Here is a 144,179-nt window from a genome sequence, read left to right as displayed (position 1 = left end):
AGTCCATATTGCCCAGCAACAGCCCCGAAACCTGAAGGATCAGGAGAAGGTCTGTATGGGGGAGTGAGCCAAAATCCCTGCTGCTAAGATATTTTAGTAGAAATTTGTTGGCTCAGAAAGGCCTCCATTGGCACAATGCACTGTACACTCTCAAGACCCATAAAAGGTACTAAAGACGTCGTTACAAAGTCCATCTCACTACAGTGGTCCTACAATAACTTTATGAAGCGACGAGAATAGTTTTTGCGCGCAAAAAACCCGGAAATAACGACTTATATAGTGATGACCGATTTCAAAACACCGCATCATGAAGCTTCAAAGCGTTATGAATCAGTGAGTCAAATCATGATTTGGATCGCGTGTCAAACCGCCAAACTGCTGAAATCACGTGACTTTGGCGATTCAAACCGCTGAATCGACTCACTGATTCAAAAAATACTTGTTCTCCCCACTGTATCTACCTGTCCGTCCGTCCGTCCGTCCATCCATCCATCCATCCATCTATCTATCTATCTATCTATCTATCTATCTATCTATCTATCTATCTATCTATCTATCTATCTATCTATCTATCTATCTATCTATCTATCTATCTATCTATCTATCTATCTATCTATCTATCTATCTATCTATCTATCTATCTATCTATCTATCTATCTATCTATCTATCTATCTATCTATCTATCTATCTATCTATCTATCTATCTATCTATCGTCCGTCCGTCCGTCCGTCCGTCCGTCCGTCCGTCCGTCCGTCCGTCTGTCATTCTCAATTCAATTCTTAATGTCGCACAACCCTGTGATCTGGTGTATGAAATTCAAAATAGCACATGCTCTATTGTAAGCCATTGTATTGTTTTCACATATTTTCACCCATTCCATAAATTGTTCTGAAAATATCAGTGACAATTTTACCTCTCTGACTTAAATCTAGTGTAACATCAGTCAGCGCTGATGTGCTGAAGGCATACTGTTCAGAAATCCAATTACACTATTATCAACCCTCAGTGTCACATCCATAAAGTATCTGCAGTGTGTTCATGCAAAAAGTGAGAACATACGAATGGTGGTCAAAACCAGCATGGGATGGATTTGCATTTTCAGATACGAGTTGATGAAATCAGGGAGAAAATAACTGCAGTGTCAGCATATCTTTCACAGCACATATAAATCAGCTTCCCTGTGCATTGGGAATACGCAGTGGGGAAGGGGAATTTATATCTGTGAAGTGGTCAGAACCCATTACACACTTGCATTAGGATGCTGTTCTGCAGCGTGTTTAGGGACATCTTAAATTCCCTTCCTCCCTGACACTGACTTGCAATCCCAGATGACAGCATTGCTTATTTTCTGTTCTGTCACCTCGTCTCCAAGGAGAAGTCTGAAAACTGTGGATTCAGGATGAGACAAGGCTGGAATGTCAGGTCACAAACTGGAGTCTGGGTGGCTACAACGTCTGGATGTCCATAACAAGTCCATTACAGAGGCCAGTATTCTAGAAACTGAATGTGTCAACATAATATAGTGATTATATTGTATATTTTGTGCCGAACAGACAACAGACTACTAAAACTATTTGAAATATATCTGTTATATCTAAACACAAGATGAAGTAATCCAAATGTTTCTGATATATTAAGAAAGCAGCGCTGATACAAAAGGTTATATGAAAATGCAAAGAAAACGACTTCCTTCACCCCTTGCCCTCCTCTCTGTTGATAAACAAAGACTGAATGCTGCTTTGTTCTGCCTCAATAATGTAAACAGTATGAACAGCGAGGCACAAAGTTGGCATGGAATGTTTTTAACCCAATAGTCATAAAAATTCTAATGGACATTGTTACTGCTCGTAATGGTAATATAAAGAAAGAGTGTCAGATTAATGTGGGTTCAAAATGCAGGGAGTCCATTACCATATTATTGTATTAGATTGCTTTACACAGAATGCATTTTTGCATTCTACTGCACTGCTTTTCCATTGTATTTATATTCATATGTAAACATGTACTAGATGGACGTGTTTGACCATTGTGCTTGTGTCTTGCGCATGACACAACATTCTAAAAATGCAGGCTCAAGTTAAAATAAGTTTAACTTTTTAAACGTGCATTTTTTTAACAGAAAAATGTGTTCTGGGTAAATTGCCCCTTAGTATAAATAGGCTATTTCCAAATGACAACTTATCACTCTTCAGTTTTCTGTTTAAAGTCACCATGAAATCAAAATTGACTATTCTTATTTTTTATGGAATATTGCAGTAGGCTATTTATTACAAAACATGTATCCATGAAAATCGTTATTAAAATTTTTTTAATTTAAATTCATGCGCCCTAGTAATCGTCTAATCAATGACACTGACACCGCAAATATGCAAATAAGGAGGATAATCAAGGGTTTAGGAATGTACTGTGTGAAACGTCAGTTTATGAATACCCAAGATTAATTTTTAACCCTGTGTAAAGTATGAGTAGAGTGAAACGTGAAGCAAGATATCTCGGGTTGTGTGATATTTTTCCCAAAAACAGTTCAGCTGAAGCTCCGCCCCACAGCAGATTCTAAAGATTTCATTGGCCTTGTCAATCACAGTGCTGATTGCCTACCCCAAACACTAATCCTTAAAGGAACATGTCGACTTTTTGTGCAACTTTGCTGCCGTGCCATGAGTGCAGCGGCGCAGTGATATTACGCAGCGCCTGGAAATAGGCTAACTTCCGTCAACATAACCAACATGACAACCTGCTTGCACAGAGAGCGTGCTGGGGACTATTTTCAGGCGCTGTGTAATATCATTGTGCCGCTGCACCCATGGTACGGCAGCAAAGTTCCTTGATCATTACGCAGGAATGAGAGAATAGTTCCTAGCCATATTGGTCTAAAAAAATCACAACTTTTCATTTTCCGTCGGTGTTAGTACACGATGTAACTATACACATCACAACATGCAAATAGGAAAATGTTGATGTAATTTTGTCACTTATTGAGCAGTAGGCTAGCTAGAGCCATTTACCTCCAGTCTTTGTGCTAAGCTAGGCTAGCGGTGGGTGCGTCAGACAGAGTTATGGCACGCACGGAGATGAGAATGTTATGTATGGATTTATCTAACTCTGGGGGATACGGTGAATAAGCTAAAGTCCCCAAAAGTCTGTGGGTTCCTTTAACCTGTCACCCTAACCTTAACCAATCAAATTAGCTGAAGGGCGGGATTTCCGCTGAACTGGTTTGGGGAGTTATCACGCCTCTGGATTTAGAATGACCCAGGGTTGGAATTGGACTGCTTTTACACTGGCCCTGTCCCAAATGGCACCCTAAACCCTCTCGGCCTTCCTCTGAGTTCGCACTTTCACAACGTAATGCCGCTTTGACTGCCGGGAAGAAGTATGCATCGAGGGCGCATATCAACCTCAAAGGGGGCGCTCGCGAGCACCCTTCTGAGACCTAAAATGACAAATGGGACACCCTGCGGTCTCGTGGACTTAACGGACACACGCACGCAGCGTCCATTGTAAGTCCACTAGACCGAAAGTGCACATGAAGTGTGCCATTTGGGACAGGGCCACCGTTGCCGCAAGTTACTTTTGCAGTGTGCGTGTTGAAGCAGAAAAAAAAACTGCTGCCATCTACTGGTCATAGTGGTAATTTCATGTTTTTTTTTTTTTTTTTTAGTAAAAGGGTTTTACATTAAATGTTGGATTTAAAATATAGATATTTACAATATGTGTATTTTGTCCAGTCTTTTTTACCCACAACATTGATTCTTTGGTTTAGTGTCGATGAAGGAGTAAGGTATGTACCGTTGGAACAGAGGGGCAGTTGAAACACCTTAAATAACTTTTGTGAGCATTACTTCTTACCCATGATTTTTCACTCCACAGCATCCTCGTTTATTGTGGAAAATGATTACGCATATTTGGAGCAAAAATCATGGGTAAGGAGTAATTTAAGGTGTTTCAACTGTCCCGGTGTTCCAACTGCACACGGTCATGGTCTACCCTGTTTGAGCATCACTGATGGGGTTGCGGGGGTACTTATGGTTAAAAAGTTTAGCCATTAGTAGCCTAATAAAAAAAAAAAGTGACATCTTGGGACAAAATTAATTTCTTTCAATATAAAAAGCAAAGGGGGTAGAACTAGGCACAACACATTGAAAAGATGCCTACATTTTTTATGACTTAAAAGCAGGTCTATTTTGAGCTTCCATTGACTTTAATCTGGGGCTGAAAACACTTGATGTAGCTGCTCATCACAGCGGTAGAGCAAGTTCCATCTGGCTAATTCTTCTCAAGAAGTGTTTGTCTAAAAAGAAGAGAGAACAGCTTTTCATTCCACCAAGAAGCAGATATTATTTCCCCCTCTATTCAGGCGCTGGAGAGCTGTAGATTAGCGCTCCCACACACAAGGGTTTTAAAAGCCAATATCTACTGTGTCGTTGCTGAGCAACCAATTATCCAAGATTTGCACTTCCTCTTTGAATGTTGTTTGCTATTATTGTAGGAATATATTTAGTTTATTCTAGGACACTGACTGTAATGTGTGAAGTAGGCTAGGCTATGTCAAGATGAAGGTATGCCAGCGTGTTGTACAGCGGACATCAGAGAATTTGATTGCTGCAATGCTTAATGAATTATTCATCATCAGATAAAATCGGAAATGAAAAGACATAGGCATTTTCTCAGTGTAAACTAATGCCAGAACTCAGTGATGTGCTCAGCTCTAACGTAGAAATGGATGAGTGTGGATGAATGGGTGGATGAGTGTAACGAAAAGCTATTGCTGACACTTTCCCCCATTCAATTTCAAAGACACTTACAGTATAAATAGAGAGAAGGAAGGAAGAAATTAAAGGGCAGATGTTCTGCAATTTCATCATTTGCCATTGAAAGCAATTCATGCCTCAAGGAATTACCAGGACAGTCTATTCATGTACCCACACATTCATAAGACTTTGCATGAGGGAAAAAAGTACTAAATACTTTCATTAACACCAAATAACTATTATTTGCCCAAAATATGGCCTGATATACACATTGCAGAGGTTATGTTCTGGCCTGGATGTCAGCACTTGAAATTTTAGATTGTGCAGGTGGCTGTTTATGTTGTTAACGTTTTAACCGATGACCTTTGACAGTCTCCATGTACTGTAAATGTTGGCTGTAAATACAGAACATATTCCTAAATACGCCTCTACTAGGAGATAGAAGAGCAAGGCCATGACTAAAGAAACAGCAACAGAGCGTTACACTTGTCATTCTGTTAATAGGTCATAGCAGACCTAACAGTTATTATGGTATATTTATAAATTAAACTACTATAGCATACAATTTAATAAAAAAAATATTGAACACAAATTTTAATATATAGCCTAAATATCATTACTCAATTTTAATTATAAATATTTTTACATTTTTAATATTTATTTAATATGTAATCTTTTTCTGTGTAGACAGAGATGTGTGTGTATACATACACACACACAAGACATGTCATATATATATATATATAGCTCTGGAAAAACCACTTAACATTGAGAAATGTACACACACACACACACACGCGCGCGCGCGCACACTCCAAATTAAGCCTATTTTCTAGATTTCAAGACACATTTTGAGTGAATTCATTGCTATATGACAAACTTTATTAACAAATAAAAGGCAAAGCACAGCTTAAGTTCTTCCCTAGATATGCATCAAAAGCCAAGTGCCACAACATTATTATGTACTTCCAATATTAAAAATACAACCTCCACTAAGTGACAGCATAATATATTTCTATAGGCTTCAGCAACACAGATAGCTCTTTAAAACTCTTTAAATAGGCTTAAATAGTGTCAACAGTAGACAACATGCTTCTGCACGGGTTTGCTGCACCAGAGCTCCTTCTAGTGGCGATTCAGCAAAGCAACAGTTCGCCAATTATCACCGATTTAAGCTCAGCCTCAACCCCTCAAACAATCACGGTCATTACACCTGGACAAGAGATGAAATTGACTCTGTACCATCACTTAATGTAAAACCTAATAAAATGGTACACAGTACAAGCAAACAGGACAGCAGAAAAGGGAATTAGGCACAGCAGTGCTGCCCTCTAGTGGGCAGGAGTCTACAGTGAGGTTGTAGCAGGTTGGCTCAGATGTGACTAAGCGAGCACCCATTGAAGAATGCTGGTGTCTTTCCCACCAGTAGAAATAAGACAACTGTCGTCATGGAGAAAGGCAACGTTGGTCACATGGCTGCTGTGTCCACCATAGACATGGCTGGGAGCCTGTGGATAAAGGGAAACATGTTTTACAGAGTATAATTCGCTTGAATGATACATTTCACCAAAGAAAAGAGAGAGTGAAAAACTTACCCTTGGCTGGGAACAGGGGTTAGAAAACAAGTGCACTTTGCCAAAATCATCAGCTGAGGCAAGAAGGTTATTGTCATGTGATTTGCATACAGCATTAATGTCTGTGCCATCAGCACCCTCTGGCCAGATCCCTTGAAATAAAATAAAGCAACAAAATACCATGAAATAAAAAGGAAAGGGATAAGAAGAGAATAATACTTCAACATTTCATAAATAATTAAATGGATGCTAATAATTTGTGACTTACCAAACACACTGAATCCCAGCACACAGGTGGAGGTGGCCCACTCTAGATTACGCACTGCATCTGCACTAGTTACATGCTTTCCACTGGATGCCTCCCCTTTTCAACAGAAAACATGACACCAGCCATTAAAACAATGACATCTGAGCTTTATTTATCGACAAAGCTGTTAGCTGAGAAAACAACTCACAGAATAAGATCTCGTAGTCGCCTGAGTTGGTTACAATAAACTGGCTGTTGGCAGACCAGTCAAGATGAGTGACAAAGCTGGAGTGTCCCTACAGATGCAAGACACAGTATTAAATGAGTGCTAATGGTCCCTAATTAATTACCACTGATATAGAGACATTTGTGAAGGGATGCTCAAGTCATTTTTTCTGTAAAACCCACAGTGCATTTGCCAACACGGCTGTATTTCCTGCCATTCTCAGTAATAGAGTAGATGTAAACAAAGTTGTCATGGGAACCCACGGCAAGGTACGCCCCATCTGTGAGATAGAGATGATGTGAGAGGTGATTTTAGACACATACACTGCCGTGTAAAAAGACTGGGGTCAATAATAAAAATGCATTCTTTCATTTCAAAGGTAAACTACATGACATATTAGAATATATTAAAATGATCACACCTGGAGAATATTTAACAACGGAGATGATTTCATTGCCGTCTGTATGCATAGAGACGAGATCACGGGTGTCAGTGTCCAGCACCAACCACCTGTAAGATTGTGCAAAAAAAAAAGGAAAATTGTATATTGATGCATCAATTAAGTCAGAATAATTTAAATTAAATATACAGTTAAGAAAAGACCATCCTAATTTTAAAACAGAGCTGTTCAATATTTCTGCATTATATTTCGTTGTTGAAAATCAGCCGATTGACATAAAGTAAGTAAAAAATTGCAACCATACCTTCCTGTCATGGTGCCCACGGCAAGCACAGTGCCACTGGGGTGAAATCCAATGGAACGCCCAGGGTCCTTAAATAAAATAAATCAATCAATCAAATACATAAATAATTTTAATTTAAAAAAATGTAAAAAAAGAAAAACACAAAATATTACATTTTATATTTATATTTTAATAATTTAATATCAGTATTAAACAAAAATAAATACATATTAAAACATTTATATATTGTAAACAAATAAAATTTCATGTTATATGATTTATTATATTGTTTTTTAAATATTGTAATATATTAAACAAAAATAAATGTTACAAATATAGATTTTATAAAATTTTAAAAATGTAATTACATTTTATGTTTATATTTTAATAATTTTATATTTTAATATCAGTATAAAACAATAAAAATAAATACATATTAAAAACATATATTATATAATGTAAACAAATAAAAGTACAGGATATATTATGATTTATTATATTGTTTTCTAAATATTGTAATATATTAAACAAAAATAAATATAAAAAATAAATATTTAATACAATGTAAAAAATAAAATTACATTTTATATTATATAATATTATATGCAGTATTGTAATAATAATATTTATATTAAAATATTACAAATTATATGTATAACAGAACATTCTAATAATACAGCTCGGGAAAAATTAAGAGACCACTTAACATTGATTTCTCTGTATATAAAACGGTAATTTGTCCTCAAAGTGAACATACAGTATAAAAAAAAAAAACTTGCAAAGCAGACAGGATAATTTATTATTATTATTATGATTACATATTACTGGAATGAGTTAATTCAAACCTCGATGGCCTTGCTCCACAGAGGCAGATGGGAAGAGGTGTCCCAGAGATAGACCTGCTTGTCTTGACCACATGTCACAAACTGCTCAGTACTAGGATGCACATCCAAGCCCCACAACTCATCAGTGTGACCCTAGATAGAGACCAGGGTAAGAATAGCAACAATGCCCGGCACTTATTACTTTTGGACAGGTAGAATTGATTATTGGTATCATCCATTTCAGAAAAGAAAAAAAACACCAGGCATGTAAACACACACAAATGTAATTGGTTGCTTTACATCTGGTCTATTCTTGTTTAAGTGTGCGGCCTTTTGGCCAGTAAAATATATATATTTTTTTACATAATATATAAAATATACATATATATATATTTACAGTCTGCAAACTGTGACGAAACATCTCCACAAGAGATGGGGGGGGGGGGGAGGTTAGATTCCACTAACTCACACAAAGCCCCACCCCATGCTTGGGACAGCCCTGTTTATAATCTGAGGTCTGGCTACATGTGACTGAGGAAAAATGTTGTGATCTCGTTGACTTTTGGCAAAGATATAAGGCCAAAAGTCATCTAAACAAGGTAATATCATCTGAAAACCTATACCTGAACAATAGGAGTGAGGGAACCAGAAAAAGAGCCCCTTAGAACAGCGTTTCGGGTTGTTCCCACAAACAGCTCGTCCTGTTTTCCTTCAGCTAGAGTGCGGACAGGGCCAAAAGCCTCAGGAACCTGATTACAGAGAAAATATGTCAAGTAACGTGTAATCTGTACATCTCAGCTAAAACATGATTTGTACAAATTGTTCTAAATTGAGTGAATGCAGTGCTGATGTGGCTGGATCTAATAAATAAGATGCCTGGATTACATTTCAGTACTAGGAATATGATAACATCAAAACAGTAAAAGGCTTACTGGAGGGTATATGGCGATCATTAAAAATAAGTATCTATTTCGGGGTTTCACTCTGCATTTCATTATGAAAGTTCTCATTCCACAGAAAGGAAAGAACAAGACATAAACTTTACCTCAATCTCACTCTTTTTGCGGTAATCATGGTCCCACTGCAGCACCCTGCGGTCTTTCCCTCCTCCTGACACCAGCGTTCCATCCTTTAGCACACACAGAGAGAAGATCCCACCCTCATGGGCTCCCGCAACCACCTGGCTGATCCGGTTTCCACCTTTAAATCAGAGTTCATCATCAAATCATGGGCTGCACTGAGGGAATATCTCCACTAATAACAGTCAGACAGATGAAGGTGCCGTTTTTTATAACTGCAGTTACATAAATAGATGGATTAAATAAAATGTATTACTTAAAAATGTTGCATTTGGATAAGTATTTTGGCAGAGCAAATAATGGCATAATTATTTACTGACCTTTAGCCCAGATGTAGATGTTTCCACTAGAATCTCCAGTGATTGCATCTCCATTCTCAGCAAAAGCGACGCAGAGTACATACTTGGGTTTTTCATGTTTCTGAAAGCATACCAAAAATGTATTAATAGAATACAATAATTAATATAATACATATAAAATACATTAAATAAAATCATCATAAATGTTCCTAGATTTCTGTGCTATGGGGATTTTGAATGCAAGTAAATAAAAAATCTAATTAAATTCACAAAATTCACAGTAAATGCTGCAAACCTCAAACAGTCCCTGGCGTTTTGTAAGAGTACTCCCTTCCATTGTCCAAAAGTTAATGTGAGACTTCCCGCAGGTGACAATGAGGTTGGCCTCCATGGGGTGGAAGACAGCACCCAGCACTGAGTCATTGGAACACTGCAAAATTGCAAGTGGATATTTGACACAAAACAAGATGCATTCTCCCTTCGTCTAATACAAAGTTGCAAATTTCAGTCACGCTTTAGATTAGGGTCCAATTCTTACTATTAACTATGACTTTTGCCTCAATAAACTCCCAATTGTTAAGTTTAGGTATTGGGTAGGACTAAGGAATGTAGAATATAGTCATGCAGAATAAGGCATTGAAATGTGCTTTGTAAGTACTAATAAACAGCCAATGTCTTAGTAATATATATTCTAATTAGCAACTAGTTAATAATGAGAATTGGACCCTAAACTAAAATGTTACCCAAATTTCTACAAGCTCCCAGTAAGCACATGTACTGTATGTCACCAAGACATCAGAGACCATTGCGCACTATTAAAATGTGTTATATTTGTGTGCAAACGTGATCATTTTACTTTCAAATACAGCTTGAAATTTAATATTCCAAGAGGGGAAAAAAAACACTCGACATAATCCATCAAGAATTTATACAATTGTGGAAAGTGGATGTTACATAATAGAATAGAGCCCGGTGGTTGTTGATGTCAGCAAAGTAATTTCATAGCCCACGCAAGTCATTGGTTACATTACGAGATTAAGAAGACAAACATGACATCTTCCAGATGAAAATGCACACGTCAAAAAGACGTCATGGTGGCATACATGTCAGGGTTTTAAACCACACTCGGGTTTCTCACTATGCAAGGAAATTATACAGTATTGCAGCTTTTATAAAGCATGCCATCTCACCTTAACCTCAGCCAGCTGCTTTTCCTTCTGCCAGTCCCAAACAGACAAAATGTGCTCATTTGCATCGTCAACCGCACACAAATGAGCACCACCATTCTGTGAAGAGGAGAGGTATTATATTTATGTAAAATACCATTATTCATTCAGCCATTCATCACTGTTCAAATGTTCATTGTCTATACCCCATTGTGCACTTCTCTCATATATCGTATGGCATCAAAGCACAGATTATTGATCAAGTTCGCTTACCGACTTGGAGAAGGCAACACAGGTGACAGCTCGGTCGAACACACCTGCTCCGATCACATGAAGAGTGTTCAGACTGACCGAGTCCCAGACGCGGACATGAGGTTGCAAAGGCTGATAGAAAAACAAAGTTTCACTTATTATGCATATGAATGGAGCCTTTCTAAATCAGATTAAAGGAATAGTTCATTTTTTGTTTTTGTCATTTACAATTTTTATACACCTCAAAAGTTTGTGTTCTGTAATATTTTTTCTAAATGTTTTCTTCTGTTCAACAAGGCTGCATTTATTTGATCAAAAATACAGTAAAACGGTAATCTTGTGAAATAATCTTGCAATTTTCTATTTAAATATATTTTTTCCTGTGATGGAAAACAAGCATTTATTTGAAACAGAAATCTTTTGTAACATTATAAACGTCTTTACTGTTACTTTTTATCAATTGAATACATCCTTGCTGAATAAAAGTATGTCTTTTTAAGGCTAATATACAATGCTAATATTTGAGCATAGTAGTTTCGTTTCTGGGCACATGCTGGATTAAGCTGCAAGATCAATAAATCATTACGCTGCTACAAAATTTAAATGTGAACTAACTTTGCCTTCTTTGGATGTTCCTGCAACTTGTCCTGTTGCTATGGTGACCATGTCTGGATGGATGGCCAAACTGCAAAGAGAACATTGTCAGGATCAGTGCTTGTCAGAAAAGATTTCCCATCTCTCCCTCTATCTCCAGGGAACAGTAAATGAATGCAGTCTGATCCCAGAAAAAGCAGTAAACAGTTTTGCAAACCAGCAGGGATTTTGACAGTCACAGTGAAAGCATTCCAGTGTTGTTTTAATTAGCAACAAATGTTAAATAACTCAAATTTTACAACTACTAGCATGTTGAGATCTACATCAAATAATCTCTGAACGGTTAATAGTAAAAGCATTGCCTGGCAGCCAAACGGCATAGAAAAAACACAAGGGAGAAGCGATCTAGCTTGATTGCAGGTATATTTGAATATACTGTGGGATTCGCTTATCTTGAAGATAAGAGCAAGCAAGATCTGGCCCTGAAAATGCAAATTTGCTCAGAAACCAGCAACACTTCCTGAGTACATTGGCTCTTTTTGTTGAATGATGGCGATAGAGTGGTACAATATATTTGTTCATGAAGATGATAAGCACAAAGATAATATCTTTTGGACCTTTGAACAATGACCTAGTTTGTGAATGATCTGCATTTGAAATCGGAAATGCTTTTTTCCGCCTGTATCCACATCCACATCCACACCGGACTGTTTTCTCTCTCACAGTAGTTCCACCAGTGCTGTTAATCTTCTTTAAAGTATGTGGAAGCCCTCTTAAAAATAAAAGCACATAAAATCAATATATATATTTACCACTTGACATCATCATTATGGCCCAGATAGTGTCTTTGTTGCTGCTCTTCTACATTGTATAGCACCACCACAGAAGCATTGAAGTACACAATCTCTCCCGTCGGCAATAGATAGAGGTTGGAACGGCAGTCTCTTCCCCTATAGCCATAACTAATGAAGTGTGTTAAGAAACAAAAAGCTTTTCTATTGATGCATGCTTTTAAATGAGCACTTTTTGCGTCACATTTCATTTCAACCTATTTAGGAAATAAGCTCAAAATCAATTGAAAATAACTGATATTATTTTTATTGGCTAAATATTTGTAAAATAATAAGAATTAAATGTACTTCAACCTAAAAAATTATCTATCAAATCATTATTCACTAGAATATCAGAACAATTCACTTGTTACATTTTTTTTTTTTTTAGCTAAATCACAAGGATACACCCACTGAAGTTTTAGCTTGCGCTCTGGCAGCGCCACCTTCTGGTCAAGGCTGTAGGCGTCCTTCTGCTGGTCTGGAATATGCATGGTGATTGGACGTCCACGTATGAACATCCTAACGTAACCATCATCTGTTCAAGAAGGACAGAAATGTAAGCGGCCAAACAGAAACAAGCAGACATGGTTTGTTAAGGACAATTTGTCAAATTATCCTGGCCCTACTGACAGAACTATGTTCACTTAGAAACCAAGGTGGCCATTACAAAATGAATGGATCCATAATTGTTTTATCTGTAATGGAGATGATAATGGGATCGAGATTTCCCATAACACAAGCCTCAGTCTCTCCCTGCACTGCTAGTTAAACATAGTTAAACCAATTTTACATGCATTTATATAAAAACATGCTTATTCCTCCACTGGAAAATTAAACACTGTAACGTACTTTAAAACTTGGCTTTTATATTTGGATGCAAAACTCAATGCCACGGCTCATGTGTGTTATTTTTTAGTATTATTTATATACTATTTTTATATATTTTTAATTAGGCTTTATTTTTATTTTTCAGTTTTAGTAATTATTAGTACTTAAGCTTAATTTTATTAGTTAGTTGCTAATGCAGCATTTATTTATTTCTAATTCTTTTTAAATTTAAGTTTTTCCATCTTATATTTATATTTTAGCTGTATTTCAGATAACAGTTGACGCATAAAGCACTAAAGGTCAAAGCGTACACACTAGTACCAAACATCTATTGATTTCTCAGTTAATATAAAAAGGACTTTTGTTTTTATTGGGTGATATTCATCAACTTAATTCAAAATAGATAAAAACTTACCAGCATTGAAGGTGCACTCTTTGGTTTTGCTGAAAGATCAAAAGAGAAAGATGTCATTCATTCATTCCTTCACAGACAACAAGCCAGACAAAAATGGCGCTGTAAGTTAAACAAAAACTTTCTAAATACATTTCTGAACAGTTTTGTTTGCGTGTTTTGTATGAGGATGACTCATCCATTAATCCTGACCCAGCTTTCATGTGGCCTCTCATAGATCTGTGCAATAGAGAGAACACTAAGCTAAAGCGACAGGAGGAGAATGGCACCCAAAACTGCTCTCAACTCAATACAGGAAGTTTCAGAGCTTGTTTACATGACTAAACAGATTTGGTAGGGGTGCCAGCACTGGTTTCACTTCGAAAACAAACATGGACAAAATTGCTTTAAACGTAGAGGCCTTAATAAAAAGATAAAATGTTTAGTTTGTGTCTGTGCGTGCATTTTGAAGCTGCTTTTCCTAACCACACAGTTTTCCACTTCCTTTGTGCTGATGCAAGACTGTCGTGAGTGACAGCCTGTCTTAGACAGCTGAAAGTAATAAATTAGACCCATCAATCCAGCATTATTTGCTGGAATAACACGTTTTCGGAACTCAGAATGGACAGCAAAACAGTGTCTCTGGCTGGAAATCTGGACCTTTCTATAGTAAGAGGGCAAAGTGAAATGTTGTTTTGTAAAGGGAAGACAGAAGGATCGTGGGTGCAGTTGAAAATAAACACTCCCACAATGATCTGTTTGTGTCCATGGAGAAACACACTTCATCAAAGCAAAGCTTGAAAAAGCGGGCCACACCAAAGCAAGCCTCATCTCTAATAACACCCTTTTAGTGGTGTAGGGCTGTAGGCTAAAAATCACACAATATTTTCATTAGCTAGTGTGGTATGTATGCATGTATGTGTATATATAATATAATAACACAATGATTATATTATATATATATATATATATATATATATATATATATATATATATATATATATATATATATATATATATATATATATATATATATATATATATATATATATATATATATATATATATATATATATATATATAAAAAATCATTGTGTTATTCATATATGCATCATTTGGATCCACATATGGTGTGTTCCTTTTTTCCCCTCAGTAAGCATGCTGTTAATTGTAAGCAAATTATATTTATAAATGGGCATTTTAGGAACATTTCAGGGCTCCACACACCTGATTTTAGGTTATGGCACACAAAATGGCAGCTGCCCTCGCAACATTTTCTCATAAGCAAGCACATCCCGGAAAAATCTATTTAACCGGTAATCACCCTAGGCTGTGTAGCAAACAAACTGCGAGTATGCACCACTAATGTATGTGAACTCAAAAGAGACTTGTACTAATGCACTGACTATGCACACACCCATCCATACCACACATATTGCTGGTGACGATTAATGGATTTTATACAACAAAATAACCACACAAGATATGCATGCACAGTATCTTTACAGATCTTTAAAAGCAAGTAATTCACTAAAAGCTTCCTTTGAAGTTCTCTGGACATAATGTCCTTCAAAACATTTTCTTTCCTGATGTAGAGCACTCACTCTAATTTGCCTTCAAAGCGTTGTGTGTGTGTGGTTGTGTGTGTGGTTGTGTGTGTGTGTGTGTGTGTGTGTGTGTGGCAGTGGGTGGGTTTCATGTTTAATACATACAGCTGAGGAGCAGTAACAATCAATATCTAACTAAGCAATGCACTAAAGCAAATAGTACAATTTATGCATTAGATGTATTACATTACATTAACTTGAATGGAAGTTGAATGGATAACAATGTTTCAGCCTGAAAATACCAAAAGCAATCAAAACCAGATGTAAATTTTTGCTAAATGACTCACAAAATGATGCAAAAACGAAAACATGCCTTACAACAAACAAAACTAAAGCATTGCAACAGCAAAGTAAAAGGTTGTCAGATTCCATCTATGCTTTTAAAGTTTGCTCAGTCTTTTGTTCTCATTTGAGAAGTTCCGACACATACTTAGCCCAGGTGCTATCGCTTTGTTTATCTATAGAAGCCATGATGCTGTAAATATTCCTGTTTGCCTACCATGTTTGCCATGTTTGCTTTGTTGCAGGAAGCTGAAAGCAATTCTATTATCAACCTCACCCTATAACTACCAAAAGTTTTTCTTTTGAAGACCTGAAAGAGCTTAACAAGAACATGAGCTTTACCTGGTCGACTTCTTCATGTTGTTTTTCCTGTTATTCTGTTTAAGCGCTAGCTGGAATTTGCAGAAGCGTCAGGCAGAAGACTGAGTTCCTTGTTTGAGTTAACTTCAGCTCTGCAGGAACATGGACCTTGCTAACCAATGGGAGGACACTTCCTCAGTGTGCACGACAGCCCTTTTTTGAGCGACCACACCCCCCATTGCTTCAATGCATAACATGAAGCACTCTGTGGTCAAGAGACTGTTTTAGTGGTGAGTGTCAACCAAGTGAGTGTGCAAAGCTGCCATGTGCCATACGAAGTTTAATCTCAAACAATCATCATGCCATGAATATAAAACTACTAATGTGTAGGATTATCTGCTGTACAAACATCCAGCAGGAGCTTGGTGTAAAACCTGTTGGAACTGATACTTAACCCTTTAGTGGAATTAAGCTCTCATTATGTAGTAGTTTGTGATAGGACTTCTTTCTTCGCAAGTTGAATACGAAAGGCGGTCTGGCGGAAGCTAGAAATTTTGGCTTGGGGGTGAGTAAATTATTTTGGGCCATTATAATGCTTGGATTAGCCAGGACATTTTTTGATATAACTCCAATTGTATTCGTCTGAAAGAAGAATGTCATATACACCTAGGATGGCTTGAGGGCGAGTAAATTATGGGATCATTTTCCTTTTTGGGTGAACTATCCCTTTAATTGTTCTCTATTGGAATGTAATGTTTACCCTTCTTTCCACTTTGAAAATAGTAAAACAATTACAATTGAATCGAATGAAAATTAACACTATAATAAGTGTTAACCTGGCTAATGGATTCTTTTTATGAAAGTTTAATGAGAGTTTTCCAGTGGTTGCTATACAGCTCTGATAGGATCTCAGTCAATAACACTTTTATTGACAGATGTCTAGCTTGAACATCAGTGTTTACCTTCCTTCCTGGAACTCCATGCGTACACACCATAAATTATTTATGACCATTTGATCACATTGTTCCTAAGCCTTCTTGGTGTGTGCACAACAAACACACTTAGTAGTTATATCTCACTTAAAAAGAAACAAAACAGTATACACTAACACTACCTTTCAAACGTTTGGGGTTGTACGATTTTTGATCGGGTTTTGAATGTTTTTGAAAGAAGTTTATGCTCACCAAAGCTGCATTTATTTGATCAAAACAAATCTGTAAAAAAACAACAACAACAAAAACAGTAATATTGTGAAATATATTTTCAATTTAAAACAACTGTTTTCTATTTTAATATTTTAAAATGTAATATATTAAATAATATTTTTCACATGCAGCCATTACTCCAATCTTCAGTGTCACATGATCCTTCAGAAATCTTTTTAATATACTGATTTCGAAACAATCTTGATTATTGTCAATGTTGAAAAATGTTGTGCTGCTTTACTTTTTTTCACCTAAAAATTTACTCACCCTCAAGCCATCCTAGGTGTATATGACATTCTTCTTTCAGACAAATACAATCGGAGTTTTATAAAAAAATGTCCTGGCTCTTCCAGTGAATGGGAGCCCAAAATTTAAAGCGCAAAAAAGTGCATACATCCATTATAAAAGTAAACCACACAGCTCTGGGCGGTTAATAAAGGCCTTCTGAAGCGAAGCAATATTTTTGTGAGGAAAATATTGATATTTAACATGTTATATTCCATTTTCATATAACATATTCAACTTCCATATTCCAAATTTTTTAATATAACTCTAATTGTATTCGTCTGAAAGAAGAATGTCATATACACCTAGGATGGCTTGAGGGTGAGTAAATGATGGGATCATTTTCCTTTTTGGGTGAACCACCCCTTTAATATGTTTTGTGGAGACCATGATATATTTTTTGGATCAATTTAATGCATCTTTATTGTCCCCAAACGTTTGAACAGAAGTGTATATTGTCTATGTACCAACATTCAGGTAAGGAAAGAGTTTCTATGAACCAGAACACAAAATGGTAACCCTTTAACAATTGAAGTACCACTCTACTTAAACAAAAAAGGCCTAACTGTACATTTCATAACATATTTCAAATCAGCAATACAATTACAACAATAATATCATCATCTGATTATCATCTGATTCAGCTCAAATCATGGTCTAAAATGTTATTTTATAAAATGCTTTCTATAGACGGTCCTTCTCTTCAGCTACTGTCTCTGGTGTCTTGCTGACCAAAGGTCTGGCTTTGTCATCTAATTAGACACTGAAGTAGCATCTATTTTTGGATGTGTTGACATCTTGTGGAGGGAAAGAGTTTTCATCTCTGTTTACAGAAAAATCGTTGAGTTTAATGCACTTTATTTAGGTGAAAAGGTACCTGTCTCTCTTTCCACTTGTTGAGCTGCCGGATGAGGTGGTTCTGCTGCGGGAGTCGGCCATCTCCTTCTTCACCGTGGACAGGCGTTCTGTGGACATGCTCTTCCTGACACACAGAGACAAGAGCATGAGGTGGAGAAGAATGAGTGAGGCACAATGCACAGGGCAGGAAAGAAAGACATCAAAGAAATAGGAGACGAGGAGAGAACAAAACAGGTCTTGGGCTTGGCTGAAAACATGATACAATCATGGATGTAGTAGAAAACACACTCTAACATGGGCTTGACCGGCAGTGATGTTTTAGGCTTATAAGACCCAATGTGTTGCCTTTTAGGCCCAAATATTGCCATAAGCCTTTGCAGCTCACTTACGAGCCCACACTTTGGTGATATAATACCCAATGGACTGTCGGGTGTCAGCAAAAAAGGTGCATTGAAGGCACATGGGTACTCTTTCGACAACTATAATGCCAAACACGTTATACCCTATGTCTTATGAACATCACAAACATGCATCATGTAACACTGAAGACTGGAGTAATGCTGATAATTCAGCTTTGCGATCACAGGGATAAATTACATTTTAAATAATATATCATGTGACTGTTTTTCTATTTGTTTTTATATGTTCTATTTTTAATTTAATAAATGCAGTAATGAGTGTATTTCAATATTCAACATTGGTTGAATTCTGAGTGCTGAATTGTATACTATTTCACAAAATAGTATGCAGTATATACTTATATTGTAGTAAATATGGAATATGATAGCATGTTATTTTGAAGACAGTGATTATGTCGGTCAGGAAGTATTAAACAACACAGCAGACTCTTTGTGGGACAACAAGCAGTTTCTCAAGTTCACATTAATACAAATTATTCAAATTAATTATCAATGATTATATTAACTATTAATAAATCATAAGAAACCTGAAACCATTACAGCTCTCTTCTGTAAAGTTTGGGATCTTTTAGGCTAAATGTTCCAAATGGTTTATTACTCAACACTGCCATCTTTAGGTCGAGAAGTAATACTGCACTGATGTTATTGAGCAACAAAACTTGTGTAGAATAAATGCAAATATTTCCACTATGTACTTCTTTAATGTGTGATTTTCAATAAAATGGCATTTGAAAATGTGTATAGATAATATGCAATACAAAGTGACAAGCTTATAACTCTCACCTTTTGATAGACATCAGTACCTCCTTTTTCGGAGAGGAGGGAGAGGAAGGGTAGCCACTCAAGCGTTTTGTTTGCACATAGCCATTTGTCAGAGGCTTGGATGGCAGAGCTTGCAGTATCTGCCGAACTAAATCAGGAAGGAAGAAACAGAAGAACACAGTGAGATGACATGCAAATTATCTTCACCTCCCACATGGAAATTTTTTATGTAACCACTATATAATGTATTACAATACATCCCTGGTTGAAATGTCCTATAACAGTTAAGAACCTTGCAATCAGTAATGCACCCTAAGGCAAGGTTACCCTTAGATTATCTGTTGCTTTTTAGATGGAAAAAAGATGTTCCAATTGGCAGTTTTCTAGGCTCTAAACACGTAATGACTCTAAGCAGAGGGCCATGATGAAGCTCTGACCTTTAGTAGGTCCACCTTTCTTGCTGCTGGTCTGTGTGATCTCCTCACAGCAGCCCAGCCTTCTCAAAGCATCCGCCAGCGCCGCCTTCAGCAGCTGAATCTCATCCTCCTGCAGCTGCACCCTCTGCTCCAGGTGAGAAAGACGGTCATCCATCTCCATCCCACTCCCAGCTGATACATTATCATCTGAAAGAGACAAACAGATATAGCATTAGAATTTGTATTAGAATTTGTACAGTACAATTGGCCCCAAACTGTTTAACTTTCTCCTGTGGAAGATATTTTTGGGCTCCAAATAAGAAATTCATATAGGTTTGAGACAACATGAGAATGAGTAAATGATGACAGAATTTTCATTTTTGAGTGAACTATCCCTTTAAACAAGTGGTTCTCATTCCAAGTCTCTCCATAATCCAATAGATAATATTCAAAGGCCCCCAATATAAGGTAAGATATTTCCTCTGGTATTTCTGATGTAATAAGGACAAAGCTGCTTACACTATTTGTACTGTACACACGAATCTGACACAGGCTAGAAGAAATTGTTGAATAAAGTTTTTTTTGTTTGTTTTTTGCGCACAAAAAGTATCCTCGCTGCTTCATAAAATTATGGTTGAACCATTATAGTCACGTGGACTATTTTAACATTGTTTTTCCTACATTTATATATATATATATATATATATATATATATATATATATATATATATATTTTTTTTTTTTTTAATTTATTTATTTATTTATTTTTTGCATTTTTAAATGTCGGAAAACTTTCAACATGTGACCCCCCCCCCCCCCCCCCCCCCCCCCCCCCCAAAAAAAAGCATGAAAGCATGAGTGAACAATTGAGCACGTTTCAAATGCTGATTCACTGCGTCGGCCATCGGGTGCATTTCATATAAATACACAACTTATAAATAAACACAATAATCAAAACCATTTTTCCAAATGTAGCTCCTCAATATCATATTTCACATAAAATAGTGACTCCTTGTCTCCGTTTCAATCTCAAGGGCAATACAACAGGCTGCACACTAAGTGTGCATATAATAAACCTCTGTTAGAACCTGTACCCACTAACCATTAAGATCTTAACTTCACATAAAGCGCCAATCAGTAGATGGTGAGCATGTCAACTGAAATAATAAAAGTGAAAGAAAATGGGAGGCAAAAGTGGAAGGTGAGAAGAAAGCAGGATGGAGCTATAGTGATGCTGGAAGACAAAAGCACTCTGGAGGAAACCGGATGCTCAGTAACCAAGCACACTTAAATATTCATCATCCCACTCTGCTTGTATTCCCCTCCTACCTGCCATTCCAGTCAGTACTATGTCCGCCTGTCAGTCACCCGCTCAGACAGCCTGATCCGCTGAAGCTCTCTAGGGGTTTCCTAAAGGTGCCAAATGCCTGCCTGGCCAAAGATTCTTTCTCCCACCTTCCCCTTGGCTTGCTGGATGGCTGATCCTGTGTCTGGACCTCCCTTCCTCACCCTCCCCCACCCTCTGTGCTGTGTGTAAAGAGGAGAAGGGTGATGTTTGTAACAGGATGCTGTTCCCCGTCTCCTATGCGGTAGAAAACTGCTGGTGGTGCTGTTGGCAGAGAGAGAGGATTGGCTGGACTCCAGACCTGTCAGCCAGGCACTACCAGGAAGTGCACTGACCAGCCTCTCCACCAATAGCACACAATTTATGACTTCTTGTTTTATACCCATGGGGCGCATGCTCATTTTCTTATCATTTAAATCAATATGATTCACATCAGGGACTTTTAAATAATCAAAGTCTGACCTTAAGATCTTCATGTACAACATTTATAATCGGTCTAAACCATCCAACTGTACAACATGGACAGACACCCTTTCTGACCCAGTCTCATCATATACTGTCTAGTACTGTCTACCCATCCATCTGTTGTTCAGCCAAACCATCTGTCACAGAAACTGACCTGAAAAGCCAAACAATGACCACAATGTACACTGATACCTATCCTTGAGAGAACCTGTAATTCACAAGAACTTTTGAAACAGACGTTCCTAAGTGACAACAGCAACAAGCTGTGCATTGTGTTGTTATTAGAATAAAGACGCCATAGTGATAATATTGAATTCCCTAACAAGACCTTCAGTGATTGACTGAAATGAATGATATTAAATTGTACATTTTACCCAAGCATTTTTTATTTATTATTTCTTCATTTTTTATTAAAAGATAAAAAAATTTTTTTTTATAAATATTAAATAAATATAATAATTTTATGTATTTGTACTGCTGTACACTCACAAACATGTTTTCCTTTTTTTAAGATTTATGCAATTTAATTAATAGTAAAATTCCATCAAATTGAATTTAATAATCCTTATGTATATTAATTGAATAAATGAACAATCATTAATTATTCAATTAAAATATGTAAGGATTATTCAATATTCAATTCAATTTGATGGAATATCAATATATATATATATAACCATATCATTCTGCTAAGGCTTACCATTCTTAATAGGCAGGAGAAACATCTTATCTTATCCATGTCTTTTGTCGTTGAGGTCAAAGGACACATTCAACAATTTGTATGGTATTTTGACACACATTCATCCGTTGGTAAAATAGATAATACTAATGCAATATTTAGGCCAGTGTTTTAGACTGGTAAATCACATTTCTGCTGTTGTTCACATTATCTATTGTCAGACATGAACGCACATCATTTTCCTTATCATTTTTCCTATGCATTGTCATGGTATAATTCTGTATGATAATCAAATCTGGTGCTCTGCTGGGTCCCCTGCACTTTACATATAATGCAAAACTGCAGGAAAGGTTCTATAGAAGCTTAAAGGGTTCCGGCATGCACTTCATATATAAAACCTTTTAGGGGTTCTATTATGGGGTCAGTTAATGGATTAAGTTAACTCCTTTCGCTTTTAATTCATTCTTAAAGGGTTAGTTCACCCAAAAATGAAAATTCTGCAACGAGAATAGTTTTTGCGTGCAAACAAAAACAAAAAATCTAAATAACGACTTTATTCAACAAGTGCTTGTCTTCTATCTGGGCCTCTGATGTGAACTCACGAAGCACCACGACGCATACGCGAGAAAATGACAGAGTCGGAAGCGAGGAACTTTGTTTACAAGAAGAGGAAGACTATCTAAGCTGTTGAATTCTACATTGATCGTGCTGTATATCAGACAGTCTTCGTAAATATGTCAGCACAATCAATGTAGATTTCAACAAAACGCCGGCTCTACGTCATATTCTCACGCATGCATCGTGGTGCTTCGTCAGTTCAAGTCAGAGGCCCAGACGGAAGACAAGCACTTGTTGAATAAAGTTATTTTGATTTTTTTTTTGCGCACAAAAACTATTCTCGTCGCTTCATAAAATTATTGTAGAAGCACTGTAGTGAGATGGACTTTGTAACGACGTCTTTAGTACCTTTTATGGGTCTTGAAAGAGGAAATGTCATTAACGCCAATGGAGGCCTTTCTGAGCCATCGGATTTCAACAAAAATATCTTAATGTCAGTAATTAAAGTATGACAGACTTTTCATTTTTGTGTGAACTAACCCTTAAATCTTAATGAAATTCTCATTAAACCCATTTAACATGAAAGAATTATGCGATGATTTGACATTTCTCCATATATGTAACTTTTTAGGCATAAAGGGTTCTTTAAAATTGATTCAAGAACCCTAGAGTTCTACATAGAACCCCACAACCTTTCTTTCTAACAGTGAAATTAAACCACAGCTTTGCAAATATCGCAAACATTTTAGCTCATGTTTGTTAAGATCTTGATTAGATCTTTGTATTAATAGTCATGACAATGCTGAAAACAGACATGATGTTTACACCTAAGCTTCAAGGTATTGTTATCACTAGGGAAGGGATACACAGTAACCCTGGTAAATCCATCTTAATAGGTGGGTAATGTTATACACTAGACGGCTCACAATAAATAAGCAACTTAGTACATTCCATTAAAACCTTGTATAGCTGAAACCAAACAACAAAGTCCCAGCAAGCAAGCTGAATCAGGTTTGCTGGGGATGAGAGGCTTCAAGCATATCAAAAGCTGATGAAAAGATGAATAAAAAAATGTAAACACACATGTAGCTCGGATTGTAATTCTCAAGCCTATATCTGAATCTGAGTAGATGTTCATTGTTGTACCATGACACCGATCCCAAACGCACTTATGCTATAAAAAAAATGTTTTAGGAATGAAATTTGCATGCAGGCTGTATAAAACAAACATAAAAGACAGTGTCTTTTGTTGTGCAGTGACGCACTGAAACGTCAATACCATTACATTGCTGGAATGTAGATGCAAAACTGACTGTTATCAAAAAGACAAAACGTTTGAAATGGGTGGCGAAAACAAACCATCTCGTGTGGCTCTCGCGCGCATTCAATTATGAATGCGCATGGGTCGCTGCCAAACTTACCGTTGCAATACCGAAGCAGAAGGCTGTTCGTGTCATAGAGGTTCCCACATGAGGCTACTCGCTCAGACATGTCCTTCGTCTGATCAATTCCTTTTATATTTCTTTCTTAATCGCCGGTCTTCAGATCCTCCTGCCTACTTTCCTGACATACGAGTGCGCCTTCAACACCTTTCCGCCGAACAGCCGACGACAACCTGTGCTGCCTGCGTTTCTATAGCAACAGCCTCACCGCTGATCTGCTACCCAGAAGGGAACAAGAGAGCATGTTTACTCTTGGAGTCCCATAATATGCATCACTACTTCCACTATTAGCATGCTATTCAAATATGAGAGACAGGTTAGTCAAATTAGCAAGCCCTGGGGACAAAGACCACATCGAGATTTTACACGAGCTATTTTACACAGGTGAAGGCTATACAAGAGATTAATATTTCCTTATTGCCTGAAACTGGTCTAGAGATATGTATCTTTGGAATTTACTTGCTAATGATGCTGGTGTCATAAATTGTCCTTGACAGTCAAACAACTGTTATTTCTACTCACTAACAGCAGATGGCAGTGTAGGCCTGATTAAAGCCTATCCCTTTAAGTAAAGTGTCTGTTAAAAAATATTAGATGTCATGCTCCAAAATCTTATATTACGCTACACTAGTGTCCCATGACGGTTTTCAAACACCGGAGACACAAAATCCCTTGGTTTTGATGCGAGACATATTATATTTGATTATCACGGAGCACATGAGGTGCACCAAAAAAAAAGTAGGCCTAAATAGTGTGCACAATTTACTAATTCGTTCCCTCGATTTATAAATCATGCGCAATATTTACTATTTAATTCCCTCTATTAGCTAAATATTGAGGAAGATTTACTACTTCGTTCCATCGACTTGCTAAACCGTCCACACAATTTACTAATTTGTTTCCTCGATTTAAATCGTGCGCTTTAGCCTACATTTTTTTCTGAATGTCATGTGCGGGGCTCCGTAGTTTAGCTAACACTAGCAAAAATAAACATTAAATATAAGCTGTGTTGATTTTTTTTTTTACGTAGCACAAAAAGGGACATTGTAATTATGAAGAAAAAAAAATCATCCAAGTTTACCAAGAAACGTAAGGTCGGCTAGCAAAACTGCCTTCCCCCGAGAAACTTCCTATTATTTCGCGCAATTGATCCGTAACACATTTACGAGAACGCAAACGCATCGAAATACAATTTTTCTATCATCTCATATTTGATCTATCACCATAATTTCGGGGCTCCGTAGATTTTCTTGAGGTAGGGCAATTTACCAATAGCCTGGATGCACAAAATGTGACACTCCTATGGTCTTGTTATTACTGATAAATACTGAGTGGTTTTTAGCGTATATCTACATGAGAAGCTCACATTTTTAAGCTAACATGTCGTGTGTCCGGTGTTTTCTTTCGGCTGTAAACAAGCAAAAGCGATGCCCGATCCACGAACGAGTAACACCTCTTTTGAGTAACGTTAGTTTCAATTAATTTGAAATGGGCTCAGTTCAGATCCACAATTCCACACACTACTATTTCTGCGATAGACGATATGTGGTATACAGGGTTCCTACGGGGTTTGGAAAAGTATGGAATTTGATTTGAGTAGCCTAATTTCCAGGTCTGGAAAAGTATGGAAAAAATAAATCCGAGGATGGAAAAATATTTATGTTTCCAGACTATTGTTCCTATTTCATTTTCTAAATATAAAATTAATAATTTCTAAATGTATATAATAAATATATACACAATCGTTTTTTTCAATGAATGAAAAACTTGTAGCCTAGCTATGGCAGTAAAGGTCAGACCTGTGTGTTCCTTCCTTTTCACAGTTCAACAGTGGTTAACACAGCACTTTGTAGTTTGAGAAAGCAAGTTGGGTTTGAGGATAAAACAGAGTCGGTGGTGGAGTTCTTAAAGGAATAGTACACCCAAAATGAAAATGTGTAATTTATTCACCCCCATGTCTTTCAAAACCATAAGACTTTATTATATTAACATTTTTAATATTTTAAATCTGAGAGATTTCAGTCCCTTTATTAAAGGACTTGTTCACCCCAAAATGAAAATGTCCTAATCATTTACTCACCTCAATGCCATCCAAGATATCCATGCCTTACTTTCTTCAGTGAAAGATAAATTAAGTTTTTCAGCAACCAACTGAGTTGGTTGCCATTTTGGAAGGCATTAGGGTGAGTAAATGATTAGGACATTTTCATTTTGAGGTGAACTAATCCTTTAAATATCTTCATGTGTCCAAGATTTCCAAGATTAACAAAAGTCTTATTAGTTTAGAATGACATGAGGGTAAGTAAATTATGATAGAAATTAAATGTTTGGGTAAATTAATAACCCTTTAAAAAAATTGTGACTGATTTAGCATTTTGATCGTTAAGGTCACAAAAGGCAATATTTTAATATAGGATTTCTAAATATTAGATATTCTACATAGAGGTTCTGACTCAGAGTGTAACAGACTTGTCGGTGCCGATAGCATTGTGGGTAAGTGCGTCGCCATGTAGTGCTGTTGTGCTTCGGGAGACCCGAGTTCGAGTCCTGCCTCATGAACTTTTCCCAATCCCGCCCCCCTCTCTCTCCCACCTTACTTCCTGTCTAGCTACTTTCCTATCCTAATAAAAGGCAAAAACGCCAATACTAAATCTTTAGAATGTAACACTTGTTAGCAGTTGAATTTGAAAACATTTTATCAGAACAAGTTAAATATGGTCGGGAAAATCTGTAGGAAGTGTGGAAATTCGAGTCTGGAAAAGTATGGAATTTTGAAATGAAAATTGTGTAGGAACCCTGGGTATAAGTAGTATGCTACGAGTAGAATACTAGTAGGCTATGCGGGTCCGAGTTTAGCAGCGGTCTACTTTAATGGCTTGAATCGGTTCGTGATGCTGAATCATTTGGACAGCTCAACTCATGCAACTGCAAATTCCCTGATATGTATAATTTATAATATCCATAGTTAAATATACTCTTTTTTTATTGCTTACATTGCTTAGCCTATGTATATGTCTTTTTAGGGGGTTGCCTGCACTTCATATGCTAGCCTAGGGTTTGGTTTTTTATTTCTGTGTTTACATGAGTTGTTAGTAACGTGATTGCAAACATTGGTGAGCACATTGGATTCCTTTTATATCATTTTATAGTTAATTTTACTTGCAGATCAAACAGGACTACATTGTTGTTGATATGTAGTGTATTAGGGTTGATGATATTGTATGGGCGATTGATATTGCCGTCGGCCACTTACCTTCATGTACCATTCATTTAGTTTACACTGCCATATTTTGCCTGATCACTGAACACATTTATTATTGCATCAGTGAGAGGTGAATTCTGCTGACATTGAGGCCACAACAGCCATCTTTGTGTTTGCTTACAATTTTCCCTTTCATTAGGCCAAAACAGAGGCATCTCTTCAGAGAGAAATGCTCACATGTTCATTTGACCATTATAATCAGTAAGTAACTTAAGCCAATTTAAGCCAAACCATTTTTTGAGCAGCTCTATCAAACCCCTCATTCATGAATCAAAAGTGGTTATTGTTAACATTGGCTTAATGGCTTCATGGGTCATGCTTATGCAAGATCATTATGGTTGGCAGTTCGGGCAGATTGGTAACTGATGTATTGACTTGATGCTTGGGGTTTATTTGCATATGCACCATTACTCAATTCAGTTCGCATCTCATCCCTCAGTGGTAAGTACTGCCAGTAGGGAGAGGAAACAGAGCTCTCATTTGGATGTCAGATGGCAAATGCACAATATGTGCCACCGTGTAAGGTCAAAGTTCTTCTGACTAGAACTAGTGGATGGCTGAATGAAGCATTGGATTTAAAAAAATCAGGAACTTAAATCTCAGAGTACTAATTTTGTTCACAAAGTAAAATAAAAAGCACAAATTGCAATTTTGATTCACTTCTTAATTTGAAGTGCACTTTAAAGGCGTGATGAACTTGCTTGTAATTTAACTACAAAACTAGAGTGCTTTGATTTTTAAGATGTGAGGATAGTCTCAAGTGGTTTAAGGAGCAGTGTGGAACAGCCATATTATGAGTAGTGAATGTTCAAGTGCAATAGTTTTACATTAAGCATGGATGTCTGAAACGCATATGTTTATGATTTCCTAATGAATTGATTGCACTTTCAATAGAAGTGGTTAGGTTTGTTTGGCATTATCACACTAGACTAAAGGATGCATTGTATTCTGCAGTGTATCATCCAGGAACTACTGTACATGAGGTGTGTCAGTGAGTCAGCGGTTCTGAGTGTTTGTGTAAACCACTTCTACCACACACACTACTGTATGTACGCATAGCAAAGACAGTTGACTTTCATGTGTCATGTTAGATCACCTTTCTTTCCCCATATACATGCATTTTTTGGACCTTACGATACTTTTTTCTGCTTGTAAATCTTTTTAAACATGCAAGCTAGGTAAAATTATCTGACTGGCTATCATAGAGGTTTTGTAGCAATTGCAAGAATGTCTTGTTATAGTGCATCTTGGAGATTTATATGTCCGGTTTCACAGACAAGGCTTAAGCCTAGTCCCAGACTAAAATGCATGTCTGAGCTGTTTTAACTGAAATAAACTTGCTCTCGCATACACTATATTGACAAAAGTTTTGGAACGCCTGCCTTTACATGCACATGAACTTTAATGACATCCCATTCTTTATCCGTAGGGTTTAATAGGAAGTTGGTTTTTGACCATTCTTCTAGAAGCGCATTTGTGAAGTCAGGCACTGATGTTGGACGAGAAGGCAGAATCGGAGAGGCGATCTAATTCATCCCAAAGGTGTTCTATTGGGTTGAGGTCAGGACTCTGTGCAGGCCAGTCAAGTTCCTCCACACACAACTCACTCATCCATGTCTTCATGGACCTTGCTTTGTGCACTGGTGCGCAGTCATGTTTGAACAGAGAAGGGCCATCCCCAAACTGTTCCCACAAAGTTGGGAGCATGAAATTCTCCAAAATGTCTTGGTATGATAAAGCATTAAGAGTTCCTTTCACTGGAACTAAGGGGTCAAGCTCAACCCCTGACAACCCCACACCATAATCCCCCTCCACCAAACTTTACACTTGGCACAATGCAGTCAGGCGAGTACCGTTCTCCTGGCAACCGCCAAACCCTGACTCGTCCATCGGATTGCCAGACAGAGAAGTGTGATTGGTTACTCCAGAGAACACGTCTCCACTGCTCTAGAGTCCAGTGGCGGCGTGCTTTACGCCACTGCATCCGACGCTTTGCATTGCACTTGGTGATGTAAGGCTTGGATGAAGTGCCCCAACTGATTGATATTAATACAACTCAAAAGGGCAATTAAACTTTAAATGAAGTGTTGCTGAATTATTTTATCTCATGTTATTGTTTTACTTCATCAATCAGGTAATAATATCTAAATATTTTATATTGAACTATTCTATTCATAATAAATTGCATTTACTTCTAATTAGGTAGGATATTAGTAACACTTGTTATATTGTTTAATATCCAAGTTTTGCCTGGTACAGTTTTGCCATGTCTGTTTATTATACTGTTTTTAAGGGGCTTGTTTTGCTCTTTATGTGATAACTGGCAACCCTTCACCTGTCCTGGAGCTTTAAGGCGGAGAGGGAAGGTTATCGAATCAAAGGAAGATTTTATCAGTTGGTTCCGATGTGGCCGAAGGTTTGGAGTTAGAAAAATATAATGTGCGCTGTTGCATTCTCAATACTTGTTAATTACCACAAATGTGATTTTCATGTGTAAAAAAGTAACTGTACACATAAGAGACCTATTTCTATTCGTGAAGATATTGATATGAACTGTCAAGGGAAGCTTCATTCATAATGTTTTCCCTGTTGCAAACGTGCGCTCCTCTAAACTGTCCAGTGCTGCACTACTCTTGTAGTCGACTGCTGCCGCCTAACGATATACGCCCAGCCCTATATCATGGTACCACCCACAGAGCGACCCGTTCTTTCACAAATGTTTGTAGAAGCAGTCTGCATGCCTAGGTGCTTGATTTTATGTGGCCATGGAAGTGATTGGAACACCTGAATTCAATGATTTGGAGGGTTGTCCCAAAACTTTTGGCTATATATCTTAAAATATGTCAGTGCCATTGTTAAGATGCACACCAGTAATGTTTTTTTCTAAGGCACATTTATAAAAGCTCCTTAAATATCCTAATTGAACTAAGGCCTAAGCCTGGCTTAATCTTCTAAGCCCTGTCTGGCCATAGTCTAGTATGTGCCAAGATTCATAGTTATTGCCAATGCCTTGCAGTATGGAGTAGATAGAATTTCAATGATCAATTGTTGACTCGTAATTAAAATTGTAAATGCCATTTGAGATGCAACACAGACCAGTTTTGACAATACATGCGGACCATTTTTACTGTGTTTTGTCATGACAAAGACACTGCCCACACATATACTCTTAATGAATCTTACTCTTAGCTGCTAATGAGGAAGTACAGTTGAAAAAGAATGGCATCCTTCTTTTTTTCCCCTCTTATTTCTTCTTCCATACACCTGCTAGGATTAGTTATTTGAGCACATGGCACTGTTGCCATGGAAATGGTAAACAAACAGACCTGCCAAGTACCAAACAATGGATATACCTGAACACATTTGTCTTAATTCCCAATCTTAACTCTACATTTTGGCTAGGTCTCATTCCATTAGTAAGTAGGACACATGAATTATCATGCCCGGAAGTTCACATGGAGGCCCTGCGGCTGCAGTAGGCCTGAAGGATCAGCAGTCCCACTCTCATAAAGCAATGCTAATATATTTTTTTTCTTTGCTTGCCAATGTGTTTTCTTATGACTAACAATGTGTTGCATGACATAACCACACAGCTGTTTCTGCCTGGAGCAGCTCTACTCATGCTGTGGGTGGAAGTTTGCAAAAGAAGACTGGCTGTTGAGTGTCCCACTGATTCGTTTTTTTGATCCTTTAACACAATCTGGAGTTTCAGTGAACTTCCTGCCTGCATTGGTAAACCCACTAAGCATCAAATTTTTCCATCCCTAATATATTTATGCAGGGTTCACCATTTTGGTGGACCAAGGTTGAAGAAAGGTTGATCTCCATGAACATGACTGAGCTGTTATACAGATGCGTTTTTCGTTAATTGGGATACCGAACAATTCTGTCATCATTTACTTACCCTCATGTCATTCTAAAACTGTATGCATCCATTTTTTTCTTCTGTGAACACAACAGAAGACATTTCAAAGAACATTGGGAAACAAATGACATTCAAGCCCATTGACTTCCATTGTAATACAACAATCGTTTGGTGAATAAATGACAGAATCTTCATGTTTGATGAACTTTTAAAACCCTCTTTAAATCAAGATACATTTACTTGAGATACAAATGTAAAATTGAACAAAATTAAGTGAGTTCAAGCTTGAAACATGAACAAATATCTGTCAATGAGTTATGAAAAGTTGATTTTGATTTAAGTGATCTGCACGCTGGCTGATGCATCTTGATTTTACTAATCTGCACTGGAAAACAAGGCAAAAATACTGAGAAAGAATATCTCTTTGCAGTGTGATCAGAAGGTACAGTAAAAGTTTTGACCTTATTCTAGTGGTTGGGAACAGACGCATTCGAGCTACTTTTTTGTAAAATGAATGAAAAAGTAATGGATGTCTGTTGGAAGTTGTGTTGCTAATACAACTCATTGTGCTTCTCCTTAAAGCTACACTGTGTGATATTTTCCCCAATCTAGTGGTGAAAATGTATATGACCAGTGAATTTTAGTTTCTGTTCCTCTCAATTCCGATTTGGTTTTAACTCCTACGGTGGCCGATTTAGTCCAAGATTAACATGGCCTCCAGTTCGACCGAGTCCACATTCGACACGGTGCCATCGAGTGTTAAAACGCGAAAGGCGAAGCTTGAATTTACGGGTATGTCCCTCTTTGGCTAATGTACTTTCAAGATGGAGGTGCAACATGGCGACCCGCATTCGAACCCCTTACCCGTATGTATTTTCAATGGCATATTATAAACTTACGAGAATACTTTATTACTTGAAAGAAGTAAATATACATTAATGAGCACATATATTTTTGAAAGAACTAAGTGTTTTTAGCTAAGAATAAACTAAAAAAGTTACACAGTGTAGCTTTAAACATTTACATTTAAAGAACATATTGACGTATTGTATTACTTAATTTTCTATACTTAAAGGAACACGCCGACTTTTTGGGACTTTAGCTTATTCACCGTATCCCCCAGAGTTAGATGAGTCCATACATACCATTCTCATCTCCGTGAATGCCATAACTCTGTCTGACGCACACACAACTAGCCTAGCTTAGCACAAAGACTGGAGGTAAAAGGCTCCATCTAGCCTACTGCTCAATAAGTGGTATGTATGGACTTATCTAACTCTGGGGGATACGGTGAATAAACTAAAGTCCAAAAAAGTTGTCGTGTTCCTTTTAAAAGGGTCTTTAAAAAGTCTTCAATGTAGCTCCAAAAAACTTGCAAAACCCCTGATTGAAAAATCTCCAATTGAATTATTAGAATGATTGAGAAAAGCTCTCTATCCTTGCTGACATTTACTGACAGATGTGTGGGTTTAGCCATGTGTGAGTGTCATAGAAAAGCTGATGAAAGAAAACAATTGGTTTTGAGCAAAATGTTTTAAAAGCAAATGCCATGATCACAATGCAATGTTTTCAAAAACTGACTGAAATGACATTTTAATTGTCTTTTTATATTCAGGTTATTTATATTTAAGTCCATTTCTGTCAGTTCTGGTGTTTAGTATGGGTTCTAATGGTGCCAGATATGAGGTAATGGGAATTAAGAATGCAATAAATTGCTCCTGGCAAACTAGACACGTCAGATCAGCTCACTGACATGTTGCTGAAAGATTTTTGGGCTTTGCATCAATTGAGCGCAGAATTCCTAGGGTGGATTGCAAAAGTACTATTTTCTGTTCTCATACCCGCACATTTGGATTTTCTTGGTATGATGTTAATTTTAAATAAATCATTTTGAATCACGTAGGATTAGGTGGCTGTGGTTGTTGTGTAGAAAAAAATGCATTTGGCTATATGAGCTAAAAATCAGTAATTGTGTAAAAGTAAAAAAGTTTGCTTCCACTATAATTCACATTATGCACTGTAAACCCTAATGCTCGAAATAATTAATTGGTTTGAGAGTAAAGGTAATTATTAGTTGAATCAAATTAATTTTTTATGAGTATTTAAAACTTTTCTTTTGATTTCACAAAACTGACACATTAGTAATCTGAATTGTTTAATTGTCTTCAGTTTTATGAACTAATTTCTTTTAATTTAGACAAACTTAAATTTAACTGAAACTGGGCTGGGGTTTCTATTTCCCAGCATGCTTTGCCATGACACTCAAAAGGAAGAGTAAATGCTAAAATTAAGTGTTATATAATATTTTTTGTGCAAGATTAATGTTAAGTGTAAGATTTAGTAGTGTTTAATGATTTTTATGCTATTTAGTTCTGCCTAAACTTTGAATTTCTTAACTTAAAAATTCACCTAAAAAGGTAATCAGTTATACATCAAAATGTTTAAGTTTTGCTAGCTTATTCGGGTTTACAGTGTAATCAATGGGATCATTTATTTTCCACTTGCATCTTCTGAGCATTTCTTTGAATTAAAAGGCATAATTATATATTTTTTTACATTTATGACATACAACAATGTATACACCACATCATGGTATTTTTCATCCCAATTTTCAATGTCAACCAATTATTATGATTTACCAGCATTTCAGAAGACTGTGTCTTTCCCTCAAGCACACGCTCTTTGGTCAGCATGCTTGCTTGGAGAAATCACAGATGGAGAGTATAATAATCTTATTGATCCAAGACTCCTTGTTATTTAATTTGTTTAACGAATTTGTTTGCCCATATAATCTTAAAATATTTAGGTTAAGCTTATTTGGCTTGCTGTCTACTGATGAGGGGCTCGATGAAGCAGCTTCAACTCGAGCTCTGATATACCCCCTCTGATATAATCACTATATCAATAGTGACTAAATGATTATGTAGGGCAAGGTACCTCAGATAATAGTGGAGTTTGGGGAGGTGGTGGGATGCTGGAACATCTGAGACTGAGGAGAGGTAAGCAGCTGTTTATATACTGGCTGTTGGCTGTTGATTGAAAGATTAGATGGGCTCGCTCCTCCCTAAATTACGTTTGGAACTTCACCAATTTCATTAGCCATCTTCACACTCAGAGCCTCAAGCCTTGTGTTTTTATTTATTTGTTTATTTTAGATAAAGCTTATATCTTTAAGAATCAAGCCCAGCTGAGACCACATGCTGATCAATTACTCTGACACTTGGTGTGTTTCAGTGCTGTTAGCTGAACATCAGATTCCACTAAGGGACTGGACAGAACGAGTGGAGAATTTAGTTGGTAAAAGTTATGCCCCTGAATTTAAAAGATTCTTTTGAGGCTGATGTATGTGAATGTTGTGAAAGGAATCGCACAATTGAGAGCACAGTCCACTGAGCGCTAGGGTTTCATTTGATTTGGTTAATCGACTATCAATGTTTGCTTGAGGTAGTTTCCTCTTATGATGATTGTCCTAAAATTTCATTTTCTCATAAATCAAAACAGCAGATACCACCCAGTGAAAAGTGGTGGAGAACTTGTCTTGCTTGCTGCTTAAGAATATTGTAAAATAGTCACTATTAAATATTTGGTCAGGGCTCGTTTTCCAAACCTTTTTTGTCTTAACAAATTAAAAGTCTTTAGTCAAAGCAATTTTTGACAAATATTGTGATTTGCATACTTTGATATGATAAACATCTAATATCAAAAGCATATCAATGATATACGAAGTCATTGAAAGAGCAAGAGGAGAGAGTGCATATAGTCACACCAGCTTCTCTAGACCCTATTGAACATGGACATTTTCAAACTTCTCTATTGATTACATCTTGGGACCTGGAGGGGATCATACACATCTAAAAACAAGAAAGGCACAAAATCAAATCTAAGCAGCACCAGTTGAACTTCAAGCATTTAAAACACTCAAAGGATTTTTTACTCTTTTATTATTTCATTTAATTGCAGACTTTTGCAGTTTAACAGGCCATATTGTGATCTAAGCTGTGCTAGAAGGACTGACAACAATCTCTCAGCCCACACCTTCAGTAAAACATAATCCGAGGCTGTGATGGCAGCGCTAGCTTAATGCTAAATATTCTGTAGGAATACAACTCCAGCTACACTGTCGAGAAGCTTTTTCTTATGCTTAATAGATGACCTATCCAGCACATTCATAAGTAATTCTTTACCTTATTAATAAAAATGTGCTTGTATGTGTGTAAATTTATGTTTGTTTATACAGCTCTTTGCTTTTAATGTAAACTTAATTTTATTTTGAAAATTTTTCATTGTTCTCCTTACGTGTGCTTCAGACCACAACTTTATGCTTGAATAGTGTACACTGTGTTCAAAATCTCTCATTTCGTCCCTAAACCCATCATTATGAGTCATGTGAGCAGTTCTAAAGGCTCATTTCATTTTAATCCAGCAGTAATGCAATAAAGAGGTAAAGTGTGGTAAACAAACACTATTACAGGTTGACCTGCCGACCTCAGACTGGGGGGAATTAAACTGTTGTGAAATTTCTCACTAGGCCAGACACTCATTTAGCGCCCTATGTTCATCTGACTAACATTTAAACATTGAGCATAATAGAAATGAAAATGCTTACATTTACTCCTGCAAATACTATTTTGCCTTTATCAGCAGGACATCGACAAATCTGTTATTCATTGTTCTTGTCGGTTGTAACTTCAGAGGGAAATGCTGAGGATAAGTGGAAGGTATTATAGCAATTCAAAATTACAGAGACTAAAGAGAGGAATGTTGAGTATTTGTAAAGATTTACTAATATTAAGCAGGCTTAAAGCTTAATAACTGCTGAAATAATACCACTCTAGACATGTTGAGATATATACATCTCATGTATGTATATATATATATGTGTGTATGTATGTATGTATGTGAAGTGAGGAAAATAAGTATTTGAACACCCTGCTATTTTGCAAGTTCTCCCACTTAGAAATCATGGAGGGGTCTGAAATTGTCATCGTAGGTGCATGTCCACTGTGAGAGACATAATCTGAAAAAAAAAAAAATCCAGAAATCACAATGTATGATTTTGTAACTATTTATTTGTATGATACAGCTGCAAATAAGTATTTGAACTCCTGTCTATCAGCTAGAATTCTGACCCTCAAAGACCTGTTAGTCTGCCTTTAAAATATCCACCTCCACTCCATTTATTATCTTAAATTAGATCAGGGGTGGGCAACAGTTTTAGTCTGAGGGCCACAGTTACTTTGGCAAATTAAACGGAGGGCCACACTTTGGACAATTGCAATTGAACATAGTTACATGATTAAATCGTACAAATTAATTAAATGCAGATATGTATAAGGCTACAGTTACTTTGACTTTTACCAGCCTATTTCAAGGCCTGATATATATATTTGTGCGGCCTGTCTGACATAGGCTACTCTAAGGTTACAATAACTGGATTTACTTAAAAGTATTCATTTACACTACCCTGCATATTGTTCAACTGTCATTCATACCAGCTGTAGCTATTCAAGATCGAAAACTATTAACAAAACTGCAAATGTATGTGTGCAGGTTACATTAACATACAGACTTCAGGCAATCTGGCTTGGAATTATCAAATTTCATTGGGGATACCTTCATCACTGAATGAAAAACATATTCAGCTTATTTCACTTGTTAGTACTCCTTTGTTTGTAATTTCTTTTTTTAATGTTGTTTTAATCTTTTATAAAATATAACACAATTTAAGTGCAGATAAACTTCATCACGCGTATGTTTGCTTGAAAGAAAGAACAACATGGAATAGTCCTATGCGTCTCACAAAATGTAAATTTGATTTAGCTGTATCATCATCACCATCTACAGGACATGCATAAGAAATAGCAACATGAAACTGAACAATGTTGTTTAACTTTATACCATCAATGATCAATACACACTGATAACTAGCTTAATAAAAAGATAAGCCAGCGTCCCCAGTGAGTTTTTTATTTTGAGCTCCTATTTTAGATTGTTCCCCCTTAATGTTTCCATGGCGATGCGTCATATTTGTCACGTGACACCGCACCCACAATAACACTGTATTACAGATGCATCGTTTTTATTCCGAGAATCAGGGTCATCAGTTTCCCGAAATACGTGCAAGAAAGTGGCCGGTGAACTGTGACAAGAATAGAGTAGACTTAAAAGTTACTTCCACTATGTTTGTCTGATATAATATCACTTCGGAAAAATTATATTTGAATAGATTGTTATTGCTGCTTCCACAGACATCAGAGTGTATTTTACAAACTCTAAAGGTATTGTTTTACTCGTGCTTATGTGTATTGAAATGTCTGAAACCTAAAATAAACATTATGAGGTTGAACAAAAACTGCATAGTTGTGATATATGACAGCGCTGAGGCTAAGCTCGTCCGTCTCTGGCTCAGCGCCAACCAACGCGCAACAGCACAGTTTGAATCCGGCAGTCATGCGACGTCACTGAACATTCAAATACCATGTGGGACCGTACTCTCAGGGGCACAGAAGTAAAAATCCCATATATGCGACCATAACGACCAAAAGCTTAAACATTTCATTTGTAATCCTGAATACAAAAATTCAACTTTCATCCAAATTGCCAGCACATCGAGCGGGGGCCGGATTGAAGCACTATGCGGACCGGATCCGGTCCCCGGGCCGTATATTGCCCATGTATGAATTAGATGCACCTGTTTGAGGCCGTTAGCTGCATAAAGACACCTGTCCACCCCATACAATCAGTAAGAATCCAACTACTAACATGGCCAAGACCAAAGAGCTGTCCAAAGACACTAGAGACAAAATTGTACACCTCCACAAGGCTGGAAAGGGCTATGGGGAAATTGCCAAGCAGCTTGGTGAAAAAAGGTCCACTTTTGGAGCAATCATTAGAAAATGGAAGAAGCTAAACATGACTGTCAATCTCCCTCGGACTGGGGCTCCATGCAAGATCTCACCTCGTGGGGTCTCAATGATCCTAAGAAAGGTGAGAAATCAGCCCAGAACTACACGGGAGGAGCTGGTCAATGACCTGAAAAGAGCTGGGACCACCGTTTCCAAGGTTACTGTTGGTAATACACTAAGACGTCATGGTTTGAAATCATGCATGGCACGGAAGGCTCCCCTGCTTAAACCAGCACATGTGCAGACCCATCTTAAGTTTGCCAATGACCATTTGGATGATCCAGAGGAGTCATGGGAGAAAGTCATGTGGTCAGATGAGACCAAAATAGAACTTTTTGTTCATAATTCCACTAAACGTGTTTGGAGGAAGAAGAATGATGAGTACCATCCCAAGAACACCATCCCTACTGTGAAGCATGGGGGTGGTAGCATCATGCTTTGGGGGTGTTTTTCTGCACATGGGACAGGGCAACTGCACTGCATTAAGGAGAGGATGACCGGGGAACAACCTCCTTCCCTCAGTTAGAGCATTGTCATGTTGGAAGATCCAGCCTCGACCCATTTTCAATGACCCGAAGCACACAGCCAGGATAACCAAGGAGTGGCTCTGTAAGAAGCATATCAAGGTTCTGCCGTGGCCTAGCCAGTCTCCAGACCTAAACCCAATAGAGAATCTGTGGAGGGAGCTCAAACTATGTGTTTCTCAGCGACAGGCCAGAAACCTGACTTATCTAGAGAAGATCTGTGTGGAGGAGTGGGCCAAAATCCCTCCTGCAGTGTGTGCAAACCTGGTGAAAAAACTACAGGAAACGTTTGACCTCTGTAATTGATTCAAGATTTCAAGATTCAAGAGTTTTATTTGTCACATACACAGTTATATACACAATATACAACTGGCAGTGAAATGTAAACAGGTCCGCTCCATGGACAGTGCAAATAACAGTTACAAGAAATTAAATAGAAATAGAATAAAGTTAGAATAAAAAGTATTAACATAAGTAGAATTATAAATAAATCAAGTAAAAGATAAAAATAGGAAATAAGATAAAAATAAAAATATAAAAAATATGTGGATGATAAGTGAGATAAACTGTAGACTTAAAAATAAGTGGTTAACATAAAATATATAATATGTATATATAAAGAAGTATTATGTGCAAGGTTTATTACAGGTTGTTACGCAGTAACAATAGGGACGTAAAGTAAAGTGCAGTGCAATTGCAGTATGTGGATGTTAATGTTGAAAGACCGTATGTTTATGCGTGTGCGGGGGTGAAGTGAGTCACGTGACTGAGTTCAGGAGTCTGATGGCCTGGGGGAAGAAACTCCTCCTGAGTCTTTCAGTCTTTGCCATCAGGCTACGGAAGCGCTTACCAGATGGCAGCAGGGTGAAGTGAGAGTTTGCAGGGTGATTAATGTCTCTGATGATTTTGGTAGCTCTACCTCTGCAGCGTTTGGTGTAGATGTCCTGCAGAGACGGGAGAGCTGAGCCTGAGATGCGCTCGGATAAGCGCACCACTCTTTGCAGGGCTTTGCAGTCGTGACTGGTGCTGTTCCCGTACCACGCTGTGATGCACTGAGTCAGGACACTTTCTATCGCCCCTCGATAGAAAGTTTTCAGGATGGCTGGTGAAACCCTGAATTTCCTCAGCTGGCGCAGGTGGTACAGTCTTTGCCTGGCTTTTTTCACCTGTGTCTGGATGTGTGTAGTCCAGGTCAGATCCTCGGAGATGTTCACACCCAGGTATTTGAAGCTGCTCACTCTCTCTACCGGTGTCCCGCTGATCATGAGAGGGGAGTATGACCGATGCTGTCTCTTCCTGAAGTCCACAATCAGTTCTTTGGTCTTGTTAACATTCAGAGAGAGACAGTTGTCCTGGCACCATGATGTCAGTTGCTCCACTTCGTCCAAGTATGCCGTCTCATTGTTGTTGGAGATGAGACCCAGGACAACAGTATCATCAGCAAACTTGATGATCGAGGTGGAGCTGTGTGTGGACAAACAGTCATGGGTGTAGAGAGAGTAGAGCAGGGGACTCAGCACACAGCCCTGTGGAGCTCCAACACTCAGGGTGATGGAGGTGGAGGTGAACTGGCCTACTCTCACCGCCTGGGGTCTGCCAGTGAGGAAATCTTCAATCCAGAGGCAGAGAGAAGAATTCAGGCCTAGATCCAGGAGTTTGTGTGTTAGCTTAATGGGAACTATGGTGTTAAAGGCTGAGCTATAGTCAATAAATAGCAGCCTGACATAGTTCCCACTTTTGCTGTCGATGTGAGTGAGGCAGGAGTGAAGGACGTGAGAAATGGCATCCTCAGTCGATCTATTGGGACGATAGGCAAACTGAAGAGGGTCCAAAGTGTCAGGAATGGAGGAGCAAATGTTGTTTTTAATGAGTCTCTCAAAGACCTTCATGACTAAAGATGTGAGAGCCACTGGACGATAGTCATTTAGGCAAGAGGGTTTACTGATCTTAGGTACAGGGATGATGGAGGATCGTTTGAAGGAGGTGGGGACAACAGATGTAGCAAGGGACTCGTTAAATATGGATGTAAAGAGCCCTGCGAGCTGATCAGCACAGGACCGCAGAACACGACCTGAAATACCATCCGGCCCAGCAGCTTTCCTGACATCCACACGTTTGAGTGCCCTCCGAACCTCGTCCTCCGAGACAGAGATCACGTGACCGTTGCTGCTCTGAGGGACTCTCTCTGACGCGTCACTCGCCGGAGTCGCGCTGCCGCGATTACCATCAAAGCGAGCGTAGAAAGAGTTTAACTCGTTCACCAGTAACGGATCAGCTCTCACCTCTGCAGAGGATTTAGTTCCAAAAGCACAGATGGTTCTCAGTCCCTGCCACATCCGCCGGGAGTCGTTGAGTTGGAAATGAGATTCCACTCGGTCTTTATATCGGAGTTTTGCGGCTTTAACGGCGCGCCGGAGAGCGTAACATGAAGCTTTGTACTCCCTCATATCCCCCGTTTGGAGACCGGCATTGTAAGCGGTGGTGCGCGAGTTTACTGCAGTGCGAATTGAACTGTCCACCCACGGTTTCTGATTAGGGAAGGACGTTATAGTTATTGTTTGTGTGGCTTGCTCTGTCAGTGTGTTAATAAAGCAGAGCGCCACTTCTGTGAACTCGCTGACGTCTTCAGAACTCGCGCGGAACATGTCCCAGTCGACGTCATCAAGAGCTGCCTGTAGCGTGATCTCTGAATGGGATGACCAGCGTTTGACTTCCCTCCTCACCGGGGGCTCTTGAACGAGCCTTTGTTTATATTCCGGTGTGAGGAAAATGGCGGCATGGTCCGATTTGCCAAAAGCTGGCTGTGAACGAGCTTTGTAGGCGTTCTTAAACGGAGAGTAGCAATGATCCAGTGTGTTTGCTCCTCGTGTGGGACAGGAGACATGCTGGTGAAAGTTTGGCAATACTTTCTTTAGGTTTGCTTTGTTAAAATCACCCGCGACGATGAAAGCAGCGTCGGGGTGTTTGTTTATGAAGCCGCTGGTCACATCATGGAGGGCAGATAAAGCCAGCCCCGTGTCTGCTTGTGGTGGAATATAAACGGCAGTGGTGATGACCGAGGAAAACTCCCTCGGCAGGTAGAAAGGCCGGCACATGAGAGTTAAATGTTCCAAGTGAGGCGAGCAGGATCGCGAAAGAATGGAGATGTTCCTAGGATCGCACCATTTCTTGTTTATCATGAAACACACTCCACCGCCTTTAGATTTCCCGGCCTCGGCTGTTCTGTCCATCCGAAAAACAGAGAAGTTCTCGGACGGCGTCACGGCTGTATCCGGGACCGCTGGCGTGAGCCATGTTTCGGACAGACAATAGATGTTGCAGTCTCTCATGTCCCGTTGAAAACTTATCCTGGCTCTAAGATCGTCCATCTTATTCTCCAAGGATTGGACATTTGCGAGCAAAATGCTCGGGAGAGGAGGACTGAATGCTCTTTTTCTCAGTCTGTTGCGGATCCCAGCGCGTTTCCCGCGGTGTTTTTTGAATCTTCGCCGTCGACTCGAGTGGCCATTGTTCAACTCGGCGTCCCGGCGAATCTCAGATGGAAGATTGGAGAAAGTGTCCTGAAACAGGTCAGTGTAGCGGTAACCAATTTCCAGAAGTGTTTTGCTGTCGTAACAGATCAAAGCAGATGATCCGTTGGAAAAAATAGAGAGTAAAAGAGAGTAGAATAATAAATAAAAGCAAAGTCTTAGCGGAGCGACCTGAACGGCGACCGAGCACGGCGGCGCCATCTTGTCAATTGCAAACAAAGGCTACTGTACCAAATATTAACATTGATTTTCTCAGATGTTCAAATACTTATTTGCAGCTGTATCATACAAATAAATAGTTAAAAAATCTATTGTGATCTATTGTCAATGTGATTTCTGTTTTTTTTTTTTTAAGATTATGTCTCTCACAGTGGACATGCACCTACGATGACAATTTCAGACCCCTCCATGATTTCTAAGTGGGAGAACTTGCAAAATAGCAGGGTGTTCAAATACTTATTTTCCTCACTGTATGTATATGTATATGTGTATATATATATATATATATATATATATATATATATATATATATATATATATATATATATATATATATATATATATATATATATATATGTGTATGTGATTGGTTATCAAGGCACACGCGATAGCCGTTACGTTTTTATTAGAGCCACAGACCCTCGTATCTCCCAATAATAAGACCATATCTGGTGAACTGCTCTGAGAACGGACGTCACGGGTTGCCATCTCTTAATAACGGTAATTACATCATGGTGTGAACGCAGCATGACCTCGTATAGTTTGTCAATGCAGACATGCAGAGCATATCATGAAACACACTGATGACGCATGGTGTGCGCGAAGGTATGGAAATACATGTTGGCACTGGCAGCCAGGTAGGACATCCTATCCTAATCCAATGATTGGATGAACATTTTTGGTCCCGAGACTTCCACAGAAGATATACTGTGTGTACACGTTTTAATATTTAGACCACTTCTAGTATTGATTGCTATCGGGATGTGAAGAGTTTCAATCAGTAAAACAAAAAGTGTTTCTGAAAAACATTGCCTACCCTACCTTTAACAGAGCTTCACTACCATAGATCTTGATGTGAAGAGGCCGATACACTGAATTAGCCATAAGAAATCGGTCCACTTCTATTCCGGACTATTCAGCCTCTTTGCCCTGCAATTTTTGATTTGCTGCTTCTGACATTTCTAGGACAGTATGTTAATTGTTCACTCAATAATGAACATTCGGTCATTCACCCAGCCTCGTGCCACTTTAAACTTGCCTGACCTTCGGTGCATTTTTCTATTCTAACTATTCTAAGGATGTCAGACCAGATGTTTTAAGAAATGTACAGTATAATTGTCCAGAATTGTCAAATGTCTGGCCTCTTATGTAGATGAATGTTCCGATCTAATCTGACTTCTGACCTGTAATGTTTGCCTGAATTTTGACTTGCTTAGTTGGGGACACTAAATATTCAACTATATTACTGATCCGCCCGCATTGACACTATATGAGAACTGAGCTGGACGATGACATTACTGTTTTCTCCAGAGCGGCTGTACAGCCAGATCAAGTTCTGTTGCATTATTTTCCTGTTAACACTGTGCAGCTGCTTTGAAACAATCTGCATTGTAAAAAGCGCTATATAAATAAAGGTGACTTGACTTGTACATGTAGATTAACCTTAAACAAAGTAAATGATTTGAAGATCCTGAGATCCTGAATTACTCATTAACCACTGTGCTCACACCTATGACTTTGTAAATTGATACAATCATTCTTGTCATATTTATGTTCTAACTCAACTTACTGTATAAAGTCAACCGTTTGTCCCCCTTGAGTCTTATATACAAGATAATGTATGCAAAATTAATACGCACTGCTCACTTAAGCTGAATGTCGCTGTACAGCTTTTCACAGCACATACTGTATAGTGTTCTGCAGATCATGTCCTTATCACACTTTTTTTTTTAAATCTATCCCCCTCAACTGAACTGTTGAGATCATTGGCTAATTAATTTGGATGATTCAGCTTATTGTGTAGCCAGATCATTAAATTAAATCTATTTCTCTTCATATATTGAGTGGCCACTGAAGCAGAAGAAGTATATTAGCCTGGATGAAACCTGCTGATAATGGTAGACATGTCTTGAAATTATTTGTCTGGGTCTGGTGCTGTCATTTTTATTAAAGTTATGATCAAAATACTCAATGAAATCTACTGTATCTGAAATCTTCTAGATGCAATTTCATGGAATTAATCATAGTTGGACTGTGACGATGCATGTCAAAGTCAAAATGTGGTTCTGCAAACTGAGGTACCTCTTGCTTTACTCACAATACATTTTATGTAATTGGTTGTTTTAAAAGGCCAAATGTAAGCAGATTAAACTAATGTTATGTGGTGGACAGTGTCTCCATCAAACATCCTTCTTTGGAATGGTTGAAACAAATATATCTGAGCAAATGAATTATGTTTGAATAGTTTTAGGATTTAAATGAAGTTAATTATTGAGGCTAAACCTGTTGACAGTGGTTTTCTCCTGTTTATGAAATGACTTGTTTGTAAAGTATCTGCTGCTAGCTGTACTAATTAAAATTTGATATCTTTGTGTTGCTGTTGTGTCTGAAGTTGCGATAGACATTAAGCAAAACTGTATTGGTACATTCTGCCCTATTGAATAGATTCTAGTGCATAGGTTCATACCCATTTTAATTTAGCTATAATATTATGTAATCTACAGCCCTTTTTTAGATTACATAATATTTTGGAAGTGTGCGCCCACTATCTATCAGGATGGTGAATGGTGAATTTCCTAGGCACATGTAGAAAATTATTTCTCACACCTGTAGATTTTAATGTTCGTCTTGTGTTTTCCTCGATTAGACTGATTGTGCAGGCAGTTAGATTGTTAAAGGTGCACTATGTAATTTTTTTTTTGTAAAATATCCAAACACCACTTGGCCAGTGTTATATATTGTGTTCAGTTGAGTACTTACATTATCCCAAATGTTTCCAACTATTTGTAAATCGTGAGAAATTGCTATTTTACCAGGGACATGTGAGGGCGTTGCCTGTCGATAGCGTCATATCTACGCAGATATGACGCCATCGACAGGCAACGCCCTCACATTCCCCTCGGTTTCCGTTTTTATTCTGTAGAAACGCTTTAGGCCCTGTCCCAAATGGCACCCTAAACCCTCAGAGTCTTCCTCTGAGTCCTCACTTTCACGCCGTAATGCCTCTTTGACTGCCGGAAAGAAGTCTGCTGCGTAACCCGCACCAGTGCGGGCTCGGCAGAAGTGCGCATCGAGGGCACAAATCAACCTCAAAGGGGGCGCTCGCAAGCACCCTTCTGAGACCTGAAATGACAAATGAGACACCCTGCGGTCTCATGGACTTAACGGACATGCGCACGCAGCGGCCATTGGAAGTCCACAAGACCGAAAGTGCACATGAAGTGTGCCATTTGGGTCAGTGTTGTAAGACCGCCTGAATTCGCATCAAGGATCGGTAGCGAACCGCGGTGAAGGCCGCACGCGCGTTCAGTGTTTCAGCTGGAAAAATGGATTTAATTATAATATTCTTTATCTGACTCCATTTATCATAGTTGTCGAATTTAGAAGAGAATCCCAACTGGTTGTTTGGTCATTTATATTTGATAGTTAATAATACATTTAATCATTCTGTTTTGACCCTTTGTTGCAATTATACCGTTCAGTATTGGAGATAGTTAATAATTACAGATTAATTCAGAAAGGATCAAAAATGTAACAATTTATTAACAATCAAGTAAATGTAAAATGTCAATTACATAATAGACAGAAATCTATTTTAAAAGGAAACACAAATTATAATTATGGTTACACTTAAAATAGTTTCAAACAGAAGTAAACTTAAACCCTTAATTATCCTCAGTAGGCCTCTGCCTAGAATGTTACCTGTGAGATAGATAGAGAGAGAGACAGAGCAAGAGAGAAAGTGAGAGCCAAGGAGCAGCTCTCTCTAGAGAAAGCCAGAGAATCCAAAAAAAGGCAGAGCTACAGTTGAAATCCTCTTTTATCCTCCTCCCTGGTGTCACCAAACTCAAATATGAGTCTCTTAAAACTGACCAATAAGACCAGACGTGAGACGTTTGAAAGTAACCAATCGGATGAAACTTCTCCCATTGTACCAAAGGTGTGAAAAACATTTGGCCAGCAAGCCATTCTTTTGTCCTTAGAAATCCCAAATGGCGCTTCTGATGAGGTTAAGGGGGGAGGGGGTTGAGTCAATTTCAAATATCTTACATTTACATTTACATTTAGTCATTTAGCAGACGCTTTTATCCAAAGCGACTTACAAATGAGAGCAATAGAAGCAACTACAACAGTCAGAGGCTACAGTATGCAAGTGCTGTAACAAGTCTCAGTTAATCTAACACAGAACACACAGGATTTTTATTTTTTTTTTTATTTATTTTTTTTTTTAAATAAATTAGACAGACAGAAAAATGAATAGAATGAATAGAATGTTAAGTGCTATTCTTGATTGGTCAGGTGCTGCTGGAAGAGATGCGTCTTTAGGTGTTTTTTGAAAATGGCTACAGACTCGGCTGCTCGAATTGAGATAGGCAGGTCATTCCACCAGGTGGGGGCAGTCCAGGAAAAGGTCCGTGACAGTGATTTCATGCCTCTCTGGTATGGCACCACAAGGCGTCGTTCACTGGTAGAACGCAAACTCCTGGAGGGTGTGTATGTCTGAACAAGCGAGTTAAGGTAAATTGGTGCAGAGCCAGTGGTTGCTTTGAAGGCGAGTACCAGTGCCTTGAATTTGATGCGAGCGGCTATTGGTAGCCAGTGGAGTCTGATGAAGAGAGGCGTGACGTGCGCTCTCTTCGGCTCGTTAAAGATCACCCTCGCCGCTGCATTCTGGATCAGTTGCAAGGGTTTGATAGTGCATGCCGGAAGGCCTGCTAGAAGAGCATTACAGTAGTCCAGTCTGGAGAGAACAAGAGCTTGGACCAAGAGTTGTGTGGTCTGCTCAGATAGGAAGGCTCTAATCTTCCTAATGTTGTATAATGCAAATCTGCAGGACCGGGTTGTTGCAGTAATGTGGTCAGTGAATTTTAGCTGATCATCGATCACAACTCCAAGATTCCTGGCTGTCCTGGACGGAGTTATGGTTGATGATCCTAGCTGAATGGAGAGATTGTGATGAAGTGCTGGGTTGGCTGAGACCACAAGCAGTTCAGTCTTTGCAAGGTTGAGTTGCAGGTGATGTTCCTTCATCCAGGCAGAAATGTTTGTTAGGCAGGCCGCGATACGAACACCAACCGATGGATCATCTGGTTGAAATGAGAAGTAGAGTTGAGTGTCGTCTGCATAGCAGTGATAGGAAAAGCCATGTTTCTGAATGACCGATCCCAGTGATGACATGTAGATGGAGAAGAGAAGTGGTCCAAGCACTGAGCCCTGTGGAACTCCAGTGGCTAGATGATGTGACTTAGACACTTCACCTCTCCATGACACCCTGAAGGACCTACCTGAGAGGTAAGACTTGAACCACTGGAGAGCAGTTCCTGAGATGCCCATCTTCATGAGAGTTGACAGGAGGATCTGGTGGTTAACTGTGTCAAAAGCAGCAGACAAATCCAGTAAGATAAGTACCGTGGATCTGGAAGCCGCTCTTGCCTGCCTCAGTGCCTCCGTAACCGAGAGCAGGGCAGTCTCAGTTGAGTGGCCGCTTTTGAAGCCTGATTGGTTGATATCCAGGAGGTTGTTCTGTTCAAGAAACGTAGAGAGCTGGTTAAAAACAACTCGCTCGAGTGTCTTTGCAATGAAAGGCAGAAGGGATACCGGTCTGTAGTTTTCTAAAAGTGCTGGGTTCATAGAGTGTTTCTTAAGCAGTGGGGTTACCCGAGCCTGCTTAAATGCTGTGGGGAAAGTCCTGGTGTGAAGAGAGGTGTTGACAATGTGAGTGAGTGCAGGAGTAACAGAAGAAGAAATGGCCTGAAGGAGGTGAGTGGGGATAGGGTCAAGCGGACAGGTAGTGGGGTGGTTGGAAAGGATGAGTTTGGAGACTTCAGCTTCAGAGAGCATAGAAAAGGAGGGGAGTGTATGTGTTATGGTTGTTGAGATGTGCGTGTCGGTTTGTGGTGCGGAGAATTGGCTGCTGATGGAGGAGGTTTTTTGTGTGAAAAATGATGCAAAGTCATCAGCTGTAAGAGTTGATGAAGGAGGGGGGGGAGGAGGACAGAGGAGCGAAGAGAACGTTCTGAAGAGTGCACGAGAGTCAGAGCAGTTGTGTATTTTGTTGTGATAGTATGTAGTTTTAGCAGTGGAGACGTTACTAGAGAAAGAAGCGAGAATAGACTGATACAGGGTTAGGTCAGTAGTGTTTTTAGTTTTTCGCCACTTCCTCTCTGCCGCCCGGAGTCCAGAGCGATGTTCGCGGAGAACATCAGACAGCCAGGGGGCAGAGGGAGTGGTGCGGGCTGGCCTGGATGTAAGGGGACAGAGGTTGTCTAAGCAGGATGTTAGAGTGGAGCAAAGAGTGTCAGTAGCACTGTTAGTGTCCAGTGCTGAGAACTGAGCAGGTGGAGGGAGTGAGGAGGAGACCATAGTGGATAGACGGGAGGGAGAGAGTGAGCGTAGATTACGCCGAAAGGTAATCAGCGGAGGAGTGTGTGTTGTGTTAGGAGTTAGTAGGAGGTTAAGAGTGATGAGAAAGTGATCTGAGGTGTGTAAAGGAGTAACTAAAGTGACGTCTGTGGAGCAGTAGCGTGTGTAGATAAGATCAAGATGGTTACCTGATTTATGAGTAGCTGTAGTAGATACTCGCTTAAGATCAAATGAGGTCAGAAGAGTGGTGAAGTCTGCAGCCTGGGGTTTATCAAGGTGAATGTTGAAGTCACCGAGCAGTACCAGAGGAGTGCCATCCTCAGGGAAGTGAGAGAGTAACATATCCAATTCCTCCAGGAAGTTACCCAGTTGACCTGGAGGACGATAAATAACTACAACATGGATTTTAGTAGGGTGAGTGACAGTGATTGAGTGTGATTCAAATGAGCAGTTGCCAGATAGAGAAGGGATGGGCTCAAATTTCCAATCCTTTGAGATGAGCAGACCAGTACCTCCGCCCCTCCCAATCTGGCGAGAGGTGTGTGAAAAAGAGAAATTATTTGAGAGAGCTGCAGGAGTGACAGTGTCTTCTGGTTTGATCCAGGTTTCAATCTTCAATCTTCAATCTTGGTCACAACGATGGCTGCTAACAGTAAAGCAGATGATTTTGTTCTATTTCAAATAGCTTTGATTATTTTCCACCTTTCAGTGTGAACAAGTGTAGCAGCCGCCGAGAGAACGCACAGAGTAACGTCATAACATCATTAACACACTCAGATGTGTCTAATATGATGAACAGAGTTGCGTTACCTCATACTCATGAGTGGAGGAGCGGAAGTGGCGCCGGCGACTGTGTCATAATAAAAGTCCTGCCGGTGACTATGCCATAATAAAGGTCCCGCTGCTCGCGAGGCTTGTGTTGCGCTCTTCTTATTAACACTCGGTCCTGCTCTGCTTCATACTAAAGTAACGTTAATAATCACATGAACATGATTTCTGCCCGAGTCCTATCCCGATTCTTTCCCACCGGCTGTGAGGTGAAGACCACATGTCCCAAGATTCTGCGCTAAAACTTGCTGTCATCAAACTACGCCTTTGTTTTGAATAGGCGACCTCTAGCGGACGGAAAAATTACATAGTGCACCTTTAAGTGTAAAATAATGAAAGTATTTTCATAGTAAAATTTCATAAATTGAACTAATCATTGAATTAAATTCTGGAACTTGACCTTTTGCATGAAACTGTGATTATGCACTCTGTGGATGCATCATGTGTCATCTTAAAAGCTAACTTTCATACATTTTATTGGGAACTATATTAATACAGATGCACATTCCATCTTGGCAATATTCATTTGAGTCATACTGGGTTTGGTTCCTATCACTCTGCTTAGTAATGTGTTTTAATCTACCATCTTTACTGGTGCCATTGCTTTGGGTGTGAAACAACAGACAAAATCGCTTCTGTTTAAGGCAGGGTTACAGGTTAGAATGCCAAACCTTCTAAACCAATAGTGACTAAACTGATACTGTTTAAAATTAGAAAGTATAGCTAATTAAGATGACACATTTATCCCAAATTCACCAGTAATTGCGCTGTGGATTAAAATGAAAGTGATTTCTTTTAGTTGCTAATGTAAATATAACAAAAACATTTGGCCTGCATGGTGGAAAGTGGGTAATCTGTGATTTACATGAATACAAAGGCTAAATATTAACACTGGTAGAACTTTTGTTAATTTTCTGCATTTTAGACCTGCATTTATGCCTATTATTACAAGACTTGTGATCAGTTTCTGAGAGACTAAATATAGGGGTAAATTTGTATTGTATTTTGTATTGTAATGTATTTTCTTTCAATGCATTTTCATTAAAGTTGGATTTTAAACATATTTTTTATTGTTGGTTTTGGATGTCTTATGTCCAGGGTGTGGTTTTGTTTATCATAATTGCTATTAATACCTGGAATGCTGTTGAACAATATTGATGCTGCTTTGTATGTTTTGCAAAAGGCAGAACAGGAATGCTGCTATTGATAACCGATGATAGATGATGAACAAGGCCATTGTGAGGAACGTTTCTAACAATACAAACAAACATTTCAACATCACAGTGCAATTTTAGCCTGTGTTCTTTATGCCATACATATTCATATTATTTTCATTTCAGTAGTCTCCATACGATTTAATTCGGTTTAATTTTACAAGTAATATATTTAGTTTAAGATGTAAAATAAAGGTTCCAGGTCAATTCTCATGAATTGTGTCGTTATTTAGGCTCCCGCCCCTTTAAAGAAAAAGAACATCCTTCTGTCTAGTGTTTTATATGTGAGGCGCGTCCACACGTTGTGTTGTGCGCGCGCTCACAGTATGTGATGAACGTGTGGAAGCGTAGTTTCATTTCTTCTGACTTTGGATTTATAGAATGATCAATTTCGTCCAGAAGCCGAGCGAAAAAACTTTTCTCATTGACTAAGGAAATTGGATTGGCTAGCAGCACCATTTCAGCACGACCAAAGGAATTCAAAGAACATTTCCATTATTATCCAAAAAACATGTTTCTCTGAACGGTAGGACGTTGAATATTAATACAATATAGTGAAATTGTGTTATATGTGTCTAAAACTTTATGTTCTGCAACTACGCTTAATTTGAAATGGACACTATCTGTATTTAAAACGATTCTGATTTTAACCTGAGTGATAAAACAATATCTCTGCATATGGGTAAATTATGGTTCCTGACCATGACGCGCTTTTCATTTGCAAATTAATTTAGGTTGTCAATCTTCTTGACGTGACTAGTTGGGCTATCTGTCTAATTCTGTCTGTTGTGGTATTTAGCAGATTGAATTATTATATTAAGAACTTCCATTGCTTTTCTTATTGAATTAATGTAACCGTGCTCTTATGTAAGTATTATATTTTTTATGTAAAATATGTTCATGATACATATAGCAACAAGTTGCTGTGCCATTTATAAACGCGGCTAAGGGAGTTTTAACCTAATGGTCATAAATGTAGCCTAATAGGTGTGATTTTTAAATTGGTTATTCATTTTATATATCATAGCTAATAATCTATTACATTCACTCTGTGAAACGCATCAACTGTTTTGTTCGGCGTTCAGCCCATTAAAGTCTTTTTGAGCTTATAATCAATTAACGGTGTGTAAGTGAAACTAAAACACGTGGGATAGTCTTGAGTAAAGCCCGACATGTCTCAACAGCGGGGAACACGACTCTTCTCGTTCTCTCTGACCTTTATTGTCCATTAAGCCCTATATAATTTTTTTTTAATCCTAATATGTCAGCTTCAAGGAAACGTGTAGCCTACTATGTCTGTGGGTGCCTACATGGAATCACTTTCCCAACCTACACAGCACAATGGTTTTGGAAGAACCTAAAACGATGAAGCAGACAGACTTGTGTTATTGCAATAAAATGTGCTATTAAAATTAGAACATAAAAAAAATAAAATAAAAAAAAAAACACTACAAATAACCAGTGAAACATACCATTTTATAACATCTGGACTCGTTTTGGTTGCTGATATTTGTGAAGTTATCTAGGGTGTAACAATACCCTCATGTCACGATTCGATACATATCACGATACGATATTATTGCATCACTCCAAGGTTAACAAAAAGTGTACTGTTGATTAAAATGCTAAATTTGGTATGTGGAAATGAGTAGGCTTGGACTTTGCACAGGACAATGGTGACACCAGAATAAAAATATTCATGAAAATGCTCTATTATTTTAGACGAATATGCTTGCACTCTGTCCCTGACTATATAGGTATATTTAAAATAATGTAGGCCACTTTTTACTGGTAACACAAGACATCTGGCATTATTCCCCCATTGCATTATCATACATTATAGTTTAATGTACTGACACTAAACTCTGTAAACTTGAATTTTTTCTCACACAGTAATTTTCATTTTTGGTGAACTATACACAATACAGATTGTCACTGTCCAAGATACATATTGTTGCAATTTTGTATTGTGATATTGTGACACGATATATTGTTTAACCACTAGAGGAGTGTGACCAGGTTAGAATTGATCTAAATTGTAATGTGATAAGAAGTCGCTGAAAAAAGAAAAAAGACAAAGGCCTTCTTCCTCTTTAGCATTTATTGGCATTCTCATGCACATATTCCTATTGTGGGCTGTTTTTCAGGAAATGCTGCCATTTGTGTCCCCCTGACTAAGTCTTGTATATAATTAACATATATAAATAACAGATATTGATCTTAATCATTGTTTAGTGTACAAAATTACACTCTAAAAACGCCAATTAATAAAATGTTGGAAGAGCAAAAAAATATATGTTGAACTAATTTTCTTTCTTGTGCTTAGTTAAGAAGACATATTAGTATATTAAGTCTGCAGAAATATATTTGAAAAACATTCAATTAATTGATATTTTCAAATCCAGTTAACATTTAGAATTGCAAATGTTGACTGGACTAAAACACGCAAATCCAGTCAATATTTTATAAAAGTAGGCTATTAAGGCCAACACAATATTTAACACAATATTTTACTATGGAAAATATATTTTAGTTTGTGCTGTTGAAATGGGCTGTTAGAAATATTTTATAATATATCAAAACAACATTTGTGAAATTAGATGTATTTTTGATGTTTTGTTTATGATGGTAGGCTTATCTGCATTATGATGAGAAGATGGATAACACTTTACACTTCTATATACATATTTAATATAAATATATAGTTCATTAACATATGTAGTTAATTTTTTTATTTAATCTGCCTAATTTTAATGAATAAATACGTACAAGAGCTCATTTGACTTCTCGGAATTATCTGTATTGCTCCTTTGACTTCGCGGAAGGATCTGTATTGCTCGTTTGACTTCGCGGAAGGATTGTTACAGATCAAAGGACTTCACAGTTCGTGGGTTTCTTTCACCAGGAGACAGCATATCAGCAGCATAATGTGTTAATAAAAGCGTAAACTATATTTAATGATATTTGTGTGGATATTTAACGTTAGAAGTGTTTTGTAAGTTATATATCCAAGGGAAATGGGGATATTTAAGTGATGTCTATGTCAAGTTCACTCGTCACCGAATAAATGCTCATATAAAACTAACGTTAACGTTAATTATTTTATGTAAAAACGTACAAAGTTGAACATATTCGATGTTTTAGTATTTATCAGCGTTTAATGAGGTAACGTTAACGATATGTCCCATGTCAATGAGAGCGAACGTTATTTAAGCCGCGTTTCCACCAGCAGCCGCGCACAGTCCTACATCACCGGACTAATTTTCCTAATCTTCCCGGTACTTTAGACCGCAGTGGAAACGCAGACAGTAGCAGGTCTGGGGGGGAAAGTTCCTGTAAAAAAAGTTACTGGTACAAATTGTTCCGGGTAATTTCGGTGGAAACGCGGCTCAAGTCTCACCACCGAAAGTTCCCTAACTTTGAAAAAGTACTACCTCGGGAGCAGGGCCGTTCGGAGGGGGAAATATTTACCAGGAACTTAATTTAGACCCTGGTTCCTGTGGTCGAAACTAGGCATGTGCCGGTATCAAATTTTCATGTTGCGATTAATTGCTGAAGCTTTTATCACGGTATACGGTATTATCACGATATTTAAAAAAAGTTGCAAAAAAAGTGTTGTCATACTATAACAGGTTTAAAAACTTTATTATAACAAAAGAACCAAACATTTAAATACAATAAAGCAATACACAAAAATGTATAAAGTAAACAAATATTTGAAACAGATTAAAGTGCTAAAGAATTATAAAGAACAATAGGTAACACTTTACAATAATGTCTCGCCAGTTAATGCATTAACATTAACAAAGAGCGAATAGCTACATTTTTACAGAAGTTATTCTTCTTTGATAATGTTAGTTTAAAAAAGCAACTGTTAGTGTAAGCTCAGGTCCATTAAATAATAGTTACAACTTTTGATTTTAATAATGTGTTATTAAATGCTGAAATGTACATTTAACTAAGATTCATACATGCTTTAGAAGTATTTTTCATTGTCAGTTTGTTAATGAATGAACTAATGTTAAATAATGGAGCCATATTGTAAAGTGTGTGATTGAACAACAGTCAGAACATATTCAAACAATATCTAGGGCATGTAATTTAAAACTAAAAAAAAAAAAAAAAGTTTGAAAATGACTTTAAGTCTTTAAGTATTAGGTTATGTGATGACGAGCACCGGATTGTGATTACTGGGGAAACGGCTGTATTTCTGCTGTTCCATCAGCGCCCTCTGCTGTCTGAAAGTGAATGTGCACTTCAGTGCGTCTTCACGCCTTCCGCCATGTGCTCGGCTCATGAACGGTCTGTTTACATCAGTGCGCGTTCCTCTTTGACGCGTTGTTCATATTAAACGGTTGACGGGTAAAGTATTCTTAAAATACATTCTAAAAATCTGAATAATTCGTAATAAATAATTATTCACGGTATTTTGAAGTGCCCACGATAACAATATTGTGCATGTTCATTATTGCGGTATATCGTATTACCGTTTACCGGCACATGTCTAGTCGAAACACACCCAGTGTGCCTAGTTCCTGGGGAAAGTTACTGCGGTGGAAACGCGGCTTTAACCACGTTTAACCACGTCTTTAACCACGTTTAATTAATACAACTTATGTTAGTGTTAAAAAACTGTAATACTATAATGTATTTTAGTCTTAATCTCAGCATGTTGTGTGCTATTAATTCTTCTTAAAGGGATCCCATGGCGTTAAGACTTGTATTATTTACTTTTCACTTTAGATAACCAACTGTGTTTATGTAAACCTTGCGTGTATTTGACAGTATTAGCATGAATGATAACTTTGTCCAGTAAACATACTGTACTTTTTAATTGACCTGACAACAGTACATTATTAATAAACATTTAGAACACAGAATTTCTCCCCTAGGGGATTCCGACTCTACCCGACCCCCACCATCCCAGCCAACAGAGCCATGTGGGGCCCAAATGGGTTTGACCTGGGCTATCTAACTGGGACCCAGCCAGTTTTGCACCCAGTTTCCATGTAGGCCCCACATGGATTTGCCCAGATGAAATGAACACTGCTTAGTGTGCACAATACAGGCTGTTTAATGTAACACTTAATCAGTGTTGGAGGTAATGAGATAATTAAGTGATTGAATAATGATTTTGTATTAGTGAAGAACACCTGCTGTTAACAAGCAGAATCACTGAAGGAAAGAGAAACACAAGAACTACTTCCAGCCACAGCCTTGGATGAAATCAACTGAAGATAAAATACATTACATCTCTCAAGATCTGATTAAACAACTCCACAAACAACATTAGCTTCACTTATTACTAACCAGACTGACTTTATTTCTGTCAGACATCTACAGAAGTTCGTATTAAGAATTAAGAAGAGGCTTAGATGTTGATTACTTATTTGAAAATAATAGTTTGATTTGATGTTACCATTGTGGCGATCAGTGTGTGCTTTAGTCCGGCTCTTGACTTTTTAACATTAGTTTTTTTCTTGACAGCTGTGTCTGTTTGTTATGGCGAGAACAGAAAGAGAAAATATAATCAGATGCTGTAAGCTGATTGATGATAAAAATATAGTCATCATATATTGGCTTAACTCATTGATATTATGTGGGAGGTTTATATGGGTAGTATGTTATTAATTCTGTTTTATTGTTATGATTCTACATTTTGTAACTAGTTCCACAGCAATTTCTAGTAATTATTAAAACAATTTAAAAATGACGAAACCCCTAATTAAAACGTTTTAGTTGAATTAATTATGAAACAATTTGAATAAACGCACATTTTAATGTTGAAGTCAAGTTTAAGCCAACTAAAAACTATTAATTTAACTAACTTTAAAACTAATTGAGTAAACATACATTTTAATGTTGAAGTCAAGTTTGAGGCAATTAAAAATAATTAATTCAAGTAATTTTGAAACTAATTGAGTAAACGTACATTTTAATGTTGAAGTCAAGTTTGAGCCAATAAAAAATAATTAATTCAAGTAATTTTAAAACTAATTGAGTAAACGTACATTTTAAATTTTAAGTCAAGTTTGAGCCAATTAAAAAATATTAATTCAGGTAACAATTTGTAGCATGAAATTGAGTGAACGTAAAAAATCTGTGGAACTAGTTACTAAATAATAATTTGTTGAAAGCACTTGAAATTTTTTACAGTGTAGACTCTTTTTTTAAAAACCTTTTATTTGATTGCAATATAGCCAATTTACATGTCCACGTTCATTTCCATTATATTGAAATGGATAATTTAGAAAAAAAAAGTAGAATTTCTAGTTTCATCTAAAATGTCTAATGGGTTATTAATTTAAAAGGATTATGTGTGAATTATTAAGGGATATGAAATTGAAAAAGTTAATGAATTAATTGTGATTGTGATAGATTTTGTATGTAAACACACACAAAAATTGGGGTCATGATTCAAGCATGCTAATTGGTCGTAAAAAAAAAAAATTAGCGTTCATTGTCTTCGGTCATAAATGACCGACCATAGGAAATGAATGCTTTAACAAATTATGAATAATTTTTCATAAGTATGCAGTGTCAGAACTACATCTCTGACGTTTATAACAAACCAAACAGTTTGAAAATCGGTAGAAAATTGAGCAAGTTATGGTTATTTAAAAAGTGCAAGCACCCATGAAAACTATGTTACGAGTGAGCAAGCTGCCTGTGACAAGATGGCCGCCAGGTGCGGTTGTCGACCTCAATTGGCCAGTAGCGCGGACGAGACATCTAGCCTTTATTATGGATATCTATGGTTAGGAAGCTACAGGTTTTATCAGGGTAGTAAGAACATAACAATAGTAAGAGTAACATGACATATTACTCATGATCATCTTTCCATTTCCTTCTATATGATTGGTTCAATCTATGCAAAACAAGCCCCCCCTTACTCCGCCTGTCACTGGCAGAGCAAATTTAGATATCAAAATCATCCAAAAACCATAGAGGTTAGTAGTTCATTTGATTATATGTCATAGACTATTTTGGACTATTCTACTACTTTGAGACGGTCTAGACAGCTTCTCAATTTTTCCACAATTTCAACACACATGGTACAGTTTGTTCTGCTCTCAAGTGTTAGAATGTTAGGCTTGTAGAACAAGAAATGTTAGAGGTTAGTAAATTAAGATTAGTTCAAAAAATCCACCACATGATGTACCCCCTTAAAAATAAAGGTGCCAGGAAGAACCAAAAAGGGGTTTTCCTGGCGATGCCATAGAAGAATTTGGTTTCCTGATGAAACGTTTTGTGAAAGCTTCTTTAAAGAACCATTTTATTTTATTTTTACCATTTTATAGTCTAAAGAACCTTTCTGCGCTACAAAGAACCTTTTTTGCAATGGAAAGGTTCTTTGGATATTAAAGGTTCTTCGTGGAACCAAACAACCAAAGAACCTTTATTTTAAAGAGTGTAGCACTTTGATTACATTACCAATTTTTGTGTGCAAATATGAACCCATTTATATGAGCTGAGTTAAAAGGGGATGGCCTCAGGAAAAATACACAGTGTTAATGTTTTTCAACACTTCGTCATAATCGTTATAATTAATAGGGCTATGTGTGTGTTCATATGAATGTTTTCTGCTCTAAAGTGAAAGCAATTAATATGCTCGCAGCTCACTCGGTCAAGAGTTCAGTTTTTCTCAGATTATCATTGATTGTTCTTTAGAGCATACAGTACTTTTGTATCTGCCATATGTCTATTTGTATGCATGCTTGGGTTTGCAGAATGTCATTTGTCATGACAGTCCCTGTCTTGATGATTATTCACCCTGTATTCAAATCTCCTTCCTTACTTGCCAAAGGAATTTATGCTCCTGACTTTTTTTGTTGTCTTTAAATATTTATGTTCACGTTGCTCTCGCTGGATCCCGGCATCAGTATCTATTCCTGGATCGTACCGTGGTGCTATTCTGATGGTCTTGCTTTGTATTTCACTACATTTGGATATGCCAGACTTTTCCTGACCACAACAGCTATAACGTTACTACAGCTGTGGGTCTTAGGAGTATCTTGCATTTGCATTTACCTGAAATAGAAACTAATGAAAGTTGTTATGAGACTGTATATTCTCAGATGATGTTTTGTTTACTCTTGTGCAATACATGTCGTGAGTGGATGTGCAGTGCAGTGCAGTTCATGGGTGAATATCAAATCACAATGTCACTGAGTTTGAAATAAGGAACGTGCCAGAAAAGAATCTTATCTGACACGTGATTTTCTTATATAGAATTGAAAATAAAGTAAGGTGAAGGTAACATTTTGTGAGATGAAATGTTTCATGGAGTGTTCTGCACTACAAAGGCAGAGAAAGGAAGAAAAGGATATTTTATATAAAAACAACAACTTCAAATACATTTGTATTTGCTTTTTTATTTGTTTTGGCAGAATTACAATCTGAATCATAATAGTAAATCTAACTTATTTTCTACTAATTTCAGGAGCACAAAACAAATTGAGTTTAGAAATGGCAAATAGCATCCTGGATGGAGGACTTAGACATTTCAGATGTGTCTCAGTGGAGTTACTTTATGTACTAACTAACACACTTTCATTTTGGTAAAATAGTTTGGTGGCGAATTTATACGACCATTCATATGTTTTTGTACAATCTGCTTATGCCCCACTGAGGGTTCGGTTTATGGGTGGGCCTTCATGCTTGTTTCAAATTCAAGTGAAATGTAAAATATTTCCGTTTTCTCATGAGATTTGGATATACGTATTGTATTGTTTTGTAGCATTTTGTACTTTTTTTTGTATTACACTAAATTAAGGAATCTTTAATTATGCACAATCAAATAGAACCTCATACAGTAGAACAATCTAATCTAGAAAAAAATCTACATGTTGGCTTTATTATTATTTATTTATTTATTTATTTATTTATTTATTTATTTATTTATTTATTTATTTATTTATTTATTTATTTATTTATTTATTTATTTATTTATTTATTTATTTAGGTTTGACGAATTCTTTGTGGACTTGTTGGCAATTCCAGCTTTAAAACTTTGATTTGAGTAATTCTGAATCACTCTCTAAAGAAAGGACTCCACTGAGGGTACATTAGTCCTGTATATAAATAAACTGATACGACTAATGGAATACCCACTTTTATCCTTTTTGACCCTTCCAACTTTGGGACTTGTTTTGGGAAAACTATTTTTGATCTTCATAGATCCCTTTGAGAGATGTAGTATGTCAAACAAGTTGCATTGAACAGAGAGTGTATGCCATTAAATCCAGTGCAAGGAGGTCCTGTGTTTCAGTGCTTTCATAGATCTCCAAATATGCCCATTCTGCATTCCTCAGAGTGGAGAACAACAGTCACCCATCAAACACAATACATTACAGACCTGAGGATTTATATGAATTATATCTGGCTTGTTGAACTTAAAATCATCATCTAAATCAAACTAGCCAGGGGTCTAAAGCAATGGCTATCATTTCTTTGCTGGGTGAGTCACAGTACCTGCAAAAGTACCCTTTGCGAACTTCACATTATGTATTTGTGCACATTACTGTAGCAGTATATAGAAAATGACAGAAATACGATGCTGCATACTGTTGATAGGGCAACCTTTACAAACAGGTTTGAGTTTAAGTGTGCTATTAGTATACTTCTTTTAAACTAAAAATAAGAAAGTATACTTTTTTCAGTCTACTTTTTATGTTGGCCTACTTCTCAGAAATATTCTTAAAATTACACTTAAGTATACTTGACTTATACTGACAGAAATGTCTATATATATATAAATATATATATATATATATATATATATAAAATGTCAAGTATATTTGGCCTATACTTAACTATACTCAATCTTTTGATCGAGATATACTAAAAGCAGCACTAGGTAACTTTTCAACCTTCATAATATATTTTCAAGACTCTTGTGATGATACATCGACTTACAATAGGTTGAATGACACGTCTGCCATAGCCTGACAGAGTCCGTGTCGTTTTTAATCGTACTTTTAAACTTCGGGTTTCGGGTAGTAACCCGAGAACAAAAAGAACGACAAAATTCGACCACTTTACGGCATATATGTCACTTCCACCACCACCCCCACTTCCTTAAATCCGGACGTGCGAGCCCGAGCCCATCTATCGTTTGTTTGCCGGATGTTATAGTCATGGCCGAAGCAGCACAGAAAAATAAGAAAGCAAAGGTTTTGTCGGAGGAAAGCAAAAAGAGGAAACGAGAAAGTGATCGGATTAAAGGCAGGACGAGGATCAACATTGGGCCAGCGTTTGCTCGTTGGCGTGAGCGTTTGCTCGATTTGTCTTGCCTCAAGCTATAATGCAAATCGATTTTTCAAATTTGCAGATTCATCTATGGTAGCTTGATATTATAATATTGACGATGTATGGTTATTACCTACCACTCAAACATTGAATTGAAGTATCATATAGATTCCGTAAAACGGTAACCAATAGACTAGGCTACTATAATGACGCTGGCTTGTAAATGTGAGCATCGCGATCAATTGGCGTTTGAAAAAAATAAAACCCATGAAATTATATTCTTATGACATGCTGAAACATATGCCACTGTACCTGGGATGAAGACATTTTACACGCGACACAAGCAGAACACCTGCATGTGAACTCCTGCTGCAGTGTTCAGGGCTATCATAGTTATCATGTCAACAAATGCACGTGCGATGCATCCCCTGATGTAGAATGACAAGAGTTTACGACAGTAGTAGAGGACAATACTGTTTCCCAACTGTAGGGGGACCCCGAGAGCAAAACCTACCAAGTGCTGCTTTAGAAGTATCATAAAGTATTGTAAGTGTACTTGGCTTGTAGTTGTGTTTACTCAGTCTTTTGATTGGGTGGCCTATTAAATAAATTTTCACAGTTTTAAAAACGTATATTGTTTGAAAACATTTATAAAGAAAACCGATATGTGCCTTATTCTGAGTATCAGAATTTTTGTGTAGTCCACTGGTAGTGTACAACGGGATTTATTTCAAATCTACTTTACTCTTTCCCTGCCACTGACAGAATCTTTCAAATCACAGGTGAAGAAGCAGAAACACGCAATAGAAGCGATGCACATGTAATATAACACTCATAACAATCATCAAACAGCATATAAATAAAAAAATGTCACTGAATGAAATGTCGAGGAAGAGGTATAGGACTGTGCAAGCGTTGGGGGTGTTGATAGATGCAATCTACTATGTTTGGAATGTGGAATCTTTCTATACATCCATGTTTTGATCATTGTTCTGAATCTGATCCAGTCAAAGTGTTTGACAAAAACAGCTTTTTGTTCAAAATGTTGCTTTATTTTTATGAAACACCCACATTCAAGCTGTTACAGGTGTTGTATGCAGCAGGGAAGAGTCTGAATCGGACTTCCAACAATAGATGGGTTTATTAAGCGAGGGGATTAAATGGTAACTAAACATATAACACCAACAATAAGGCAAATAACATTAAGAACGGACAAGGAGTGCAGGGAAGTGAGTCCAAAATAAAGGGAGTGCAAATGACGAGGACCAGATGCAGGGAATCCGGGGAGAGCGGGGGAGCTAATAATGGAGTGAGTTCAGGTGAGGGACAGGGAGGATTATGGGAAATGGAGTCCAGGGGCCTCATTTATAAAACTTTGCATAGGATTTGCGTCAAAAGTGGCGTACGGATGAAACATAGGACGTGCGTACACACAGAAATATTCCGATTTATAAAACCGCAAAAGCTGCGCTACATTTAGAATTGTTTGTGATTTATTAAGGGAAAACTGCGTAGGATGTAAGTGCGATAAGATAAGCGAAAAGATATGGTCAGACATCAAAGTCGAGGCAAAAAAGCGTCTAGCGCTCCATCGCCAGAGTGTGTCCTCGTTTTCCAGCAATTCTTCTTGCTGTCTGAAGATGCGTTCACTCCGAATCCTTCCATTTGCCACATCTTCTAAGAGCGCAAGATCAGCCATTGTGCGTCATTACGCATTGTGATGGGGCATTTTTTTCCATCCATTTAATTGCATCTGACAAGCTACAGATGTCGGTTATAATCTACGCGGAAATGGGAAATAGTTCAGTGCAAATGTAATGTCTTGCAGCTTTCTGAATGGTTGAGACATAGGCCTACGTCATATGTTATTTTATCAAAAATAAAACTAAAAGCATATGCATAAATACCATGATTCCGTAGCTGATGAAGAAAATTTACTATGAAAACAACTTTCCCCAGTGGACAATTAATACATCTATCTATCTATTTATCTATCTTTCTATCGATCTATATATCTCCCTAATTATCTGTCTGTCTATCTAATTGCATCTATATCTGCTCCGCCAGACGGACACATTAACGAGAATATCAGTTTTGCACATTATTTCGTTCTGTTTACCATATTATTTATGAGGATGAATTGCTTAACATGCCAATATTATTGCAGAGCATATTTCACTTTTCTTTTTGCAAATATGTGTTAATTTGCATTTCTGTTTGATTTTGTTTGTTTTACACTGCAGATCGATCAAATGGGTGTTCGTGTAGGCTGTTAATTGTAAGACTTGCTTTATGAAGTCTTCATGTTATTTATGAGAGGCAGTATTGCCATTTCTTTTACACAACGGTCTACAGTTTCACACACTTTCACGCGTTTCTTCCATCTGCCGACGGTGTTGCCATTTTTCATTTCACTCATTTTTGTGCATACGCCTGGGTCAGAGCTTGCGTGAAGGACCGCACATTTTCCCATCAAATTTGCTTTTTATAAATACGAATCATTGCGGAGAGAGCGGCGTACGCCTTCTTTTGTGCGCAACTGGTTCAGTCCAAAAGTCTATGAGCCACTGTTCCTCCTTAGATGAAGGCTCAGACTTGGCAGCGGCCATCTTGGCCGGAGACGAGAGCTTCACGGCAGCCATCTTCCTCTGCGGTTTGGGCTTTGAGACAGGTAGGACAACACGGGAAGGCCGACTGGAGGGATATGGGGAGGAAACTGGCTGTGGGTGAACTGACCAAGCCACGTGCTTTTCTGAGGGGACCGGATGAGGAAGACATGTTTTTTCTAGAACCTCCTCAATTTCAAAATCAGAACCATTTAAATAAAGAATCAGATTAATCGACTCGACTAGAGAAATGTAACAGGCAGGTTCAATATAATGAATTGTATCCTCATCCAGGCCCATCAGAAAGCACGCATTAAGCAGGGCATCTGGCCAGTTCACCAAACTAGACAGCTCAGCGAATTCCTCCACGTACCTCTCCAGCAGGCGACCGTCCTGCCGAAGCCTCGACAGACGATCCTCCGCTGAAGTGTCTTCCTTCGGGAACACGTGAGAGCTCGGGAACAGAAAAAAATACACATCTTGATGGAAGTCCTTCAGTATTGGCCCATTCTTCTGTTACAGGTGTTGGATGCAGCAAGAGTCTGAATCAGACTTCCAACAATAGATGTTTTTTTTTTTTTTAAGCGAGGGGATTAAATAGTAACCAAACATACAACACCAACCATAAGGAACATAACATTAAGAACGGACAAGAAGTGCAGGGAAGTGAGTCCAATATAAAGGGAGTGCAAATGACGAGGACCAGGAGCAGGGAATCCGGGGAGAGATAATAATGGAGTGAGTTCAGGTGTGGGACAAGGAAGATTATGGGAAATGGAGTCCAGGACAAGTGTTAATAAAAAAGAATGCATAAAGCTAGAATCAATGTTTTTTTTGTTACTGTTGTTGTTGATTAAAAGCAGAGGCTCTTTTCTTTTGATATATCATGTTCAGATATTCATGCAACATATTTTGGACCGCCAAAATGTTGTTGGCTGGCAAGTGGCTACTTTTAAAAAGTGGGGAAAAGAGTTAAAGTACATTTAAAGGTATATTTCAAGTATACAAATTAATTCCAAAATAGGAACACAGTAGTATAACTTAAAGTCCAAAATAATATATAAATAGTAAACTATAAATATAATGTTATTTTCACTTAAAGCTGCAGTCCATAACTTTTTTTGGTTAAAATTAAATTGAGCAAGTACATAACCAGCCAGTGTTCAAAACTATCTCCTTACCTTAGCCTGATTCACAATGTTAATCTTGTAATAAAGTGTACTAATTTGAGTGGTACTGGTAGGTTTCCGCGAGAAATACGAGCTTGCCAACGTTCATCTTTGCGTCATTACGCCATGTCTGTATACATATAGGAGGAGTCCGGCTAGGCTATATCGCATGTGAGGATGCTGCAGATGACGGATAATTTATATTTCTCGCAGCAGCTGGAATAATTAAATTTATCATTTTGATGGCGGATTGTAATGCAGAAAGGACCAAACGACAATCATTAGTGACACCTGAAGATTCACCCATAGTCAAAAGCAAAAGACTTCGTACTGCAGAGTGGCTACAGAAAAAATTTATTTGTACTTCAAAGAGAACAAATTCTAAGGAACATTAATTTGCTTTTTGGGTTAAAAGAACAATTTCTTTTTATGAAATTCGAATGGTATGACAATTAGGGATTAGACTGCACAGAAATTAAAATCTGCAGGTAACGCTAATACACACTAAATATACGTAGTCGTGTATAACAATATAATAATTTGCACAGTTTGATGTGATGTGAGCTAAGCAATCGTTAGATTCAATCACCGTTGGTAGCACGATTTCTTGTAAGGCTTTTTTTCTCGGTTGATCAGAACAAAAGTGGCAGACATGTTACTTACTTGTTCGGATGCCATTTTCCTTCATCATACTTCCAAGACGTAGAATCTGTGATTCTGAAGTACAGTATCCACACCGGTGCAGTGAATGAATGACAGACACATATACTCCTCAAAACATTCGATTCATCCGATAAAACTGGCAGCTGTGGAAAAATTCTGTAAAAATACAGTAAAAATGTAAAAATATTTACAGAACAACCTGTACATTTTACAGTTTAAAACTGTAATTTACTTTTTTTATTTTTATTTTTATTTTAAACCAGTAAATCCAACAGCCCTTTTCTGCTGAATTAGGAATTGGTCACAATGTTACTAAAATTAGTTTTGTACTTTTACATAATAACATAGGTGGTAAAGAGAAAAAACACATGAATTTATCACAAGCAGCTTTTCCACAAGCTGAGGTAAATACTAATATATAGAAAGGTGCACAGTGTCTTACACACATTGATAACATTAAAATGTTGCAGTAAACATTCATTTAACAATATACAATGTAACATTAAACCCTAATGTACATTACTGATAAGAAAAAACTAAGAAGAAACAATTATTCAAATTAAAGGGAAATCTAGGAATCTCATTTTATGATTTTTCACTGTAAATTGAAAGATGATTTGTTCTTTTTACTTCCAAAATGGTACAGTTAACAGTATTTTACTGTAAATTTACACAAAATTTAAGGTTACACATACATCTATTACAGTTTCCCCTTACTGTTAACCAATTAACACATTTTTACTGTTGCAACACAGTGATATTTTTTTTATATTTTTTTTTTTTACTGTATTTTTGATCAAATAAATGCTACCTTGGTGAGCAGACTATTAATTGGTAATGTAAGTGAGGTGGAATGACATAGCTAAAGTTCAGGGCTGGTAACTTGATGGTTGGTTTAAATCCCCCAAGGAGTGAGTCATATCATCATTGTGCCTTTGACCAAGAAACTTTAGCCCAGGTTACTCTTGGATGATTGTGCCTGTATTATGTTACTGTAAAGGATGGGACTAGTTTTCTAAACAACGTTCGTGTTACAATTCTTATCATGTGATTTCATGTACCGATTCACACAGGACTAACATCGCCATGTTTATTACAGAGGTGGGAGTGTGTGTTTTCTAGATGTGGGCATTACAGAAGGAGTGCTTGTGTGCATCACCTATGACATATACACCGATCAGGCATAACATTATGACAAATTTTGTGTTGGTCCCCCTTTTGCTGCCAAAACAGCCTTGACCCCGTCGAGGCATGGACTCCACTAGACCCCTCCCTGAAGGTGTGCTGTGGTATCTGGCACCAAGATGTTAGGAGCAGATCCTATAAGTTGCGAATTAGGGCCTTCATGGATCGGCCTTGTTTGTTCAGCACACCTTGTGCCTGATCAGTGTATGTCATTAATGTATTATTTGTTTATAGTTTAATTTATTACAAAAACCCTATTTAAGTAAACTTTAAGTAAAGTTTATAGCAGGGGCTGTTTATAATAGTAAGTGACACACCTGACACAGATATTATAATGGGCAGTCTTTGCAGTTTCCAGGATTCAGACTGCATTATATTTCTCAGAGGACTGTTGAGTTTGCTGAAAAACAGTAGGTCATTTGCACAAGTTTTTACAGAGTTTGTGAGGGGAAAACAGGGACTTGACATATTCGGACGGAATTAGAATTAGACATTTCCCCCCTGGAAAACAAGTCCTGTCCAAATAGGGCTAAAGTGTACAAGTAAATTAACTAAATGACTTTTTACCTGCTAAATGACTGTTATGAATGTTATTTCATATGGTGATGTCAGATGAATAGTAATCCTAGTGTATATTCTAATCAGCAGGATTTATTTAATCAGAGCTGATTTCCTGTAGCCCCGTGATGTTGTGCCTCTCAGCAGTGTTGCTCTGTAAAAGCTGTTGATTGTGTTATGGAAACGTCTCGGGTTATGACTATAACCCTTGTTCCCCGAGAAGGGGAACGAGACACTGCGTCATCGTGACGACACTCTGGGGAACGCCCCTTCGCGTAAAGCGTCTGAAGAAACTGTAGAATCAGCCCAATCCGATTGGTGTTGCGTGATGACGTCGTATGTGACGGCATACCCGGAAGATACAAAGAGACGTCTGAACGAAACAGAGATAGCGTTCTTTGCGATGAAGCGAGCGCTCTGATGATTGGGTGGACACGAGACGCAGTGTCTCGTTCCCCTTCTCGGGGAACAAGGGTTATAGTCATAACCCGAGACGTTCCCCTTCGAGGGAACTCGAACTGCGTCATCGTGACGACACTCTGGGGAACGAGTACCAACTATCCCGCACCAATCATACCCACCCCAGTGTGAAGCTGGAACCAGGCACAACTAGGGGACGAGCACTCTCGCGCCAGGCGTCTCAGGGAGATGCAGACTATAAAAACGAATGAAGGTGTGAGGAGTGGCCCACCCAGCTGCCTCGCAGATGTCTAGCATAGAGGCCCCAGAAAGGAGGGCTACCGAGGAGGCCATGCTCCTGGTAGAATGGGCCCTCACGGCTAAGGGTGAAGGCAGGTTGCGCACCCGATAAGCCATGGCTATAGCCTGGACAATCCAGTTACTAATCGTCTGCTTTGACGCAGGCAGCCCTTTCTTGGGTGAACCAAAACACACCAACAGCTGGTCTGACTTTCTCCACTGAGCAGACTTCTCCAGATAAATCCTCAATGCCCGCACGGGGCAGAGGAGGTGAAGTCTGCTCTCTTCCGCCGTCACGTGAGGTGGAGGATGGAATGCCTGGAGAACCACTGACCTTGCCCTGCTAGATGGCACCTTGGGCACGTAGCCCTGGCTGGGATGCAAGATGGCTTTAACCATGCCAGGGGCAAACTCCAGGCAAGTCGGCGTGACCGCCAAGGCCTGGAGGTCCCCCACTCTCCTCAGAGAAGTGATGGCAAGGAGAAAAGCCACCTTGAAGGTCAGTATTCTCGCCTCAGCCGACTCCAGCGGCTCAAAGGGGGCCTCAGCCAAACCCTCGAGCACCACTGCCAGGTCCCAGGTTGGGACCCTGGAATGAGCCGCAGGCCTCATCCTCCGAGCCCCACGGAGGAAACGTACAACCAGATGGTGCCTTCCCAACGTCGCATCACCTAAAGGTGCGTGGAAAGCCCCAATGGCAGCCACATACACCTTAAGTGTGGACGGGGAAAGACCGGCGGAGAAGCGGTCTTGAAGGAACTCCAGCACTGAAGCCACTGGGCAGTTAACTGGGTTCACCTCCCGCTCTCTACACCAAGTGGAAAATACATTCCACTTTAGGCTGTACAACCTCCTGGTGGATGGAGCTCTGGAACTGAGTAGGGTCTCCACAACACCTGCCGACAGGCCCTCTGCTAGGAACTGAGCCCCCTCAGGGGCCAGACCCAGAGATCCCATACCTCTGGCCGGGGGTAGAAAATCGTACCCCTGGCCTGAGACAGCAGGTCCCTCCTCAGAGGGACCTGCCATGGGGGACCGTCCAGCAGGTCGATGATGTCGGAGAACCATACTCGAGTGGGCCACCGGGGTGCTACTAAGAGAAGGCTGACGCCCTCCCGGCGGACACGTTCCAGAACTCCCGGGAGCAGAGCAATCGGGGGAAAAGCGTACAGACGCAGCCTCGGCCACGTCTGTGCCATGGCATCCAGCCCCAGAGGGGCCGGATGAGTGAGGGAGAACCACAGCGGGCAGTGGGACGTCTCTCGAGACGCAAATAGATCCACTTCCACCGGGCCCAGCCGCTCGCACATAGCCTCCACCACCTCGGGGTGGAGCCGCCATTCCCCGGGCCTCAGCCCCTGCCTCGACAGGATGTCTGCTCCCTGATTTTGGTCCCCGGGAATGTACATCGCCTTGAGGGATGACAACTTCCCCTGGGACCACAGAAGGACCTGATGCGCCAGTCTGCAAAGAGGGCGCGACCTCAGGCCCCCCTGGTGGTTCAGATACGATACCGCCGACATGTTGTCGGATCGTATCAGGACATGGTGGCCGCGGAGGTCCGGGAGAAAGCTCCTCAGAGCCTTGAAGACCGCCAGCATTTCCAGGCAATTGATATGCCAGGAAGAATGCCGGGTCCCCCACAGACCCCTGGAAAAGCGGCCTTCCATGACCGCGCCCCAACCAGTGAGGGAAGCGTCTGTTGAAACGGACTTCCGGCAACACGACGCTCCCAACACTGGCCCCTGGGACAGGAACCAAGGTTTCTTCCACATGACGAGGGAACGAAGGCATCTGCGCGTTACCCTGATCATGCGGAAAGGATTCCCCCTGGGGGAAAACCCCTTGGTTCTCAGCCACCACTGGAGGGGTCTCATGTAGAGCAGACCGAACGGAATCACGTTGGCTGCTGCTGCCATGAGACCCAGCAGTCTCTGAAACTGCTTCACAGTGAGGCTGCGGCCCAGTTTCACTCTCGAGACCATCGCCAGTATGGACTCCACGCGTGCGGGGGACAGTTGTGCCCGCATCAGAGTCGAATTCCATACAACCCCCAGGAACGTGGTCCTCTGGGAGGGCGTCAACACGCTCTTCTTCGTGTTGAGTCTGAGACCCAAGCACCTTATGTGGGCTAGAACGACATCTCGATGTCGAACCGCCATATCGTACGACTGAGCCAAAATCAGCCAGTCGTCGATATAATTGAGTATACGGATGCCCTGGAGTCTCAACGGAGCCAGTGCTGCATCCATACACTTCGTGAAGGTGCGAGGGGAGAGAGCTAGGCCGAACGGAAGAACCCGATACTGGTACGCTTTGCCCCCGAAAGCGAACCGCAGGAACTTCCTGTGAGCTGGAAGGATGGAGATATGGAAGTATGCGTCCTTCAGATCTATCGTGACGAACCAGTCCTCGAACTGGATCTGAGTCACGATGGCTGGAATTGTGAGCATCCTGAACCTGTATCTCCTCAGAGACCGGTTCAGGTGCCTGAGATCTAGAATTGGACGCAACCCCCCATCCTTCTTGGGAACTATGAAGTACCGGCTGTAGAACCCGGACTCCCTGTCTGGTGGAGGAATATACTCTATAGCCTCCTTGACCAGCAGAGAGCGTACTTCTTGCTCCATCACCCGCACCTGCTCGGGACCGACCACAGTTCGAACCACCCCGTTGAATTTCGGGGGAGGGAAACCGAACTGCAGTCTGTAACCCCGTTCCACAGTACGCAGGGCCCATGCAGATATACTCGGAAGGCATGACCATGCGCCGAGATAATCTACTAAGGGAACTAGCCTCTCGAGGCCAGCCTCGGGTGTTATTCGAGCCCCTACCCCAACGCCCTGAAGCGGCTGACCGGCAGGGTGTCGTCGGGGAAGAGGTCCGTGAGGCGCACGCGGCTGCTGAACTGTCGCAAGTCCTAATGGAGGCGACTGGTTCAGTGCGCGCGCGCAGGGAACCGATGCGGCCCGAAACGTCTTGGACGGCGGGAGCGCAGCAACGATTCCCCGAGAGTCCCAGAGTGGAAACGACCTCGATCGCTCCACCCTGTGGGGGACGACTCTCAGCGGTCCTGCCGAAGCTAGGACCGCTTGGGAGCCTTCTTAGCCTGGATAACGTCCCTCAGGTCGCTCTTAGGCTGAGAAGGCTTCCTGCGAGAGCGCCGTCTCTTTTGCCAAGCTCCCTCGGGAGGGGCGCGGGAGGCGACACTCTGCCTCTGCGCATCGCGGTGTGATGCGCTGGATGAGGGTCCGGGCTGCCCACCCGGGCCTGCTGTAACTGCAGAGCCCGAGCGGCGAGGGAAGAACTTCTGGAAGGCGGCTGACTGCTTCCTCGCCTCCTGAAACCTCTCGACGACAGTATCCACTGCCCCGCCGAAGAGGCCAGAAGGCGAGATCGGAGCATCAAGGAGAAAATGTTTCTCTCTCTCCTTGATTCCCGACAGCGTCAGCCAGAGATGCCTCTCAACGCATACCATTCCAGCCATAGAGCGGCCCACAGCGCGAGCCGTCTCTTTGGTAATGCGGAGAGACAAATCCGTTGCCTTCCTGAGCTCAGTGAAGTCATCCGGAGATGGTCCCTCGCCCTCATCCAGTTCTTTGAGGAGGTCGGCTTGGTATGCCTGCAGGACCGCCATGGTGTGCAGACAACCAGCAGCTCGACCTGCCGCACTAAAAGCCCTGCCGACTAACTTGGACGTGTCGCGGCAAGGTTTAGTGGGCAGCGACGGAGCCTTCAATGATGCAGCGGCCCCGGGTGAGAGGTGGCCCGCAAGCGCCTCTTCCACCTGTGGCAACGCTGCATACCCCAACTCAGCCGTCCCCAGCACATTAGCAAAATCAAGTACTGGGGGATTAGCTACACGGGCTGAGAAGGGTTTTTCCCACGATCTACACAACTCGTTATGCAGATCGGGGAAAAAAGGAAGACCCCGCCGTGGAGGTTGAACCCGACGCCTGAAAAAGCGTTCATCCAGCTTAGATGGTGGCTGGATGTCCACTATTTCTTGTGGCCAATCCAAACTCAGTTTGGCCACAGCGCGGACTAAAACCTCCACTAGCTCCTCAATAGCGGGTGTGTGGGGTGGCGAAAGCCCCACATCATCCACCTCGATCCTCAAATTGTCTGATTCCTCAGAATCAGACAGCCTGAGAATCGGATCCTCCGCCCCGCGGGAAGAAGCCGCATCGCGGGCTTCCACACGGGGCGGGAGGATATCAGAATCGTCAGAGGAGGATAGGGAGGATGCCTCAGCAGTCCCATATCCTCTTGACAGATCCCGCTGTGAGCCCCACGATCTACGGCGCCGCGCTGCCTCAACAGACGCAGGCCCAGAACCGCGGGGCTCACGAGGCTGACCGGTCTCCTCAAAGACGGCCAGCCGCGAGCGCAGCACCCTCAGCGGCAGCAGTTCACAATCACCGCAAGCCGCCCCCTCAAGAGCGGCTTGGGCGTGCTGCACGCCGAGACACTGCACACAAAGCTGATGTGTGTCCGTGCCCGTAATATAGCGCGGACACGGGTGTACACACAGCCTGAAACGCTCGCTCGCCATAGTAAATATATTTCACTTACTTTCACTGCAACAACACCTTCAGACTGAACAAACAGAGCGCTCACGCTGAAGAGCAAAAAAGCTATCTCTGTTTCGTTCAGACGTCTCTTTGTATCTTCCGGGTATGCCGTCACATACGACGTCATCACGCAACACCAATCGGATTGGGCTGATTCTACAGTTTCTTCAGACGCTTTACGCGAAGGGGCGTTCCCCAGAGTGTCGTCACGATGACGCAGTTCGAGTTCCCTCGAAGGGGAACTGACATAGCTGGTATAAAACACTTGCCAAGCTTAACTGGCAGGCGAGTGTTTTCTCCACTTACCTTTAAGAGATGTAATGTCTAGATATCTTTTTTTATCCTTAAATGGTTGCTTGTGAAATGTTGGTTGATGTGCCATAAGATTTGGCAAACTGATGTGATCTAGAGTCATTCAACTGTGTCCAAGCTTTTGTGTAATTATATTTTCAGCTGGGACACAAGTGGATATCCTGTGTTAAGTATACTCTATGAATCGATGAAAAGAACAGGTTTAAGTGTGATGCAATATAAACATTGCAGAATTGGTTTCTGGCCTTCAGAAGTAAATTGTTGCAAAACTCTTTCTAAGAGTCATGCTGCACACCCCACTTAGAAATTACTTGTTTGTTTAAAAATGTGGCCAGAACTATCATGGTAACATGACAACACAATCATTACATAAATAAAGGCTGATGTGATCTGCTCAAGATGAGGTGTTGACTCAAACATCAAGTCCTGCTCATAGACAACCAGGGAAAACAATGCTAAATGCATTTCAAAAAGAATCCAACTATTAACTGAAATAGGCAACAGTATTTAAAAAGGCAGAGAAAAGACTTCCCGTGTGTTTTGTTGTTGACACAAATTCTTCTCTCACTTAGCCCCTCATAATCATCATCATCAGAAAAGGCATAAATAAAAATAGGTAAAAATGTCAGGTAAAAGAAATGGTTACAAACATGGTTAAATATGAATTATGTCAAACTATTAAATTGTTCTCTTTTCTATTCCGTTTATTTAATGCAAATAGTTTTGTAAATAATAACATTTATTTATTTATTTTTAATAACAAATCCAGTTGAATACTACTGCTTCAGTGTACTACTAGGGACACTTTTTAAAGGAAATATTACCAGTGTGCATGGTTATATAATCAACTACATAACTAAGACTGCACTGAAGCCCAAAGTTGTCCCATTTTTGTTGAATTATAAAAATTACAGGTGAAGTTTAAGGGAAAGAGTTGGAGTAAACTCTGTTTCTATTCCTCTATGTGATTAGAGTGATTACATGAATGTCATCTTCCTGAATTTCCTTCATGTGTTATGTTTATACCCCGAGCACTTTCCATCCTGTTTAGCACAAAACCAACTAAATTATTCAACACCTACCTGATCATACATGATTTAGCAGGACACTCCTTTATTTACACTTCATCTCGATTAAGCATACTGTTTCCTCCTTTTGAGCACGCATGAAGAGACTTCAGTCAAGCGTTCTTTTAGAATGGAGTTCAAATGACCTTCCTCCTTGAACCATTATTGATTAAGTTGAGGTTTAGTGACAGCGACTGCTGAAGGGTTCAGTCAACCAAATCTTAACGTAAATGTTAAGTTAACGTCAATGTTTATTTTAATCTTAATTTTTTTATAGTTTGCCCATACATAATTAATGTTCAAATACACTGTACTTTTGTGAATTTCAAATAAGTTCTCTCTCTGTATTTAATTCTTCTGTTTCTGCAGTCATATTTTAGTTGTTTAGGGATGGTCTAATATACTGATTATTAATATTAAAAATGTTATTGCCCATAAATGGATGTTATTATAATTTAAAATGTAGAAAAATACATATGTTCATTTTTTTCAGTGTTATTAAAGTTTTAATGTTTTTCAAATATTAAATTCAAGTGAATTCATTTTAATTTGCAGATTTCTGTTTCTGTATAGTGATTGACAAAATTAGTTTTGTTTTTTGAGTATGTAAAGGCTGGAGTACAAAACTAAAGTCACAAACCTATCATGAGATTCGAGCAGTATTCAGGTTGAAGTTAAAGCAGGTTTTGGTCACATGGAGTAGGCTACTTTCATGTGTTATTCAGTTTTATTTCAGAGGATTTAATAATGCCACATAAAGTATAGACATAGACTTGAAGTTCAAGAGCTTGGAGCCATCTGGTTATTAATTCTTTTCGAGCTGTCAGATTTCCCTTAGAATTCTCTGCTATGTTTCGGTCCTGAAGAGCGCAGCTGGTGGCGTGCAGGTCTGAAAGAATGGCCTGCTCTGGTTCTGGTTGGACGAGGGCCCAGCTCTAAGATGTCTGGCCCCTGGTGCCTGTCTCAGTGATGAAGAGCACCTCCACCATCTTCCTCCTCTCTCTATCTGTATTGTGCAGAGCTGAGGTATTGATCAACATATACATTTTGCAGCAAAATCTAATAACTTATTATTAATGCAATACATTAAATACAAGGCAAGGCAAAAAAACATGGAATTTCTTGCATGCAGGGTACTTGTGTACATGGTTTTAGTTTCAAGAAAGTTGTAATCTCATGGTGTCGTGTTATTTCAGAGTGTGAGTGGGAAGACGGTGAAGGACACAGTGCAAGAATGGAACAGGTATCGGAACGAGTGCGTCTTGAAGATAAGCTCACAACCCACACCCTCGGGTAGGCATTAGCTCTTCTCATCTGTGTGTGTGTGTGTGTGTGTGTGTGTGTGTGTGTGTGTGTGTGTGTGTGTGTGTATGATTTTCTATATCAACATTGGAAAACAGCTAGTTGAGATTTACTATGTGTATATCAAGAGAAGTAAACACACAGAGAGGAACGTTTCACTAACCACTCTAAATGTTTGTCGTGAATCTTTCTTGCCGTATAAATCTTGCTTGCATAAGAAGTGTCAATAAGGATCATTTTAGTTACACTTCTAACATAGAATTCAACAATTAGATATACAATTTTATATATGATATAAGCTCAGCACATTAACTCTATTTTCTCCATTAGGTTTGTTTTGCAAAAGCATGTTTGATATGTACGCTTGTTGGACAGATGGAGTTCCCAACACAACTGTGAAAGTGCCGTGCCCCTGGTATCTGCCTTGGTATGATCAAGGTACAGCTGCCAATAATAGTGCCTGTTGGCATCGAAAAATACAAATATGCTTCATAAATGTCATGAAATTCTCCATATTCATTTTTAAAGAGCATCTTAAAGCTTAACCTTTGTTTATGTTAAATTTTTTATTTTTATCTGTTTATCTTAAACTCCTTTTATCTTCTGCCAGGTAAAACAGACAGACAGATTTACTAACATAAAAATAACTTATACCGTTATTCTTGATAAATGATGCTGTTGGTTGTCATTTTCACGACTGTTCAGTCAGCTCTCAATTCATAAAAGAAGACTCTCCAATACTAGACATGTTTGGAGTAAAAGAAGGCCTGTTATGTATTACTGTCCTCTGTAGTGCGTAATGGGTTTGTGTCACGGGAATGTGGTCCAGATGGCCAGTGGCTCACCGTAAACCACAGCCGCACATGGAGAGACCACTCACAATGCAATGCAGATGGCAGCCAGCAGATAGAACAGGTAAATAGATCCCAGAAGGGTGTGTAAAATGATGAAGAAACCAAATATGAATGTACATATATATGGTTTGTCAGTCGTCCTGTATTTTTTAGCAGATTGCATTTAATGTTTCCATAAGAAAAGAAAATTCTTATGTTCACAAAGGCTGCATTTATTTGATAAACAAACTATATAATTACAATTTAAAACGTTTTCTATTTTAATATTTTTTTTTTATTTAATTTATTCCTGTGATGGCAAAGCTGAATTTTCTAGTCTTTATCAATTTACTCCAGTCTTCAGTGTCACATGATCCTTCAAAAATCATTCTAATATGCTGATATGCTGAATAGAAAATAAAAAGAACCACATTTTTTTTAAAGAAAGTCTATAACTTTTAATCAATTGAATGCATTCTTGCTGAATAGAAGTATTAATTTCCTTCCTTCCAAACATTTTTAAAAAATCTTTTTTGACCCCAAACTTTTGAATGGATATGCCCTATGACATGACTGAGATTGTGAAAATGTTCAAATATAAGTATATGGCTTCTCTAATACAGTGGGGAGAACAAGTATTTGATACACTGCCGATTTTGCAGGTTTGCCCACTTACAAAGCATATAGAAGTCTGTAATTTTTATCATAGGTACTCTTCAACTGTGAGTGACGGAATCTAAAACAAAAATTTATTAATTTGCATTTTATTGCAGGACATAAGTATTTGATACATCAGAAAAGCAGAACTTAATATTTGGTACAGAAACCTTTGTTTGCAATTACAGAGACCATACGTTTCCTGTAGTTCTTGACCAGGTTTGCACACACTGCAGCAGGGATTTTGGCCCACTCCCCCATACAGACCTTCTCCAGATCCTTCAGGTTTCGGGGCTGTTGCTGGGCAATACGGACTTTCAGCTCCCTCCAAAGATTTTCTATTGGGTTCAGGTCTGGAGACTGGCTAGGCCGCTCCAGGACCTTGAGATGATTCTTACGGAGCCACTCCTTAGTTGCCCTGGCTGTGTGTTTCCGGTCATTGTCATGCTTGTTTTTTTGACTTCCTGCTTCGCTACTGTTCGGACGCTCTTGCTTACTGCTACGCGCTTTGCTCTATCGCTTCTATATTTTATCTCATAATTTCAACCTCAGCAAATCAGCACAGCGCTCAAACGACAAAGCTTGACTCCAATGATAAAATTAGAAACTCTGGTGACTGAATTACTAAACAAAAAGCGGAATATTTCAACCGACCAGCCTCCCACTGCCTTCAGCTTACATTCTAGAGAAGGGAAAACACAGCTGCCTACATTCAAAAGGATAAGGAAATGCCTCTTCTAGAATCTACTTGCTGCTCAAACTGCCACAGACTTTTACAAAGGATTGCAATTCTTGAAACAAAGTTATTTGGGGAACCATCCAACCAGACGAATCACACAGCAGCCCTTCATCATGAACGCCCTCTGCACACTGCCGGTGAGTCCCATAAATGTAGTGCTACTCAACATGTAGAGAAACAAGTAACTGATCAACACACTAATCGATGGCACAAACAGGGAGCAAGACCCAAAGCCACTTGAGACATCAGATTGTCACGAGCATCAGATATTGCCGCAGTAGCATGCTCTACCCCAGACACAAGGATTGCAAACACTAGTTTCCTACCACCAAATATACATCTTGAAAACAGATTTGAAGTGCTAATGAATGTGGGTGAGGAATCCCCAAACGTGATGAATGTGACCGAACACAGATTGAATCAGCCCGTAGCTAACACTAATGCTAACAGGCGCTCAAGGTCAAGCAGACAGCGGCCCTCAGCTCAGAACGCAGCCGAGCCCAGGACTCTGATAGTGGGGGACTCCACAATCAGAAACATTAGCAGCAGGGATACAACTACATGCTGCCTTCCACAAGCAACAGTCTCTGATGTAAACAGGGAACTTAAGAACATTCTGATGAAACATAAGACTGCAAATCGTCTTATCATTCATGTGGGAAAAAACGATATTCAGAGAGAGGAGTCAGAACTCCTTAAGAGGGATTTCAATGAACTTTTTGAAACACTTAGAAAACTGAAAGTTCAGCCGTTCATCAGTGGACCACTTCCAGCAAAAGGAACAAATAGGTTTTCACGGCTACTTGGGCTTAATACATGGCTGCAAAATACCTGCAACATGAAGGGAGTGAACTTTATCGACAACTTTAATCTCTTCTGGAGTCAGAGACAACTGTTTACATCAAATGGCCTCCACCCAAACAAACTCGCTGCAAGAGTGCTAAAGGACAATATTTATTTTTCCCTTCATCATCCTTCAGCTGTGTGTGCTAACCCACTCAATCTGGATGGCACACACACACCAGTACAGAGTATGGACGATCACAGGACTTCATTTCAGCATCTGAATGGACATGCGGTTGATACACCCCACAAGGACAATGATAACACCACGCAGCCACAACAACCACTTCTCATGGGCATACTCCAAGCTGCGCCCTGCCCTCAGAGCTCACCACAGACAGACTGTGATGGATTAGAACTGCTCCAAGTGACACAGATCGAGCCACTAAACAGTAACATCTCAGCCCGGACTGTGGAGTCTGTGGATGCACTGGTAAAAATGGGGACCATCGGGGGTGAGACTGAGACTGATGAACTCTTACAACTTATACGTGGTATAAACAATAAGCTGGATGAAATGTCTAAGTCACTCCTTGAACAGGACGATAACATATTGCAGCTTCTGGTAACACCAGAGAAACAGCCCCCCTCACCAGACATGTTATTCCTCTCTACAGCATCCCCACTTCTGAGCTTCACAGAGAAAATGGATTTTGTTTATACTGGAACCAGAAAATCACACTCGATCGCTACGAGCCCACAGATATCAACCAAAGAGCTTCGAGCCCCACAACCACCAAAGACTGTAGGCCCAGCTCGCTCTGCCCCTCCTCCTGTGAGATTTCTTCGGTCACAACGCCAGGGGACACACCCTCCTCTATCTGCACCAAAAACAACTGATACCAGCTCTCAGTGACGTGTTCTGGGTCCTCGCAAAGTCAACAGCAACTTTATCAAATGTTTAAAAAACAAGCGTGAGCCCTAATTTTTTAATTAATACTGTTAAGTTAGCACTTTTAAACTTCCGTTCACTTAAAAACAAATCATTTCTAGTCAACGACTTAATATCCACAAACAACCTAGATTTTTTGCTTCTAAATGAAACGTGGTTAGAAGACAGCTGCAGTGCTCAACAGTCCTCAATGAAACAGCCCCTCCTAACTTTACTTTTATGAGTGTCTGCAGACCAGTCAGAAGGGGTCGCAGCTCTATTTAAAGATGTCTATCAATGTAAGCAAGTATCATTTGGTGATTATTTGTCTCTAGAATATCTGGGCATTGTGCTAAAAGGTGCACCACGCATCCTGCTTATCATTATTTATAGGCCTCCGAAATATTCTCCGGCCTTTATTGATGATTTTTCAGAGCTGTTATCAGCAATCTCATCTGAGTATGACTGTTTTGCTATTGCTGGGGATTTTAACATTCACATCGACAATGCTGAATCCAGTACAACAAAAGATCTCATGACTGTTCTTAACACTTTTGATTTGACACAACATGTACACGGACCCACACATGATCATGGACACACTCTAGATTTACTTATCAGTAAGGGTCTAAACATTTAATCGATAGTTATTAAGGATGTGGCACTGTCTGATCATTTCTGTATTTTCTTTGATATATCAATCTCTCCTGCCATTGAAACTAGATCTGTCTCTGTCAAAAAGAGATGCTTAAATGAGAACACTAGTGTGCTGTTTATGAAGTCTATATCTCTAACACCAAGCATATCTGCAGACTCTGTTGATTTTCTCCTTGACTCTTTTAACTCAAAAGTTAAGAGTGTAATTGATGATATTGCCCCTGTGAAAGTCAGAAAAAAGAGTGGCAAACAAAAAGCACCTTGGAGAAACTCAACAGCAGTGCAATTAATGAAAAGACAATGCAGGAAATCTGAACGCATGTGGCGAAAGACAAAACTTGTAGTCCATTACAACATCTATAAAAACAGTCTTCATGCTTTCAATGTGGAACTAGGCAAAGCTAGACAGACCTTCTTTTCAAATATTATAAACAGAAACATAAACAACACACGCACTGTTTTTGCTACTGTTGAGAGACTAACAAACCCCCCGAGTCACATTCCCAGTGAAATGCTCTCAGACAGCAAATGCAGTGAGTTTGCTTCCTTCTTCTCAGAGAAAATCATTAATATCAGAAATGCGATCAGCACATCGTTGAGTTGCTCTGGGGTGAGTCAGATCAGACCACAACCTCAGAAAGTTATTATGACTGATTTCGAAGCAATTGATGGTAAAATTTTAGAAAAAAACGGTACAACACCTTAAAACATCAACCTGCGCCCTTGACACACTCCCCACTTCTTTTTTCAAAAGTGTGTTTAACTGTTTACAAGCAGATCTCCTAGAAGTGGTAAACGCCTCACTTCTTTCTGGGACTTTTCCAAACTCCCTTAAAACTGCAGTAGTAAAGTCTCTCCTTAAAAAGAGAAATCTGGATAACTCCATACTGAGCAACTACAGACCAATCTCAAATCTCCCCTTCATAGGCAAGATCATTGAAAAAGTTGTTTTCAGTCAGCTGAACAAATTCTTGAACTCAAACAGATACTTTGACAATTTTCAATCTGGTTTCCGACCGCATCACAGCACAGAGACAGCGCTCATAAAGATTATAAATGATATTCGCCTCAATACAGATACAGGCAAAACATCAATTCTGGTAGTACTGGACCTCAGTGCTGCATTCGACACTGTTGACCACAACATACTTCTTGACAGGTTAGAAAATTGGGGTGGGGATTTCTGGAATGGTCCTCAAATGGTTCAGGTCATACTTAGAAGGGAGAGGTTATTATGTGAGTATAGGTGACCATAAGTCTGAGTGGACATCCATGACATGCGGAGTCCCACAAGGGTCAATTCTTGCACCACTCCTATTCAACCTGTATATGCTGCCACTGAGCCAAATAGTGAAAAATAACAAAATGGCTTACCACAGCTATGCTGACGACACCCAGATCTACTTAGCCATATCACCTAATGACTACAGCCCCATTGACTCTCTGTGTAAATGCATTGATGAAGTTAACAGTTGGATGTGCCAAAACTTTCTTCAGTTAAACAAAGAAAAAACTGAAATCACTACATTAGGAAACAAAGATGAAGTTCTCAAGGTGACACATATCTTGAGGCTAAAGGTCTAAAATCAAAAAATCAAGTCAGGAATCTTTGTGTGATTTTGGAGTCAGACCTGAGTTTCAGTAGTCATGTCAAAGCAATAACTAAAGCAGCTTACTATCATCTGAAAAATATTGCAAGAATTAGAAGCTTTATTTCCAGGCAAGACTTAGAGAAACTCGTTCATGCTTTTATCACCAGCAGGGTGGACTATTGTAATGGTCTTCTCACTGGCCTTCCCAAAAAGACCATTAGAAAGCTGCAGCTCATACAGAACGCTGCTGCCAGGATCCTGACCAGAACCAGAAAATATGACCATATCACACCAGTCCTCAGGTCTTTACACTGGCTTCCAGTTACATTTAGGATCGATTTAGGATACTATTACTTGTATATAAATCACTAAATGACCTAGGACCTCAATACATTGCAGATATGCTGATTAAATACAAACCCAACAGATCACTCAGATCATCAGGATCAAGTCAATTAGAAATACCAAGGGTTCACTCAAAGCAAGGAGAGTCTGCTTTTAGCTATTGCCAGCCGTAGCTGGAACTAGCTTCCTGAACAGATCAGATGTGCTCCAACAGTAGCCACTTTCAAATCCAGACTCAAAACACATCTGTTTAGCTGTGCATTTACTGAATGAGCTATGCCACTGTACGTCCGACTGATTGCACCTTATCTTATGCATTTACTCAATGAGCTCTGTACTTTGTCCGAACTGCTTGCACTTTAATTATTTTTCATTTTAACCCTGTTTTATTTTTAGTTTTTAATTATACTTTTTATTTTTAATTATTTTTTATTTTGTTAAGGCTGTCTGGGTGGAAGAGATTGAGAGACGGGGGAGCGATAAATCGAAATCCCTCCAGCGCAAGGACGATCCGTTTAGATCTGCTCTGACGGATAGATCTGTATAGCCTTGGTGGTAAGAGGAAGGACCGTGTAGATCCGCTCTGACGGTCGAACAAAGTCGAGATAGCCCTGGTGTTCCTGTCCAGGAAGATTTGTCTGTAAAGGCCTGTTCACACCGGGACGATTTTCGCACGCGTTTATCGCCGACGTTTAACGCCTCGGGACTAAACAATGGGCGCCAATGTGAGTGTTCACACCGACGCGCAAAACGCCAGGCGTAAAAGCGTCATTTAAAAAAAAAACGCCTCGGGTTCGTTTTTTTATTTTGACGCGGCGCGTAAAAAACTGTCCGACCAATGAGATCGGCGCTTTTGTTCACGTGCCTGGAGCTGCTGAAGTGACAGTAAAACACGACTTGGTGGCGCTCAAGCACAAAACGGTCTTGCCGAGCACACATTGATACGACGAAGAAGTAGTAAGTAGACAAAGAAGAAGATGAACTGCTAATGCTGCTTGCCAGTTAGCAAAAAGTGTGTGAATGGTTTTGTCCATATACATAATATGTCTATGGTTTTGGCAAGCAAGTAAATACGGTCTCTCTTCTCCTTCTGTGTGACAAGCGAGTGTTAGAGGCTTAAAGTGCCGCAGCACCATCTTGTGTACCGGGAGCGCATCGACTGAATGTGCACGTTCACTCGGCGCAGCGCCAGTGAAAATCGCTTGGGTGTGAACACTCAAGACGCGCCGAAAAACGGCACGAAAAACGCTGGCGATAAGCGCGCGCGATATTCGTCCCGGTGTGTACAGGCCTTAAGGGTAATGTTTAAATGCACAGTTACTTGACAAATAGTTTTTGAGTACTCCCTCCGGTGCGAGGAAGACCCGTTTAGATCTGCTCTGACGGGTAAAACATCTAGAGAATGCCCGCAAGTTAGGCCAAGAAGATTTGTCTGTAAGGGTACTGTCTAAACGCACAGTTACCTGACAAATATTTTTAAAGTAAACCTGGCTCTCCATTTTCTTCCACCCCAGATAGGGGATTTCATCTTTATTTTTATTTCCTTTTAATTCCTATTATAACTATTATACTATAAATATTTTTATTTTATTCACTTATGACTATTTTAACTTCATTTCTGTGTAAAGCACTTTGAATTGCCACTGTGTATGAAATGTGCTATACAAATAAACTTGCCTTGCCTTGAAGACCCAGCCACGACTCATCTTCAATGCTCTTACTGAGGGAAGGAGGTTGTTGGCCAAGATCTCGCGATACATGGCCCCATCCATCCTCCCCTCAATACGACAGTCGTCCTGTCCCCTTTGCAGAAAAGTATCCCCAAAGAATGATGTTTCCACCTCCATGCTTCACGGTTAGGATGGTGTTCTTGGGGTTGTACTCATCCTTCTGCTTCCTCCAAACACGGCGAGTGGAGTTTAGACCAAAAAGCTCGATTTTTGTCTCATCAGACCACATGACCTTCTCCCATTCCTCCTCTGGATCATCCAGATGGTCATTGGCAAACTTCAGACGGGCCTGGACGCGCTGGCTTGCGCTGCAGGATTTTAATCCATGATGGCGTAGTGTGTTACTAATGGTTTTCTTTGAGACTGTAGTCCCAGCTCTCTTCAGGTCATTGACCAGGTCCTGCTGTGTAGTTCTGGGCTGATCCCTCAACATCCTCATGATCATTGATGCCCCACGAGGTGAGAACTTGCATGGTGCCCCAGACCGAGGGAGATTGACGTCATCTTGAACTTCTTCCATTTTCTAATAATTGCGCCAACAGTTGTTGCCTTCTCACCAAGCTGCTTGCCTATTGTCCTGTAGCCCATCCCAGCATTGTGCAGGTCAACAATTTTATCCCTGATACTGTCCTGATACTATATATCTGTCCTTACACAGCTCTCTGGTATTGGCCATTGTGGAGAGATTGGAGTCTGTTTGATTGAGTGTGTGGACAGGTGTATTTTATACAGGTAACAAGCTCAAACAGGTGCAGTTAATACAGGTAATTAGTGGAGAACAGGAGGGCTTCTTAAAGAAAAACGAACAGGTCTGCGAGAGCCGGGATTCTTACTGGTTGGTACATTTAGTCATTCATTTACATTTAGTCATTTAGCAGACGCTTTTATCCAAAGCGACTTACAAATGAGGGAAATAGAAGCAGCTAGAGCAGTCTAAGGGCAACAATATCAACAATATGCAAGTGCTGTAACAATTCTCAGTTAATCTAGCACAGAACAGTTTTTTTTATTTTTATTTTTTTTATAAATAAATTAGACAGACAGACAATGAATAGAATGATAAGTGCTATTCTCGATCGGTCAGGTGTTGCTGGAAAAGATATGTCTTTAGACGTTTTTTGAAAATGGCTACAGACTCGGCCGCATGAATTGAGATAGGCAGGTCATTCCACCAGGTGGGAACGGTCCAGGAAAAGGTCCGTAATAGCGATTTCATGCCTCTCTGGTATGGCACCAAGAGGCGTCGTTCACTGGCAGAATGCAAGTTCCTGGAGGGTGTGTAAGTCTGGTGTGTAAGTGTGGTAGGTGATCAAATACTTATGTCATGCAATAAAATGTGAATTAATTATTTAAAAATCAGACAATGCGATTTTCTGGATTTTTGTTTTAGATTCCATCACTCACAGTTGAAGAGTACCTATGATAAAAATTACAGACTTCTACATGCTTTGTAAGTAGGAAAACCTGCAAAATCGGCAGTGTATCAAATACTTGTTCTCCCCACAGTATGCGTGCTTTATATTATTCAGTATATACTCTTTTTCTTTTCATTTTGAAAGATAAAAAAAAAAAAAAAACTTTTTAAACTTGGTCTAAGAGAAATATGTCTAACCAGCTGAGATACAGATTAGGAAATAAATAGGCATAATTAGTCAAATGAATCACATCATTATTTAAATTTTCCTGGACAAATTAAATTAGTTTTGTGGCTCTGTTGAATTCGAGTCGCAATTCAGTAAATTCCACTTCAGTTCAAATTCCAGTTTAACTTCTTGTGGGACCAATGCATTAAAATTCCAACTAGTAGCGAGTACTAGCCTATAACTCTGTCAGACACATCATGTTGTTGTTCAAAACGACTGAAAAACGTCTCAGTGAAAGAAACCATTTGGATTATGATGTATGGAGAATTAATGTAAAATATGAAACTGGCTGTGTGAATTTTTCTGCAGTTCTGTAATTTCATGAACCAAAGCACTTGGAAAGCAGTCACTCTAGTGTCATTTGGAGAGCTCTGCTCTCATTTCGTATTGGCGCAGCAGACTTTATCTCCCGCTTGCAGAGTTATTTTCCAGAGTTAAAGGCTTTTACTCACTAGTGTGATCCCTGGATATAAAGATGTCATTACTCTTTGCCTGAGGCAGCTTTCAATGGCTGTCAGTATGGCAGAGTTAGAAAAATGTCTCAATTGCTCTGAAGCTTTGCCTTCATGTCTCACACAAGACATCTGGGAAGGTTTTTCTTTTAGAGTAGTCGCATGATTTAAAATGGCTCATATCTGTATAGTGCTATTCTTTCACTCACTGTTTTCACAGGAGAATCAGATGATGATCTTGGCCTATTTCAGGGTGATGTACACAGTTGGTTACTCTCTGTCCCTGGCCAGCCTGTCTTTAGCCCTCGTCATACTTCTCATATTCAGGTGAGTTACAGCTTTCCTTTAGAAAGACGGAAAAAAAACAAGCCTTATTTATCCTGCAATATGATGAATAAAAAAACAAAAAAAAGCTAGAGCCTTCGTATAAACATGTTGCATGCTGCATGCTGTTCGCCCAATCAATGACCTGCCACTGCAAATATGCAAATCAGAACATTAATCCAGGGTTCAAGAATATATAATGTGAAACATCATTTCTGAATACCTAGGATTAATTAAATTATGAGCAGTGAGAAAAGTGAAGCTATATAACCCAGTATTTTCATTCAGTCTTGATTGACCCAGGGTAAAGTATTTCAAGTGTGAAAAGTCATAATGTGTTTGTGTGTAATATTGCAGGAAGCTGCGTTGCACACGTAATTACATCCACACCAACTTATTTGCCTCATTTATCCTGCGAGCTGTGTCCATCCTCACGAGAGACGCGCTTCTCATGAAAGACGCTCCAGAGTTCAGGGACAACAAAGATGTTTCAATCGTTCTGAGTGACGAGGTAAGCAAAACGGTGCTGACTCTACATTACAGTAATTACAAGCAACAAAACAGTAGCAATCCTCAGTATTTTTTTTATAAAATGTAAATTCATGGTAAAGTTACACTTAATGTTTTGCAGTGTAAATAAACATTATATACAATCAGTGGCGGCTTGTCAATAGAGGGCGCTGGGGCGCCGCCCCCATCAAAATTCCGGAAATATACATGTATACAAAAGTGATATAAAAATGAAATAAAAATAAAATAGTTTACTCATACGATGTGCTGGCTGTTAGTAAGAGCCTCAGCATTTAATAAAAACTGGCTTTGATCGGTTAACTATTTTATATGTTCTTCAATATGTTTCATGCGGTTTCATGCGCGAGGGACACCGGACAAATGGATGTCTATCTGAGTCCAAAAATCTATGGGCAGCATGTGACCTGAAGCTGGTCTCTAATTGGTTTCTTAAAGATCCTTCTCCGGACGCAGGTCGCTACATCCCTGGCGAATCAGAATTGGATGCGTGTTATTTTATCTGATCTGATTGGTTCTCGTCACCTGTCATTCAACTTTCCGTTCTTGGCAACTAAAGCGAAAGTGCGGGGGCGACACAGTCACTCCGACTCCGCCAAAACCTTGTTAGGAATGGATGATCACTTTCGTAGAGATGGCAGCAGTTAAACCAAATTCTTTCACAAGGCATTCGCTGGAAGAAAAAAAAGGATAATGGATCCCGGACCAACGCGATTTACAAATCCAGCAGCAGGCCAGTGATAGATGATAAAGCTACACTCGGAGCTCCACACGCTTGTTATGAGAAACGTAGGTGGCTGGCTGGATGTGTTGTTAGCAATGCCCTTTATTACTTTCCCTGTCTTTTATTTCAAAGTATCGGTACTGAAGTTTTGTGGACAACAACGGGTGTAAGAGACCTCAAATATCTAACTGAACAATGCAAACGTCATGACACTACTGAGATGACTGACTTTAATCAGAGAGTTATTGAGAAATTTGCTGGCCAGAAAGAAAGGATAGCAAAATTTATGTTCAAGTAGTCAACATGCTAGTCTGTTGTAGCTGTTTTCTTTTGTTTTTCCTTTCCTCGTTCAATGATATGTGGGAAATGAATGTGTAAAAAGATAAAAGTGAAGACACTGTTTTCTCTTAAATGCTTGAATTTAGTCAACATGCATCTTGATACCCCCCCCCCCCCCCCCCCCCCAATAAGAATGCAGCAATAGATTTAATAGATGTATATTTTATTTGTCAACTGATGTTAGTCTTTTAACTATTTCCCCACCAAACTCAGAATTTTGTTTTCACTTTTATATGCTAGGAGGTGTTATGACACATCTTCTGAAAGAGTTCTGAATCTCCTTATCAAAACACATGCGAAGAACTTGTGGAAACAAGCGATATCATATGTAATCATATGCATATGTAAAATAACGCGATCATTAACATTAAACAGCATATAAATTAAAACTGCCTTACAGAATGAAACCCAGGATGAGCCATGACTGTGCAAGCATTAGGGGTTTTACTCTATCTATGTTTTGATCATCGTTCTGAATATGATCTAGATGTGGTCTTTGACAATCACCTGATTTTTCTCAGATTTTTGCTCAAAATTATGCTTTTTTTTATGAAACTTACCCATATTCAAGTGTTGATTAAAAAATATGCATGGAGCTAGAACAAAATAGAAACTTGAAAACTTTGAAACTTTTGTGAAAATTATCAAAAATGCTGGCGGGGAAAGAGCTAATAAACTTATTTTCATATCATCACTCATCAAAGCTCAGTAAACACTGGTCACAGTCACATGTAGCCTGGAGATGTAGCCTACTTTTCCCACAAAGCTGATTGCTCACAAAAGATCATGCTTTCAAGTTCTTTTAAGTTTGGTTTTGAGATACTGTATCCATATATTAGGGTTGTATAGCCTACTTACTTTTTAATTAGTCTTCCCATTAACACCATCATTTATTTATTCTGACCTATATATGAATCCAGATTGTATCAATGTATGAACAACGTCATAGGCCAATCAAGGTAGCCTGACAAGCCAGACCCACATCAAGATGTTGGGTCTGGGATTCTGGGAACTCACCATTGGCAGGGCTCAATCCGAGGGGCGGGATAAACGGTTGTCTTTCAAATTCCCTCTGCACGCAATAGCAAGCCAATGGAGAGTTGATAGACTACCCTGGCTGCAAATTACATTTTCTGCCGCTAGGGTGCGTCTAGATTTCTAGGCTACAATCAAAGCACACCGTTGGACAATTTTTTTTTTGAAAAAATTTGTGATTTATACACTTTTTAATTTCATAATATTGTCATTGTTTTATCTTTGTATTGTGGATTTTTTTTTCATCTACTTGTGCCTCCTCTGAGGAAATGCCCCTTCTACAAAACTATTAAAGTACATGGTTTGGTACAGTACAGTAATCAATCCCACATTAATCTCCCACAGGTGATGTCAGGCTGCCGTGTGGCTCAGGTCCTGATGCAGTACTGTGTTGGGGCCAACTACTATTGGCTACTGGTAGAAGGTCTATATCTTCACAACCTGCTGGTGCTGATGGTCTTCTCAGAGAACAGTTACTTCTGTGTGTACCTCTGCATCGGCTGGGGTGTGTAACTTTACAAAACTCATTCTACTCTTTTTGTAGAACAATTGTCATGAAAATAAACCATTTAATATAAAAAAATATATATATATTTCCATACATATGAGTTTGAACAATTACCACAATTAAATTAATTTGATCTTTTTTTAAGAAAGTAAAAATGTAATGCTAATGAAGATACATTCTGTGTTTCATCCGATGTTTTCTGACAGGGACGCCCGTGCTCTTTGTGGTGCCTTGGATAGTTGTTCGTTACTTATATGAGAACACCAGGTCAGATGTGCCAAAAGTCTTGATGCAACAGCTTTCTTTCATTTGGTTAAAGATTAAGAGCAACTTTGGTTAAGCATTACAAATGTCCCTACACATTTCTCAAGGTGCTGGGAGATCAACGAAAATATGGCATATTGGTGGATCATCCGAACGCCAATCCTTTTTGCAATATTAGTGAGTTTTCCTCTGTATTTACCTCAGTTTGTCTTGACTTTGTCTTTTGTATTTATAGTCACTCACATAGGTTTACAGTATATGGAACTACAGATCTTTTAATTCTACTGAATACTGGAAATTTCCCACTTCTAGCCTGTGTTCCAGATAACTCAGAACTTGGAATTCTCAACCAATGGAACATTGCATTAGTTGGAATGTTGGAAATGACATCAAATGTTGCTTCTCACTATAATTAGTCGGGGTTGAAAGATCTACTGCATCTTTACTTGTAGGGTTTCTGACCTATGTTTCAGTGGTTATTTTTGAGTGGGAAGTGGAAGAGTTCCGAGTCATCTGGAGACCGGTTGCACCAGCTATGCGCAAGTTACAACTTAGCCTATAGTTTTGACGCAATGGTCACTAAGTTACAACTTATGGACTCCTAAATATTTTTGTGTTGCACCATTAAACATAGTTAAACCGTAACTCAATAAGCTAAATATTTACGGAAGCCTCCAATCAGTAGTAACGGTTAGAATAAAATAGCAGACTGACTGAACTGCATCAATGAGCTCTTGTTTTACCCCACAGACTTATTGATAATGCTGACATTTACACTTGCTTGCATTTTAAGAGAGGGAACATTATGTGCAGATTACTTTGTTAGTGGCTCTTCAACAGGAACTCCTCTGTGCATTGGTCCGTGTTGTGCATGTCAAATAAAATCGTCATCAATGACATTTCTTATGTTTTTGTATCAGTATTTATTTATTGGTCATTTATTATCATATTATTCATTTCAAATACCATGTTATTCATGATGTTATTCAAAACTTCTGCTCACGTATTTGAAGGCTGCTATTAGATTATTAAGGTAAACGTTACATTATGTGACTATGCATTATGTATAGCTTAGGACCTAGCTACATTCTGCCTTAAAAACAAATGGTGCAACCAAATAATAAAGTAGTGTTAGTTACAAACTAGCTAGTTACTAAGCCTCTAGTGTGGACTCCACGTTCCAATTTAAGTACGAATTTTACGAATGGCTGGTGCAACTCTACCCTGGAACGTAACACATAAATAACCAGTTAAATACTCTCACTCATGCATTATACATGGTTGACTGTTTTTCTGCACTCCGAAATTACTGTGGCTAGGTTTGAATGGATCTGTCACACTCAGTTGGGATAATTTATGCATTTTTCTACATTCCCCAGGATGAGAAGTCTTGTGTGCCTTTACATTGAGCAGTCTACATGTAATTATTTTTATATTAAAATTTGAAAATAATGATCATATTTTGCAGGTGAACTTTTTCATATTTATAAGGATTATTCAGATCCTCATCTCCAAATTAAAAGCACATCAGATGAGATATACAGATTATAAATTTAGGTAAGAATTTGTCTTGTTATTTTAAATTAATTTAATAATGAAAGTGTTTTGATTTTGTTTATTTTTAAATTATTTTCAACAAATTAATTTGTATTATGTTCATCAGTAGTTTTTTTTCCAGATTTGCTTGTAGTAATATAAAAAATTCTACTTAAAACAACCTGATCTGTTGGTTTTTCCTTGTTCCCCGTATTTCTGATTTCTTCCATGTTACGTAAACTGGAACTGTGTCACATAAAGTGCCTTAGCAAGCTTTTGATGTTTCAACCATTTTCAAGGAAATGTTTCATCCTCTTCCTCAAATGTCAGCCTTGAGGGCAGCATATGTTTTAGGGAGCTGTTCTTTTCCTACCAGAGACAATATTTCTAGCCTTTAAGCTTAAATCCTGCTTAGCCATAGTCAGTGGTGCCACAGTTACTTTGAAAAAGTAATCTGATTACTGATTACTCCTTTAAAAAGTAACTTAGTTACTTTACAGATTACTTGATTTTAAAAGTAACTAAGTTAGATTACAAGTATTAGTTACATTCAGCAGTTGCCGACAACACCCCTGCCGCCTCAACATAAAAATGACAACCATTTTTGCCAACACTCACTTTATTGGAAGTGCATTTTTAACAGTAACATTCAAAAATGTATCTCCTGACATTTTAAGTTGAAATGAAAAAATATTTCCTGAAAAAAAAAAAAACGTTTTAATAAAAAATGTAATAAAGACAGTCTTTCTTGACTTCAGTTAACATAAATACTCTCCCCGAGATGCAAGAAGAAAGCAGAAATATATATTTTTTACTAAGGAAAATGACAAAAATAGTAACTCACAGTGATTTGGATGAATTACTTTAATCTGATTACTGGTTTAGAAATAGTAACGCGTTAGATTACTCGTTACTAAGTAACGCGTTACTGGCATCACTGGCCATAGTGGAATAAAAGATTGATTGAAATGTATCAAGCACATATTTATTGGTAATAATGATGGAGGCTAAATAGATTCTTGATTTACCCACAGTGCCTCACTATTGGTGTTTTATCTGCCTATGAAATCTCTTTTCAAACCTGAAAGTACTTGATAGAAAAAAATAAAATGCAAAATTGAATTTAAAGAAAAGTTGATGACATTGAAGTGAGATGGGCCGGATTGTGTTTTGAATAAGCAGTGTTTAATATTCTTGGTCTCTCAGGTTAGCCAAGTCCACGCTGACCCTCATTCCCCTGTTAGGGATTCATGAGGTGGTGTTCGCTGTGATGACAGAGGAACAGACTGAGGGCGTACTTCGCAACGTCAACCTGTTCTTTGAACTCTTCTTCAATTCCTTTCAGGTACAACTAAGGGGATCAAGAGAGACAGACCGTGTCACAACATGGCCTAGATCATAAAGTGTACTTACTTTTTTGTTTTCCATGCACTATTTTAATGTAGTGTATGTCCTTACAGTTAATGAATTTTGACACTAGTTGCTGTTGCCCCACAGGGTTTTCTGGTGGCCATACTATACTGCTTTGTCAATAAAGAGGTATATTTTTTCTATAATGTATATTGTACTTTTTATATATATATATATATATATATATATATATATATATATATATATATATATATATATATATATATATATATATATATATATATATATATATATATATATATATATATATATATATATATATATATATATATATATATATATATATATATATATATATACTGTATAATATATTTAAATAAAAATGTTATATAGATTATAATTTTTTATTTAAGTTATTGTTTTAAATTAGAAAAAGTATTTATTTCTTTTTAGATAACTAATAATATCCCTGATATCCTATATATCTTCACATAACTGCTATTTTACACATCTTGTCTTTGATTAGGTACAATCGGAAATCAAAAAGAAATGGCAACGATGGAGATTGGGAATAAGCATTTTGGATGACCTACGTAATACAGGTAGCAACACACAGCAGGGAGGTGCCGGTCCCGGTCTGTGCCACCACGACCCAGCCTGCTCTCCAGAATGCCCTCTGGACAGTGGCAGCCAACTGTCCTCAGACCCAACACCCACAGAAACCCACCCGACCGTTCAACAACACTACCATCCTGGAGCAAAGAAAGGCAAGGTGTACTGCTACATCTCTGCCCGAAAACAGGTTCTGAACGGGTTGGATGTACCAGCGTTACCCCAGTGTGCCTCAGAGGGTGCAATAATGTTTTCCGAGAGCTACTGCTGAATGATGTGGACTGTGCTGGCCACTGATTGGACAAACAAACCTGGATATCATGGAGTGTCTTGGAATATGAGATCTCATTGTTTTTGAACTATCGAAAGGATATTCTTACATCACGTTACTCACATTATGCCTGACAACCCTCTTTATTTGTTTTTCTCATTTGATGTTTTCCACAATACCTCAATACCTCATTTTGGACACAAGATGAATTCTGTTATGCGCCAGTATTGTGGATCAACATTGCCATTGTCTTCATTGCCACAAAGTCATTCATATTTTTAATTGCATAAGGGATTATCTGTTGAAAGTTCACAGGTAAGGCACACAAACTTCACCTAGCCTGCAAAATCACCAAAATCACCATCGATATAGTCACCCAAAAAAGTATTTGGACCTTAGACCATACCATTCAAAATTTTCATTCACTTATATTCAGCAAGGGTGCCTTAAAATGATCAAAAGTTTCAGCAACAACGTTTGCATTTTTACAAACAATTCTATTTCTATTAAATGTTCTTATCAAAGAATAAGAACATTTTTAAGCATATAAAAAAAACATAATAGGTGCCACAACTGTTTTCAACATTGATAATAATAAATTATTTGAGCAGCAACTACGCATAAGAATGATTTCTGAAGGATCATGTGACACTGAAGACTGGAGTAATGATGCTGAAAATTCGGCTTTGCCATCACAGGAATAACCTGAATTTTAAAATATATTAAAATACAACATACAATATTTCACAATATTAGTTTTTACTGTATTTTTGATCAAATAAATGTAGGTTTATTTTGATGTTTGTCAATTTTATGTGCAGGTAAAATACTTTTTGGGGAGATATACACAGAGAATAAGGACCAATAATAAGCTTAATTAAACGTGTAAATTGGCACTAGACTGACGTTCCCCTGACATTGTCTAAAGCACATACTCACCCTGATATGACAAATGCCTCTGAAGGCGTTAAATGTAATATTAAGGTTTTGTGTGGCTCTTATGCAACCCGCTCAACCAGGATGGCGTGCTCTAGGCATTCTCTTAAACAGCAGGAAATCTAATTCTTTTTTATGTCTCTGCATTCCACTCGTTGGCTTAATCCCTTTTCATTCAGTGCCATGACAGAACCCAACTGTGAACTGTATGTCTGAAAGGATTACTAGGTGATTTAGTTATTAGGCAACAGTAACACAGAAACAGTTTGTTTCCAAAACTTTATGAAGGCTTAAATCAATGTATCCCCTCTTTTTTGAACCACTCAAAAGAACTGAAATCTACTCTTCCATTGTGTACCCTTTAGTGTGTGTGATGTGAAGGCCAAGTATGGTAACCCAGTGTCCTCTGCATTTAACCCATCCAAGTTCACACACATTAGGAGTAGTGAGTAGTGAACACACACACCCGGAGCAGTGGACAGCCATTTTTTGCTGTGGCGCATTGGTTGGGTGCCTTGCTCATGGTGCCTTGTTACCAGTCTGACTCTCTAACCATTAGGCCACGACTTCCCCCATTCACCACTGCCCCAATGTTACTATCACTTCACTGGACAAATTATTTTTCTGCTATAGATGGAAGAGTGCAATAATAATAGTGACATTTATGTATGTTGTACCTGAGCTTTTACTGTGGTTAAGGCAATATATTATGTCATATCTAAATGTGTAGGCATCAAGCGGAGGTCGTTGTTCTATTGCTTTCACATTGAGGTTATTTATTCATTGACATCTAAAGCCACCCAGTGGACGTGGTGAGAACTGCACAAATGTGCTGTGGAGTTGCGTTCGCCCTGCACTGAAGAAATCTTTTATCATCTTGTTAGTGCTGATTGACTTTAACCGAGTACAAAGAGTTTGTGGTTATGCATGAATTTGTCAATATATGCAATGTCTTTGTTGTACACTCTGGTACAGTTTGTCTAGTTCTGATGAAGCCACTGTAAAACATAGTTATTTATCAAGGGGGTGAAGGGGGGGGGGGGGGGGGGCTGTATAAGTATTTTGTTTCAATAATAATAATTAATATTACTTCAATAATATTTATTAATACAACTTTAAAATGTTCTATTTTGAGGGTATTCCTGTACTAGACAATATTCTTCTCTAAATTATGCACCATTAGATATAAAATAATACAAATGTTCGAAAAATATTTTTATTAATAAAGTATTTAATATAAAACTATTTTCATTTTTAAATGTACAGTATGTAACTTTTGGCCCTCTAGCGGTTAGAAAAAACAAAACTGCATGCATTTTGTGGAAGAACATTGTTTTGGTTGTGCTTTTGCTCTGTGTGACTGTGTAACTATAAATATGGTCATTCTACTGCTCATAAAACATTCACTGCTTGGCTGAAGAGGTATAACCAGTTTAGATGGAAAGGATCTCAAGCTGACTGCCTGAAGACGTTACTGGAGCTATACCTTTTAATAGACATAGTATTTACTTGAAAATAAATTCCAGCCCTACGCTACAACAACCCATAATGAAATGACCCTTCACAATAGATAATGCTTCACAATGAAATTGAGATGCATCACTCTTACAACATTCCAAAACCCTCAGTTCTCCCCATCTCCAAAAAGCTATGCCGATGTTGATTCTGGTTTTATTACAAGCTTTGTCACATTCTCATTTTGCCTCATACTCTCCTCTGTTCTGCTTTTTTTCCTTTCTGTTTTTAAAAAAGGGGATTATTTTGTGACAATTAACCTATGTCACTCCCACACTATACACGCTTAAAAGTAGCCGGAGCTTTTCTATATTTACAGATATGACAAGACACCCACAGGCGAGTGACATATGTACATAGTTTCCCGTGAAAACCATCCGGCTACGTCTAAACTATAAACACATATAATAGGCTTTCTATAGTGAATCAGGGTAAGACAAAACTCTTTGGAAGAAGAATTGATGATGTATTGACCAAATAGCTAATTTTCACTAAAAAAGTCAGTGTACCTTTAAAGGGGCTATATGCAACTTTTTCCCCGAAATAAACGTAACAATAGCCTTTTTATTTTACCATTAATGACTCAAACATCTCCTGATTTTTCCTATTTTCTGTCGGGTCGTTTTTTTCTCGCGCTGTCTGCGGATGTGACGTCACCACCGCTGCGAGAGCGAGCAGAAAATAAGAGCAGTTCTGTTTTTTGGCCACAGGTGTCAGTCGGGAGTTTAAATTTCAGAAAAACGCATATAGCCCCTTTAAACACAAAAACATGTTCTGTGTAGAAAAATAAATAAAACACTGTGCCAACTCAGATGTTAAACTGCATTATTTGTAAAAGTGCCAATAATATTGTTTGACCTGTAAAAATAGCTGCTCATGTCCTCAAAACATTCCACAGACATAAGCTTCTGTGTTCAGACGCCTGAAATCAGGTATTGGAGGCTGTAATTCATCAGAAAGGTGATTCACTGATCATGTACGCTGCAAAAAGTGGGTAATGTCTAGACTCCTTGAGGGCATAAACATGTAGGCCTACGCATGCTAAATATCAATTTTGTATTTGACAAACAAAAAAAAACACTTGTGCAATAATATTGTTTTGGACATAATTATTTCCATTAAAGCATCAAAATGAAATAGGAGTATGTTGAATGCTTTCTTTGTTATTTTGTGGACTGTTCCTCTGTCCTAGGAATGGCATAGCACTCGTATGTGCGGGGAATGCGGCCAAAACTGCAATTTGCAGGCGTTGTGTCGAGCTCTTCTGGTGGCACCGTGGCTTTGAAGGTGAAGCGCTGAAGGAGGGAAGTGAAGAAGAGGAAGAGTTCTGTCCGAGCCAGAGCCTCACCGAGACACGCACGCTTGCCTGTCAAGAGAGCACACAGAAAATCTTTTCTCTGTGTATCTTCCATTTTTTTGGTCTGTGATTTGCCCTTTAAAGGCAACTACTGAGGATTATTTTGGTTATGGTTATTTTTGTCCCAGTATGACTAAAACACTGATGAACATAATTATTTAGCATGTGTTGACATCAGTTTTCATCTCAAGAGGAACATTTTAGTGGTCTAATATGCACAATGAAGCTCTGAGCTCACCCATGCCGAATACAACAAATGCATCATTCTTTTGGAATCGGTCATCTGCATCCAGGAAGTTCTCAGGATCGAAACAGTTTGGGTTCTTCCAAAGTTTCGGGTCTATAAGCACTGAGGATAATAGTGGAAAAACGATTGTTCCCTAGAAGAAAGTTTATTTTACAAATAAAAAGAAATATGTAAATAATAATAAACACTTGATGAATTAAGATGATGAAAATGCATTAGGAGAACAATACCTTAGGAATGACATAACCTTTGTATTCAGTGTCGCACATCATCTTGTGTGGGACAGAGATGGGTGCGAGATCCATGGTGCGCTGGACCTCGTGAATTACAGCATCTGTATATGGCAGGTTCAGTCTGTCTTCAATGGAGGGCCAACGGTCCGGTCCTACAACCTCATCAATTTCTCGCTGAACACGCTCTGTACAGAACAAGTGAAAGTAAAAACACACTTAATGCTTGGAAAGAGAAGCATTTGTTTGACCTCACCTTGCACATCTGGGTGCTTCATCATCAGAAGCAAAGCATGTCTCATGGTGGATGAAGTGGTTTCTGTACCGACGCTGAACAGGTTCAATATTAAAGAAACCAAGTTGTCAAAATGATATTCTGTGTCAGGCTTGTCTTTCTCCTGCAAAAGAGGGCAGGTTTATGAGGTGTTGCCTCGTTTATACTGTCAAAGATGACTTTATACGTTATAAAACAAGCTGTTGAGATGTATCACTTCTAAAACTTGTAAATGTAGAAATGTTAACAGTGTTTAATCGGCATCATGTCATCATCTCACCACCAGATGGTGCAAGTGAATGTATTCAGGACCATGACTTAAACGGGATAGTCATTTAGTCACGCTCAAGTTGTTCCAAACCTGTATACATTTCTTTCTTCTGCTGAACACAAAGGAAGATATTTGGAAGAATGTTTGTAACCAAGCAGATCTCGGCAGCCATTAATTAAAATACTATGATAGTCAATGGTTGCTCTATCTGCTTGGTTACAAACATTCTTCCAAATATCTTCCTTTGTGTCCAGCAGTAGAAAGAAATTACTACAGGCTTGAGGGTGAGTAAATGATGACAGAATTTTCATTTTTGGGTATGTTTGTAATATGTATAAATGGCCATTTTTTTCAGGGATTTACCTCTTTCATTTTTAACACAAAGACCTCAATGAAGTCCTGTGGGCTCGAGGGATCCACATTATTCATCCGAGCTTGTGCCTCACACTTGTAGTACTCTCTTGACGCTTCTAGGTCTTTAAACAGCTGATGGTGTTTACCAGGGAAAAGACTGACTAACCTTGGGAATACATTATAGAGCTAAGAAAATAAAGAAACAATTTGAGTCTCAAAATACAAATTAAACAATTTATGCACAATTTCTTTTTACTATTTCACTATGTAAAATTTGTTTAATGTATTTTATTAAGAAAAATTAACAAAACCCTTCAAAAGTTGAAAGAAATGAATACTTGTATTCAGCAAGGGTGCATTAAATAGCTTGAAAGTGACAGTAAAGACATTTATAGTTACAAAAGATTTTCATTTAAAACAATTGCTGTTCTTTTGTTATATTCATTTAAGAATCGTAAAAAAAAAATATATATCATGGTTTCCGCAAAAAAATTAAGCAACTGTGATAATAAATGTTTCTTGAGCAGCACATCATCATATTAGAATGATTTCTGAAGGATCATGTGACACTGAAGGCTGGAGTAATGATGCTGAAAATTCAGCTTTGCATCACAGGAAAAAAATAAATTAATTTTACATTACATTAAAATGGAACTAAAAATATATTAAAACAGCTATTTTAAATGTTATTGATAATTCACATTATACATATATATTTATATATATATATATATATATATATATATATATATATATATATATATATAGTGCAATACCTGTCCAAGAGGGCTACTGAGGATAGCCAAGTAAGTATTTACAGTCTGAAGGAGAAACTGAAACTGTGGATCCTCCAGTTCAAACCTATGGCCAAAGACAATGCTGCAGATCACATTGGCCACGGCATTAGACAGCATGTCTGCAGGGCTGAATGCAGAGCCTTTAATGAGAAAAGAAGAGCAAAGAGATCAAGTTTCATCAGTTTAGAGTTTTGTAAAAATGCACCATGCTCTGTAACATGCGATGTGACACACAAGGAACTTAACTTTGAACTCTCTCTTGCAAAATTGGCATCCCCACTGAGGTTCATCATCTCAGTATTGTCTTAATTCACATTTATTTCCCTTCACCCCCTCTTCCCCCATCTCTTCTCTCCACATGCTGAAACCAACTCAAATTCACTCAAAAATCGATATGTTTTTTTTTTCTTCTCGCAATTATCATACAACGCTATAGGCTACATGTTTGGTATCATTTGAAATATCTCGGTGAGACTGGTACAAAGTTCTCATTCCCACAGAAGTAAACAAAAGGTAATAAAGGTTTTAAGAGTGGGTGTGCCATCTCCCAGGGTCTTTCATGCAAATGACCTTCTGTCCCCAAAAGGTGTAACCTAACTAGGTCTATGACCCTAGTTAATGCAAATTCCTATTGTAAGTTCATGCCCCACATTGAGGGATGTTTTGTCTTGGTCTGGGTATTTTTTTTAAAAATGCTGAAAAAGGCTCGGGGCGATTTGAAGGCAGATCAACCCCTAATGCTGAGTGTCCTCCACACACTCTTCATAAGTGTTGGGGGTAACGCATTACAAGTAACTTCAGTTACATAATAATATTACTTTTTCAAGTAACTAGTAAAGTAACGCATTACTTTTCAAATTTACAACAAAATATCTGAGTTACTTTTTCAAAAAAGTAACGCAAGTTACTTTTTCACATTTATTTGACTGACAGCTCTCCTGCCCCCATGTTGTGAAAAATAAGTGGAAAGGCGTTGTGTGTAAACATGATGGTTATTGTAGTTCTAGACTAACTCGCACAATAAAGATTCTGTACTCCTCAAAATGAATAAAATCAGTAAAATGCAAAATCAGAGTACTCAAACCTCAAATATATAAATGTTAAATAGAACAAATATTTTTATGCATTTAATCTACCTTTATTGACCAATGTCGTGCTGCTGACCTTTGATGATTCAGTTAAGCCATGAGCAAAAATTACTAGATTTTTTGTTTTTATTGGTAAAACATTTTTCTCCTGCGTCCTATTCTTCCATTATCCAGAATGGCAGCACATTTTTACCTCAGCCTGAGGCCTATTATTTCAATTTTGGTATGAAGAGGTCTTTACATTAGCACAAAAAATGACTTTTTTTGCTATTAAAAAACAAAACTAAAAAGCAAGCCCAGCCCAGGTGAGAAAAAGTAACGTAACGCATTACTTTTCTTAAAAAGTAACTAAGTAACTCAATTAGTTACTTTTTAAGGGAGTAACGCAATATTGTAATGCATTACTTTTCAAAGTAACTTTCCCCAACACTGCTCTTCATTATATATATTTATACAATTTTCAGCATTTGATTTTTTGTATTGATTTCCTTTGAATTGATAATTCAATTGGCATGATATGTTTACCTGACTAAAAGTTATATTTGATTTTATTCTGACTCTTATGTTGTTAAGACTTATGTTTAGGGATATAATGATTCAGTCGGAGCCGGTTGAAAATCGATACAAATGTGTGACGATTCAAGTCGGTTGAGATGTTAAACGAATTGCGATACATATTTTAAACAGCCTCACTTTACAGGCAAGATAGCAACCAGCAAGTTCTAGCTAGCGTTACGGACTGTACGTGCACACTAGCATGAAGAACAGTGAAATAAGCTAATGTTTTCAGTTCATTAATATGGAAGTTGGGCGCGAGCGCACCCGTGTGCACGCGCCGTCAAACAGAAGCATGGCGACGGCAAGCACATAGTTTACGTCGACTCATTCAAATCGGAGGTGTGGCGGCATTTTGACTTTCCGAAGACTAATAAATCACCACAGTGACGGGCTCCAGTCACCTCTGTCTGTATGTAAAAAGATAGTAGTAAAATGTTTACTTTATAGTAATAATAGTTTACTTTATTACCAAACCACACTGACCGGCGGATTTGCATCCCCACTCGCGGCGTTGAGGGCGATTGCCATGGAGATCACAAGGTGCATCAGTGTTTTCACAGCGAAAGATATAAGGCTGTTCTCTTTCATAGGTTCACTCGACGCTGCGTCACTTATAAAGCCCTCTGGGTGTGCCGATTGTCTGAAGCCCTTATAGAATCACGCCAATTCATTGGCTGATGGCGCGGGCGCCGCCCCGACGCCCTTACATCGCCACATTATACTGGCACGCGCCATCTGCTCCTCAGATTTCTTTCTTTTATCACCAGCACTTAAGCGACTGCGGATAGTGGAACATTGTTCTCCTTGTGGTGAAGTGCCATGAAATTTCATCGTTGCCTGCCGCCGTGCACTCGCTTCATCGCGAATGACAACCCCCACAGTAAGTGTGTCAAATGTTTGGGGTTTTCACACGCGGACGAGGCGGTTCAGGAGTCTTCAAAATGTACATATTGCGATAACCTCCTTCTCAAAACCCTCCGCTCGAGGCTTGCGGTTTTTGAGAGGGAGTTATACGTTTTTCCCCGTCGTGCTCCCGAAGCCGCGCAGGCCCGCGACCTGGGGTTCAGATATAGAGCTTGAGGATGTGGAGTGCGAGCAGACGGGCCTCTCCCTTCCTCTCCCTCTCTCCCCCGAGCACGTATGCGGGACTCCGCCCGTCAAATTTTCGCACGACTACCTGTGTCCCAGCCCGGAGGCACGCGACGCGGTTTCCTTCGAACTGGATGATGTCATGTTCACTGCAGCGTCCCACTCTGAAGATTTCGGGTCTGCCTTTAACGACGACGCTCTCCCGCCTAGCAGCCAGGAAACGCGGCCTTCAGCGGCATACGCGGAGCTCGTCGACGTGCTTTCGCGCGCTACGGAGAAGCTCGCTATCGAGTGGCCGGACGAACCCCGCGAAGCACAATCCTCTCGACTCGACGAGAGGTTTCTAAGCGTCCCTAATTCCTGGCCAGCGCGGAGGAAGCTGCCATTCTTCAGCGATCTGCACAGCGAAATCTCCAGATCCTGGAAGCAGCCCTTCTCAGCCCGCTTGACTAACGCGGTCACCAACCTTGTTGGTTCTGTGGAGCAGGGCTATTCCGCCATTCCTGCAGTTAAGGATACGCTGGCCACTCATCTCGCTCCATCTTCAGCTCCCTTGTGGAAGTCCCGCCCCCTTCTTCCCACTAAGCCGTGTAGGACCACTTCCGCCCTTATTGGGAAGTCCTACATGGCAGCTGGTCAGGCTGGCATGGCCCTTCATACCATGGCCATCATCCAAGCCTATCAGGCGGATGTGCTAAAGGAGATGGACAAGGGCAACGGTTTGACACCGCCGGCAGTTAAGGAGCTGCGCAAGGCCACGGATTTGGCTTTAAGAGCCATACAGAAGCATTTAAGCTTTAAGAAGCATACAGCATACAGAAGCATAAGAAGCATACAGTACAGCTCGCGCCATAGGACATTCAATGGCGGGCGCTGTGGCTCAACCTCACGGACATCCGTGATAAGGAAAAGGTTTTCCTACTGGACGCTCCAGTCTCACAGTCTGGTCTGTTTGGGGAGGCGGTCAACACGGTGGTTGAGAAGATTAGAGCTGCTAAATCTCAGTCTGCTGCTTTTAAGCAGTTCATGCCCAGGAGGGCGAGGGACTCCCCTAACCCCTCCCTCTCTCAGTCCAGAGAACGCCCTTCTCAAAGAAGGGAGTTCACCAGTAGGAGGAGTGACCAGGGTCATCCCCCACCTGGGGAGCTCGTGGTTGCCGGTTTCCTCGCCAACGATCTCACAGGCGCATCGCCCCGAAGCGGCTCGGCAAACCCTCTGCTCCGGCCACTTCGAGCCGCTCCTGACCCTCCGGTCAGAAAAAGGAGAGCTCCGGCTCACGTCCGAGGCTGGGTCAGACCACGCAAGCATTTCTGCCTGCCTCTCACCAGCTCTCCTTATCCAGCTCTGTTACTTTCGCCACCCAGCCCGTTTCGAAATGCAGAACTACACCGACCCACGCCTCTTCCGGCGCTGAAGGAAAGAGATGCTTTTTGCTTTCTCCCCTTACGTCTAATTGGCTCACCATCCGCCGCTCGTTCAGACAGAGACACAATCGGTCTTCTCCGGGAACCAGCGGGGCCTACTTTTCCAACTCTAGGACGCCATATGCTCTCCTTCGCGGATGGCCACGCCTCCCTTCAAGGTTCAGCTCGACAGCCTATCTCAGGTATGTGCACTGCACCTCGAACACCCTTTCGACTCGGAGGAGGATGAGAAGCTTCATTTGCTCTGTCCTGTCCGAGCATTGAAGTGTTATGTAGTGTCTGACGGTTGGAGGAAATCGAACCAACTCTTGGTGTACTTCGGTGCTGGCCGCCGCGGGCTTGCCGCATCGAAGCAGAGGATTTCCCATTGGGTGACGGAGGCTATCTCACTGGCATATGAGGTGCGTGGTATACCTTCACCTCTTAGCATTAGGGCACACTCTACCAGAAGAGTGGCTTCCTCTCAAGCGTTTTTTAGAGGGGCTCTTCTGGAGGATATTTGTGTTGCGGCAGGTTGGTCCTCCCCGCGCACTTTTGTGAGGTTCTATAGTTTGGATCTCGACATGGCTCCGGGTTCGCATGTTCTATCTGCTTAATGCAGGTTATCTGGTATTCTTTGAGCCAGATATGGCAGCGCTTTAGCTTGGCGTGTGTGGTATATCGTTCCCATTGCATCATAAGTGACGCAGTATCGAGTGAACCTATGAAAGAGAACGTCTCAGGTTACTTGTGTAACCTATGTTCTCTGAGTAGGGAACGAGACGCTGTGTCCGCTGCCAAGCTCCTCGCGCTGCTGACAGGCCTTCTTTTTCGGCAGAGAAATCTGAGGAGCAGATGACGCGCGCGCCAGTATAATGTGGCGATGTAAAAGCGTCGGGGCGGCGCCCACACCATCAGCCAATGAATTGCCGTGATTCTATAAGGGCTTCAGACAATCGGCACACCCAGAGGGCGTTATAAGTTACGCAGCGGCTCATTCCCTACTCAGAGAACATAGTTTACACAAGTAACCTGAGACGTTTTCTGCCATAGTAAATTAATCCCAAGCCCTTACCTATCAAGAAAAAGACCAGCACGAGGATGTGTTCACAGACTGAAGGAGAAATCTATGCTGTTGCAGAACCAGGTGTTGTATATATTTTACTATCCCTTGCTCGTGTAGGCTACATGGATTTTTTTTTTTCAATAATCTATTGATTATTATGGCATATTTATCTAAATGTGTTCTGTTTTTCTAACTCTTGCAAGTGTAATGATACAAATTATAATTAAAACCTTGCCTTTACAACAATGTGAAACCCCAACTGTTGTACTTAAATTTGACCTAGTCTTTTTATTTCTGCTCTTCCTCAGTGCAGGACGAGGGTGAAGAAGCTGAAACAACCTCTTCCCAAGAAAACACAGTTGGAAGATCTCCTTGAAGGGACTTTTTGAGGATTTGTTTTAAAATTTCAATCGAGTTGTTATTTTACATTAAATATACATTTAAATTTTACAAAGAAATATGCAGAATTTTGTCTGAGAAATAAAATGACACTTTTATTTTATAATTTGTCTTAAACCTCTTTTTGTTAAAAAAAAAAAAAAATTGCGAGAAAATCGTATCGTGAAATTAGTATTGTGAATCATCATGAGCTGAGTGAATCGTTACATCCCTACTTATGTTGTATCCATTGTTACCGCAAATCTGCATCAGGTTAGTAATGGACCAGTTTTGAGTGGAGCATAGGGCACGCCAACTGAGATTTTAGAGCTCCGGATAACACCTGGCACTGGTTCAAGTGTCCTATACTATAAAGGCTAATAAAAGGAATTTCAGTTTAGGACAGCAGAATGTTGCTCGACCAACCTAAACAGGGTGAGGCTTACCTCTGTTTATTGTTATATTACTCTACCTAAGTGTACATGGGAAACCATGGAATGACCAAACCAAAGTGGTCATGACAGGGCAGGGGCGTTTCTAGGATTTCCAGAAAACACTCTCGAGGGTAGCAAACAGTCCAAGGTCAAAACACAGAAAACCAATAAACAGGAAAAACCGCTCAGTAGTGTTAGCCGGGGCAAAACAAGACTTCGCAATGAGTGTTTGTGTTCAATGGCTTAAATAGTCCGGGTAATGGGAAACAGGTGTGTGTGATAAGCTCGAGTGAAGGATGATGGGAAATGTAGTCCAGCAAGATTAGTATTCAGGTGAGGGAGCCCTCTGGTGGCGATCGGAGGGAGCCACAGAGGCCAAGTTTGTGACAGAGCCCCCTCCCTGCAAGCGGTTCCTGAAGCGAGTAGGCCAGGGACGCTGTGGAATGGGTAGTGGATTCAATAGACCTGCAGGTACTTGACGTGATGACTTGGATGTCTGACATACGGCAAAGTTACGGATGAAGGTGATGACATCAGATTGTAATGAAGACCACCAAAAGCGGTGGTAGTTGTAAGATTACAAATTTATACATTGTTATATATAGGTTCCAATGTAATAGAATATAACTGAAAACATTATCTATATTTGTGTTTTACATTTTGAAGTAAACTTGAGGGAGATTACGTCAGGCTGTGTAAGTGGTTGAGACATTGGGCCCTATTTTAACGATCTGAAACGCAAGTGTCAAAGCGCGAAGCACAAGTAACTTTGTGGGCGGGTCTCGGCGCTGTTGCTATTTTCCCGGCGGGATAAATGGCTCTTGCGCCCGGCGCAAATCTAAAATGGGTTGGTCTGAAGTAGCTTCATTATTCATAGGTGTGGTTTGGGCGTAACGTGAATAAACACATCAGAGCGTCATCCAACATTCCCTGTAAAAGCAGGTGCGCAAGTTCCATTATGGATTGCTTTTATTATGGCGTATTTACCAGGCGCACGCCAGGAGCGGTTCACAGCCGAGGAGACTGATGTGCTTGTAAGAGCAGTGAAAGACAGAGAAGTTGTGTTGTATGGGGATGGGAGAAACCCACCCAAAATAGCGTCGGTTAAACAGGCGTGGGAGGAAATAGCCACAATTGTTTCATCAGCTGGCATCCCCAGGACGTCGCACCAATGCCGCAAGCGCTACAATGACATCAGAAGACAGGGAAAGTCCAAGCTTGCCAGCATCAATCAGGCACGCCGTGTAACGGGAGGTGGATCTGCCTCTACTCAGGACCTGACGCCAGCAGAGGACATCGCTGCGTCCACCCTCACCAATTTTTTTTCCTGGTTCTTGACGGACAAACCAATTTGTTAGATGTCCTTATATACATATATGTCTTGCCAGAAGTTGCCACTATTGGGCAAAGGTCTCCTTAATTATTAGACTACAATTAGCCTGAATAATTTGTAAGCTAGAGTTATGCCTATTTTTTCACATCTTCGTGGCACACCACAATGATTTCCGTCATCTCATGTGTTAATATTTTTTAGTGTAACAATTTATGATTTGCAAAAATAACTGTTGCATCTGTGTAGATTACATGAGCAAAGTGTATGCGCGTTGTGCACGCTATACATTATGGTCAAGCATGCGCCCTTAAAATAGCATAATGAACAACGCGCAACGCGCCACTGACTTTAGACTAGGTTTTTTCTGGTCAGTGGCGCAATTGTTTAATGGATCAGCAAAATAGCACCAGGGATTGTTTGCGCCGGAACACGCCTCCTTTTTTGCGCTGAACCGCCCAGGTAGCGCAAGTTCATTCACTAGTTTAGCGACGTGCTTCTGTGGAGGGAAAAGCGCACTTTGCGCGGGTGCAAAATAGGAATAACACATGCGTCGGTGTACAAAGTCAATTGCGCTGGGTGCAAGATAGGGCCCATTAAGTCTTTTGTCTCTATGCAATTTCCTGACTATTTACCATGACAAGTTTAGAGCAATACTGCCTGAGTGATTGGATTAGCATCTATGCAGTTGAATGGCACTGTTATGCTGATAGAATCTGGACGAGGGACACAGTTAAGTAGGGTGTGCCCTTTACCTACACAACATATGCATTCCTTTGTTTGAATGTCTCCTCCTCTGCTGTATAACCACTCCCCCTAACATATAGATAAATTGCCTTATTTTGTACTGTTAAATCAGACTGTTTTCGGACGACCTGCAGCACAGAGAGTTCTCATTAAAAGAATAACTTCTGTTTGATCTGACGTCTCCTGGTCTCCATACTTCAAGAAACAACTGAAGTTCACAACATAGTCAATGCAGGGCCTTAGACCTCCATCTTTTTTCTTTACAAGGAAGAAACCAGCAGATGCGGGAGTCGTGGAGGGATGAATGAATCCTTTGGCCTGTTCCTCCTCTATGTAATTTCTCATAGCTTCAGATTCAGGTTGTGACAGGGGGAGAATGCGACCCCTAGGGGGCGTACTACCTGGAATGAGGTCGATGGCACAGTCGCTGGAGCGATGCGGAGGAATCTGAGCAGGAGTATGGTTGGATGAATTTGACAGGCAAGGGGTCTGGAGACAGTTACAATGACAATGGTCGGACCAATGAGTGATTTTGTTGTCTGCCCATGAAATCTGGGGGTTATGGTGCTGTAGCAATAGTAGTCCGAGAATAGTGGGGTTCTGGGGTGATCTGATAATGAAGAAGCGAATGAGTTCAGTGTGCAGAGCCCCAATTTGAAGAGACACATCCTCAGTGGTGTAGTGAACCTGTCCAGTCCCCAGGGGGGCGTCCGTCTAGCGCTGCCACTAACAAGACAGAATCACTAGGAATTAGCATAATGTTCTGTGTCTTAGCAAAATCACCATCCATGAAATTACCGGCTGCCCCAGAGTCTATCATGGCTTGAACATTCACTGGCTTATTCTTTACTTTGAGTCTGGCTGGAATTGCAATATTGAGAGAGGTAGGTGGGGAACTCACCGCAGCGCCGTTTCTACTTGTGGGTCGTGTAGGGCATGAAGCTCTCAGATGGCCGGGTTGGCCACAATAAAGGCACAGATGGTGCTGAATACGTCTGTCTCTCACCTCAGAAGACAGGTGAGTGGTGCCAACTTGCATGGGTTCAGAGTTGGTCAGAGGTGGACTGGGGACAGAAGATGACAGGGCATTTCTCGGGTGACGTCGTGAGTGAATTCAATTGTCGAGGTGGATTGCCAGATCAATGAAACCATTCAGAATTTTCCCCTCATCATGACAAGTAAGTTCAGACTGAAGGTCCATGTTCAAACCCTTGCGAAACAGCAACTTAAGCGTGTCCTCCACCCATGACGTCTGCGCGGCCAGAGTGTGAGCGCGTATTCCGCCGCCATTTGTCTCCCTTGGCGAAATTTGTTGTGGTGGGTGTTGGTGACGTTATGGCTGGGGTGGGCATGGGTAATGGCGGACTTACTTCAGCGTTGGAGAATCGCATGCTTTGTAGCGTCTTCACCAGCTCCTCGGTCACGGTGGTGAGACGGGTAAGTTGTTATTGGTGAACTGCTAACATGTTGGCTTGGGTAGAAACCTCCGTGGACAGCTGATAGAAAGCGGCTGGATCTTGGTGTGGCGAAGTCTTCTGTGACGAGGCGGGAGACTCAGTGGGATCCATATGCAGCTTTATTTAGAAACAATAGTGGTAATACAGGCAGGGGTCAAAAACCAGCAAAGACAGTGTCCAGGGCAAAGGCAGACCATAAACAGGGACAGGCACAAGGTCGGGACAGGCAGCAGACAAGGCAGAGTAATCCAGAAAACAGGCGGGGGAGTTCGGGGCAGGCAGAAAACACCCTCGAGGGTAGCAAACAGTCCATGGTCAAAACACAGGAAAACCAATAAAAAGGAAAAACCAGTATTAGCCAGGGCAAAACAAGACTTCGCAATGAGTGTTTGTGTGCAACGGCTTAAATAGTCCGGGTAATGGGAAACAGGTGTGTGTGTGTGTGTGTGTGATAAACTCAAGTGAAGGATGATGGGAAATGCAGTCCAGCAATATTATTATTCAGGTGAGCGAGCCCTCAGGTGGCGATCGGAGGGAGCCACAGAGGCCAAGTGTGTGACAATACCTATAAAGCATATATTAATGCCTCATTCTGCCGGTCCATATTGTACATCCCTTAATCAAACAATGTAAGCAGGTTTATAATCAATGAGATCCCAAATGTGAGGTTAGGGGGGTTTGGGGGGCATGGCCCCTCGAGACAATTTTGATTTCTATGATCTACAAATGTGCATTTTAAAATGTTCTGAACACCAAAAAATTAGATAACAATAGCTTGAAAACCATGTCAGTGGGCAGATATGATTGATAAAGTTATTTACATTTTTGTCAGTGAAGAAAGTTAACATATGTTTAACTGATATTTATATGTTTTATTAATCATTTTTGTAGACATGTTAATTTACTGAAGGCTAACAGGAAAGCTAGGTAACCTAACTCAATTTATTAAATTAATTCACAATATGCACACATTCTTTACTAATCTTATGTAGCCTGGCGTGGCCATACTCAATTCTAGTCAGAATATGAGTCTGGTACCGCTCCATTGAGCTTTGATTATGGGGCGTGTTTCAACCGAGCCAGGAAAGACCTCAATTGGATAGACCCACAACCAATCAGAGCAACAGAGCGACGCGTAACGTTAGTTGTCAAATGTCAACAGAACTCAACTGCACTGTGTTGCCAAGTCCGTGTTTTTCTCCATGTCCGCGGGTTGAAGTGACCCCAATTATGTGATTATATAAACACAGGAATGCGAATTTTAGCAGGCAACCTTGCCAAAATAACATATTTTGCCAACCAAACGCCATTTTTTTCCGGAGAACCCCCCGGAAAGTTATTGTTTTGGGCTATAGTTTTGAGTAGCAATTGTGCGCGACATTGCAAAAACACTTGGAAACCCTGTCTGCACGCACGCTGGATTAAGTAACGTTACAAGAAAAAGATGAGTGTAAACGATCTTTGCCAGTAATAAAATAATATAAGGATACACAGAGTACTTACCAACCAGCAAATTAGGATAAGAGCAAATTCAACCCAAGAGCCTTCGATGACGTGGATGATTACGTTACTGTTGATCATCTGTCCATCATCGTCTAAAGCCCGCCCTGACAATTTCATTGGTCCGAACAGTTTCTGTTCGGGCATAATTACTCCTCTATGGAGCGAGTCCAGACCGAATTGCCCGAGCAAAAAAAAATTGTGGGCGGGGCTAAATTCGGCTGGCATCCAGGCTAAATCTTATGCCCAATACAGGCTGAAAAAAGTTTAGCTTTTTTATTTACTGAGAGCTACACATGGAATTATTAAATTCACAATATGCACACATTCATTACTAATCTTATGCCCAATACAGGCTGAAAAAAGTTTAGCTATTTTATTTACTGAGAGCTACACATGGAATTATTAAATTTACAATATGCACACATTACTATATTACTATATAATATTACTAATATTACTTTGTTAATATTTCTTGTTTGTTAATTAAATTATAAATGACGTTACATCAGCCTATTTCAAATCAAAATGGCAAAATTAGACAAAAGTGTATTCATTTGCCTGAATATTTTTGTCATTTGTTTAACATTTCTGACTTAAAGAAGCAGCTGTCAAATATGAAATGTTTAGTTTAGCTACTTGCGTATATCTCACTTGACGTCAGGTCGCGCTGCTAAAATTTGTGCTCAGCCTCAGCAGCTTGTGTGTGAGCATAAAGCCTGCCTACTCTGATTTGATTGGATCTGACCCCCCTAAAAAGGGCCTAGTGACGCCCCTTTTTATGGGCCCCTAGACTTCCTTTAATTCAAGTGTCAACAGATTTATGGGGACTAAATAAAATACTTTTAGAGAGCGCAAGCTGTGGGAGTGGCACTCTATTACCTCCCCGTTGTTGGGTCGATTGGGCGGACCTTACACAGTATAATTTTTTTCCCCATTTATTCTAAACAATGGAAACACTAAATGTTTGATTTTATATATATATATATATATATTATATATATATATATATATATATATATATATATATATATATATATATATATATATATATATATATACACACATATACAGGTGCTGGTCATATAATTAGAATATAATCAAAAAGTTGATTTATTTCACTAATTCCATTCAAAAAATGTAACTTGTATATTATATTCATTCATTACACACATACTGATATATTTCAAATGTTTATTTCTTTTAATTTTGATGATTATAACTGACAACTAAGGAAAATCCCAAATTCAGTATCTCAGAAAATTAGAATATTGTGAAAAGGTTCAATATTGAAGACACCTGGTGCCACACTCTAATCAGCTAATTAACTCAAAACACCAGCAAAGGCCTTTAAATGGTCTCTCACTCTAGTTCTATAGGCTACACAATCATGGGGAAGACTGCTGACTTGACAGTTGTCAAAAAGACGACCATTGACACCTTGCACAAGGATGGCAAGACACAAAAGGTCATCGCAAAAGAGGCTGGCTGTTGACAGAGCTCTGTGTCCAAGCACATTAATAGAGAGGTGAAGGGAAGGAAAAGATGTGGTAGAAAAAAGTGTTCAAGCAGTAGGGATAACCGCACCCTGGAGAGGATTGTGAAACAAAACCCATTCAAAAATGTGGGGGAGATTCACAAAGAGTGGACTGCAGCTGGAGTCAGTGCTTCAAGAACCACTACACACAGATGTATACAAGACATGGGTTTCAGCTGTCGCATTCCTTGTGACAAGCCACTCTTGAACAACAGACAGCGTCAGAAGTGTCTCGCCTGGGCTAAAGACAAAAAGGACTGGACTGCTGCTGAGTGGTCCAAAGTTAGGTTCTCTGATGAAAGTAAATTTTGCATTTCCATTGGAAATCAAGGTCCCAGAGTCTGGAGGAAGAGAGGAGAGGCTCACAATCCACGTTGCTTGAGGTCCAGTGTAAAGTTTCCACAGTCAGAGATGGATTGGGGTGCCATGTCATCTGCTGGTGTTGGTGCACTGTGTTTTCTGAGGTCCAAGGTCAATGCAGCCGTATACCAGGAAGTTTCAGAGCACTTCATGCTTCCTGCTGCTGACCAACTTTATGGAGATGCAGATTTCATTTTCCAACAGGACTTGGCACCTGCACACAGTGCCAAAGCAACCAGTAACTGGTTTAAGGACCATGGTATACCTGTCCTTAATTGGCCAGCAAACTCGCCTGACCTTAACACCATAGAAAATCTATGGGGTATTGTGAAGAGGAAGATGCGATATGCCAGACCCAACAATGCAGAAGAACTGAAGGTCACTATCAGAGCAACCTGGGCTCTCATAACACCTGAGCAGTGCCACAGACTGATCGACTCCATGCCACGCCCCATTGCTGCAGTAATTCAAGCAAAAGGAGCCCCAACTAAGTATTGAGTGCTGTACATGCTCATACTTTTCATGTTCATACTTTTCAGTAAGCCAAGATTTCTAAAAATTCTTAAAGTATTAAATAAAGTAATATTTAAGATCAGTGTAACAGACACGTCAGGTTCCAACCTCCACCAATCACAACGCACGCCATCTCCTGAGTACTGATCACCATCACCTGTACCTCATCACGGCACTCATCACCAGCACTATATAACACACACTCACACAGCACTCCATGTCCGGTCTCGTTCGCATATACTCTGTGCTATGCTTACCTCAAGGACTTCTCTTCACATACTTACCTGTCTCCAGCGTGTCTCCTTCCTTTTGTGTTCCTCGTCTGCTGTGTGGGTGTGTTCCAGTCAGCTCCTCAGTTCTCCAGCGATCTCCAAGCTCCAACGTTCATCTATCTTCAAAGCAAAGGACAGTAACGTCTCGGTTACGTATGGTAACCCTCGTTCCCTGAAGGAGGGAACGGAGACGTACGTCGGACGTACCGACGAATTGGGATCACTTCTGGGAGCCCCTATCAGCTTCGAGCTATCTAGAACCGGCCAATGAACAATTGGCGTGCGAGATTTGCATCTCGCGCTCCGCCCCGCGCCGCGGGTATAAACAGGAAGCGAGAGCGAATGCACGCTGTTTTTCACTGAGGAGCCACACGTAGTGGCTCGACCTGCAGTGATGGTACAGCAACTGTGGCGACGGGACGTACGTCTCCGTTCCCTCCTTCAGGGAACGAGGGTTACCATACGTAACCGAGACGTTCCCATTCAGTCGGTCACGTTCGACGTACGTCGGACGTACCGACGAATTGGGATCCCCTATGGAAAATGCCAAAGTTACTACCACTTCCAGCGCCCAGCGATGAGCCCCACAGACCCCGATCTGATGCGGGCGGGTAGGTTCACGCAGGGAGAGTCAAAAGCTGCTGTTCCGCAAGACCCATTCAGCTGACTGTATTGGATAACGCTGGGAAAGCGTGCCTGTGAAGGCAGCTGCGGAAGCCACATCATGCCCAGAGGGAGTTAACATGTGGAGAATACACGTATGGGCTGGCCGTGGGCAGCACAACATACGGAAGTCTCAAGGGTGGCCCCGGCCAATTAGGAGGGAGACAACACGTAACTGAGACGGCAGAGGAGCTCTGCCGAGGGAAAGACACGGGCTCGCCGTAGGGAGCCGTACCGTGGAAGAATACACATATGGGACCGCCGTGGGGGTCACTACATACGGAACCCAGCCTAACACAAGTTCCACCAATGCATACGAGTGTTAGACCTGGCGTCGAACGCTCCGCCACGTCCGACTGCCGCGGGTTGCGGAGGACTCAACAGGGTTCGCCGACCGGGGAACTCGACTGGAGCAGAATAAGCGCACGCATCCGTCTACCATAGGGGAGGGAATGGCGCAGCAAGCCGACACTAGAACGGGTACTTCGGTGTTACTGACTATGGGAAGTGAGCACACAGGAAGAGACCGGCTCTACACGGAGGCTATAGAATCTAGCGAACGTGTTAGGTGTCGCCCAGCCCGCAGCTCTACAAATATCTGTCAGCGAGGCGCCACGAGCCAGCGCCCAGGAAGAGGCAACACCCCTAGTGGAGTGGGCTCTTAACCCGAGCGGGCAGGGCACGTCTTGGGACTGATAAGCCAAGACGATGGCGTCCACTATCCAGTGGGCCATCCTCTGCTTGGAGACAGCCTTTCCCTTCTGCTGTCCTCCGTAACAGACGAAGAGCTGCTCTGAGGTCCTGAAGCTTTGCGTTCTATCCACGTAAGTCCGGAGAGCACGGACGGGACAGAGAAAAGCTAGGGCTGGGTCCGCCTCCTCCGAAGGCAGCGCTTGCAGGCTCACCACTTGGTCCCGGAAGGGAGTAGTGGGAACCTTGGGCACATATCCAGGCCGGGGTCTCATGATCACATGAGAGTTACCGGGCCCGAATTCCAGGCACGATTCGTCGACCGAAAATGCCTGCAGGTCCCCTACCCTCTTGATGGAGGCCAACGCAGTCAGGAGTATTGTCTTTAACGACAGAACTTTCAACTCAGCTGACTGCAGAGGCTCAAAAGGTTCTCTCTGTAGCGCAGTTAGCACCAGAGTTAAGTCCCAAGAGGGTATGGAGGGAGGACGAGGTGGATTTAATCTCCTCGCTCCCCTAAGGAACCTGACGATCAGATCGTGCTTACCTAGAGATTTTGCATCTACGAGCTCATGATTAGCGGCGATAGCGGCGACATAGACTTTGAGGGTGGAGGGAGACAGCCTTCGCTCCAACCCATCCTGTAGAAAGGCAAGCACAGATGCGACCGAACATCTTCGGGGGTCTTCTCGGCGAGAAGAGCACCAGTCGACGAACAGGTTCCACTTCGACGCATAGAGGCGCCTCGTAGAGGGGGCTCTAGCGGAAGTGATGGTGTCAACTACCGCTTGCGGTAGGTCACCTAGAACCTCCGCGTCCCGTCCAGGGACCAAACATGGAGTTTCCAGAGGTCCGGACGCGGGTGCCATAGGGTGCCCCGTCTCTGAGTCAGGAGGTCCTGCCTCAGAGGAATGGGCCAGGGAGGTGCTGTCGCAAGGAGCACTAGTTCCGGGAACCAAGTCCGGTTGGGCCAATACGGAGCGACCAACAGGACCTGCTCCTCGTCCTCCCTGACTTTGCACAGAGTCTGCGCAAGAAGGCTCACTGGGGGAAACGCATACTTGCGTTCTTCCCGGGGCCAGCTGTGGGCCAGGGCATCCGACCCGAGGGTCCCCTCGGTCAAGGAAAAAACCGCTGACAGTGGGTCGTCTCTGGGGAGGCAAACAGGTCTACCTGTGCGGCCCCGAAACGACTCCAGATTAGCTGGACCGCCTGGGGATGGAGTCGCCATTCTCCCGGAAGTACCTGCTGACGTGACAGCTCGTCGGCCGCACGATTGAGCAGGCCCGGAATGTGAACGGCACGAAGCGACCTCAGATGCTTCTGACTCCATAGGAGGAGATGGCGGGCGAGTTGCGACATGCGACGGGAGCGTAGACCACCCTGTTTGTTGATGTACGCTACGGCCGCAGTGTTGTCCGTCCGGACCAGAACGTGCTTGCCTCTGAGCGGCACTTTGAAGCGGCTGAGTGCAAGACGAACTGCTAACAACTCGAGGCAATTGATATGCCATTGCAGTTGAGGCCCCGTCCACAGACCCGAAACTGCAAGCCCGTTGTACGTGGCACCCCAACCCGTGGATGAGGCATCCGTGGAGACAACGGAGTGCCTGGACACTTGTTCTAGGGGAACTCCCGCCCGGAGAAACAGAGGGTCCGACCACGGGCCGAAGGTTTGGCGGCACCTCGGAGTCACTTGGACGCGGAGGGAACCGCTGTGCCACGCCCATCTCGGGACTCGATCGTGTAGCCAGCGTTGAAGCGGTCTCATATGAAGTAATCCGAGCGGCGTTACTGCGGCTGCGGATGCCATATGCCCCAGGAGCCTCTGAAAATGTTTCAGTGGAACCGCTGTCCTGCCTTTGAACGAATTCAGGCAGTTCAACACCGACTAGACGCGCTCCTCGGTGAGGCGCGCAGTCATGGCGACCGAGTCTATCTCCATACCGAGAAAAGAGATCCTCTGCGTGGGGCAGAGTTTGCTCTTCTCCCAGTTGACCCGAAGTCCCAACTGGCTGAGGTGACTGAGCACCTTGTCCCTGTGTTCGCACAACTGCTCTCGCGACTGGGCAAGAATCAGCCAGTCGTCGAGGTAGTTGAGGATGCGAACGCCATGCTCTCTCATGGGAGCAATGGCCGCCTCCGCAACCTTCGTAAAGACGCGGGGCGACAGGGACAGGCCGAAGGGTAAGACGCGGTACTGATATGCCCGTCCCTCGAACGCGAAGCGCAGAAAGGGCCGGTGTCGAGGGAGAATCGAGACATGAAAGTACGCGTCCTTCAGGTCAATCGCTGCAAACCAATCTCGGGGACGGATGCACCTGAAGATGCGCTTCTGCGTTAACATCGTGAACGGCAGCCTGTGAAGGGACCGGTTCAGGAATCGCAGGTCCAAGATCGGTCGTAACCCGCCGCCTTTCTTGGGTACAATGAAGTACGGGCTGTAGAACCCGGACCTCATATCGGCTTGAGGGACCGGCTCTATCGCGTCCTTCGCCAGTAGGACAGCGATTTCCGCCCTGAGCACGGGGGCGTTCGCCTCCACTACAGTCGTGAAGTGAACGCCCCTGAACTTGGGGGGACGCCGGGCGAACTGAATCGCATAGCCGAGTCTGATGGTACGGATGAGCCACCGAGAAGGGCTGGGAAGGGCTAGCCAGGCTCCCAGACTCCGAGCAAGGGGGACCATCGGCACCACAGACGTACCTGCAGCGGGGCAGCGAGGCGGAACGCAGGCATCCGGCTCGGACTTCATGGGAGCGGCCCGAAGCGGGATCTGAGTGTGCTGTGCAACACTTACCTGCATCCGCGGAGGGGACGTGCGAGTGTGGGGAGGCCGCTTGTGTGCGTCCCGACAGCCGGCGTCCCCTGCTGGCGAAGGGAGAGGTACTTGAGGGTGGCGAGGCATGGGAGCGTCGACCACCGCCAAGCGCGCTCTCTTGGCACCCAGAGATATTGGAAACTGCTCTTTTATTGATGTTTTGGGTGCCGCTGGCACTGGGACCAGCGGCGGAACAGACAAACAAAAGATTTTCCCCCGGCCCTCCTCCGGGGGAAGGAGTGGTGCTGCAGCCATCTCCCTCAGAGCAGTTTCCTCCATCTCTGGGCGGCCCGTCTCAGGGTCGCTTGCGACGACGCTTGCCACCTGGCTTGGCAGCGGCCTGAGCGGGCTGGACATCCTTCCCACGGCCGGCCCCACGCCGTCGGCTGGTGGAAGGCTGCTGCGGTGCCTTGGCGGGGGCGGAGGCGGCGGCGGGTGGACGTCCTCGGCGACGAGTAGTCGGAGGCGCTGCCGCCGGCGGCTGGGTGGAGGCAGCAGCGGGCCGCCGGGGCAGGATGTGCTTGATCGCCTCCGTCTGCTTCTGGGCGGCCGAGAACTGTTGGGCGAAGCTCTCGACCGCGTCGCCGAATAACCCAGCTGACGAGATGGGGGAGTCCAGGAACCGATATTTATCGGTCTCCCTCATGTCAGCCAGGTTTAGCCAGAGATGACGCTCCTGGACCACAAGCGTGGACATCGCCTGACCGATGGCATGGGCGGTGACTTTCGTGCATGTCAAGGAGTGCCTGGGCCTGGTGGACCTGAAGCAACGCCATGCCATGCAAGGCGGACGCAGCCTGTCCGCAAGCCTTGTAAGCCTTCCCAGTCAGACTGGAAGAGAACTTACAGGCCCGGGACGGGAGACGTGGGTCACCGCGCCAGTTAGAGGCGGTCGCCGGACACAGTTGCATCGCGACGGCGCGCTCCACTGGCGGGATTCCCACGTAACCCTTGGCTGGCCCGCCGTCGAGGGTAGTGAGGGGTTTCTGGCAGAAAAAGGTGCCGTCCACGACCTCGTGAGCTCCTCATGCACCTCCGGGAAGAAAGGTGTCGGGGCAGGACGCTGAGAACCAGCGCGACCCACCCCGAGGAACCAATCGTCCAACCTAGAGGGTTCGGGACACGGTGGAGGGTTCCACTCGAGCCCAACCCTTTCGGCGGCCCGGGAAAGCATAGCAGCCATCTCAGGGTCCGGGGCAGCCGTTGCCACTCTCCCAGAGGGAGGCAGTATAGCTGACCCTTCATCCTCCGAGGACTGAAACTCCCCCTCCGATGCAGCGATCGACATCTGTTCGTCCGCTGGAGCTCCAAAAGTCACCACTGGTCTCCCGTGGGAGGGTCCAGCGGGTTCTCTTGGAGGCTCTACCGGCTGCGGAGCTGAGGGTTTAGGGGCCTGCGGAGGGTCGCTCGGCGGGTTTGCCCTAAACGTAATCCTCAGATCACCCTGGCCATCCAAAGAAGCAGGTCCGCCCGGGTTAGGGGCAGCCCTGGTTCGTGGGATGGGTAAGGGGACTCCCCCAGCCCGGAGGTAGGAGAGTCTCGATCTTAGCTCCGAGATAGTCATGTTCCCGCAGTGGGAACACGAACTATCCACAAACGCCGCCTCAGCGTGCTGTGTGCCCAAACACGTGAGACAGCGATTGTGACCGTCAGCAGGGGACAGGGAACGACCGCATCCAGAAACGCACGGGTGGTAAGACATCCTGAAAAGGACGGCACGTCACCCGTGAACTCTTTTGTGAGGAAACGCTCTGTGCTGAAGCACTCAGGGGGAAACGCGACAGCGCACGGGATTGTTGTGCAGCCCGTGCCTGTACTCAAAACAGGAAAAACGCCCAACCAGACCAACAATTGCTCGTTGCTGTGAAAACAGCAGTTTTTCTCTGTTTGCAGAGGCAGCCGATGAGTCAGCGCGGGTCCCGCTGAAGTGTGCCGTTCCTCCAACACTCGTTTCCTCTGGATTCTCCGGTAAGTGATTACTCTTGCTGATAGCAGCGATAAACTCAAGCAGTTTTGCGTTGAGAGTCGTCTTCATCTGCCGTGTGGCTCCGAAGTGAATGACAGCGTGCATTCGCTCTCGCTTCCTGTTTATACCCGCGGCGCGGGGCGAAGCGCGAGATGCAAATCTCGCACGCCAATTGTTCATTGGCCGGTTCTAGATAGCTCGAAGCTGATAGGGGCTCCCAGAAGTGATCCCAATTCGTCGGTACGTCCGACGTACGTCGAACGTGACCGACTGAATGGGAACTATCTCTATCATATCCATTCAACGTCTATCTGCAACCAGTTTACTCACCTGTGCTACTCCATCTGCTCTACTGTGGTCAAATAAACAACCATTACCTGTTACGTCTGTGTCTGCCTCCTGTGTACTGTAACAGAAGACCGGACCACAACAGAAGACCCAGTATGAGCCAGCCGGATCCCTTTCAAGAACTGGTTGATGCGCTTCGGCGCACATTTCCTCCACCACCCACTCCAGTTACTGTCCCTTCACCTGCACCAGCGAACACCAGCAACTCTGTCAACAGTCCTCCTTCACTACCTCCGTATGCAAGTCCCATGGCCAAACCGGCGCCCTACTCAGGATCGGCGGAGGATTGCAGTGGATTCCTACTGCAATGCACACTGGTCCTGGAGATGCAGCCGCACCTGTACCCGAGCGACACATCTAAAATTGCTTTCATAATCTCTCAGCTCAGCGGCAAAGCATTGATGTGGGCCGATTCCATCTGGTCACAACAGGGCGCAGTAACGCAATCCTACTCAGCGTTTATTTCCCACTTCCGGGAAGTGTTTGGGAAACCGATCACAGATTATTCTGCTGGTGAGAAACTTTATAATTTAAAACAAGGATCCATGTCTATTTACGATTATGCTTTGCAATTCAGAACGCTTGCAGAAGTCAGCGGATGGAATGAACAGGCGTTGATAACGATGTATCGACAAGGATTAGAACCTCGGGTACGGCTGCATCTCACTGCATGCGAGGACTCCATCGGCCTTGAGAAATTCATCCAACTCTCAATTCGCTGTGCCACTCGCATGCAAGCGTGCATCCAAGAGCACCAGGACCAGTATTCCATCAACGTGCCATTCCGCCAATCCAAACCCGTCAGCACCCCAGAACCAGCCCAAGAACCAATGGAAATAGAAAATTCCCGTTTGTCTTCTGAAGAACGCCGCCGTCGGCTGACCCTTCGTCTTTGTCTCTATTGTGGTGAACCTGGGCATGTCATTGCTGCATGCCCCACACGACCCCCACGACCCATGGTGAGTGCTATTATTCCTGCTACTCATAAGATGAAACCACTCACCACTGTCGTCATCCTTACTGCCGCTAATGTCTCCCTTTCAGTGGTCGCACTCCTCGACTCGGGGTCAGCCGGCAACTTCCTCTCCGGTGCCATCTGCCGCCAACTACACCTCAAGACCACTCCGTCTTCGACCATCTACAGGATCAGTTCCATAACCGGCAGACCCCTCAGTCGCAAGCGCGTCCGCACAACCCTACCATCTCCTGGAAGATGGGCGAAATCCTGAAGTGGGGCGACACTTGCTTCTCTAGCTGTTTGACGGAACTTCCTCTTCCACCATCGTCTCCGCCTGATTTAACTCTCTGTGCCACATCCATCGAAAGTCCAGTTGAACAACGCTCAGTTGACGTCCCCAAGTGTTACGCCCCCTTCAGAGATGTCTTCTGCCCGCAACGCGCTTCCAAGCTGCCTCCACACCGGCCATGGGACTGTGCCATCGACCTGCTTCCGGGTGAATCAGTACCAAGGGGTAAGATATATCCATTATCCATCCCGGAGGAGAAGGCCATGGAGGATTACATCAAGGAAGACCTCGCCCAAGGTTACATCAGGCCGTCTACTTCCCCTGCTGCTTCCAGCTTCTTCTTTATGGCAAAAAAGGACGGAGGCTTGCGGCCATGTATCAATTATCGTTCTCTCAATAAAATCACCGTCAAGTTTCAATATCCCCTTCCTCTCGTCCCAGCGGCCCTGGAACATCTCCGTGGTGCCACTGTGTTTACCAAGCTGGACCTCTGCAGCGCTTACAACCTCATCCGGATACGTGAGGGGGACGAGTGGAAGACTGACTTTATTACCCCTACAGGACACTATGAGTATCTTGTCATGCCGTATGGCTTGGTAAACGCCCCCTCCGTATTCCAGGATTTCATCCATGAGGTGCTCCGGGAGTTTCTCCATCGATTCGTCCTAGTCTACATCGACGACATACTCATATACTCCCGGAGCCAGGCCGAACATCGCCAACACATTGCGGAGGTCCTCAACCGTCTACGTCAATTCGACCTGTTCCTCAAGGCAGAAAAGTGTTCATTCCACCAAACATCAGTTTCCTTCCTGGGATATCACATAGACCACAGTGGCATCCGGATGGACGAGAGGAAGGTGGAATCCATCACCAACTGGCCAGAACCTACAACCATCAAAGAACTCCAACGCTTCCTCGGATTCTCCAACTTCTACAGACGTTTCATTAAAGGTTACAGTTCGATCACTCATCTACTCACCAGTATGCCACGCAATAAGCCCAAGTCTCTGTCCTGGAGCCCGGCAGTCACCAACGCCTTTGAACAACTTAAGAAAGCCTTCACCACCGCTCCCTTACTCGTCCATCCAGATCCAGAAAAGCCTTTCATCGTGGAAGTGGATGCCTCCACAACTGGAGTGGGAGCGGTGTTGTCCCAGCAGCAGGGGACGCCTAGTAGACTCCATCCATGCGCCTTCTTCTCCCGCAAGCTCAGCCCGGCGGAAGTCAACTACTCCATCGGTGACAGGGAACTCCTTGCTGTTAAACTTGCCTTGGAAGAGTGGAGGCATTGGCTGGAGGGAGCCAAACATGCGTTCCTGGTGCTAACGGATCACAAGAACTTAGAATATCTTCGATCAGCCAAAAGACTAAACCCAAGACAAGCCCGTTGGGCTATGTTTTTCTCCCGCTTCAATTATACCATCTCTTATCGCCCAGGTACAAAAAATATTAAGGCTGATGCTCTCTCCCGTCTTCATGCTCCTGATGAACAAACCGAAGAACCAGAACCCATTATTCCAAGTTCCCTCATCGTAAGTCCTATTACCTGGTCTGAAGAAACTATCCCCTCCTCCAATGCCTCCACGAACCCTCCGCCGGGCTGTCCACCAGGCTTGTTGTACATCCCACGGACACGATGCACTCCCACTATTCACTCGGCTCACACGTCACTTGGTACTGGTCACCCGGGGGTCAATGAAACCCTCTCGTTGCTTAAAGAACGCTTCTGGTGGCCAGGGATGGCTTAGGATGTCAGAAGGTACGTGCAGGGCTGTAGGGAGTGTGCCATTTCCAAATCTCCTCGTCATCTGCCAGCTGGGAAACTCCTTCCTCTGCCCGTTCCAGAGCGCCCATGGTCACACCTAGGAGTGGACTTCATCACTGACCTCCCGTCCTCAGACGGTAATACCACCATCCTAGTAGTTGTTGATCGTTTTTCTAAATCCTGCCGTCTGATCCCACTTCCAGGATTACCTACTGCCATGGAGACAGCCGAAACACTCTTCAACCAAGTTTTCAGACATTTCGGAGTACCAGAAGACATCGTCTCAGACCAAAGTCCCCAGTTCATATCCAGAGTATGGAAATCGTTCTTCTCCCTCCTAGGTGTGGCCGTTAGCCTGAAGTCGGGATATCATCCACATCATCGAACGGGCAGACGGAAAGGAAGGTACAGGAAATTGGCCGCTTCCTACGTACCTTCTGTCATGACCACCAGGACTCTTGGAACCAGTTCCTGGGTTGGGCCGAGTACGCCAAAAACTCAACCACAGGACTCACCCCGCTCCAGTGTGTACTCGGCTTCCAACCTCCACTGTTCCCCTGGGATGGGGAACCCTCCAACATTCCAGGAGTGGACTACTGGTTCCGAGAGAGCGAGAGGGTCTGGGACTCAGCACACCATCAATTGCAACGGGCCCTGCGCAGACGCAGGATGGTAGCCGACCTCCGGTCTGACACTCCTGTCTTCCAGCCTGGTCAGATGGTTTGGCTATCAACCAGAGACATCAGAATGCGTCTGCCTTGCAAAAAGCTGAGTCCCAGGTTCATTGGCCCATTCCCCATCATCAAGCAGGTCAATCCAGTCACCTACCAACTCCGTCTTCCACAAGGGTATCGTATACACCCCACTTTCCATGTGTCACTACTTAAAGCTCACCATCCCTCTGTTTCACCCACAGGACCTGACGTGGACTTCTCAAGGACTTCTCTTCACATACTTACCAGTCTCCAGCTTGTGTCCTTCCCTTTGTGTTCCTGTCTGCTGTGTGGGTGTGTTCCAGTCAGCTCCTCAGTTCTCCAGCGATCTCCAAGCTCCAACGTTCATCTATCTGCAAAGCAAAGGACAGTAACTATCTCTATCATATCCATTCAACGTCTATCTGCAACCAGTTTACTCACCTGTGCTACTCCATCTGCTCTACTGTGGTCAAATAAACTACCATTACCTGTTACGTCTGTGTCTGCCTCCTGTGTACTGTAACAATCAGATACTGAATTTGGGATTTTCCTTAGTTTCCCAGTTATAATCATCAAAATTAAAAGAAATAAACATTTGAAATATATCAGTCTGTGTAATGAATGAATATAATATACAAGTTTCACATTTTGAATGGAATTAGTGAAATAAATAAACTTTTTGATGATATTCTAATTATATGACAAGCACCTATATATATATGTGTGTGTGTGTGTGTGTGTGTGTGTTTTATAGGACCCTTTGTTTTCGTAGTTTATGCCTGCAGTTTGTTTTATCCTAAAAATCTGAATATAAAATTGTATAAAAATTATTTTACCTTCAAGTTTTTTAATAATTTCCACAAGATACTCAGCCTCCTCCCTGACTCGTTCTTCAATGCTCCTGCGGCCCATTCCAAAGTTCTTCAGTGTCAAAAGAGAGAATCTGCGCATCTCCTGCCATCTGTGTCCGCTGGTGGACACAACACCTGCACATGGAGAACATGTTTCTCATCTACTACTTACATTAAAATCCATACATAAATAAACCATGTCAAGCACTGGGCATCAAGCGATCTCACCATATCCAAGAGTGGACTTCATGACCAGGGGATAATTGGCCCTGCCACTGAATTCTTCACCAAGACCAATCATAGTTTCCTTTAGGGCTTCATATCCAGAAATGATCACTACAGGACTGTTTGCCAGCCAGATGGTGACAACAGATCCATACTTCTTACTGAGCTAATGGAAGAAAAGTTATATGTGTTTGATATGGGACATTTTAATGTTATATGTGTATTGAAATGACACTTCAAATTAGCTCAAAATTTGGTGACTAACAACCTCAAATGTAGTTAGAATATTATTCTGCTTTAATGGAATAAAAAACAATGCATATTAGAGCATTGTAGTTTGACAATATTTTTGTTTGTGCAAGTTTGGATAGGACAGCTAGCACTTTTTATGCAAATATAATATAACATTCTTCAAAGTGGATTTATTGCTACAAACAGCAATTCAGTGTGTGAAAAGGTAAAAAACATTCTTTAAACAAACAGCTCACCTAGTAACAGCGGAGCAGTGGTGTATACAGGGCCGTTTGAAGAAATTTGGGGGCCCCAAGCAAAATGAACATGAACACACCACTGTATCATTAAAAAAAATTGTAAACCTTTAAGTAACCATTTTTTAAACATCTATAAACATTACATTTGCATAGATAGACGGACCATATTCCTAACACTTTGGGAATACTTAAGGCTTACTAGTTGTTTTGTAAACTGTCTATAAACATTATCTGGATGGTTATTATAAATTTGCAACAGATGACTATAATACCTTGTTAAATAGTTAATAAACAGTACCAGTAAAACGTGGGCAGTACCAGTAAAACATGTAAACAGTACCAGTAAAACATGTAAACAGTACCAGTAAAACATGTGGGTTGTCCTGGTACTGTACTTCAAAATGTAACAGTGTAAAAATTGCCACAGAATAAAGTAATTGTTCAAGATCCATTGGTAACTTATAAAAATAATGTCATATTTGCAAACTGTCACTACCGTATATCCCGACACTAAGTTAGCACATTAAGATAAGCTATGAAAAAAATAATGTTCCTCTGCCTCTTTCTGGTTAAATAATGTTTATAATAATTGTTAATATAGCATGCTATGCCACTTTCATCAAAACCTATTACAAAGCTATAGCAATGTCAAGTCATTCCGTCTGGTCGAAAAAAAAGTTGCACTGATTGTTCGTTACAAGCAGCATTTGCCGTCAGGCAGGTAGCTAAGATAAACATATTTTTGCTAGCCTACCTGCTGCAAACTTACACCATTTTTGTACAAGACAAGTAGAGCTATTTTTTCCAGTGTAATTTATCACATACCACTATCTTGTTTTTTCTTATCCTCCTCTTCCTTTCTCTTTTTTCTTTTCTGGCTTCCTGAAGCATAAAATTCCGCTTCAAAACCGAAGAGATTTTGTATTTTGCCGGCTGCAGAGATCGCGAGGTTGGCTGGCTGCTGTCAGCGACTACTGAGAGGGGCCGCTTAAGGGGGATCCCGATAACAGTGTCATTGCACTTTACTGCATTGACTATCAATGGGGCGCTCACACAGTTTGTCGTTTCATTTTATTCTTAACCTGTCGTTGTCTTGGGGCCCCAGGCCAGCTCGGGGCCCCAAGCAATTTTTTGGTTTGCCTGCCTTGTCGCGACGGGCCTGGGTGTATATAGCCTATATGTCGTATACGACTGGCCTATATTGAAGACAATGTAGTTTTTATAGTACAAACAGTTTTATAGTACACATAGAGGCAGCGACCGTATTGGAAAGTCCTAGGCAGAGGCCACAAACTGTGGAACCAACAGCGGCATCTGCCGCGATTTTAGCCAGCCTTTGCTGAGGTTCTTTGTTTTGAAGCACCCAAAATGGTTCTTCCTTTGAATCACCCCAGAAGCCCCTATTTAAAACTTTTTGAAGGTTTTGAGGTGTATCAATGATTTCAGGTGAATATAGATGTATTTATTTATATTAGGCTATACTTTATTTTATTCATTAAGGTTTTTTTTGCATCCTGTGCACTTAATAGTTAAGTACGATTTCAGGTGAATATATCTAGATGTATTTATTTATATTATAATTTATTTGATTCATTAAGTCTTTTGTATTCTGTGCACTTATTTACCTGCACAGGTAGCTATAGTCACACTATCTGCACATTTTTGTAAGCCTTGAACACAAATCATACAAGCAGACAATTATATTATTTAATTATTTTACTGAATAGACTAACCTCCAAGTAATATTTGTAGGCTTCCTTGAAATTGAATTGAAATAAATTTCCCACCAGTGGATTCGGAGCGGGTCCTGGAGGCAGCCGCCCAAAACTGCTCTGCTTTCCTCGAATCTTCCACAGCAATAACAGAACCAAGGCAGTTATGACAACAGACACTGCATTTGTATTCAATGCCAACAATAAATCCATCCTTCAAATTTCACTTGACTGTCCTTTTGAGTCAATTCACAGAAAGTAACCAAAACTGACGTCTATGTTGGAGCTTGGTAACACAATACAGTGCACAATGTATAGGTCTCTCTGCAAGTAGGTCTCTGCAGGATAGTAAAGGGGATCATTTTCATTGCGTGATTTATAAACACCCATCAATTTGAAAACACCCACAAATTTAGAAACGCCCACTTTTGTTCTGCCACTTTTGTCCTTTTTTCATGTCAAAAATGAAAATGTAACAAGTTCATAACAACAGGAACAATAAAAAAAACAAGACATAGATCATGAAAAATATACAAACAAAATAGAGTGCCAGAGGGAAGAAAAAAACATTATACAAGGTTAAACATTGAATGCAATCTTTGACTTTTCAGAGATTTTTATGCCCATCAAAGACAAAACATAGAAATTATAATCTACTAGAAAAATAGACCGTAGTGGGATCTTACCCAAAAATTTGCATTTGTGAATAAAAAATGTATCAAGAATCATAAACAGATTAACAATGTACTGAATATGAGAATTTGGATTATGATAAAGAAAAATAATACTAAAGGTGTTAATACTTATTTTGGCATTTGTTTTTTCTGAGAGATCCATTACCAAAAGCTTTAACACAAACACTTTCACAAAAAAAGATGTACAATTGTCTCTTCAACATCACAGAAAGTGCATTTATCTTCTATGTTTTGTATGTTATTGAGTACACTATTACAGGGGTAACATCTATGTAATATTTTAAATCTAACTTCTTTTATCTTGTTTGTTAACAAATATTTGTGTGGAAGAGACCAGACCACTCTCCAATTAATATTGTATAACGCCATCCACTTGAAAGATGATGCTAGATTTTCAGTTCATAAGATTACGAACAAAATGGTTATTGAATTTGTCATCAGTAATCAAAATCCATTCAATTGAAATAGAAGTGTTATACAAAGATATAGGACTATAGGTTTGCTCTCCTTTCAAGAGAGTTTTAAAACCCCGAATGGCGTTGAACACAATATTATATTCCTTTAACGAAGCCCCAAAAACACATTTTCTGGATAATTCTGGAAAGGAATAAAACTGACATTGTCATTCATCAGCTGATTAACATTATTCAAATTCCATCTCTCAAAAAACAATGATTTATTTCTGTAAATAATATTCTGATTGTTGACCCCATAATCTCTCTCTCTCTCTCTGTGGAATAAAAAGGGGGTGTTTCTCAATTTTGAGTCGTGTTCAAACCAGGATGTTTTTTTTAAATGCTGGCTTCACGTGCTATCAGATTTATAAAACCTAGCTAAAAATAGGATATGAAAATGAAAATTTTGACATAAGTCAAAATTTGAACGTAATCACGACTTCAGAAGTGGAATTTACGATAGCACGTGAAGGCAGCATTACCATAGGCCTATGCATTTTATATGTGTTTTTACTAGCCTATGGGTATTATTCAGTTATATAATATATAGAATATATAAATCAGTTTACCTTAATTCTTCATTTATAATTTGCGGCCTTCTACGTGAAAGTTTGAGATGTTTTGCATCAACTTTTGCTAAATGGGAAGAAAAGTGTTAGAAAGGCCGAGTTCAGTGCACATGCTCTGCTTTCAGTCAGTAATGCATAAGCCCAGGGAACAGAATGTACGAGCGGGACTGTGTGTGCAAAGTGTGTGTCAATAAGTAAATGTAAGTTGACTGTTTACCAAGTTAATGTTAGATGCTGGTTATAGAGTTTGTAAAGCCTTTATATGACGTTATCCTGACATTGAGTAATGAGTAGGCTATTTACAAGTATTAAAGCCGTTTATCGCGTGCAGTCGATTGCATGTGAATGTGCCGATTGTGTTTAATAATTACTTGCCATTCGTATTATAAAAAAAAAGGCTCGTAATCATAGGGGAACCTTTTTTAGTGCTATATAGCACCAATTTTGGTGCTTCAGTGGTTCTTCAGCGGTTCTTCAGAGGTGCTATATAGCACCTTAGTCAAAGAACCGGTGAAGAACCTCTGAAGAACCGCTGAAGAACCTCTGAAGAACCGCTGAAGAACCACTGAAGCACCAAAATTGGTGCTATATAGCACTAAAAAAGGTTCCCCTATGATTACGAGCCAAGAACCATTTTTGGTGCAATATAGAACCTTTTTTTTTTTAGAGTGTATACATTGCCACCAGTGTTTGGTTTGTATGCATGTGTGAATGATTTAACAGCTGAGGCACTTGCTATTTCAAGTTAAAGGTCCCATGGCATGAATTTTTTAAAGTTTTTTAACATTAATATGAGTTCTCCTAGCCTGTATATGGTCCCCATGAGAGCTCAGATGAGCCGATCTGGAATCATCCCTGTATGTTGTCATACGGGGAACGGTTAACTCCCCTTCCTCTGATTTTACCATATGGATTCGACAGCACCGCCACAAACAGTGAGTAACAGTGTTCATAAATGCCTGATCTGTCACTCTAAAAAAAAAGGCTCGTAATCATAGGGGAACCTTTTTTAGTGCTATATAGCACCAATTTTGGTGCTTCAGTGATTCTTCAGCGGTTCTTCAGAGGTGCTATATAGAACCTTAGTCAAAGAACCGGTGAAGAACCTCTGAAGAACCGCTGAAGAACCACTGAAGCACCAAAATTGGTGCTATATAGCACTAAAAAAGGTTCCCCTATGATTACGAGCCAAGAACCATTTTTTGGTGCAATATAGAACCTTTTTTTTTTTAGAGTGTGTGATCAGTGATTTCTGATGTGTAGCTAATTATTCAAGTTCACACAGACTTTCTTTCTAAATCGTTTAATACTGTCAGTCCCGCCGCTGGTTGTCTTGATGCCCTAAGCGTAATGCATCCGTGAATCAAGCCAGTGACTAAAACGATAAACTTCACATGGTTTCTGTTAGTAGCATGAAACAAATACGTTATTTAAATGATTAAACTACAGAGAGCGATCAAAGAACACTCTCTTTACAATGTTCGGATCTGTCCCTTTCAATCACACATCGCGAGTGTATCTGCACACTTGTCCAAACTGCCGTTATAATGAATGACGCTGTTCGCACAACGAAGCTCTTACTGTATTCATGTCGATGTCATGTTTGCTATTAGTTGTGGTGAAAGCATTTTGTGAGAGAAATGACGAGATCACTGCATTCACGCAATCAGCTTTTCATGTGATGGGGAAAGATCTAAAAAATAATGCTATAATCAACACTTTGACGATTCGTTCATCTCGACGGCTGTGATGGTAAAAAAATGTAGTAAAAGTATTCGTTCCACATGTTACAAAGTTCGTAGAATAAGGAGGATGAAGACAGGGTCGCGTGACTGGGCCTCGTGTTTATTCAGAATTCCCAGTGGGCCTAGACTTTTAACATTATTTTTAGACAGGTCTTGAAAGGAACTCTTTATATTTACAGGGCTCAATGCAAAGGAGCTTTTCTACAGGTTCATTCTGGTCCAGATTTTTACTTGCCCTGCAAAAATGTACTCTGGCCCCACCACAAAAAAGTCTTAGTATTTTAATAAATATTAAGACAAGTAAACAGTCAGTAAGAACAAATTACAAGCAAAAGCACAAACAAATAGAATCAGGGCAGGACTGAGGGGTCTGGGGATCCCTGGGCTTGAGTTCATGTTGGGGTCTGCCTACGCTACTAATGATCATTATATAGTAGCAAAAAATACACAAAAATGTAAATATCCTTTCAGGTTCCGAACAATTAATATGCAACATGCCTAGCCTAGTCAAAGTTTAGAGGTATAATACAATAAAATACAGGATATGTCTCTCAGTCAAGAGAAGATTAAAAAAAAAAAAACCTGAAATAACACAATAATCCCAGAGATGAATATTATTTTTAAATGTATTGTCATATCTGTGTCCTCTTATGTCAGATTCTTAAATCAATTAATTCAATCAGAATAAGACAACAATGTATGTCTATTACCAATCAAATAAAGTCAGTATCAACAAAATCCATGTATTTACACTTAATGCAACTCAGATGCGACATGAATGGATTTACACTGCAGTTGCATAATCAGTGTTGGTGTAATGCATTACTAACTAATGAATTAATTACTTTAATTTCAAAGTAAAGCAAGGAATTACTCTTAATTTTTTTGTAATTTACAGTTAGGCTACTTCTGGTGTGATTCAAATAGACTACAACAATTAAAACAATATGGATTTAACATCAAAATTTTACATCTTATGTTAAACTGTAATGTAACCTCTCTTTAAATATTTTGGTCAGTTCAAGAATAATTTATGCAATTTTATTTTATTTATTTGAAAGAATTAAAAGACAAGTTTTATGTCTATCTTTGTTCAACTGGTCAAGATTAATATGAGATTTAATAAGTAATGGAATCGTTTTTTAGAAAGATAATAATTGGTAACATAATATAATTACACTGTTGAAGATGTAATTAGTAGATAATAATTAATTAAATAATAGGCTAGTTTTAAAATATGAAACTAAAACGCCAGTAGGTTAGCTACTGTATTAAGGAGTTGAATTCAACCGATTCGTTCAAAGTGCTCATTTATTTAACTTAGCAAACGACTGTATTTATGAATGAGTAGCTTAAATAAATAATTTACTCTGATTCGTTCAAATACGCTGATTATTTGAGGAATAAAACACAGTGTTGCTCCGAGACGCAGGGGTTGTGCTGTTTGTTCTGATTTCTTTGATAGAGCACAAACACAATGTGCCTATGGAAGTTAGCTCCTCAGTTACTTTTTTGTGTGTGTGTGTGTCACAGTGCAGATGAAGACAGCGCTGTTGCTTATGTGATAAACATTCAGATCGCATAGTTTAGTGGAAAAATAACAGAAATTATCATTATCTGTAAAGAAATGACGCGTGAGCATGAGACGCAAAAGAGAACGGCTCTCGGCACGAGCTTTGGGTGTGGTTACGCGCAGAGAAAACTTCTTTTTGCGAAATGATTTAAAATCATTTGATGAACGCTTAAGCTGAAAAAGAGACTTAAATCAGGCTTTCTAGTTTCTAAATAACAAGCAGGTTTTTTGATAGCAAGCAACCGAAAACCATGATCTTTCTCAAAATCTGGAGCTGAACTATTGAAATCGGTTATTTGGCGTGGGGCCAGGGTGGGCCAAGCTTCTGATTGGCTTTAACCGAGTACAAAGAGTTTGTGGTTATGCATGAATTTGTCAATATATGCAATGTCTTTGTTTCACTCTCTGGTACAGTTTGTCTAGTTCTGATGAAGCCACTGTAAAACAGTTATTATTTGTCACACATCTATTACCCAGGCCTGGTGTCAAGTGGGGCCTGTATAAGTATTTTGTTTCAATAATAATAATATTACACTCTAAAAAAAAAAAGGTTCTATATGGCACCAAAAATGGTTATTGGCTCGTAATCATAGGGGAACCTTTTTTAGTGCTATATAGCACCAATTTTGGTGCTTCAGTGGTTCTTCAGCGGTTCTTCAGTGGTTCTTCACCGGTTCATAGGGGAACCTTTTTTAGTGCTATATAGCACCAATTTTGGTGCTTCAGTGGTTCTTCAGCGGTTCTTCAGTGGTTCTTCACCGGTTCTTTGACTAAGGTGCTATATAGCACCTCTGAAGAACCACTGAAGAACCACTGAAGCTCCAAAATTGGTGCTATATAGCACTAAAAAAGGTTCCCCTATGATTACGAGCCAAGAACCATTTTTGGTGCCATTTAGAACCTTAATTTTTTTAGAGTGTACTTCAATAATATTTATTAATTTTAAACTTTAAAATGTTCTCTTTGGAGGGCATTCATGTACTAGACAATATTCTTCTAAAAATTATGCACCATTATTAGATATAAAATAATACAAATGTTCAAAAAATATTTTTATTAATAAAGTATTTAATATTTAGTATTTAATAAAAAAATCATTTTTAAAGGTACAGTATTTAACTTTTGGCCCTCTAGCGGTTAGAAAAAAACTAAACTGCATGAATTTTGTGGAAGAACATTGTTTTGGTTGGGTTTTTGCTCTGTGTGACTGTGTAACCATAAATATGGTCATTCTTTAGATTAGATTAGATTAGATTCAACTTTATTGTCATTACACAAGTACAAGTACAAGGCAACGAAATGCAGTTTAGGTCTAACCAGAAGTGCAATAGCAGCAAGTGCAGGATATACAATGGATGCGTAAGTGCAGGACATGGATATGTACTGAATATGTATAAATATGTATAAATAGAGAGACGTTATTACTATAAACAGAACTGAATTTACAGGTGAATATGTACAGTGAATAAATATACAGATGGCTATTACTATAAACAGAATTTACAGGTGAATATGTACTATGAATACAATATACAGATGGCTATTACTATAATCAGAATTTTACAGATAGAGGTATACAATAATATGTTAGGCTAATATGAGGAATAGCAGTGGATTAGGGTAGTGCAATAAATTATGGACAGAGCTATCCGGAAAAAAAAGTGTAAAGTGCAGTGGAAAGTGGTTGCATATTACATTTAGAAGTACAGTGCAAAAATGCAAATGTAAACATTGGTACTATAAATACAGTCAGCAGTGCAAATGAGCATAATCCAGTTAAGATATGGCAGTGTAAGATGCATATGTAAACAGTTGTTACTGTGATAAACAGTCGGTAGTGCAAATAACAAAGTGAAGGTGGATGTGAGGTAGGAGAGTTATCAGTATATGAGGGAAGTGGATCAGCGGGGGTTGGAGTTCAGTAAGGAGACAGCTCTGGGGAAAAAACTGTTCTTTAGTCTGCTGGTCCTGGTCCGGTGGATCCTGAAACGCCTGCCGGAGGGCAGGAGAGAAAACAGTCTGTGGGCTGGGTGCGAGGAGTCCTTGAGGATGCTGCGAGCTCGATGCAGACAGCGTTTCCTCTGGATGTGTTCGATGGCAGGCAGTGGAGTCCCTGTGATGCGCTGGGCAGTTTTCACCACCCGCTGCAGTGCCTTGCGCTCCGCAACAGAGCAGCTCCCATACCACACTGCCACACAGTTGGTCAGGATGCTTTCTATTGCGCAGCGGTAGAAGTTCACCAGGATAGCCGAGGAGAGCTGATTCTTCCTCAGTGTCCTCAGGAAGAAGAGGCGCTGGTGAGCCTTCTTGACCAGGCTGGAGGTGTTGGTCGTCCACGACATGTCCGCCGAGATGTGGATCCCCAGGAACTTGAAACTGGAGACACGTTCAACAGCCATTCCATTGATGTGGATGGTGTCGTGTGTGCCTCTTGACTCCTTCCTGAAGTCCACGATGAGCTCCTTCGTTTTGGTGGTGTTGAGGAGCAGGTTATTATCAGCGCACCATGTGGCCAGGTGCTGGATCTCTTCCCTGTAGGCAGTCTCATCGTTGTTGCTGATGAGACCGATCACCGTTGTGTCGTCCGCAAACTTGACGATAGAATTAGATCCATACACAGGCTTGCAGTCGGCGGTGAAGAGGGAGTAGAGAAACGGGCTTAGCACACAGCCCTGTGGTACACCAGTGTTGAGTGTGATGGATGTGGAGCAGGTGAATCCTGAACGAACATTCTGGGGTCTGTCAGTTAGGAAGTCCAAAATCCAGTTACACATTGAAGTGTTGATGCCCAGGTCTCCAAGTTTAGCAATTAACTTGGATGGGATGACAGTGTTGAATGCTGAGCTGAAGTCAACAAACAGCATGCGTGCATACGTGTTCTTATGGTCCAGATGGGTGAGCACAGAGTGCAGTGCCATGGAAACGGCATCCTCTGTGCTCCTATTGCTGCGGTAGGCAAACTGGTGTGAGTCCAATGTGGATGGTATAGAGTCTTTTAGGTGTTCCAGGACCAGCCGCTCAAAGCACTTCATAACGATGGGTGTGAGTGCTACAGGGCGGTAGTCATTAGGGCACCTCGGGCTGGAGTGTTTCGGCACTGGCACAATGGAAGTGCGTTTAAAGCATGTCGGTACAGCTGCTTGGGCAAGAGACAGGTTGAAAATGTCTGTAAAAACCCCAGCGAGCTGCTCCGCACATGCCCTGAGAACACGTCCAGGGATGTTGTCTGGTCCAGCAGCCTTGTGTGCGCTGATCCGGCTCAGTGCCTTGCAGACATCTGTGGAGGAGAGTGTGATTGGTGGGTGGTCAGCTGAGGGTTTGAGCTTGGTGGCAGTTTCTCTGTTGTCTCTTTCAAAACGAGCATAAAAGTAATTTAGCTCGTTCAGGAAGTTGACATCAGTGGCTGCGGGGGTGGAGTGGGGGGGTTTGTAGTCACTGATGGCCTGGATGCCCTGCCACATGCGTCGAGGGTCAGAGTTGGAAAAGTGACCCTCTATCTTTAGCTTGTAGCAGTGCTTGGCCTTTTTGATGCCCCTCTTCAGGTTTGCCCTGGACGTACTGTAGGCTTGTGCATCACCTGATTTGAAGGCAGTATTGCGTGACTTCAGCAGGAGTCGCACTTCCCTGTTCATCCATGGCTTCTGATTAGGGTATTCTGCTGCTCATAAAACATTCACTGCTAGGCTGAAGAGGTATAACCAGTTTAGATGGAAAGGATCTCAAGCTGATTGGCTGAAGACGATATTGGAGCTCAGGGGCGCCGCTAAGGGGGGGGAAGTTAGGACGATTCTAAGGGCCCACACACTTTTGGGGCCCCCAGAGATTGGTTTTATTAGTAGTAACAGTACTAGTAGTAATGTAATAGAAATTATAAATGTATAATCTACAAATGAGTCACAAATATAACAAAATTATGGCTTATTTCTGCATTTCCGGCAAAATCCAGCAAAATGCTCCACTCATGAACCGCTCACATTTGCTCAAATCCCACTCCGACATGAAATTTCTCTGTACTGGAGGCTACTATAATTGTTGTAGCCATTAAGAAAAGGTATTATGTTTAAATATTATAATGTTATTTTTTATGTCTATGTTGAAAAAAAAAAAAAAAAAAAAAAAAAAAAAAAAAAAATAACATATATATTTACAATAACAATAACAATAACATTTTTATGTCTATGTTGCTCCTCCTTGAACTGCCACCTTAACGTGGTGGAGGGGTTTGAGTACCCGAATGAACCTAGGAGCTATGTTGTCCGGGGCTATATGCCCCTGGTAGGGTCTCCCAAGGCAAACAGGTCCTAGGGGACGGGTCAGACTAAGAGCAGTTCAAAAACCCCTTATGACGACAATGACAACGAGGACCGTGACGTCGCCCGGTATGGCGCAGCCGGGGCCCCACCCTGGAGCCAGGCCTGGGGTTGGGGCTCGTATGCGAGCGCCTGGTGGCCGGGCCTTCCCCCACGGGGTCCGGCCGGGCTCAGCCCGAAGGAGCGACGTGGGGACACCTTCCCGTGGGCCCACCACTCACGGGAGGGACCGTAAGGGGCCGGTGCGGAGAAGATCGGGCAGCAGTCGAAGGCAGGAGCCTAGACAACCCGATCCCTGGACACGGAAACTGGCTCTTGGGACATGGAATGTCACCTCACTGGCGGGGAAGGAGCCTGAGATTGTGCGTGAGGTTGAGAGGTTCCGACTAGAGATAGTCGGAATCACCTCTACGCACGGCTTGGGCTCTGGAACCACACTCCTCGAGAGAGGATGGACTCTTCACCACTCTGGAGTTGCCCATGGTGAGAGGCGGCGGGCTGGTGTGGGTTTGCTTATAGCCCCCCAGCTCTGCCGCCATGTGTTGGAGTTTACCCCGGTGAACGAGAGGGTCGTTTCCCTGCGGCTTCGGCTCAGGGATAGGTCTCTCACTGTTGTTTGTGCCTACGGGCCGAACGGCAGTGCAGAGTACCCGGCCTTTTTGGTGTCCCTGGGAGGGGTGCTGGAAAGTGCTCCGACTGGGGACTCCGTCGTTCTACTGGGGGACTTCAACGCCCACGTGGGCAATGACAGTGACACCTGGAGGGGCGTGATTGGGAGGAACGGCCCCCCTGATCTGAACCCGAGTGGTGTTCAGTTATTGGACTTCTGTGCTAGTCACGGTTTGTCCATAACGAACACCATGTTCAGGCATTAGAGTGTCCATCAGTGCACATGGCACCAGGACACTCTAGGTCGTAGGTCAATGATCGACTTTGTGGTCGTTTCATCTGACCTGCGGCCGTATGTCTTGGACACTCGGGTGAAGAGAGGGGCGGAGCTGTCAACTGATCACCACCTGGTGGTGAGTTGGATCCGATGGCGGGGGAGGAAGCTGGACAGACCCGGTAGACCCAAGCGTACTGTAAGGGTCTGCTGGGAACGTTTGGCCGAGCCCCCTGTCAGAGAGATCTTCAACTCCCACCTCCGGCAGAACTTCGACCGGATCCCGAGGGAGGCTGGAGATATTGAGTCCGAATGGACCATGTTCTCCACCTCCATTGTCAAAGCTGCCGCTCGGAGCTGTGGCCGTAAGGTCTCCGGTGCATGTCGAGGCGGCAATCCCCGAACTCGGTGGTGGACACCGGAAGTAAGGGATGCCGTCAAGCTGAAGAAGGAGTCCTATCGGGCCTGGTTGGCTTGTGGGACTCTTGAGGCAGCTGACATGTACCGGCAGGCTAAGCGGACTGCAGCCCGGGTGGTTGTGGAGGCAAAAACTCGGGCCTGGGAGGAGTTCGGTGAGGCCATGGAAAAGGACTATCGGCTGGCCTCGAAGAGATTCTGGCAAACCGTCCGGCGCCTCAGGAGGGGGAAGCAGTGCCCTACCAACGCTGTTTACAGTGGCGATGGGCGGCTGTTGACCTCAACTGGGGATATCGTCGGACGGTGGAAGGAATACTTTGAGGATCTCCTCAATCCCGCCATCACGCCTTCCATTGAGGAAGCAGAGGCTGGGGGCTCAGAGGAGGACTCGTCCATCACCCGGGCTGAAGTCACCGAGGTGGTCAAGAAACTCCTCGGTGGCAAGGCACCGGGGGTGGATGAGATCCGCCCTGAGTACCTCAAGTCTCTGGATGTTGTGGGGCTGTCTTGGCTGACACGCCTCTGCAACATCGCGTGGCGGTCGGGGACAGTGCCTCTGGGATGGCAGACCGGGGTGGTGGTCCCTCTTTTTAAGAAGGGGGACCGGAGGGTGTGTTCCAACTACAGGGGGATCACACTTCTCAGCCTCCCCGGGAAAGTCTATGCCAGGGTACTGGAGAGGAGAATTCGGCCGATAGTTGAACCTCGGATTCAGGAGGAACAGTCTGGTTTTCGTCCGGGCCGTGGTACACTGGACCAGCTCTATACCCTCTACAGGGTGCTGGAGGGTTCATGGGAGTTTGCCCAACCAGTCCACATGTGTTTTGTGGATTTGGAGAAGGCATTCGACTGTGTCCCTCGCGGCATCCTGTGGAGGGTGCTCAGGGAGTATGGGGTCCGGGGTCCTTTGCTAAGGGCTGTCCGGTCCCTGTACGACCAAAGCAGGAGTTTGGTCCGCATTGCCGGCAGTAAGTCAGACTTGTTCCCGGTGCATGTTGGACTCCGGCAGGGCTGCCCTTTGTCGCCGGTTCTGTTCATAATTTTTATGGACAGAATTTCTAGGCGCAGCCAGGGGCCGGAGGGTGTCAGGTTTGGGGACCATGCGGTTTCGTCTCTGCTCTTTGCGGATGACGTTGTCGTGTTGGCCCCTTCTAACCAGGACCTTCAGCATGCACTGGGACGGTTTGCAGCCGAGTGTGAAGCGGCTGGGATGAGGATCAGCACCTCCAAATCCGAGGCCATGGTCCTCAGTCGGAAAAGGGTGGCTTGCCCACTTCAGGTTGGTGGAGAGTTCCTGCCTCAAGTGGAGGAGTTCAAGTATCTAGGGGTCTTGTTCACGAGTGAGGGGAGGATGGAACGGGAGATTGACAAACGGATCGGTGCAGCTTCTGCAGTAATGCGGTCGATGTACCGGTCTGTTGTGGTGAAGAAAGAGCTAAGCCGTAAGGCGAAGCTCTCGATTTACCGGTCAATCTACGTTCCTACTCTCACCTATGGTCATGAGCTTTGGGTCATGACCGAAAGGACAAGATCCCGGATACAGGCGGCCGAAATGAGTTTTCTCCGCAGGGTGGCTGGGCGCTCCCTTAGAGATAGGGTGAGGAGCTCAGTCACTCGGGAGGAACTCGGAGTAGAGCCGCTGCTCCTCCACATCGAGAGGGGTCAGTTGAGGTGGCTCGGGCATCTGTTCCGGATGCCTCCTGAGCGCCTTCCCGGGAAGGTGTTTCGGGCATGTCCAACCGGGAGGAGGCCCCGGGGAAGACCTAGGACACGCTGGAGGGACTATGTCTTCCGGCTGGCCTGGGAACGCCTCGGTGTCCCCTCGGAAGAGCTGGAGGAAGTGTCTAGGGAGAGGGAAGTCTGGGCATCTCTGCTTAGACTGCTGCCCCCGCGACCCGGCCCTGGATAAAGCGGAAGAAGATGGATGGATGGATGGATGGATGTCTATGTTGATTATGAAAAGTGAACAGCATGAGTGAGAAAGGACACATCATAAGATGCGCAATTCCAGGAGACATGGAGTGGGTCAGACATGACTGTGACCACTTCATTAAGTTTTGTTTTGGATAAATTGTATCTTAATTTGAATCAATGTTTCATCAGCCAATCGGGGCATTCTGGGTTGAGCGAGCAGAGCTTAATTGGTCAGTATTATTAAATTGCAGACAAAGATTTTGGATAGCTAGGTTGGTGCGGTAGGGGGCCTAACATCATATTCTTTCATAGGGCCCAAAATTGCTAGCGGCGCCCCTGCTGGAGCTATATAGACACAGTACTTGAAAATAAATTCCAGCCCTACGCTACAACAACCCATAATGAAATGACCCTTCACAATAGATAATGCTTCACAATGAATTCTGTTAGAGAGCTATATGACAATTTATCTGTATTTAGAAAAAAAAAAGTGTATCTCTGCATCACTTTCACAACATTCCAAAACCCTCAGTTCTCCCCATCTCCGAGAGGCCAAGCCATTGTTGATTCTGGTTTTATAACAAGCTTTGTCACATTCTCTTTTTGCCTCATACTCTCCTCTGTTCTGCTTTTTTTCCTTTCTGTTTTTAAAAAAGGGGATTCTTTTGTGACATTTAACCTATGCCACTCCCACACCATACACGCTTAAAAGTAGCCGGAGCTTTTCTATATTTACAGATATGACAAGACACCCACAGGCGAGTGACATATGTACACAGTTTCCCATGAAAACCATCCTGCTATGTCTAAACTATAAACACATATAATAGGCTTTCTATAGTGAATCAGGGTAAGACAAAACATTTTTCAAGAATAATTGATGATGTATTGAATAAATAGTTAATTTTCACCTAAAAAGTCAGTGTAACTTTGTGCGGGGGGGGGGGGGGGGGGGGGGGGGGTTGTTTAACGAGGTATGTGACGGGAGAGAGAGTTGGGAAAGGAGCTTGGCATAAGTGGTTAAGTGCAAATGATGAACACCTGTGTCTTGTTCCAGTAATGGGCGTGGAGAGGCCGGATAAAAGCCATCTGGAAAAGGACATATGGGAGAGAGAGACTGACTGCAGACTTGTGGCACAAAGGGACTGAGGAAGCTCTGGAGAACACATTGAGAGGAAAAGAAACTTACTGAGCTGTTTATGTTTTGTTTGAGTTGTTTATTTTTATAATAAATACCACGAGTCTCAGTCAAGCCGACCCTGTCTTCTTCCTTCCTTTCCTATACTGAACTTTGCTACAGTGGTGCCGAAACCTGGGAAGGAAGAAGCAGCCGCTGCCATGCAATTTCTGCCGTCATCAACACCATTTGCGGACGTCATTTCATCCCTCGCGCTCCTCCACCAAGAACAACACCAGGCCCTGCTCGACCTGAAATCGCTTCCAGGCAATTGTGCAGGCCCAGCAAGAGGATCTCGAGTTGAATGGTTCGGGCAGAGGCGCCAGCAGCCCCGAGCACGTCCACCCCCCTGCCCTTGAATAAGATGGGGCCACATGATGACCCGGAGGTCTTCCTGGACCTTTTTGAGAAGACGGCTGAAGCAGGTGGGTGGGCACGGGATTAATGGCCACTTAGGCTGATTTCCCTGCTGTTGGGGGAGGGGCAGGCCGCGGCACAACAACTCCCTGTCCAGAACCTCCTGGTATTTGACGATCTGAAGAGGGCCATTCTACAGCAGGTCGGCCGAAGCCCAGAACAACATCGCCAGCAATTTTGTTTGCTGGAGCTGGGCGAAAAGTGGACCAGCCCTTCGTAATGGCCCAACAGCTCCGAGTCTCCTGCCGCAAATGGCTGCTGCCTGAGAGATGCGACGTCGGGAAGATCATTGACCTGGTGGCACTGGAGCAGTTCGTCACCCGTCTGCCTCGGAAAACGGCCGAGTGGGTCCAGTGCCACCGTCTGACTTCGCTGGACTCAGCCACAGACCTGGCGAAGGACCACATGGTGGCGTGCCCAGGAGTCGGCAGACCTTTTTCTTCCCCTGTTCCCCCCTCTGCTCCCAAACCTGTCCCTCTCCCCAGGTCCCGTCCTCCAGGCCGGCCTAGGATTCCACCCGAGGGAGGGGTTGACCCAACCTGGAATTCGCTGGGAGTTCGCGAGCGGGGCCGAGGCCAGCTGGGACCCATGCCGCTCCTTCTTCCCCGCTCTCTCCACGCCCATCTCTGGGCCCACTCTCCACCACTGGGGTGGCCAGTAGGTCTGGGCCAGCCTGTTGGTATTGCGGGGACCCGGAGCATTTTATTGACAGGTGTCCGCTGATGGAAGTGGGGACAATGTTCCGGGTCCTGGATGTCCCACAGGCTTCCCCCGGTCAGGCTGGCTGGTACCAAATACCTGTGAGTATTAAGAGGGGTACCTATCCGGCTTTGGTGGATTCAGGATGTAACCAAACCTCGATCCACCAAAGCCTGATTCAGCCTGAGGCGTTGGATACAAACCGCATTGTTCAGGTGCAGTGTGAATGGGGACGTGGTGAAATATCCTCTAGTGCAGTGTTTCCCAACCTTTTTTCAGTCGTGGCACCCTTTGAAAATGTTCTCCATTTTGTGGCACCCCCTCGCATACGTTATGCTAGGGGTATAACGGTACATATTGCTTACGGTTCGGTTTGTATCACGGTTTTAGGTTCACGGTTTCGGTACGGTTCAGTATTTGCTATGTTCAGGGAAAAAAGGACTACTGTCAAATAAAAATAAAGAAAATAATAAGAAAAAATTATTTAAATACAAGCAGCAGCACAAATAAATACTATTGAGCAAAGATACTAATAAAATAAACTATGCTTTTCAGGTTTTTCAGATACGTCTAAAATTAGTTTTCAGGTACAAAAAAATGTATCAAATGTAAAATAACATTGCATATTTGACTGTATAAATTAAAGATTAATCCTATTAAACTTACAAAAGCTATTCAATCAAGAGCAGTGAGTAATGTGCTTGTCTTTTGTTGTTTGACATTAAACAGACAGCGGTAAAGGCTACTGCGCCTTTAAGACCTAATGCTTGGACATGCGTCGTCTTTCTCGACTGTATAAAGTTGACTTAAGGCATATACAGACTATGTCTGCTAGAATACTCATCAAGATGGACATGTTGACATACTTTTTGTGTGAGTTTGTCCGTTCAAGAGCACGACTTGAAAGAGAACTCAATATTTGCGGGTTGTGAGACGTGTGCGCTCTTTCGGATGAGTGCACAGAGAACCTTCTCAAGTGGCAAGGACCCTTTGAGGTCACACAGCGAGTTGAAGATCTCAATTATGAGGTTGTATGCACGGATAGGGGAGGGGCACGTCAAATTTACCACCTTAACCTCCTTAAAAAGGGGAGTGAGGCGGAATCAGTGATGCTGGTGACGGTAGTTGGGGCAGAAGATGATCTCGGGCCAGAAGTGACTACTAACACACAATCTATCGCTCTGGCCCCGGGAGGAGATCATCTTTCGCTGCCCAGATTACTGATGTGGCCAAGTTGCAGGCAGAATTTGCCGACGTGTTCTCACCCCTTCCCGGTCGTTCAGGTCTCATTCAGCACCATATTGAGAAAAAGCCGGGCGTGATGATTCGCAGCCGGCCGTATCGACTACCTGAACATAAAAAGAAAGTGGTTCACGGTGAATTAGAAGCGATACTTGATATGGGGGTAATAGAAGAATCCAATTGTGACTGGGCAAGCCCGCTAGTTTTAGTTCCTAAAACTGACGGCTCTGTGCGTTTCTGTGTGGATTAACGCAAAGCAAATGCTATGTTGAAATTCGACGCGTATCCAATGCAAAGGGTTGACAAACTGCTTGATCGGCTAGGCACCGCTCGATTTTATTCGACACTGGATTTAACTAAAGGATACTGGCAGATCCCCTTATCGCCTTTTATCTAAAGAAAAAAACGCTTTCACAACTCCGTTTGAATTACACCAATTTGTTACGCTTCCTTTCAGGTTGTTCGGGGCACTGGCCACGTTTCAGCGTCTCATGGACCGAATTTTACGGCCCCTTGCTGCAAATGCCGCTGCCTATCTGGATGACATTGTCATTTATAGTAATGACTGGCAGCAACATATGGAGCATGTGAGGGCTGTTCTGAGAGCGTTGAGGCTGGCCGGGCTGACGGCCAACCCAAAGAAGTGTGCAGTTGGGCGTGTGGAGGTCAGGTATCTGGGCTTCTGAGGTCACGGGCAGGTGCGGACGGCTCCCTGGTCTGAGTCGGGCGGTGGAGGTATGTGCCGGGGGGGGTTGGGGAGGGGGGCGGGGCGTGGTTTAACGATGGTATGGGGTTGTGTCAGTGCCCTTGGCAAAGGTAACTTGCACTTCTGTGAAGGCACCATTAATGCTGAAAAGTACATAGAGATTTTGGAGCATAATATGTTGCCTTCAAGAAGACATCTTTTCCAGGGACGTCCATGCATATTTCAAAAAGACAATGCAAAACCACATTCTGCACACATTACAAAGTCCTGGCTGCGGAGGAAGAGGGTACGGGTACTTGACTGGCCTGCCTGCAGTCCCGACCTGTCTCCAATAGAGAATGTGTGGCGCATTTTGAAGCGCAAAATGCGACAACGAAGACCCCGTACTGTTGCCCATTAAGACTTGTTTGCAGGAAGAATGGGACAAAATTACACCTGAAACACTTCATCACTTGGTGTCTTCAGTCCCTTAACATCTTTTAAGTGTTGTGAAAAGGAATGGCAACAATTCCAAGTGGTAAATGCTTTACTGTCCCAACTTTTTTTGAAATGTGTTGCAGGTCTGAATGACAGGAAAGGATGCATATTTACAAATGACATGAAGTTGACCAGACAAAACATGAAATATTTTTTGTTCATATTGTCTGCGATGAAATACAAGTCAAAGTAAATTTAGAAATCACTTCTTTTTTTCTTTTTTTTTTGCGTTTTCCATACTGTCCCAACTTTTTCTGATTTGGGGTTGTAGTTAACATGAACTAATAATGAACAGCTCTTATAAAGCATTTATGTATCTTTGTTAATGCTAATTTCAACATTTACTAATACATTATTCAAATCTTGTTA

General features: G+C 41.3%; 3 protein-coding genes across 5 annotated transcripts; 1 reads left to right on the top strand and 2 right to left on the bottom strand.

Moving 5' to 3' along the window:
* Positions 1-5,606: 5,606 nt before the first annotated feature.
* eml2 (EMAP like 2) lies at positions 5,607-24,601 on the bottom strand. 3 transcript variants are annotated; one of them, XM_079823528.1, is made up of 22 exons: positions 24,352-24,601; positions 19,905-20,090; positions 19,489-19,615; positions 18,306-18,410; positions 13,774-13,802; positions 12,936-13,065; positions 12,510-12,659; positions 11,719-11,788; positions 11,125-11,235; positions 10,876-10,971; positions 9,981-10,115; positions 9,707-9,806; positions 9,353-9,507; positions 8,931-9,056; positions 8,329-8,460; positions 7,505-7,572; positions 7,222-7,310; positions 6,983-7,080; positions 6,783-6,870; positions 6,596-6,691; positions 6,349-6,479; positions 5,607-6,261 (listed from the first exon to the last, which is right to left on the bottom strand). In XM_079823528.1, exons 1-22 carry the CDS (start codon positions 24,419-24,421, stop codon positions 6,136-6,138), a joined length of 2,418 nt encoding a protein of 805 aa, XP_079679654.1. In that variant the 5' UTR covers positions 24,422-24,601; the 3' UTR covers positions 5,607-6,135. The 3 variants fall into 3 exon arrangements, with proteins under 3 accessions (XP_079679654.1, XP_079679655.1, XP_079679656.1); XM_079823529.1 differs by lacking the exon at positions 24,352-24,601 and adding an exon at positions 21,213-21,469; XM_079823530.1 differs by lacking the exons at positions 18,306-18,410; positions 19,489-19,615; positions 19,905-20,090; positions 24,352-24,601 and adding an exon at positions 15,981-16,100.
* Positions 24,602-75,135: 50,534 nt separating this feature from the next.
* gipr (gastric inhibitory polypeptide receptor) lies at positions 75,136-93,342 on the top strand (the record flags this gene model as incomplete). Its single annotated transcript, XM_079823111.1, has 13 exons — positions 75,136-75,192; positions 75,363-75,459; positions 75,799-75,906; positions 76,262-76,383; positions 86,051-86,157; positions 86,512-86,665; positions 89,126-89,285; positions 89,495-89,555; positions 89,660-89,729; positions 91,021-91,109; positions 92,295-92,433; positions 92,586-92,627; positions 92,986-93,342. The coding sequence occupies 13 exons, from the start codon at positions 75,136-75,138 to the stop codon at positions 93,340-93,342; spliced, it is 1,563 nt and encodes a 520-aa protein (XP_079679237.1).
* A 3,614-nt stretch (positions 93,343-96,956) lies between these two features.
* LOC307131129 (cytochrome P450 2M1-like) lies at positions 96,957-126,744 on the bottom strand (the record flags this gene model as incomplete). The annotated part of the gene is made up of 9 exons (XM_079824618.1): positions 96,957-97,159; positions 97,389-97,530; positions 97,628-97,815; positions 97,884-98,025; positions 98,536-98,712; positions 99,303-99,463; positions 124,089-124,238; positions 124,332-124,494; positions 126,553-126,744. 9 exons carry the CDS (start codon positions 126,742-126,744, stop codon positions 96,957-96,959), a joined length of 1,518 nt encoding a protein of 505 aa, XP_079680744.1.
* Between the last annotated feature and the right edge of the window lie 17,435 nt (positions 126,745-144,179).

The sequence above is a fragment of the Gobio gobio genome (assembly GCF_949357685.1).
Source record: "Gobio gobio genome assembly, chromosome: 8".
Taxonomy (NCBI): domain Eukaryota; kingdom Metazoa; phylum Chordata; class Actinopteri; order Cypriniformes; family Gobionidae; genus Gobio; species Gobio gobio.
This window is presented reverse-complemented; position numbering and strand designations above follow the sequence as displayed.

Coding starts and splice junctions, on each gene's coding strand:
- eml2 (XM_079823528.1), bottom strand. CDS start 24,421: ATGTCTGAGCGAGTAGCCTCATGTGGGAACCTCTATGACACGAACAGC. Junction 13,066..13,773: donor AGAGTGCACCTTCAATGCTG/GTAAGTTTTTAT, acceptor CTTCTTGAACAG/ATGATGGTTACGTTAGGATG. Junction 7,311..7,504: donor GTGGGCACCATGACAGGAAG/GTATGGTTGCAA, acceptor ACAATCTTACAG/GTGGTTGGTGCTGGACACTG.